Consider the following 121,896-nt stretch of genomic DNA (forward strand, 5'->3'; position numbering starts at 1 on the left):
AAAGATTTTTTTTTCCCCAGGCAAACATTTAGTCGTTTGTTCACAGTGGCTTTTTACAGGACAAGCATTCAGCCATCTTGAGCATAACCCTTGCAGGTTGTATAGTTAGAATAGAAAAATTCGAATTAAAAGGTCTACTTAGTATATTATTACACAAGTTTGATATAAAAGTTGCTCAAGATGCATTTTCCCTTTAATGTGTGTTAGTGTATTCCACATTAATTTACATTCATTTATTACTTTGCCATTTGTTTTGTTTTTTATTTATATAATATAAAGTTGTAGCAAAAAATCTTTGTTTTTTTTATGTTAAAGCCTTATAAATGTTATTTGCGACAATCATATTCATAATCAATATTTACTATACCCTGTATTACGAACCTCATTGACTGTTTCTGAATACAATTTCTAGTGAAAATGGGCATGAAATGCTTCATGGCTATAAATCTAAATTCCATTCTTTAGCCAAAGTAAAGATATAACTTTGAGATATAATCTCTTATCTCTTTTTAGTTTTAGGCAGCAAGAGTAAATAATGCCAGGCTCACACAGTACAGTGCTTATGCATTTCTTTTTTTTTTCTTTTTTTTTTTAATTCTGTGCCTATATAACATGTTATAGGCAGAGATGCTCAAACCTTTTTTTTTTTTTCCTTTATTCTATGAAGAAGGAAAAAAAAAGTTGACATGGTTCCCCTAATTTATCATTTCATAATAATTTTAAAACATTGCTCTAATCTGCTCAACTAATGCAGCTTTACATTTAACATTTTCTAGTTCAGTGAAATTATAAAACAATGAAAACAAAATAATCCCATTATAATAGTACAATGCCTAATATAGCTATTCGACCTATAATTTAGTTTCATTTGTACAGAGGATTTAACAGAAATTGTCCCAAGGTACCTTTAAACCTTTAATTAAATACATTACAAATATAACTTTCACATTTATACATCGCTCCATATAAGTTAATGACTTATAAGTTTATACCTAATGAGCAGGCCAGTGTCAACAGTGGCAAGATAAAACTTCCTGAAATGGTATGAGGAAGAATCCTTTGGGCAATACAATTATAAGGTTGTAAAAGGTTACTTCCAGTGCTCGAATTGAGGGGGGGCTGCGAGGATCCGGGACCCCCATAAGGTATTAGGGTCCCCCCCCCGACGAGTAAAAGAAATAGACTTAATGGGGTCCCAAAGATTGTTTTATAAAAAAAAAACAATAAAGTAGGAATTGCCTACATTGTGTTGTTTTTTTTCTTCCCCCTGTACTCGGTAAAAATGGCATGTCGGGCCAAACATTGGCCCCCATGATCTAGTTTTGGCATCTACACATGGATACAGCATGACTAGTGTGGTTCAGTAATTATTTCTTAAGCGAAGTCAATTTTTGCCGTGCTACACCCGCTGAATTAAAATGATAGGACATGGTTCATGGCCAAAATAAACACTGATATGGAAATGTAGTAATTTCACAATATGTACTGCATACATACAGTAAACTGAGTATGTGTGAACCTTTTTGTAAGAAACTCTTAGTTGTGAGTGCTGAGAGACACTGCATTTGAATTGCAGCTACAGATCACACCTCTTACAGTGCATCTGGAAATTATTTACAGCGCTTCACTTTTTCACTTCCTTATTCCAAAATAATAAAGAAAAAAAATTAAGAATTAAGCTCAGGTGCATCCTGTTTCCACTTATCATCCTTTAGATGTTTCTACAACTTGTACGGAGTCCACCTGTGGTAAATTCAGTTGATTGAATATGATTTGGAAAGGGACACACCTGTCTATATCAGGTCCCACAGTTAACAGTGCAGGTTAGAGGGAAGGGTACAGAAAAAATTGTGAGGCATTGAAGGTCCCAATGGGCACAGTGGCCTTGATCATCTGTAAATGAAAGAAGTTTGGAACCACAAGGGCTTTTCCTAAAGGGGGCCGCCTGGCAAAACTGAGCAATTAGGGGAGAAGAACCTTAATCAGGGAGGTGACCAAGAACCCGATCGTCACTGTGAAAGAGCTCCAGCATTTCTCTTTACAGAAGAGCAACCATCTCTGCAGCATTGCACCAATCAGGCCTGTATAGTGGAAGCCACTCCTCAGTAAAAGGCACATGACCGCTCGCCTGGATTTTGCCAAAAGGCACCTGAAGGACACTCCGACCATGATAAACAAAATTTAACTCTTTGGCCTGAATGCCAAGCATCATGTCTGGAGGAAACCAGGCACTGCGTATCACCTGGCCAATACCATCCCTACAGTGAAGCATAGAGGTGGCAGCATTATGCTGTGGGATTGTTTTTCAGCGGCAGGAACTGGGAGACTAGTCAGCTTCGAGGGAATGATAAATGCAGCAATGCACAGAGACATTCTAGATGAAAACCTGCTCCAGAGCACTCTGGACCTCAGACTGGGCTGAGGGTTCATCTTCCAACAGGACAATATCCCTAAGCACACAGCAAAGATAACAAAGGAGTGGCTACAGGAGAACTGAGTGTCCTTAAGTGGCCCAGCCAGAGCCCAGACTTGAACCCGATTGAACATCTCTGGAAAGATCTGAAAATGGCTGTGCACTGATGTTCTCCATCCAACCCGATGGAGCTTGAGAGGTTCTGCAAAGAATAATGGGGGAAAAACTGCCCAAAAATAGGTGTACCCAGCTTGTAGCATCATACTCAAAAAGACTGTAATTGGTGCCAACCATACTTCTTTCATTCTTTTACATTGTCCTTATGGGGTATCGTTTGTAGAATTTTGAGGAAAATTATTAATTTAATCCATTTTTTAATAAGGCTGCAACATAACATAAAATTTTGGAAAAAAGTGGAGAGCTGCGAATATTTTCCGGATGCACTGTATTTACAGTTTGTAATGTGGCCATCATAAGAATCCCAGCTCATGATTAGTGTGAAATGTGCTAGTCATCTGTGTATTGCTACTTGCTTACTATTTAGTGTCTTTTTCAGATGCTGAACTTCTCTCTCTACAAAAGAAACGTGGACCCAATCAAGGAGCTGCAGTGCAGTTTGTGGATAAGAAATTGGGTAAGTTTAAACATGGAATGCTCATCTCTGGCAGTTTAATGTCAAAAATTAGCAAAAGCTAAAGGCTCTTTCTCAAGAATATCTTGGACCTCATACTTAATAGTAACAGTTCAGGGCTACACAACATTCGGAGTCTGATCCATTGATGTCTTATCCTCGTGAATGACTGAAGGGTGTAACGTGTTGGATGGTGAAAGTTTTGTTTGACGAGAAAAGTGTGTAAAATATTTTAGCATAAAATTTTAATATGTATATTTGAAAATTTGCCAATTATTTGAGAGAAGAAAAAAAACATTACTATAAATTAGACCACGTTTTCATGATTATTACTTAAAAGATGACATTTTTAAGGATGGATCCATGAATACAAAAGTGAACCAGGATTATCAAGACAATGGAATTATATAATCGGGATTTAGCCCTTGTTATAACAATAGATAAGAGCATTGTGTGCTATGTATAGTGAGGCATATTAAAGAGATTTCTTTCCATTATTACAATTCAACTATCTGTTCTTCTTTGAAGACCAATAACCTTAAGAATCGTGCCAAAGCGATTCTTCGATCACTTTTTTTTTTTTGTTTAGGTGAGTGGCATAGAAATGCTCTCTCTCATGAGATTTAAACCCAAAGAGTCTTGACACTGCATTCAGCCCGAGGGAATTCTCAACTATACAAGCGAATGAACTAGCCACCAGTGAACACATCACATTTATTACAACTCATCTAAGGCTGTCAATCTGAATTCGCAGCCAAATAATTACTTCATGATGTGCAGATTTATTGGCTGCTACTGCAAAATTGGACCGTGAAAGCCAGAATTTTTAAAAATGATTTTTAAACAGTTCATTACATGAGGTTTCCTCAGATAGCATTTATCACTCAGAATTTCCAGAACCCAAGAGGAGTGATCAATAGTCATGATGCAAGTACGCCATGTAGACAAAAGTTTGTGGATGCCTGACCATTAAAGTTCTTATGTGCTTTTTAAGCATCCCAATCCATATTTTCACTCTTCTGGAAAGAAGTTCCACTAGATGTTGGAGTGCGCTTATGGAGATTTTTGCTCATTCAGCCACAAGGGTGTTCGTAAAGTCAGGTACTGATGTAGTTGAGGTGAGGAGGCCTGGGGTGCAGTTAGTGTTTTAATTTATCCCACAGGTGTTTAATAGGGTTGATGTCAGAGCTTATAAAGCAGGCTACTCACTTCCACTCCAACCAAACTTAACCATATCTTCATGGCGCTGGCTTTGTGCACAGGGCTTATTGTGAAGCTGGAACAGGTTTGGGTCGCCTAGTTTAGGTAAAGGAAATTCGTAATTCTACAACATCCTATTTGGATCAATTGTGTGCCTCCAACTTTGTGTTAACAGTTTAGAGAAGAATCACATATGGCTGGAAAAGTCAGGTGTCCAACAAATTTTTGTTCATATAGCAAAAATAATGTTTATGTATAAAAAAGAGGGAAGGAGAAAGTGTTTGTGTGAACAGAGACTGCAAAAGACTGAAAAAGTTTTGTTTTTTAAAAAATTATATATAGTTGTTATGCTGTTTTTAACCATTAAACATTTTTGTGCAGGAGCTGAACAGAAGGCCAAGGCAGTAAAGTGCAACGAGAGGTTTATTCACAGACAGAAGCTCCTCTAAAGCTGAGATGCTTTTGATTTTCTTTTTTTTTTTTTTCTTTTGGTGCAGCAACATGACAACGACTGCCTGCTCAGATTTCCGCTGTTTCAGTCAACGTTGTTACACGCTGCTGTGTAGACCACTGAGACACACTGCTGTGAAACACTGTCTCATTGATTTGTGTCTGGAAGCAGCTTGTCGCTAAACGAATCATTAAGCATTGGCATCACCAACCTTGAACAGACTTGTTTTCGTTATTGTTAGCATTCTATGGAGTATTCTTTAAAAAAAAAAAAAAAAAAGTTAGAACATATTTTCAATAACGTCTAATATTTACTTTGTTTCACCGGGGTCCCCTGGTGGTCTAGTGGTTAAGATGCTTTCGGGAGAAGCCGAAAGAAAGAAAGTTTATTTACTTTGTTTCACCGAATTTTGTAGTTTAAATGGCTTTTATTTACATGTTGGTAAATAGTATCCTACTTTATACACAATTGCCATTTGACTACCTGATGATTGTCGGAATGTGCCTTTGCTTCTTCTGCAATTGGAGAAAGCGATGCTGTAGTGTTTACATTGCCATCTGGCCAGCTCTCTCATCCATATGTTCTGCTGGAACAGATCAGTTCCCAAAGCTTTTTCAATCCCACTGTTTTTCTCATTGGATTTCTCATAGTGTGCTGTTACAGCATATTAGAGACCTATGTATATCTCCACCAGTTTTACTTTGAATTTTTCATGAATATAAAAAATGGGGAGTGTAGAAAACCTTTCCTCTTTTGCTTTTGGGATCTAACAGTGAATCTGGAATCGGTTATGTTAGATGATTTTTTTTTCTCCCATTAACCACCAGTTAAATGTCTCCCTGTACTGTATGTATTGTCACCATATTAGAAATATACAGTAACCTATTAGCACCAAAATTGTGTGTTTTCATAGTGGGTTTTTTTTTTTTCTTTTGCAAAGGCCATGGGAATATGTAAATCTACCATGTCAAATGCTTTGTTTTTTTCAGGCTGAATGTAAATACTTCATTTCATAAGTGAATAAAAGAGTTTGAACAACCCAATGCAGTGTTTCTACAGAAATTGTGGGACGATAAATATTTGAGATTGGATGGATTCGGTTAGGAGAGCTGTGTCAGTCACAATTTTAATATGCATAGACTGTAAGAGTAATTTACAACATGAGGTCATCACTTCCAGTGGATTATTGTTGATGAGGTTCATGCATCCACACAAAAAATATATAATCATCCACAACCGAAGACATGCATCTGCTTACTACAAGCATGACGAGTGTCTAGAAGAACGCAGTCCGTACACATGTCTTGTCCACCTGGGTATTTGTATTTTATTACTGAAAATGATAAGACAGTGCTGTTGACAATACTGTATCATTCTCCTTGCTTTTGTAACGTAGTGATGGTCAATAAGGGCTGGCTGGTGAAACAGGAGAAAACCAGGAACAGGCTTTCCTATTTTTTAGCCAGGGCTTGTATATATCAAGCAATGAGCAATAAACAGTTCAGACTTTTTTTTTTTTTCCTTTCAATCTTAAAATGTTTTTGTTACTATGCACAATGGAGGTTTATCCAAAACTAGGGGGCCGATCGATAAATACAAGCCTAGGCATATTTCAGAGAGCTGCACTGTACAGAAACGTGAGTGTGTTGAGCGTCAGCCTGGATGAAAACAGTTCGGAGAAAGACTTCGGGACACCCGTAGACATCCACACGGTTACAAGTCCAAGTGTCCAAACGTGAATCAAACCTGCTGTGCAGACTCTGCAGAGGGAGGGCACGCTTGCACAAAGAAGGGCTTAACTCAAAATACAGCTCACACTAACTCTCTATACTAAATACCACCACTAAGAAGGAGTCCAGATTTGTTGGACTGAATTTTCTTTTTTTTCTTTAGATAACTAAAATATTCCACTCTGCATGTTAATATAGCTTTCAAAAAAAAAAAAAAAAAAAAAAAAATAGGTGTAGGAGTGAAGTGGGGGTGTAACAAATACACAAGCAGACACCTTAAAAAAACAGCTAGGTGTTAACTGTAAAGAGGGTGGGGGGCCTTGGTGCTCACTTTAGCCAGCTTTCAATCGAGAACAAATAGAATCTTATATGCAAGTTTAATTATAACATTGATTAGAATCAGAATAAATTTGTCTCATGCCTCAAACTAGGAAACAAACAGAGCCTGCAACAAACATACACACACACACACACACACACACACCCCTCCCCTATCCCAAATTAAAAATCAAAATCAAAAAGGTGTGATGGTTCAGGAATTGGTTTGGTTCGGGGGATCCTTCGAAATGTTGTCCTACAGACTCGAGATGCCCTGCAGGAAATAGGATCCAGTCTCTTAGAGGAGAGCGAGAGTCAGGATTTGGAATGGGTCCGGCTTATGAGGCGCTCCGGGTCGCGATTAGAGACGGGCCCGATGTTTCTGGAGACCAGGTTGAGTCAAGGTGATGCAGATTGTGCTGCATGACCATTTGTAAAGGGTTACTTCTTCTCTATGGGCTAGTGCAGGTAATCGTCCACTGAAGCGAAAGCGCAGGAGCCGATGCCTGTGCGAGCCATAAGTGCCAGACATTGAGTCGCCTGACCCACGGCCTGAGCCAGAGGGGGCTGCTTGGGCAGGTTATGGGTCTCTGCAAAACACATTTAGGGGACAGACATCAGATCACTGTAATCACTCAGATCACTCTTCGGATATACTTTTGTGGACCATTTTTTTTTTTTTAATGAGCATTCCAAATTACACTACACCATCCCAACTCATGATTGACCAAAATTTTCTCTTGGGACAAGGAGGCCACTCCTTGCACAGTACTACATTCAGCCATAATGGTTGCATGAACTCTTTTTATTTTTTTACTGCTCCAGGATGATGACTCATAACTTATTCCCAGTTTTCCATGAAATATGAACTGCTTACAAAGTTGACCAAGAACACTATTTGAAATGAAATTGAGGATCTCAGGCACATAAAAAAAAAAAAAGAAAAAAAAAAAATTGACCTTGGTCTTTAGTTTAGTTTACATTTAATCTACTCATGGAGCTCAGGGTGTACCATTGCCAATGGTAATGCATCTTAAAGCATCGGTTTATTTCATCTGGGCAGCCATCCCATGCTTTTTGAAGTCAATAGGCTGGTAAAATCAAGGGCAGTTTTTATTATATCATTATCAGTTGTTTGTAAAAACCTTTTTAAACAGTAAAGCCATGTACAAAGTCTAAATGATTGGCATGTCAAGATCTACAGGTATTTGCTTACCTTTCAGTGTAATGCAGGTAGACATAATGCTTGGTAAATGATGTACAAGGATTTCCACTCACTGATCTTATGGATAACGTTCATAGTCTTTCCCACATTTATTGAAACCAACTCAACCATATCTCTGACATACAGTAGACGCCTGAACATAGAACTGTCCACTAACAATATGATCAACGGCGACATTCGAAATGGACTGTTCCTAAAAGAAACTTGTTGCTGTTACTTTTCTACGAGGATGTGCAATAATGATGAGCCTGAGGACAAAGTTCAAACCAAAAATGAAGGTTTTATTAGCGGTTTAAAATTGTTTTTATTTTTAAGTCTATGAATAAAGGCAAAACTTAAAAATCAGCAAACTGCTGTTTAGCTTTACATTACATTTTGTCTTGCATTTAGCCTTACAAGGGCTTGCAAACATGAATTTCAGATCTCCTCTGTTGTCGCTTTTCACAATAAACTCTTAGATAATGTTTTTATTCTTACAAAAGCTACAAAAGCTTTTTCTATAATAGCACAGTGGCTTTGAATAGCCTTTCCTGGTCTAAGCCAAGCTAACCTTCACTAGAATTGACACTTGTGTACATGGTTTATCCTGTAGCAAGTTCACTATACTTTTTTTGAGAGTGGCAAGTTTGCCTGCTTTTAACTTCTAAAAACCACTGTCTAAAAATGTTCTTGCTCTAAATATGTATTGCAGTCTTACCTAATATTGCACTGTTGAGTGTGGAGCAGACTGGCTCTCTCTGGATGGAGTCCAACTGGTAGCCCACAGGACTGTTCCAAGGATCTGAGTATGCCAACAAACTAAAAGCATCCTGCGCACGCACACACGCACACACGCACACACGCACACACGCACACACGCACACACGCACACACGCACACACACACACACACACACACACACACACACACACACACACACACACACACACACGGTTAAAGCTGCAAGGGTAATTTGAACAACCGAAACCTGCAGAAAGGTTACTACAGTGGAACCTCGGAGCTCGCGGCCTCAGCGCTCGCGACCTCGCATGCTCGTGACTTTCATTCCGACCGGCGACTCTCATTCAGACCGGCTTGTGAGCAACCGCGAGCTGCTCAAAACGCTAGTTTTAACATTTCTAATCAAGGTTTATCTCGTTAAAATTGTCTAAAAAATGCTTTAAAACTATTTTTATTATGTATTATTCTTTTAAACTATAAAATATAACAGTATTGTATGACAAATAAATTATTGTTAAAATAGTCTAATAATTAAGTGTTATGGAGTGAAATTGTGTTATTTACTAATTTAAATCGATTTCGTTTATAGTGTTCTTTGGGTTTTTACTGGGTTGGAAGGGGTCATATCAAAAGGTCGCGAAAATTCGGAACTCGCGACCGGTCTCGGTCCCTAACCCCTTGCGAGCTCCGAGGTTCCACTGTATTCTATTAATTCAAACTGAAGAACTTTGTGTTTCCTTTTATCATAGTTTCGCTTTAAATCCAAGCATAGCTGCACAACGGGTACGTTACATTTATAACACATAGTTGGCATGGCTACCTTAAGCATCTTTTTGTTGGCTGAGTTTTTGCCATGTTCACGGCGAAGGTGTTCGCTCATGCTCTGCAGCTCTCTGCCAAAATGGATCATCCTCTCAATGGCGGCCTGGCTCCCCCCGCAGAGCTGCCTCTTGGACTGAGCCGACTCTACTTCTGCGTGCAAGGCAACGATGTGATTATCTAATGATGGTTATGGAATTTATCCCCAAATTTTTTACACGCCATTTCTTTATGTTTGTAATGGATCTTAAGAAATTTGTTTTATTACAAATTATGTTTGTAATGGATCTTAGGAAATAAAAAACTATTAGCAGTCTCACCCATTTCCCCTTCGCAGTCCTCGATGTCTGCCGAGTGCGTTGTGCTCCCATTCAAGAAGCCGTTCGAGGAGGACTCGGACACTCCGTTAGAGATGTGGTCCACCTCCATATCTACATCATTACTGCATAAAACCAAGCGTTTAAAACTTTACAATATTAATAAAAGTTTTACAATATTAATAAATACTTTGGAACAAAAAAAAATGATAGAGGAAGTTTTTAAACATGCAGCATTACATAGCAATGACTAAATTTTTTTACCCCTGATGAGGCTAAATGTTTGCATATTTTTTCAAAAAACTGCTATAAACCATTTAATGTGGCATACCTATTAAATATAGTTAAATGATGCTATATTTACACTCGTCTTATGTTAACAGGATTGAACCTACACTATATGGACAAAGGTTTGTGGACACCTGACCATATGCTTTTTATGCACTTTTTCAACATACTATTTCACATTCATTCCCAGTTTACCTTCACTCTTCTGGGAAGGTATTCCAATAGATTTTGGAGTGTAGTTGTAAGGATATTTGCTCATTCTACCATAAGGATATTGGTAAAGTCAGGTACTGATGTAGGGTGAGAAGGCTTGGGGTGCAATCAATGTTCTAATACATCCCAAAGGGGTTCTATTGAGGTCTGACATCAACCCTACTGCAGAACACCCAAGATCTTCCTGTTCAACCAATGTAAAGAATATCATTATGGAGCTGGCTTTGTGCACAGAGCCTTGCCAAATTTTATTCTCCAAAGACATCCTATACAATTATGTGCCTCCATTTCTGTGGTAATAGCTTGGAAGAACTACATATTCCCAAAAGCTTTGTCAATATAGTGTACTACTACTACTTCTTTTGACTGCTCCCATTAGCGGTCACCACAGCAGATCAGTCTCCATACAACCCTGTCCTCAACATCTGCCTCTTTTAAACCAACTACCTGCATGTCTAGGGTAGCATCCATAAACCTCCTCCTTTGCCTTCCTGTTTTACCCCTGCCTGACGGATCCATCCTCAGCATTCTTCTACCGAAATACCCCATGTCGCTCCTCTACACATGACCAAACCTTCTCAATTGCACCTCAATCAACAGGTCTCCAAAACGTCCTACATGCGCTGTCCCCTCTAATAAACTAATTTCTAATCGTTTCCATCCTCGTCACTCGCAACAAACACCTCAACATCTTTAGCTTTGCCACCTCCAGCTCCACCTCCTGTCTTTTACTCAATGCCACTGTCTCTAAACCATACAACATCGCAGGTCTCACCACCGTCCTATAAACTTTCCCTTTCATTCTTCTACCACAAATTTTCCTTTTCATTCTTCTACCACAAATTTTCCTTTTCATTCTTCTACCACAAATCACTCCTGCCACTCTTCTCCACCCACTTCACCCTGCCTGCACTCTTTTCTTCACGTCTCTAACACAATTACTTTGCACTGTTGACCCCAGGTACTTAAACTCATCCACCTTCTTCACCTCTTCTATCTGCAACCGCACCACTCCACTTCCCTCTCTCTAATTCACACACATGTACTCTGTCTTACTCCTACTGACTTTCATTCCCCTTCTCTCCAACACATACCTCCACCTCTCCAGGCTTTTCTCAACCTGCTCCCTACTCTCAACACAAATCACAAAATCATCTGCAAACATCATAGTCCATGGAAACTCCTGTCTGACCTTGTTCATTAACCTGTCCATTGCAAACAGGAAAGGGCTCAGAGCCAATTCTTGATGCAACCCCACCTCAACCTATATTGTCAATATAGTGTCTATTAACAGATTTAGCTCAACATGAATAAACTTACTTCCCATTTTCTATACATTCTTAATTACTGAAAGGGACTACAGCACTAAAAATAAAAAAGTGAAGACTGGCATGTCTGGTAATATAAAAAATGTAAATCATTAGAAACATCACTGAATATCGTGATAATGTAACATCATGCTGAGATGATAATATTGTTATATAGCACAAGCCACGAATCTGGGGGTGGTTTAACAGTGGCATACACCAATGCGAGGTGTAAAAACAGTTTACAGATTGCATTGCTAATAATTGAGAAGCTTTTTAGGATAAAGATACATTTGAGTGCAAAATTAATATTATTATCATTTCTAGAATTATGCTTTAAAGGTAAACGACTATAAATTATAAGAGCATCAAGATGTTTTATGTGGCATTATTGATAAATACCTTATGCTGGACTGCTGTGTGCGGCTGCCGTTCAGAACTCCCAGCTCACTGCTGCTTGTGGTTACGGGACATGGTTTGTGGCTGTGTGCTGAGGAGTGAGCTTTACTGGATGACACTCCATTACAGCAGTTACTTTCAAAACCTGGAAATAAAAATCATCACAAAGACATTGATCCAGAACATATGATGATTATCATACAGTTATCAGAATACATTTCATGCAATAGACATGTTGGGAATACATACCTGACTGGTAGGCCTGAGAGCCAGTGGCTTTGTGGGTGGGGCTACTGAAAAGGCGGGGAGAACCAGGGTAGCTATCCTGGGACTTGGGACTCCGCCCACCGAGACAGCGTACCTCACTGTCAGTGCCATTCACCATTTCAATGAACTGTCTCACTCTATGTGTGCAAAAATGAGGAGTCATGCCTACTCGTTCGTAAAACATTTAACCAACAATGTCATTAAGCAGCACGTACTTTAGCATGAATAACAGGTCAGGGTTCCTTTCGAGCAGACTAGGGTAGAGCTGCTGAGTGGTCTCGATGGCCTCCCCCATTCGACCAGACAGAACCAGCTTCTGGATTTCTAAGATTACAGATGAATTGGGAAAGAAAGAAAATCCGTAATAAAGTTGGTTCTAAATTGTGTTAGAGTTAACTAATCATAAATTCATCATAAAATGAAAGTGAAAAAGTGAGTAAAAGCAACAAGTCTGGTGTTTTGTTTCATCTAAACAAATTGTCTAAGCTAAAAATGCAATTGGATAGTTAAGTGCATGAACAGTGCCTGTAAAAAGTTTGGAAACCCCAAGTCCTATGGTTTTTGAGACACGTGCATGTTTCATTTGTTTATATGCAACAAACTAGGGAAAAGGCAACAACACAATAATTGGACAGGGCACGACTAGAGGACAATTCTGGGTTTGACATTTGACATTTTTGGCTCGAACAGATGGAAAACATAAAAGATAAGTCAGCAAAATGCCTTACACCCATAGTTAAACACTGAAGTGGAAGCTTTATGGTTTGAGTAAGGTTGGAGACCTCTTCTTCTTTCGGCTGCTCCCATTAGAGGTTGGAGACCTATTTAGGTTAAAAGGAATATTGAACCAACATGGCTCCAATTTCATACTTCACAGCATTGCAATTGTGTCTGGACTGTGGATAAATGCAAGATTTGGCAAGTTTTTACGCTGAATGACCTTCCTAACACAACCCTCCCCATTTATCCGGGCTTGGGACCGGCACTAAGAGTGGCTGGGGTTGGTTTCCTGACCGGGGATCGAACCCGGGACCGAGGATCGAACCCGGTGAGAGCGCCGCATCCTAACCACTAGACCACCAGGGAACCTCAACCAACTTCTCCATACAAAAAAACAAAACAAAAACCAAAGCATATGTACAAGCTCTGTAAGAGTTCATTAGACAGCAAACAGTCAGCTGGAGTGTTATCCATTATAGAAAGGCCTAACCAGTCACCCCACCTAAATCCTATTGAATTGCTCTAATAACGAACTAGAACACCCTTTGCAAGTTTTACAAGAGGCATGGCTGAAGTATTTCAGCTAAATGTCTGGAGAAACTGCCAAGAGTGTGAAGAATTAATGGTAATGGAGGATTTTTCAAAGAAAAAAAAAAAAAGTTAAATATCTGTATATTTATATATTTGTTTGGTCAAAGTAAATCTTCATACCGTTAAATTACCTAGTTTCTTGCGCATAACAAAAGAAAATTTAACGTGTCTTTCTAAAATGATAAAAGACGATGTTTCCCATCCCACTTTTGGCAAGCACCATACACAACTTTTATGATTCTTCTAACAAAATTTTTAATGTAGCATACTGAGTTTGAGCATTCAACGACATCCTATACATGTGTGTCCCTCCAGCTTTGTGTTAACAGTTTGGGTAAGGGTTGGAAATACATTACGTTTGTCCATATATAGTGTATGTAGCATAGTATAGTTATTGTTTAATTGCGAGGTGGCTGTGTGTACTCAGCAACAGTTTTACATGACAGTTATGTTTTAACTCCTGTTTCACATTTTCCACATTCCCGTGTGCTCCTGATTCCAAAAAGATCTGGCATCCATGCATGCTAATTAACGCAGCTAATCAATGGTTGATTGTTCTAAAAATCGAGCACACTATGCATCTGCTAATGTGTCTAGTGCGGCAGTTGGTGGGAGACAAAAACAATAAGGTGTATTGCACCATAGTGAATAAAACCGAATGAATTTTTCTCTTTTTGCTAAATTTATAAAAGGATGGGCTGTTTGTTAAATCTACCTGCATGCCAAACAACTGCAAAAACAAACACAAAACGCAAACACAAAATTTGCTTTTCCTGATCTGTCCTGATTTACCCACCCCAGATGTGTGCTGTTTATTCTCCTTTCAATGAGCATTTCATGACTAAAAATGTACCCAGTCTCCTCCAAAAGTATTGGAACAAGGCAGAATCTTTCATTTTTGCATTACATGGAAGACATTGAGAGTTAAGCTCAACAGGCAAATATAAAACAATTGATCATAATTTCAATCTAAATCTTGATGTGTTAAAAAGTTAGAACATGGTAAATTTTTTTGAGCCCACTAAATTTTTTTTTAAGTGAACAAAAATACTGGAACCAAAAATTCTGGCAGGTGTTTGAAAAGTCTGAAACGATAGATTGACTGTGTAAGCAATTAAAAGGATATACATTTCTAATTTTAGTTTGAGCACTGGCTTTCAGAACCTGTGAAGAATGCATTTGCTGTCAGAGCCACTGCACTGGGCATAGCCAATAAAACAATGTCCCGGAGAAATAAAAGAAATACTGTGACCATACATCAAAACGTTGGCCCTGGAAAACAGCAGTAGAGGACAACTACACTGTGAGGTCTGTGAAGAAACAACACTCAGTGACTTCTCCAACATCCTTCTGGGGTAAAGATGTCACAATTTACTGCATGAAGTAGGTGTCAAGAAGACCAACTCCTACCCCCTAATAAAACTAATAACTAAAAGATACTGTGGTCCAAGCCTGGAAAAGCACCACAATAGGACAATGTAATAGTTGGCTCATATCAGTGGGTTGTCTAATGTATTAAATATTGCAAGCAACAGATATGAATACTTTTGCGAACCTAAAAATAAGGTAGTCTGCCACCAGAGGTACCAGTTTTTTTAACACAGTTGAATATTTCAAGCAAAGAAAATAAAGGCTAAAATTCTGATGTATAAACTCATATTTATCATACTAGTGTTCCAATACTTCTGCATAGGACTGATACTGAAGAAATCAGTACTTTGGATCATATGACTGATTTGAGCAGACTCACTCTGTCTGTTTTTGATTGAAGCAAGCTCCTCGTGCACGGCCTGGTCGGTGGACTTGGCGAAAGCTTCAGCCGTGGCACAGTAACTATGATGGACCAAGTAAGAGGCCACCATTCTGTGAACAAAGAGCAGAGCTCAATGCCTGTGTCCATGCAATACTGCAGCATTTAGTAACATTTGACAGACTGTGCTTTAATACAAAAAAAATACCCGGTAGAGGGTCATGTAATTCCCGACATCCATAAACAAATTGTACCATTTTTGTGCAGCAAATTGCGGGTGTTTTTCTGCTTACATCGCAACATTTTGCCATTGATTAAAATGTATTTATTAAGAACAACACATTAATTTCAACAGTCTATTTTTAGATTAAAAGGTGTGGAACAGACAATAATCAATTTAGCTCCTGTTTTCTAACTGTTTCTCTAACATACAAAGACCTAATCAATAAGTGACAATGAAATGTTCCTGAAATGCAAAACTTCATTACATTGACAATTATTTAGACAAAACAACCTGGTTTTAAATCAGCTTATCAAATGTCTTAATACATTTAAATGTATTAAATATTAACTGTTCGCTGTACAAGTCTACATGTATAAGCTGTTACCATAGTTTGAAATCATTGAAAACGCCTTCTGACCAATCAAATTCAAGCACTTGAATGCATTGTGGTATAATATACATTCAAATGCAGTATTTCAATTTATAGATGCTTTTTTTATTTTTGCCCAATTAGGTTTTCTAAGTGGTGTTTTGTTGCAATAGCAACACTACAAACATGGCTGCTATTAAAAATGTGAACTGTAATAAAAATCAACCTAATTTCAGTGGCTACACATTATAAAAAAGCAAAAACACTTACTTCTGAATCATTGCCTGCCACTCGCCCTCTCGCTCGCCAATAGGACAACGCTCAATCTGAGCCTGGATCTTGGTTCTCCACTCACGCATGTAGTCCTCTATGTCAAATACAAATGGATGCTGCCCAAAATTTGCGTCCACCACCTCTCCTGGGGTCTGAAGACCCACCGTCGGGTACAGGTTAGGCTGGAGATAGACAACATTTTATTGTTAAATAATTCCTCTGTTATCAGCAAGGTTATGGTGTTAAAAAAAAAAAAAGGGTTCAGTGTCTAAAATGCCTCTACATTAAATGGTTTCTGGGAAATAAAAATGCATATGGTTTAATCACTTGGTTGTAAAAAGGAGAACTAACAAGAAATAACTAAAATGAAGCAACGTTTTTTTCATGATCCAATAAAACGAAAGGTCACAGCAGAAAAGCCAACGCACTTCACAGCATAATCAGAGAAACATGAATGCTGAAGTTAGACTGACTTTGTTTTCTTCTCAATGGCTGATTGTTTTAGGCGCAAAAAGACATTTGTTTTGTAGTAAAAATTAAAAAGCCATGCAGTCCAACCATTTTATCAAAAGTCTCTTAAAAAATATGTCGAATGCGCAGGGTAACATACAAGTAATATTTACAACAGACTCTACTATTCATGCCAACATTATGGATGAGAAAAAATATATATATACAGCTAAACATTTTAAGAAAGAAAGATACTTACTGGTAAATCTGTAAAAGCTATACCTAGAAAAGAAAACAAAAACAAAAAACATTAATAAAATGAATGTAAAAGTTAATTTATGTCACTAACAATTCATACATAAAGTACAAACCATAGCATTAAATTCCAATAATGTCTTACAACCATTGCAAATGTATTTATTAAAGGACAAGATCTTATCCATTCACTATTACATTCAATGTTTTGGAAGGTCCATTAGACAAGTTCCTGTTTCACTTCCTGTGTGCAGCTACTAGCAGTCGTTCCTCCACCAGTCTCTTTTTCTACTTATGTTTGAAGTTAATAAAACAAAACAAAAAAGTTTGTTTTCTATAAAGAAAAACACAAGAAACCACAAAGCACAAAATCTGTTCTAAAAAAAAAAAAAAGAAAAAAGGCTTCCTGGAACCTCTGACAGTTACAAAGCACTGACAATGAAGCCCTATTGTCAAAACATCTCTACACTAAGCTTCACCATATCAATGATTATTGGTTCTTTTTTTATTAGTTTTACTATAGAAGCAAGATTCTATCTGGACCATCACATTAACATAAAGAGAAGCGAATGATTGTCAAAGGCATATTGTTAATGGAAATTAATAAACACTGTTACAGTTATCTTTATTAGAAATATACAGGCTAAAAACCTAGACACGTGCAATAACGTTTCTTGAGAGCCAGAAATACAATAGTACTTGTGGAGTGTCTTATTTTTATTTAAATTTCCTCATTAATATTAGCATGTTGGAAATTAATATACTTGTTATAAAGGACAGTATACTTGCCATTATTTTGAGTCTTATAATTATAATAATTTGGGCACTGTCTGTGATTTAAATACTTAACATCTGCAAAGATATGTGTAAAATATATTATGTAACAGTATTAAGAAAAAAATTGAAAATGCTCTGGCAAAAATATTAGAAAATGGAAAGATTCTATACTGAATATTATTGTTGTATGTTTGTGTTCATTTTTTGGGATTTCTAAACATATACACACTCAACTGGATAGCTGTTTTTGGGGTGCACACTGTGGTGAGGTGATACACATTTGTTTATATATAAAGAAATAAAAAAAAATTATAATAAAAAAAAAAAACCCACACCAATGGAGAAAATCAGCACGCCAAATAAATTGTGGAATTCTATAAAAAAAATGCTTATGTAAAACTAGACAGAAGTGTGGAAAGAAGTTGATATACAGAATGGTGAATGTTAATACTCAGTAAGACACCACACAACTGGTTCTGTACCTAGACTGTGGCCGTTCTTTGTGTAAAAGCAAGTGTTGTTGATAAGGTTGACGCAGCAGCCAACGACGTCGCCTGTGGTGAAAGTAGGGCCATACGGTTGCCCTGTGCCTGAAGAGCAGAAACTGTGCCCGTCATCTCCATGATAGCCATACGAGTGCTTGTCCCAGCCTGAGAGAACAAATGTAAAGTAATCAGCAAGAGCACATGCTGGGACAAAATTCACCTCTTTTGCGGCATATAATTTTGGCAAAAAAAAATAAAAAAAAGGCACCCAGACACTAATTCTTGTGTGCCATCAGTTCCAGTGAATGTTCCTTCTGACCACAATCGTTTTTAGCGTTGCACTATGGACAGTAAAAAACGTCATTCATCATGGCTGTCTACTCACCGAAACGTCTGGATAGAACTGATATATTTGGCACATTCACACCAAAAAAAAAAAAAAACAAGATTATCAGGAATTGAGATGCACCCAATCATGGAAACCAGGGAGTAGGAACGTGTGCGTTAAAGTCTTATCTCTCAAGCAAGCCACAAATGATCCTCCTGCCACATATACCCTGGGTGTCAGCGTAAAACACCGCCATCACATATGAACATTACATAATTGTCCCTTTAAAGCGAAGAATGAGTTTCTATACAACACACCCTGACGGTCACAAAGCATTCACACATTCTGAACAGCATCAAGACGCCCACTGTCAAACATCACGGAGACAAACACACAAATGTACTAATGGCACCACAGAGAAAAAGAGAACACGATGAGAACCACAGGTGTCCATTTTATAGATTAAAAAAAAAATAAAATAAAAAAAAAAAAAAATGTTTCCCAAGAAGAGAAATTTCCATAAATTTTGAATTCTTCAAATGTCATACTTAGGGACAGACATTAACGAAGAGTATTTCAAATTCTTTCACATACCTACATAATACATTTGTGAAATAATGAAAAAAATGCATTTCAAAGTTTTGAAGAGAGATTGACTCATCTACACTATATACACACAAAGGTTTTGGGACACCAGACTTTTTTTAGCCATATGTGGCTCTTCCACAAACAGTTACTACAAAGTTGGAGGCACACAATTCTGTTTGGATGTGAATTTTCCCTTCACCTGAACTAAGAGACCCTGTTCCAGCAGGACAATCCCTCAAAAACCAGCTCCATGAAGATATGGTTTACATAAGTCAGAGTGGAAGCTCGAGTGGCCTGATATAAAGCTCTGACCATATGAACAACTCGGGGATATATTGGAACGCTGACTGAACCCCCCTTGCCTTCTCACCCTACATCAGTACCTGACTTTACCAACCCGTTTGTGGCTGAATGAGCGCAGATCTCTACAAGCGCCCCCCAAAATATAGTGAAATATCTTCGCAGAAGAGTGGCGCCACAGCAAATGGAGACTAAATGGAGATTGGGATGTTCAAAAACCACATAGAAGTCTCATGGGCAGGTGTCCAAATTTTTGTCCATATAGTGCATGTCTCAGAAGCTATAAACGACAAAGGAGTTTAAGAATTCCAGGGGAGGTGGTAGCTTAGTAGTTAAGGCATTAAGACTTTGGATCTGAAGGTCATGAGTTCAAATCACATCCACACCAAGATGGCACTTTGGCCCCCGAGCAAGGCCCTGTGTGAATGAGATCATTTTAAGTTGCTCTGGATAGGGGGGAAATCTGCCAAATGCTGTAAATGTCAATTTTAAATGAAATCATAAATATACAGAAATCCTCATCCTGAAACAGTGCTCAAAATGTATAATGGCATGCTGACTGAATACATCCAGGAACTCTATATATTTCATGCTTGCTTACAGTATCTTTGTGACTGACTGCATCTGTCACACAATGACAACACTGGCATCTGTCTTTGTTGTACTAGAGGAAGTGCACTGAGTCACATGCAGGAAACATAGAAATAAAAGCACAAGTTTTCAAGTAATGCGTTCATTTCGAGCGTTTTGATTGATTGTGTTTTCAGGTTGTTGACTATCCTCTACTTTTTCACCTACTGATAGCTAAAAGAGAGCTAACTTTATTATTTTACTCTTAACAAAATGTCTGACCAATTTCCATCATTCAGTTGACCTATGTTTTATTGTATGTTATGGTATGGCATGCATTACCCCAGTTCATTTAGAATGCAGCTAGATGTCAGTAAACTTTATGAAATTTACAACAGAGAAAATGCTGTGGCCAACACTTCACTTTACACTTCAATATTTGCCTCAAGACATAAGGAGGTGGCATATCAAGTCAAGAATGTGAGAAATAATTAGACTTGCATCTTATTTATTTGGCTTTTGTAAAAGCAAAGTGAGTAAAATTTGACTGCTGGGAACCAGACATGTCAGGACTTCACACAGGAAACTCTCCCAGTGATTTAGAACATTCATCTACTGGTCATTGTTCAACGTAGTCGCAGAAATGTTTGTGGAAACAGTAGGACAGAATAATGTGACCTTGCACTCATATAGGGGAAGATGGTCAGCAAAAATATTCTCAACCCATGACAAAAGTGTTTCAGAAATGTTAGTAATGTTGTATTATTAAGTGACATTTTATTGAATTTGGCCCTGGTAAAGGAGATCCATAGCAGTTAGAAATCATTAAAAAGTATATTTTAACCTGTGACCTTCTAATCCAAAGCCCAATGCCTCAACCACTGAAGTACCACCTCCACTAATCAGAAAATTTAACAACATATCAATCAACAAATTGTAGTTATCACCCTTTTTTACATAGATCCTTTTTATAAGTACAGCACAAAGTCTTGACACATTATTAATAGTCACACCTGCACTACTTTGCTCAGTCAATTGACTGATATGATCAGTAAATAAATTACATTTTCCCTCAGGCCACAACTTGCTGGAGTTTTACAGTGGAACTATGATACAAATTTTGAATGAATGGAAACAATTTGGCATTCAAATTCTTATAGCTTGGGAATATTGGTAGTGGCAGGAAAAAAATCAAGACTGCAGTAGATTGTTTGGTGTTAATAATTTCAAAACTGAATCAGGATAGCTTGATGACAAATAGTAAAACACTAGTGAGAATCTAGACATCGATTAAAGTCATAATTCTATGCCTATAATGAAATTTTCTGTGAAAAGGGAGTGTAAAAGCAAGATTTTCTTTTTCCAAGCATCCCAGTTTATCCAAATGTGAAAGCATCTGTCTTTCCACTAAACTTAACATAAACACACACCTGGCTTTACTTGTGTGATGCAATCATTTACATTAATGGCATTTGGCAGAAAACTACCAACTTATTTTTCGGACTATAAGCCGCTACTTTTTTCCCCACGTTTTGAACCCCGCGGCTTAAACAACAAAGCGGCTAATTTATGGATTTTTCCTGGGTTTTTCCCGGTTTCACAAACTTCAAGCCAAAAAACTGAGCGACATAACAATAGACCAATGAAATTTCCGAACAGAAACAAAAAAAAAACAAAAACACGCACCTCACCTGTGTTCTGAGCTGCACGGCATCGGGAGAAAAGCTTCACCGATGGAGATTTTTAAACGCACGACGATGCCAAAAGATAAACTCTCGAGAGAAATTGTTGTGAAAGGAAGGAGGAAGACAGAAAACAATGACTTTCTTGGTAGGCTACTGTTTAGATACAAGCCATTGTAACGTGTTGTATCAGGGTCAAGGGAGAGCTCGCTAACTCCAGTTGCAACAGAAATCATATAAGCACAGACAGGTTTTCAAAACTCGTGCTTTTTAATTTTTCTTGGCAACAGCGTTACGCGTTAGTCAAAAAAACGTAAAAATGAGCATCAGAAAATAATAAGGACATATTTGTCTGTCTTGCACACATGCAGTAATACCGGAAAAATGCGGCGGCAGGCTATTCCCAAAATGCCGCTAAGCTCTTAAAGAAGCCACAACATATTTCACCGTGTAACAGGCACTGTCTTTCGTTAAAGCCTGTGTTAAGTTCATTAGTTTTAGTGTAGACACTTTATGCGGCTTATAGACAGGTGCGGCTTATTTATGTTCAAAATAAAAATATTTGTAAAATTCAGTGGGTGCAGCTTATATACAGGTGCGCTTAATAGTCCGGAAATTACGGTAAATTTATCTAATTTATACAACTGGACAGGTGAAGGTTAAGGGCCTGGCTCAAGCACCCGGCAGCATGGTAGTGCAGAGATTTAAACGAATGATATTCCGATCAGACTTCACATCTTAACCACTGAGCTAACACGTCAGCTCACAGACTGCTTTAGACAGACAATTTCCTCATCCAATCTAATTAAATAGTATATTTTTCTTTTTTTTACCTGGAAGTCTGTTCATATTGACACCCTGGGCAGACAGACCAATCCCCATGTACCTGATATGAAAGAAAAAGAAAGAAAATTACATACACAAGTTTTATTTCTTTAAATATTCTGGATTGTGCTAAATAAATGTTGATCAGCTTATTTACCCATCTCGTCCTTTACTGATGATTTTCACCTCAAAGTAATAGACGCCACAGGCAGCTGGAATAGGGTGAGTCGCACGAACAGATGCAGCGTCCTTAGGTGTCTTTCCATGCCCTGAAAATCAGACAAATATACAATCAAAGCCCCAGTAAATGGATTGGGTTTAAAATCAATGCAAGGTAATCCAATAAAATAGAAAACGTGTGATATTAAATGTTCCTATAATACATCCAAAATCAAGACGTAAAAAGACTACTTACATAAAAAAGAAAATGCAAATGATGAATCACTTTACAAATGATAAATAAACAGATATAATGTGGCTTTTTTTAGTTGGTGACCTTTTGTGCCATTCAGAGATCAGCCAAGTTCAAACACCTGAAGATCAACAGTTCGAACATAAGGTCAGTCATGTGGACATTAGACAACCAACAGGGAAAAGGATTCCATCAAAAATGTACTGCTATAAAATCACTTAAAAAATCCATCTTTCAACTGATTCTGTGTGATTGCCACTGCCAGCCAACAGTTACTGACTATAATATTCATGAACCAGACTTCCAATTCTCTGCAGAAACCTAAAATAATGAAAATGCTTGTTCGCCTGTCTTTGTAATTCATTGGTTCTAGATGGGTAAATAGAAATGTAAATTATATTATATGATAATTTACTATAATTTAATGACATCAACAGATTGTGGTTCCTTAACCAAAGATTATTTGTTTCCATAAGAAATGTTAACATATATATTTTTTTCTAATGATAAACTCTACATTTCCACACCACATGTCTTGAGACAATCTTCCTTCTTCATTTACTGTTTTGATGTGCAAATAAGAGCGACTCAATTCAAATAATAACAATATATGTTTATGATGTCATTGTGCAAATCATAGCAACTTCTCTAAACAAGCATTAGCTACTAGCCCCTTGAAAAAAGGCAACACCGTGCTTTAGTTTCACACCCATATCATATCTCTTCATCTCTACACTCTAAACCAGAGATGCCCAAACTTGGGCCCCATGCCATTTATGAGAAGAGAGTGGAAAATGGGGGTGCAACCGACACAGATCTTCATTTCTAACATTTTGTACTTCATATTTCAGCTGTACAATCATGGCAGTACCTTCCTCTATAAGCAGGCTTTCAGTTTGATAAGCCAAAACAAGTGTAAACTGAAAAGCAAACTAACTGACTCTAATCTACATAATATCCTGACTTTGTCAGCAAGTCAGCTACATCAAAATTTGGAAAAAAATTAAAAATAATGACCAGTTTCATATCTCTTATTTATAAAATGCTATCTATAGATGCCTATCATTGTATTGCCTCAATGATTCTTTCTCATACCATCTCAGGGAGTTTTTCCTTGACACTGTCTCCATTATCTTGTTCATTAGGTACAAATTATAAACTTATATGGACTGATTTAGAAATTTGAAAGTTATATTTGTAATCTATTTAATTCTGTAAAGCTACTTTGGGACAATGTCCATTGTTAAAACGATTATACAAATACAAGTGAATTGAATTATAGCTTGAATTGCTGTGTACAATAGAGTTCAGTGGCTAATATAATGGTATCTATTGTACTCTATTATAAAGGGATTGTTTCTGTTTTCATTGTATTATCGTTTCATTCAACTAGAAAACTGAATGCAAGTATCTGCTGAAACACAGCTGAATTTCCTTCTGAAGCTGTGAGTTCAGGTCTTGTCATAAAAAGTATTATAAATATAAAATATGATATGTAATGTGTATGCATGTTTTATTTTTATTTTTTTAGGTCCAGCAGTGAAATCCGACTATTAGGCATTAAATTAGGGATGACTATTGTTTTTTTAATATTTTTCTATTATATACACACCACTAAAAATTCCCTGGTAAAGTGTGGTTACTAGAGTTACTAGCGAGTTCCTGTCAGCTGTGCATGGTCTGATCTTACATCAACAAGGTCTTTCACCCTACAGTACCCCCCAATTACAGGACGTCTTTTGTTTTTTCACACCAACATGGGGAGGCTCTACAGACTGTTGGGTGTGAAAATCCCAGGAGATCAGCAGGTTCTGAAATACTTCAAGCAGCCCATTTGGTACCATCAACTGAACCTCTTGACCTCAAGTGTGATCCATTGCCTCATTCTTATGTTACACTCATAAGTAAACCAGAGACAAAGAGATTTGCCTTTCGAAAGCCAATAAATGTTACACACATACATATGTATAAGTTTTCTGTCCTATAAATCATGTGTATGCATGTATGTATATTTGTGTTTGTATGAATATTTGTGCGTGTGTATATTAGATAGATAGATAGATAGATAGATAGATAGATAGATAGATAGATAGATAGATAGATAGATAGATAGATAGATAGATAGATAGACACATACATACATACATACATACATACACATGCTCAACAGCTTCTGCACATTTTTCATAGCCCACAGCCTTTATACTAATTGTTGTACATATATTTACATATTTATTTGCACTTGTCAGTTTGCACAAATCTTCTATATGCAATTCTGGTAGATGCTCGACTGCATTTCGTTGCTGTGTTTCTGTACTTTTCAATGAAAACCGTATATATCTCTATACGTGTGTGTGTGTGTGTGTGTGTGTGTGTGTGTGTGTATATATATATATATATATATATATATATATATATATATATATATATATATATATATATATATATATATATATGTCTACAGCACATCTCAATTCTGCACTAATTTGGGGGAAATTGTTGAACTTGTGGAACAAACAGGTCTGGAACGAGATGTTCGACAGCATCATGTTCATTACTGCTGCTTTCTGACTACCAAGGAAATAAGCAGCATTATCGAGCAGGCCTTGGTGAGCTAATGCTATTAGCCTACAGGCTTCACTTAGCATATCCGACATGATTCTTATAGTCAAAAGATCGAACACGTTCATTTAACACGGCTAACTCTAATAAACGTATCTGACTATTTCAACAACCGCGCACAATTTCAGGATTTCGATGGTTTGGCTAGCTATCAAACTGCAAAACAGGTTAACTAAAAATACACCTTAATTTATCTAAACACTACTTCCGGGTTTCAGTAAGAAAGAGACCTCTGATGCAATTTTTCTCTACCCGTTTTACGTAAAATCCAGTGTTCTGATTGGCTAAGCGAAAAGCCTCGTCAACTATTAACCCGCGTAACATGGAGGGATTTAGCCAATGAGCTGCCAAATATTAGAAATAAGGCGGGGTTTTCCCTGAATACGGGTGTACAAAAACATCTTGCTAGTTCTAAAAATAAAAAAAACTTGGGTTGTCAAACTAGCCACTGTCGTAGCAATGAAATCGTTTACTGATTAAACAAATGGGGGATCGCGAAAATAAGACTTAAAACTAATGTACGCTTGAATATTTGTAGATATCCCGTCATTTAACAAAGCTGTCAAACGTGTAGAGATAGCATTATACCGTGACGCGCGTACAATAAGTGCTAAAAGTAATCGCGGCTGAATTTCTGCCCCTTTTGGTAGATAACAGATGGTAAAGCCATTTATTTAGCTATTCTAACTCATAACTGATTACTGTGAATAACATGTAGAGCTCCCAGCTGTCTCCGTATACAGTACATGCAGTGGGGGTTAGCTAGCTTTGTTTGCTAATCAGCCCAGTTACCTTTATAATGCACCCGTAGGTTGTTCTGTGACAGGCCGATATAGCTGAATTTGTCCTTCGGGCTCCAGGATCTGGGGAGCGGTGTTTCTTGTTCGTTGACGGCCGGGTAAAGGCGTCTGAGCCTCTGGTTGAGCTCTTTTTCTTGCTCGTTTAGAGCGGAGTCTCCGTGAACAACAACCGACATCAGAAAGCCGCAGCCCGATGACGGTCCGGACATTGCGATCGTATTCGTCCCTCTAATAATCACAGCTAACCAGCTACTTCTAGCTGGACAGCCCTCTGGAAGACTCCAGCGATGTCCTCTATATGATGTCACAAAACGCCAACTGATCCTGTTTTTTTTTATTTTTTTTTATTTTTCGCTTTTTATCGAAGGGGGCTTAGCTAGCTGGCTAGCTTTTTCGAGATCAAGGCGCAAACAGCTCTCCTACTAGAAGACTAGGTTAGTGAAGCGAAGACGATGCACAAAGGTGAACAAACGAAACCCCCCAAACCACGATCTCCCGCTATCTCTATCTACAATATAATTCCGAGACATCGACAGAAGAAGTCCGATCTTTTGTTTGTTGTTGGTGAGAAATGCGGCGATCTGATTGGCTGAGGCGGAGTCCAGTCACACTTCTCCAGGAGTTGATGCATGCCCAGACACACTCACACAACCTATCAATAACATGTCCTCTGTGCACCTTGTGCCACAGCATAAGCTTACATGGAAACACAATCACTTAATCACTTATTTTAGGAACGTCTCGGCTAAATAGATCTTTCATCTTAGTCATGAGCATATTAACAGATATGTACAGAGCTACAACAAGGCACATGGTGGACAGGATTATCCTAAATCTTGCTCATCTTATGAAACTGTCCAATATACCAATTTTTTTTTCTTTCTTGAAATTTTGTGCAGTGCCACTATGTAACCTGTTTATAAACTAACAGGGACATTTGGGTTGAACTGTTTGTAGCATGCCAGCAACAGTGATATGGCATTTTACAGGGTGTTGAGGCTGATAGGTTCAGTTGTGCTTAGCTTATAGAACAGGTCCAGTAAACTCCATTTCTCAGTTATAGAGGAACATATTAGCATGTTTAAACATGAAGGTGATAGTGACAAGAAACAATTTTTTGTTTGTTTGTTTTTTTGGCCACTTTGCAGAAATAAAGAGGCCGAACGAAGCCACTCACGAGCAGTGAGAATTAGAATTCACCATAAGGAGATGAGCCAAGCTGTGAAACTGTGATTAAACTCTAGCAAAGTGATAAGGTTTGTGCAGAAAGAAAGAACAGATCTGCTCATGACCTAAAACATGCAAGCTTATTCGATTAGGCGCATAGGAGCTATTGGTACGGTTTGGGCGGCAGAATGAATGATAGTAGCGTGGCATTTTACAGAGAATGCATCCAATCTAATTGTGAGAAACTTCATCATTGAGCAAGAACATGACATTGAACACTGCCAACAGAGCAAAGTGCTTCATCAGGTTAGAAAGTGGTTATAGAGTTTATAGAGAGGCCATGACAATCAACAGACATTAACCATAGTTAACATGAATTTCACCTCCTGAAAAGGAGACTAATAGGAGAACCCCCGAGAAGCAAACAACATATGAATAAAGCTACAAGTACAAGCCTGAAAAAGGAACACAAACTAAGAAAGCGGTTTGGTGTTGTCAAAGGTGGAGCAGGTATTGTAAGCAAGGGATATGTAATCAAATAGTAAGTGTTATTTACTGTGATACTATTTGTTCCAATACTTTTGCTTATCAAAGGTGCCAGATTACTTAGTTGTTTAACATAAGGAAATCTTCTTCTATAGGCTGCTCCTATTAGGGGTCACCACAGCAGATCATTTTTCTCCATACCCCCCTGTCCTCTACATCTGCCTCTTTCAAACCAACTACCTGCATGTCTTTTCTCACCACATCCATAAACCTCCTTCTTGGCCTTCCTCTTTTCCTCCTTCCTGGTGGCCCAATACCTAGCATTTTCCTACCAATATACCCCATGTCCTTCCTCTGCACATGTCCAAACCATTTCAATCTTGCCTCTCTCACCTTGTCTCCAACATTCACTGTTCTTTTAATAAACTCATTTCTAATATTGTCCATCGTTGTCACTCCTAATGAAAATCTCAACATCTTCAGCTCTGCTACCTCCAGCTCCACCTCCTGTCTTTTACTCAATGCCACTGTCTTTAAACCATACAACATCGCAGGTCTCACCACAGTCCTATAAACATTCCCTTTCACTCATGCAGATATCCTTCTACCACAAATCACTCCTTCCACTCTTCTTCACCCACTCCACCCTACCTGCACTCTTTTCTTTACTTTTCTAACACACTCTCCATTACTTTGCACTGTTGACCCCAGGTACTTAAACTCATCCACCTTTACCACCTCTTTTCTGCAACTGCACCACTCCACTGCCATCCCTCTCATTCACACACATGTACTCTGTCTTATTCCTACTGACTTTCATTCCCCTTCTCTCCAGCACACACCTCCACCTCTCCAGGCTTTTCTCCACCTGCTCCATACTCTCGCTACAAATCACAATCTCATCCGCAAACATCATAGTTTATGGATACTCGTGTCTGACCTCGTCAGTCAACCTGTCCATCACCACTGCAAACAGGAAAGGACTCTGAGCCGACCCTTGATGCAGTCTCACCTCCACCTTGAACCAGTCTGTCGTTCCTACTGCACACTTCACTGCTGTCACACTGTCCTCATACATGTCCTGCACTACCCTCACAAACTTCTCTGACACACCTGACTTCCTCATACAATAGCACAACTCCTCTCATACACCCTGTCATACACTTTCTCTAAATCCTTAAACAAACAATGCAACTCCTTCTGACCTTCTCTATACTTCTCCATCAACATTCTCAAAGCAAATATTGCATCCGTAATTTAACATAAGGAAATCAAAGCTGAAATTCTGACATACTGTGTACTATTAAACTGTAATCTAAAAATAAATGTCAAGTGTAAAGCAAAAAAAACCCCAAATGAATTGGCTTTTGCTGTTCCAATACTTTTGGAGGAGACTATGTGTCTCTCTAGATTGATACTTATGATACTTAAGTTGAACTTATGTATGTTATGTGAGAAGTTAAAAGTGTCAGCTCTCTCTTTTTTTACATTTTATAATTAAATAATGAGACATTGAAGTGTGTGGCTTGTAGGCCTAAATGCAATCAAACCCATCTCATTCATGTATTTGCATATTTTATACTCCCACAAACAAGCCAAAAACATCTATATTGAAGGCTAGAGAAAAGAGTGACCACCAGTGGTTACAATGCCATATTTTGAGGACCTCAAATTAAATTAATAATTAAATTAGTGCTATATATTCCATAATCAACATAAGAAGGAAAGGCATCCCACAGACAAACTACTGTTGTACCAAAATTTATGAACATTTATTATGAAGTCTATAATAGAAGATCTCTGAGCTCTGGGAAATGTTCTGCTGGAAAATCTTGGGTCCTTTCAGTCATATGGATGTTACTTTGACACATAGCAGCTATCGAAACATTGCAGGTTAACAGTATTACAAAATTACAGTGGGGATATTGATTGGCCCCTAAATTTCCCCGATGTCAGTTTAAATGAGCATATGTGGGATATGTTGGAAAAAACAAGTCAGTTTCATGGACTCCCCACATTTCATCTAAAAAAAGAACTTAAACAATCTAATGATAATATCTTGATGCCAGACACCACAGTAAACCTTCAGATGTCTTCTTGAGTCCAGCCTTGATGGGTTTTTATTGTTTTTGAGCTTGTTTCCATTTAATATCAAGTCAAGAGAGAGTCAAGAGGCTTTTTTATTGTCATTTCTACTATACACAGTGGTACACAGTACACAGTAAAAACGAGACAACGTTTCTCCAGAACCCTGGTGCTACACTAAACAACAACAAACAAAACAACATAGAGCTACAACACAAGTTACATAAAGTGCAACCTGGTGCAAACAGTGCAGACAGACAGTGTAGACAGACGACACAAGACAAGACACAAAACCCTATATAGCACCGACCAGTAAACCTACTGTATACTTGATTATACAGTACTGTACAAGAAAACTGTAAAAACTATACAAACTAAAAACTATATCCCAGAAGTGAGTATAAACAGAACAATGTAGTGCAAAAAATGGTGGTGTACATAAAAAAAAAAAAATCATGGTGTACATACAGTATATTGGTAGATCAGTAAAGTATAGCATATACCAGGGCAGGATGTGCTGGTAGAGAAAATGATCCATTATGCTTATGAAAAGGATAGCATACTATACACATTTTTGAATTAGTTTATTATTATTTCCAATTATCTGCAGTATTAAGTGCATTTGCTATACAAGTTGTGTATGAGCGATAACTATAGTGATGATAAATAAAAGTAAATGTAGAGCTGTAAACTGCTCTGTCAACAACTGTTAAAAATGTTTCACCTTCATGTTTGAGAATTCAACAATACAGTGGTATAAAAATACATATATTCTAGAGGTTAACTTCATAGTTAGAAAATATATTCTGAAATAAAACTTTATTCTCTATCATTAACACATTTTTATGTTCAGTCATTTTGTTAACTAATAACTGATTTTTAAAGACCTGTCAATGTGCTGTCATATGAAAAGTGTGCTGCAATTGCTGAGAAGGTATCCAGGTTCTGATCCTTAAGGTGGCATACAGTCCCAAAACTCATGGCACACACACCGGCAAATCCCATATACCATGATCATGAGAAGACTGGCAGGCACTAGACTGATCAGCAAAACTCCCAGAATGGTCTTCTTCATTATAAGTAAGTAAACACCAGTTGGCAAAGAGCTGAAGTACAAAATCCCCAGGACCCACACCAGAACTCTGGCTAAGGCTTGGCAGTGCAACATCATACAGTTCCACACTGTGCAGCGGTGCATCATTGAGGCCATAGAGTCCAGGCTGGAGGAGTGATGATCTGCTGAAATGGCATGCTCTTGTGCTGGTTCCATAATGGTGATGACCACGTAGTTGGAGCATAATGATGAAGGCGTTGCCGATGCTGAGTGACCTACGAGAGTATTTAAGCGCCCTGGATTGAGCAAAATCTCCCCCTGGCTCCCCTTTACATTTCGATATTCTTTTTGGAGGGACAGCACAGTCAACAAGTTGTAGTCGTCTGGTAAACTGCCAAAAGCTTCGCTTGGTAGTCCAGTAACGCAGCGGCAGAAAGGGCAGACCACTGAGTTTGGGGGTGACTCACCCAGATTGAGGATTTTTGCCAGGCATTTAGAACACAAACGATGCTGGCAGTCAAGTATTTTGGGTCGCCTACTGCACAGATTATAAACACAATAGCAGATTTCACACTCCAGTTCCTCAGTGCTGAAACCATCCACCACTTGCTCTGATAGTTGACTCATCATTCTTCACTGGTCAAATCGCTCTTGCATAAAAGAAGAAAAGGCTTGTAAACATTGTCTCAAGGTAGCTAGTATGCTACATCTATGACAGGCAGACAGGCTGTCCCGAAACTTTCACCAGCTCAGGATCACATGCAAAATTGAGAGTTTTTTCATACTGTAGGTTAAAGTAGGGAAGGTTTCAAGCTCTGTGTGAGCTGGGGAGGGAGGCTGTCACAATTACTGTTAACACAGCACTAGAGAACAAACACAGAAGCAACAAAGCAGGTTCTGTAAAACCAGGCCTGGCATTTTCTCGCTAGGTCTTTTGTTGTCTGCAAATTTCAGTCCAATTAGGGTCATTCTGGTACACTATTAATACTGCTGTGATCTGCTTCCTTAATGCCATCGTTCTTTGTTGTAACACTCACACAAAAAAAAAAATAAATAAAATATTTTTCAAATATTTCATTATTTCCCATGTTTCATAATTATGACCCAAAGTATAAGTCAGAAATATATATTTTTTTCATTTAGAGTAGAGCAGGAGTATACAATGAAAACTGCCCTAGATGTTTAGAAAAATTGCAACTTTCTATTAAGTAAAAGGGTCATGTCTCTCTTGTTTTGTTTTCTCTGCTCAAATGGAAGACATTTTTTAGCATGCATGATGGTTTTTTAAATACTAGCTGTAAGCATTAAAAATGCAAAAAAATAAATCACAAAAGTTTATACAAACAAAGCCAAATTTCCATAAAATATTATATATTTAGAGATCATTCTAAATATAATGAAATGTAAATAGAAAAATTACGACAATTCAGACAAAAAGACAATTCAGTCTAAATAAGCAATGGATAATAATTAAATATGGTTCACCCGAAAGTGTAAGTCAGTGTTTTTTAAACCTTACAAATTTTACTTATGACTGTAAATATTAGCAATTGTGTACTGGTTGTAGGCATTTTGAGTGTATTATTTCCTAGTGTCACAGTATTCTTTTTATATACAATGAACAGGCATAACTTTATGACCACCTGGCTTATATTGTGTTGGTCCCCTTATTGCTGCCCAAACAGTCCTGAATGGTCAAGCATTAACAGTATTAACTTAATCAATTTGAGCTACAAAACCTTGTCTGTTGGATCGGAACACACAGGCCAGCCTTCGCTCCCCACGTGCATCAATGAGCCTCGGCCGCCCATGACCATGTCACCAGTTCACCACTGTTCCTTCCTTAGACCACGTTTGATAGATACTGACCACTGCAGACCAGGAACATCCCACAAAAGCTGCAGTTTTGGAGATGCTCTGACCAGGTCATCTAGCCATCACAATTTGGTCCTTGTCAAACTCGCTCAAATCCTTATACTTGCTAATTTTTTCTGTTTCTAACGCATTACCTTTGAAGACAAACTGTTCACTTGCATTAAAACTACTGACAGGTGAAGTAAATAATTTTGATAATCTGGCTTAAGTAGTAGTACATGGTTATGGGGTTGATTTATTAGGAAGCTTTGTGTTGAAAGGCAAAAAATTCTTTTTAATTTGTATAGAGATTTTAACAATAAACATTGTCTCAAAAGCAGCTTTACACAGATAATGCAGTGAAAAATAAATAAGAAAGTTCTTTATAAGTGTAAGTTTGTCCCTGATGAGTAGGCTGGTGGCGACTGTTTTAAGGAAAAACGTAAGGAATGGCATAAGGATGGCATAAGGAAGAAACCTTGAGAGAAACCAGATTCAAAAGGGAACCCATCCTCATCGGGGTGGCACCAAATGTCAATTTATTACAGCTAAACAATGTTGAGGTGTACAGTGATGGTGATCAGATGCCAACTGTAGTCCTGTGTCAGTGTAGCAGACTGTTGACATAACCTACAGTCCAAATCGAAATCCATATCCTCAAAGCTCCTGTTCTTACTCCGTAATTTCATGAATCCCTATGCTTTCTCTCCCCATCCCGAGGCATCCTGAGGTTTGGCCAGCTCCAGTCACGTCCCACCTCGTGAAGATTATGGACCTATGGATGATCATGGAGAAGTAGATGCCGAGTGTTTAAAGGCCCTGGCATGGAGAAGCTGATGCTGGATCTATGATGATCACAAATTGTTCTGTATTGTTGAAAGATTTATGACCAAACTCTTGATGTCACCCATATGAGGATGGGTTTCCCTTTGAGTCTGGTTCCTCTCAAGGTTTCTTCCTCATATCATCTAAGGGAGTTTTTCCTTGCCACTGTCGCCACGGCTTGCTCATCAGGGACAAACGCACACCATTCACCTTCACTGTTGTTTTCTGTAAAGCTGCTTTGAGACAATGTCTGTTGTGAAAAGCGCTATACAAATAAACTTGACTTGACTTGACTTGTTGATGAGAAACCATCCCCATAGGATAGGAGAGGGGCAGGAATAGTGGTCACTGGAACCTCTGGAGCATGTTTAACTTAACAGAGAGAGAGAGAGAGAGAGAGAAAGAGAGAGAGAGAGAGAGAGAGAGAGAGAGAGAGAGAGAGAGAGAGAGAGAGAGAGAGAGAGAAGATGGGGACAGGGAGAGAAGGATATGGATTATTAAGTATCCTTATTGCTGTATGAAATTTAAGGACACTGCACTTGGGAACAACAGCAAGACTCGCCATGGGATCTCTAGGAAAAGAGACGCCACCACACCACCGTCAATAAACCTGAGTGAACATGTGAGAGTGAGAGGATGACAGCATACAAATATCCCAGTTCACCAAAAACTCTATATCTATGATCCCTCCAGATCTGCACCTTTATCTAAGAAAAAATCTACTGATAAAAGGCTTGACTTCATAAATATGTTTATAGCTTCGACTTTAACACTGAGACTGTGTCTGAGTTGCGAACACTAATTGGAAGGCTGCTCCATAACTGTGGGACAGGCTTTATAAGAGAAAGATCTGCTCCCTGCTGTAGTCTTCATTATTTGAGGTACCAACAAATAGCCTGCACCCTTTGATCTAAGTAGGCATGGGTAATCATAATGGTACAGAAGTTAATTTAGATATTTTGGCACAAGACTGTTAAGTGCTTTATATGGCAGTAGTAGTATTTAATAATCAATTGTATAATATGTGCTATGCGATTTATTTGGGAGCCAGTGTATACTGATTAAAGCAGGGGTGATACGGTCATATTTTCTAGATCTAGTAAGGACCCTTGCTGCTGAATTTATGCACTTACTCGAACACCCAGACAGTAAAGCATTACAGGAGTCTAATCTCAATGTAAAAAAAAGCATGAACTGGTTCTTCTGCATCCTGTAACGACAATGTTATTCACGTGAGCCTTAGAGGAAAGACTAGGGTCAATAATCACACCAAGGTCTTTGACTGCTGTACACACTGACACAAAGACACCATCCAGAGATGGTACATAATCAAAAAGTTTACTTCTAGCTGCATGTTGTCCAAGTAAAAGTACTTCCGTCTTATCCGAGTTAAGGAGAAGAAAGTTATCAAACATCCACTGTCTAATGTATTTTATACACTACTCAACATTTATGTCAACAAACTGATAGCAATCAGTCAGATAAGACTAAGCCAGGAGAGAGCTCTCCCTTTATTCCAACAACATTCTCTAGTCTAGCAAGAAGAATAGTATGATCAATGTTGTCAAAAACTGCACTAAGATCGATCAAAACGAGGAAATAGACACAACCAGAGGCCAATAACAGGTCAGTCTACAGGGGGACTGTAGATTGGATACAGGTGAAGGTGATTAGTATGAAGGCGAGGCGCTGTGGTTCCCTGACATTTAGCATAACTGCTGTGCTACAATCTTTTTTTAAATCTTGGAGAAAAAGGGGTTTAATATTGGCCTATAGTTGATCAGCTGACAAGGGTCAAGGTCCGGTTTTAGGGGGGTTGATAACCTCCAGTTTGAAGGATTTAGACACATAACCTGTGTTGATGGAAAAGTTTATTATTTTTAGAACAGGTTTAATTAATTTCTGGAATTATCTGTTTGAAGAAACTTTTAGGCAAGGGATCGAGAATACAAGTTGATGATTGTGATGAAGAAATAAATGAAATTAAGTCATTCTCTTGGATAGCTGTAAAACTTTGTAAATGATTGTCTGTTATAATTACAGGGCTATCTACAGGGTTATTTATAAAATAGTTTGGATTTATATTATCATCTAGATTTCTTGCCTGATGTTTTCAACTTTATTATTAAAAAAGTTCATAAAATCATTACTACCTATTAATAGTTTGCATAAAAGATTGTATGAATTATGTGTTTCTTTAACATCATGTGGATGGCACAAGAATGCACTATGGAAAGAAGCAGGCCAGTAGAGAGAGAGAGAGTGATGCTCTGAACCATGTTCTTTTGGGAAAACTTGGGTCCTAGCATTAATCTGCTTTTACCAATACCACCCACCAGTGGTGGGCCGTCAGGGCCAGCAAGGCCTTCTCTGCTGGCCTAAAATCTATCAGAATCACGGACGTACGTTTTAATATATTTTTGTCCATGAATATGTATTAAATTATTCTCAATAGTCTATTCTCCTCATTCAAAACGTTTCTCTTGAGTGTGAAATGCCACTGAGTGTCTGTATACATTAAAGTTTTCATGTTGTGATGATATCAAACATCACAACATGTATTGCTATAAGGCTAGCAGGCTTTTTAAAAATTATTATCATAAATTCCATTTCGCTTGAAGCTGTTGCTTTAATCAATTGGACTGGACACTCTGAGGCATCCATATAAACACATCAGCATTTTCATGCCCATTGATTTGATGATCAGAGAACTCGCTTGTCAGAGCTCACAACCCGCATCTGCTGCAAACTGCACAAGCTCAAATATATGCGTTTTTTCATTCCACAATGGCTGACAGAGGAGAAAAAATTTATTTGGTCACAGATATATTAACAAGGACATTTGCAAGAACATTGTGAGGAATAGTCGGCCAAAAAGATTGCACAAAATTTTGCACAAAATTTGCACAAAAACACACAATTTGCCTTAATTTCAAATCCCCAGGAAAACCGTAATGCACAGAAAAATGCATGGAAAATGCATGATATGAGGTTAGTATTGATGCTTCTGCTAGAGATGATGTATGCAGGTGGCTGCAATGAAAGGAGACTGCTGAATTGTGTTCATTGGGTTATTGCATTAGTAATGCCATTCATTCTTACTGCATGAGACACCTGTCTATGATGCAGCCTTCTTTTATATTGTGTTTCTGTATAATGTGGATGCGTTCTATAGCTGTGGCATTATAACAATGGTATAAAGAGTTGGAGTGATTTAGGTAGGACACCACTGAATGCTTAGGTAAAATGCCTGGGCTATACCAGCTTTGGATAATGTGGCCTGCTACAAGGCACCTATTTTCCAGGAATGGTTTGACGGATATGACATAAAATTAAATGATAACGGTGCTTTTTTCTAATTTCCCAGATCCCTACCCAATCAAGCATTTGTGGAAAATGCAGGACAAACAACTGTAAATAAACAACGCTATAGAAGTCACAGCTCACAGATTACACAAGGTGAAATATCTGCTCGATATCAGATACCACAGGACACCTTCAGAGGTCTTGTGGCGTCCGAACCTCGATGGATCAGAGACGTTATTTTTGGCAAAATATTATGCATGTGATTTTAATGGTTTGGCTAATATGCACCTGCATATATGTTTATTAACGTGGAAGACATGGAGACTGAATAAACAGCCTTAATGTTATATGTTCATCACTATATTTCCTTGAGAATCTTGTTCCTTGAGAATCATGTAGAACCTGGAGCACGAACCCAAATACAAGTGCAAGTGGGAGAGTCTCTGAATGACGTCAGCGGCGGAACAACAACAACAAAGCCGCGGACAGCTGCCGCTGGGAGCACGCGCTCGCGCTCGCGGGGAGGAGCGCGAACTTCAGTCACAGACGCGATGGCGGAGAGAGCGGAGCAGGAGGCGACACAAGCGCAGCGACCCTCATCGATAACCCCGCCGCCCCATCCGCCGCAGCCGCCGCCGCCTCCGACAACCGCTCTGGCGAGCTGGAAAGGGCCGATGAAGACATGCGCCACCTTCGCAGCGACGAACGTCGCGTTTTGGTGAGAGCCGTGACGCAGCTGTTTTTCCTCCCACGTGAGATTTACATTCGCATATGTTGTTAGCAGAATCCGCACTGCTCAGACGTGTGTCAAATGCTGATTTCAAGTGCGTGCTTTTCAATGAAATACATGTATATGTGTCTCATAGATCTATGCATAGATCCAACCTTCAGGCCTGTCTGTAGCTGCATTAGTGTGTTTCTCCATGTCATGCTACTGAGCTTAAACATATGTATTTAGACAGTCATTTCCTTTAAAATGCAAGACTTTACTTGAGCATGCAGTGCTGGTCAGAACGGCAAGTCAGAGATCTTGTATTTCTTCTGCCTTCCTTTGTATAATGAGTGTAAATCAGATTAACCTTGGCGTTTCCTTGTGCATTATGAATAGTTCATATTCAAAAAGGAGCTTCATTCAAATCTGCTCAACCTATTGGGTGACCTATTGAATTTATACCAAATATCTTGCACATGGCATTTCTGCATATAAGTAAGATATGGCCTGAATTGAAAGAACATTATAGATTGTTTATTTTGGCCCGAGCCAAAACAGGACAAACAGGCACGAAGTAGTGTATGCAACATTTCATACCTTAAAGTGATTTAGATATTTCATGCTTGAAATGCATTTAACTTTGCTCTTCCTGCCTAACAAGTTAACTGGAAATTGTTTATTTTTTTCCCCTTATTCAGGTTTGTGTCCTTTAGTCCATTCCGGGTGGTTTGTCTTCTCTGCTTGTGTCTGCTTCTATTGCTGCTGGTACAGTTGATGAGGGATGTGGTACATTCCAGGTCAAAAGGTGTGCATTACCGTATTATACAGTTACTAATTAAGAATACTTTTCTAATGTGTAACAATGTAACATATATATATATATATATATATATATATATATGAATGTCATATAAAACAAGTGCTGCATTATTACCTGACCAATACTGGGTCAATACAGAGTAATTAATAAAAGTTGCATAATTACAATACTCAGTATGGTTAGGTCAATACTTAGTATGGTTACAATACTAAGTAAGGTCATTTATGAGGGCAGCTGAAAGTGCAAATCTCATCCTTGAATGCAAAGGTTCGCCTGAATAGGTCATTGGTTTATTATGGGTTAAATGCAATATATATATTAAAAATTATATTTGTATATTATTCAAAGCACTTTTGTACATCATTCTGGATACGGGTGTCTGCTAAATGTAAATGTATTCATTCAATATGTATTCATCTTTTTTTTTTTTCCAATGTACATACTGCTAACTTAGTATATTTACAGACTGAACCTAACATCTTGTTCATCTTTTTCCTAATAGGGTCCAGTTTATGGCGAAGCATGACAGGCAGGTATGTTTAAACTAAAAGTGATTTGCATTACTGTAAAATTAGCAATGTTTTCTTTTCCAGTGCATTACCTTTCCGGTTTTTCTTCTGTTTATGGAATATGCAACCAGCTGATTGACCAGTAGATGGCACTTCATCACCTAAATTGCATTATTGGTAATAGGCAGCAAGCCATAATGTCAGCCATGTAAACTTATGACATATGCGTATAAAACCCATGATGCTGTTGTGGGGTGCTTGAGTTGTTTCCGGGAAGATTCTTACACCACACTTAATAACCACACAACCCATTAACATCCATGCTTTTTTTTAGACATGTTACACTGGTGCTCTAATGCTAGTTTTATTATGCCTATATTGCACGAGTCCCAAGCCAACAGGTGTGAAGGTACTTTGACACATGTAAATGGCAATTAAAAATCAAGATGATTTGAAAATAAACAGACCGACAAAAGATTAAACTGAACCAAAGAGAAGCAGACATTAAAGTAAATATTAGGCGTGACTTATTTGTATTTGTGGGATTGTAATTTTCTAGTGTTACAGTTTGTAGGTTGCTCCTAGTAGCTTGTCATGGATCTGGGTTAAGACTTATTAGTGTAGAAGGTGCTGGCATATACAAGTAATTCGGATTAGCGGTTTATTACTTTTTGTTCATTTCCGTAAAGACTTACAATAAGCAAGACATCCATACCTGTATCTTAATGTAAATCCAAAGTGAACCTGGCCACATTCTTTCTGTTAATTTTGTCTCATTTCCAACATCACTTGAATACATAAGAATAGGGAGGAGTTCAGTACCTTTTTTAAAATGTCGAAATATTTGTTTTTTGGTTTTGTTCGCAACGATACATTCTAAGAAATTTAACTTTACAAATGTAGCACTTTATGATACACAGTATATACACGATATGGTACACAATATCACTAGCTAACCCCTTATATTGATGCGTGTAAGCACGACTTAGCAAGCAACCATGCTATCCAAACGTCTCTATAATCCACCTACACACACACACACACACACACACACATAAATGCATGGGCTAAAAAGGACCCATAAGTTGATTAAGATATTTGATTAAGAGAAGGCTTGATGAGTTGATCGAATTCTGTTAATGGTAAGCCTTGAGTTCCCTATTATGTATGATCCTACTCCATACTGTAGACCTTCACACTGACCACTCTTGCCCTGTGATTTGTTTATGGACTTGCAGTAAAAACAAGTCTGGTTACACCATTGTATTGCACTGGTGGGATGCCAGTGTAGTAATCCTCAGCGCAGTGTTTATGTGTCTGTTAAAGCTAAGCTTTAGCACAGCTGTTCTATTGCTTCAGGCTTCCTGCTGTTTATCCAGACAACTGTTGAGCTCAGTCAGGGCTCAATCTGGTGTCCTCATTCCTAATAGTTCCCCCAAAAGATCCTATTCCTAATCAAGTCCAACACGTGTGCGTTGTATCCAAAGTTCAACACAAGAATATCTACATAATATGTCTGTCATTTGTAGGTAAAGGACATAATATAAAAAACACTCATTAAACATACATATGACTATTATGTTGTATGACCAAGTGGAAAAATTACAAACTGAAATTTCATTCTGTATATATTTTCTCCTTAAAAGTAAACCCTAAAAAGTAAACCAAAATTCATACACCAATAAAAATGTCTAATTCTTTAAAAAAATCATTTGTGTCTATGTGTTCCAATTGAAATGTACAGTATTCGTAAAGAAATGTAATACCTTTAGAAAAAAAAGTGCTTTTGGCATTTTGGTGTTCTTGTCTGTTTCATGGCAAGTAGGAAGAACATTAGGCATGATCTTGGAGAAGCTAATTTTACCGCCCACCACTCTGGGAGGGTTATAAGGCCATCCAAACAATTACAAATTCAAATTTCTACAGAGTGTTTACAAGACAGTTCAAATCTTTACAGGAATGCATGTTTTTGCAAGTACAGTTTTAAGGTCAGACTATTAACTGCTCAAAGATATACAAATATAAATATATACAAATAAATTAAACACAAGAGCTACATTATGTGACCTTTAATGGAAAAGTGGTTAGAAAAAGAACCTTCTCTCAAAAACGAAGATAGCAACATTATTTCGGTCTGCCAAATTTCATCTGAACAAACCACGAAACCTCTGGACTGCTGAGACTAGGGTGGTCATCATGCACAGCATCATGCTTGACAAACACTGAACACAGAATATCATTACAAACACCTCTAACCAACTGTTAAGCATGGTGGTAGAAGTGTGATCGTTTTTGCTTGTCATTGAAACAGTGATTAACTTCAATGTTTTCCAGAATATTTTTGAGACAAATATGAGGCCTGTCTGTCTAGCAGCTTAAGCTGAAATTGGGCCATGCACATGGATAACAAGCATAACAGCAAATCAACATTTAAATGACAATTCAGATTCTAGTAATTTAATATGCAAATCATTATTTTTAGTAGTAAATCCAATTGAAATAAAACGTGAAATACATGTCATGTAAAGTGCAAAACCATTTTAAAACATGACCCTGATACAGGTGTGTAGGTTCAAGAATTCTGGGTATTCTCAAAGACCTAGAAGACAAGCTAGAATAAAAAAAAAAAAGCTAATGAGACAGTAGCTATATTAATTTCATTACATGTGTGATACATTTATTTACATTTCATTCACATTTATTTACATTTTCTGTCCAATTTTGGTGCAAGTGCTTATTAGCCTCATATACACTGTAATAATCGTATATCAAGATGATTATGAGACTAGTTATCTACAAAAACTTTATTCAGCACATGTATAACAGCGCAAGGTAATTGGGTAGTTGTAATAGTAGTATATCAATAATCTTGCCTTTGATGGTGGCTGGCTTTGTCTTTCTTTCTTTCTTTCTTTCTTTCTTTCTTTCTTTCTTTCTTTCTTTCTTTCTTTCTTTCTTTCTTTCTTTCTTTCTTTCTTTCTTTCTTTCTTTCTTTCTTTCTTTCTTTCTTTCTTTCTTTCTTTCTTTCTTTCTTTCTTTCTTTCTTTCTTTCTTTCTTTCTTTCTTTCTTTCTTTCTTAAAGAATCAAGCAAGCAAGTACTAGAGGAAAATCAGTGAAAACTATTGAAAAACTGCAATACCTTGCAGCCCCCTCTGTTGGCCAAAGCAGTAATGACACAATTGCCATAAACCTTTTCTGCAATTAACTCTTACTTATAAGAATATGTTTAAATTGTGTTTTTTTTTTTTTTAATTCACAGCAAAAATCAAGGACATTTCTGGGGACAGCTCTAGTTGGCTACAAGGTTTTGTAAGATTTAACTGCAACTAAAATAAATATTACTCGTCATAATATTAAATGTATCTACCTAATAAATCTATTCATCTTTATATTCACACGTGTTGTTTATATTTTAACAAGGTTACAACTGTACTGGTATAAAATTAGAACAACATTGTCTGGTTCGATGGATCATCTAATACCAGCAATGAAATTTACAAAGAACTGTACACAGTTTTACACTGATTATTTGTGGTTCTCAAAGAGGGTGCAAGAGGCATAATCCGGGAGTCGATTTTTTTTATTATTTCTGGTATTGTAGAAATCACTATAAAACAAGTTATATAATACAGGTAATATATGTAAAGTTATGTGTAATATTATATTAATTGCTTGTATAGACAGCTGATTTGACAGTCATGGGAACTGAAAAAGTTTAATCCAATCAACAGTAAATCATTAACAGCAAATAAATAATGTCAGTTTAGACCCTAATGTGCAACGGTATGCATTCGTATCGAAATCTTTCGGTACAGGGGTTTTTCATCCTTTTTATGTATGAATCCTAGGTAAAATCCTTAGTTTCCTCAGGAACGTATTTAATGGCGGTTCGCAAGTTAGTTTAGACTCCGCTTTGCACTTTGAGTGCATTTTAAAAAATTTATAAATACCAGGGGTATAAAAAAGAAACCTGAGTTAGCGCAGTGTCACTGTGGCTACTTACCCCGAACCGGAAATAAGATTTGTTTTGCGCAAGCTAAAGAATCCGTAGCACTAGTGCTAGCAGCTAACCAGGAAGTGGCTAGTGATTAACGCTAGCGCTATTGATTCTTTAGCGTTTTATGTCCAGCTTCAGTAATTTCTCTTAGAAGTAGAAAATCCTGACAATTCCACATATTGGGGGAGTGTATAAATGAAAGATGGAAGGAATGAAGACATTTGTAAAATTATGCTGAAATTAGTAATAGAGTTAAGCAGATCAAATCTTTTTGAATATTAAATATAACACACACACACACACACACACACACACACACACACACACACACACACACACACACACACATCTAAATTAGACAAATTGGGTCTAACAAATGTAAACTATATAATATATAACCAAGCTGGCATTTTATTTAGAATTGTTTTAAAATTGTAAACTGTTCAAATGTTGATCACAAATGTTAAGAATAAACTGTGTTAATAAAAAAAAGGACAAGCAATTTAATATTTTGCATTTCTTCCCCCTAACTGTACTGAAATTGAACCGCACCGTGACTTAAAAACCGAGGTACGTACCAAACCGTGAGTTTTGTGTAGCCCTTGTTACACCCCTATATTATACAAATTTACATTTTGAAGCTCATGAAGTATGCACTGAGGGGATCTGTGGAATGTGGAATTTAATAGTTTTATGGTTTTAATAGTTTTAAGGTAAAACATTAGAATATAAGCCGTCTGCCAGTATTTCACATGATCAAAACCACTCATTGGTTACAAATGTTGTTGTGTGTTCAAGAATCAGTAGTGTTGTGAAATGTGCGACATGTATTTGCCTGGCAGTCTGTCAGCCTGTATCATGTGTGATGGTTACGATGACACTGCCATTTCTTTGCCCTGAGAACTGCTTGCACTTATTACTAACCATAATTTAGCTGCCTACCAATTCTGCCAATCAAAGCAAGAATACTATTCAGTAAAGTGGTGTGCCAGTATAACGCAGGCCTTGATTTGTGGAAGGATGAGCAAGCAGTGTGTATTAGCCACCAACTTCTTCATCGTAATTACAGCAGTTGTCAAATGAGCAGATTCTGTCACCTCGATTAAAATACTGAAGCTAGTTTTTTTTCTTCTTCACTTTGTTTTGAGATTATGGTGTGTGCTATTGTGTGACTCATTTGATGAGATATAGTAGTAATTATGGATCCCTTTAAAATGCAAACTAAAATAACCCTTATGTAATTTATAAGAATGGTGTAATATACTAAATATAACAGTTGAGGTGTATGAGCAACACCACACAGAGTCATAAACATATACAAGACCGGAGTTGTGTGGATACAGAAAAGTGGAATCTTGGATGCAATTTTTCCGCAAATCTTATACATTGGTGTATGTTTGGGGGGGGGGGGGGGTGGGTGTGTTTGTGTGTTACATGATAACCAGCACGTCTTCCTCTGTGTGATGGTTATGGAACGCTGTGTAGCTGTGGTATTTTTAGACCAGCCTAGTAGAAAAAGTGAAGCTGGGGGTCTACATAAACAGAGGCTTGGATTGGCATGTAAAGTATCAGAGCGGGTCACAGTGCCCTGAACATTAATCTTAGCTTCGGTTTGAACTCAAAGGCTGGAGCATAGAACCATTTCTTCTCAACTTGATGGTCATATTCTGGAAGATGATGGAGAAAAATCTTGGATCAGGCTTAAGGTAAACCTACTGTATTCAGTCTATTAGTAATAAAAAAGGTAAAAAGGGTTAAGGAGGAAAGAATAATTGAGGTGCTAAGTTGGTGAAGTTAAATGTGTGTGGATATATTTTATAATAGCAAATGTTTTTGAAGGTAGTCTACACAACGTTTTTGAAGCCACTTGTTCTAAAACGTTATAATTTCTATAGTAAATCATTCACAGATATAAGAACTACTCACACAAGGTTTCTGTAAGATGTGTACAGTTGTTCTAAACTGTTACCGTCTTAATAGTAACTTACTAATATGTAAGTTACTATATGTATAATGTTTCTTTTTGATAATATGTGTTACTATACAAACTTCATTACATCCAGCCCATGTTATAGCAAGCTACACAACATCAACAAGAGACAGTACTCTTTCCATCACATGCCTTTGATGAAATGACTTGCATCAAAGTATAAGTGAGTGTAGTTTAGGTTTTATATACTTTTTCATGACTCATGTAGCCAGGAAGCCATAAGTAAGTAAAATCTTTCAGAATCAGCTTTAGATTGTGTGCTGTTTGCGTTGGACTAAGGAAACTTTCTATTGTGATTATAGATAACAATGTCCTCTGTGAGAGAGGTAGGCAAGGGTTCTAGTGTTTTCACATTGGTCAGCTGTTGCTTTCAGGCTATTTTTGCCTTCTGTCACTAGGCTTGTTAGATTCTCAGATGTGTTGCTTTCAATGTTGATGTAAAGATTAGTACATGAGACAAAACAAGCAGCTGCTTGTATTTTCGTCTCTTGGATCAACGGTTGTCAGATTTAAACAAGCTAAATTGAAAGTTATAATGGAAATGGTTTAATGTGGAATGTTACAGTTGTTTGTGTGATATATATTTTGTGGTGTGTTGATTTATTCATCAGCACATGGCAGCAGAGGACAGCCAGGTTTCTCCAACTGCCATTTCCTCGTACCGAAACTTGACCCCTCCTAACGCTTTTACAAGCCGCTTTGGATCATGTGGGAATCACACCTCATTGAAGCTTGGCCACCCATCATGCCCTCTGTTGGGCAAGCCATTTTCTCTGGCACCAGACCAAATGTATTGCTGCTTGAGCTTTCCAAAGGACGGTGAAATGCTAATGTGAGCCACATTGCTTCATAGTCACACATGCCATTTCACCCCATGTGATCAGTTTCTTAGTAAATTGTGTCTGTTTGGTGGTATGGCCTGGAAAGTGATAGGTGACACTTGGAGTGTTATGGGGAAAGCCATAGCTACTAGGAGTCTGCAACTACACTGAAATAAATAGAGAAGAGCATGTATTTAGAAAAGCAAGGAATACTCCATCTCATCTTACAGATGGGTTCTGGGAATCTAGAAGGTGCAATTTTTTACCTAGAAATCTAGCATTAAGTTGCTATTTTCTTTATTAATCTTTTAGGTGAGCTTGGGTCATTAAATAATTATTATTATTTTTATTTATTCAGTGTGCTAAGCCTGGTAAGTTCTTATTCTGTATATCAATCCAAGTTCACTGATATGATATAATAGCTAGATAGGTAAAGATTAAATGGGCTATTCAAAGAGTATCTGACTTGATACTGATTTTGTTTTGTGTCTATGAGTTGTGGTTGATGTCAGTAATGTGTATCACTCAGGGATCTGTTCATCTCAAACTTTATATTTGTCATGGGCGCTCTAGTGGTTAGGGCCTCTGAGCATGTTCCCAGTAGGCATTCCACCATTTTTGTTGGAGCTAAGCTGTAGCAGTGTAGCACAGAATTTGCTTATATGGACCAAAAAAAGAGCTTGTTTTGCCTGGAAACCTGTTACAGGATCTGATTTAGGATCCAGGACATCTGTAGGAAAGTTACACATCTACTTTAACCATAATCATAGTTTATTGTTCTTTTTATTATATGAGCAAAATGATGTGGATACCTGACTATCATACATTCCCATGTGTACATGGTGAATTTCCAATTTCAATGTTTATTCTCACTTTGCTGCTGTACCAGCTCTTGTGAAAAGGCTTTGTATTAGCATATTATTCAATCTATACAATTGGATGCTTTCAATGTTGTGGCAACAGTTTGGGAAGGCTCCACACAAGGGAATTGATGGTTAGATTTCCATGAACCTTTGGGCATATGAATGTTATACTGTAAACTGTTTTTAAACAGGAATTGTGACAATCTTGTTTCCAGAAAAGCTGGCCATTTCCAATAGAAGTATATTTTATTAACTGACATTAACTGTTTTCAGCTCCCACAACCCCAGAGGCAGTTTCTTTGCAGAGCTAATGTAGGACACTTGTCTGAAATGTCCAGTTTTGCTATTTATTGTTATAACAAACATGCGGTTCATGCTGTCAATCTCCTCCTACAACCTGCTTTATTGGATTTGGTGACTGGGAAGGCCACTGAAGTTCACAGAATTCATTTTAATGTTCCTTTATAAAAATGAGATGGCTTTTGCTTGGTGACATGGTGGATTATCATTATGGAAGTATCCATTAGAATATAGGTAAAAATGTGGCCATAAGGGGATGCACACGATCAGCAACAAGAAAACACAAGTAAGCACAAACTATTAAAAAATAAAGAGATGAAGGTTAGAAGAGAAAGCCTGTTTGTGATTGTTGCCTATCTTCATAAAATCTTGATGTGGTTTCTGAGATTTGTTTTTTGCTCATCACAGTTGTGTACAGTGGTTATTTAAGGTTAAGCCACTGAATTGGAACCAGTCATTTTTGTTTTCTTGCACCATTCAGTATAATCTCTAGGGATTGTTATGCATAGGAATTCCTTGGAGATCAGCAATTTCTGAAGTATACAAACCGAACAGAAACTGAAACACATTCTAATGAAGCCAATGGATAGCACCTATTAGATAGTTATAAATGCAAATGTAGCAGAAGTGCTTAATCAATTACACACAAACTATCAGTTACTCACCATGAAATTTTATACCTTAATTTGTTGCTCCCAGTAGTGTTTGAAAGGTAAAAGGAAAGGAAGTACATCTTACAGTGTATCCTGAAATTATTCACAGCGCTTTACTTTTTCCATATTTTATGTTACAGCCTTATTCCAAAATGGATTAAATTCATTATCTTCCTCAAAAATCTACAAACAATACCCCATAATGACAACGTGAAAGAAGTTTGTTTAAAATCTTTGCAAATGTATTAAAAAAAATAAAATAAAAAATAACATGTACATAAGTATTCACAGCCTTTGCCATGACACTCAAAATTAAACTCAGGTGCATCCTGTTTTCACTGATCATCCTTGAGATGTTTCTATAACTTGATTGGAGTCGACCTGTGGTAGATTCAGGTGATTGGATATGATTTTGGAAAGGCATAAACCTGTTTTATAAGGTCCCAAAGTTAACAGTGCATGTCAGAGCACAAATCAAGCCATTAAGTCCAAGGAATTGTCTGTAGACCTCTGAGACAGGATTGTATCGAGGCACTGATGTGGGAAAGGGTACAGAAATTTTTTTTACAGCATTGAATGTCCCAATGAGCACAGTGTCCTTCATCTTCCGTAAATGGATTGGAAAAGTTTGGAAACACCAGGACTCTTTCTAGAGCGGGCCGTCCGGCCAAACTGAGTGATCAGGGGAAAAAGTCCTTAGTCACAAATATAAAAACCTTATAGACACTCGAAAAGAGCTCCAGCGTTTTTCTGTGGAGAGAGGCGACCCTTCCAGAAGAACAACCTTCTCTGCAGCACTTCACCAATCAGGCCTGCATGACAGCTCGCCTGAAGTTTGGCAAAAGGCACCAGAAGGACTCTCAGACCATGAGAAACATGAATGACCTAAATGGCAAGCATCATGTCTAGAGGAAACCAGGCACTGCTCATCACCTCGCCAATACCATCCTTACAGTGGAGCATGGTGGTGGCAGTATCATGCTGTGGGGATGTTTTTCAGTGGTAGGAGCTGAAAGACAAGTCAGGATCGAGAGAAGGAGGAAAGCTGCAATGTGCAGAGACATCCTTGTTTAAAACCTGCTCCAGAGTGCTCTGGACCTCAGACTGGGCTGAGGGTTCATCTTCCAACAGGACAACGACCCTAAGCACACAGCCAAGATAACAAAGGAGTGGCTAGAAGAGGACTCTGTGAATGTCCTCAAGTGGCCACGCCAGAGCCCAGACTTGAACCCGATTGGAGAGATCTGAAAATGGCTGTGCAGTGACACTCCCCATCCAACCTGATGGAGCTTTAGAGATTCTGCAAAGAAGAATGTGAGAAACTGCCCAAAAATAGGTGTGCACAGCTTGTAGCATTATACTCAAGACTTGAGGCTCGAATTGGTGCCAAAGTTGCTTCAGCAGAGTATTGAGCAAAGACTGTGAATACTTATGTACATTATGTTTTTTTTGTTTTTTTCATTAATTTGCACAGATTTCAAACAAATTACTTTCGTGTTGTCATTATGGGGTATTGTTTGAAGAATTCTGAGGAGAATAATGAATTTATTCCATTTTGGAATAAGAATATAACATAATAAAATGTGGAGAAAGTGAAGCGCTATGAATACTATCCAGATGCTCTGTAGTTCCTGTTTCTGTGATGAGACTGTTAATTAACGCCCAGTTTTTCTGACTGCAGCTGGGAGCTGGTGGACTCGGGTCAGGAGAGCAGGTCTGGAGCAGAAGCTCAGCTTACAGACTGCTGGATGAGCATCAAACTTTTCCTTGAGGAGACATCTTCTTTCAAAAAGCAGAATCCAGGAAAGGTGACGGCATGCCTAATACTGAACTATGTGTATATTTATGTTAAGCAGTAGTAATGTAGTATTTGAAACTTGCATTTTTTTTCTGGTTGCAGTTTTGTCTTCTGGTATGCAGCTTGTGTTTTTTCTTGGCTATACTGGGCAATTACATTCCAGGAGTTGTTATTTCATATATTATAGGTAAAGTGATGGATTCTTGCAAAAAACATTTCTATTGCTGAATTCCCTGACAGCATTGTCACGTTATCTGTAGTTTCCACAGTTTGCTTAAAGACTGTGATGTGCGTTAATGTGCTGTTCATCTATTTGCCTCAGTGCTAGGAATTTTCCTGTGGCCTCTAGTGTCATCACATGAGTTTGGGATGTGGCTGGAACCGGTTGTGCAGAAACTGAACTTTGGCATTGGGAACTTCCTACAAAAGATTAAAGAGAATCATGGTAATCATGTTTGTTCTATCTGATTAGCCAGAACAACCCAACATGCACAACAGATTTATAATTAATTAGTTGCTGATTATTACAAATGAGCATTGCAATTCCCTGTCTTTCTTTCACCTAGCAAAAAGATTGCTCCAAGCAGAAGTTGAGAAAGAAAACATCGAAGCTGATCTGTCTTCAATGTTCCCTAAGGTGGGCAAACTTTTTTTTTTAACCTTACTTTTCCCAGCCTTTTGAATGTAAATGAAGATGGGAACTAATGCAGATGCTTCGTTTTAGCTGGACTCCACGGTGTGTAGGGAGCTGTCTGTATCAGACACAGAAGTCTCTGAAGTAACATGGACTGATAATGGAACCTTTAACTTATCAGAAGGACACACACCTCAGACAGAAGACTCAGAGGGTAAGCTAGCCTGTCCTTCTAGTTTCATATATCGATTTGCTCTTTGATTGTGGGTTTACACCAGTGGAGGACAAAGTACACAAAGCATGAACTTGAGTAAAAGTAGAGATACACTAGGTAAAATATAAGTCCTGTCAAAGTAAAAGTGCTCCTTTTAAACTTTCCCTTGAGTAAAAGTATTTGCCTTCAAAGTTACATTAATATTCAAAGTACTCTTGCTTCAACTCAGTTTATGTGAACAGACTCTAATGTTACTCTTAGCACACCAAAGTTAGGAGTTTCTTCCATCATTTATTACTCTCAAATATTCTGCTTGATGTTGAACTGCTGCTGAACTGTATGCTTGTGCTAAGTAGAGACCACCAAGCAGCAATCAAAACCAGTTACCAGTTATCTGATATAAATGAAAAGAAACAACTGATTTCGCACAATGTAGTTGATTAAAAAGTTGTAGTAAAGTTAAAGTCTCCCAAGATAGAAATACTACAGTATAGTACAAATACTCAAAAAAGCTACTTAAGTGCGTTATTTTCCGGACTATAAGCCGCTACTTTTTTCCCCACACTTTGAACCCTGCGGCTTAAACAACGAAGCGGGTAATTTATGGATTTTTCTTGGGTTTTTCCCGGTTTCACAAACTTCAAGCCAAAAAACTGAGCCCCATAACATTAGACCAATTAAATTGCCGAACAGGTTCAGGTGAACCAATGAAACTCTTTATATTAAATCAGATGTGCTCACACTGAATCGGGCCGCACCACATCATAAATATGGATGAGGTTCCTCTGACGTTTGACCTGCCGCTCACTCGGACTGTCAACAGGAAATGCAAATCATTCCTCACGCTGAAAACAACCGGGCATGAAAAAACGCACTTCACCTGTGTTCTGAGCTGCACGGCATCGGGAGAAAAGCTTCACCGATGGTGATTTTTAAACGCACAACGATGCCGAAATAAAAACTCCCGAAAGAAATTGTTGTGAAAGGAAGGAGGCAAGAAGACAGTGAACAAGGACTTTCTTGGTAGGCTACTGTTTAGATACAAGCCGTGTAACATTCATTGTCTTTCGTTAAAGCCTGTGTAAAGTTAATTAGTTTAAGTGTAGACACCTGCGGATTCATGATTTTACTATAACAAAAGAATGTACACTATAAATAATCCTAGATTGATGTGTACATGTGGTGTGAGACTTGATTAACTCAATATTGCACTTGGAAAGGAAAAATTCTCCTCTGATTTAGATTTAGATCATCGCAGTGAGGAGGAGGTGTTCTCTGGTGGCCTCACTGACTTCCCCTCCCTGGATAATGGTGTAGGGACGAATGGGGATGATGAGGATCTAAGCATTGGCCTGCCGATCACATACATCACCCAACAAAGAGATGCTCAAGGGACAGGTGTAAGGGATGAGGCTGCAGTGTCTCAAGCTTTGGGACTTCTACAGAGGACGGCCGAGAACGCCATCACAGCAGCAGTTACTGCTGCTATACAAGAGCGACTGGAGTCAGCGATTGCTGAAAATACAGACAGTGAGGCTGAGGACTTTGAGTTGCTCGACCAGTCTGAGCTTGAACATCTGGAGGGCGAGCTAAAGCTGGAAAAAGGAAGCGGTGAGCCTCGTTCCAAAGATGCCAAAAACGCAGGTTTTTTCTTCAAACTCCTGGGGCACCAGTAATCTTTACAACTGGGCAAAAGCATGGGCAGAAAACAGTCCTAGAGACTGGGGAAGGTCCAGATTAATGACGGTATTCCATTGTTTTTTTTTTTTAAATCAATGTTTTAATTAAATCATCTTGCAGTAAATTCCAAAATTATAGAGAAAAGATGCTTCTTGTACAGTCATGTGAGATGATGGGAAGCAGGGTTTAATATTTTCATTTTTTTTAAATATATATTCTACATAGTGAAGTGATTTCAAAACTGGTCCCCATTTTAAAAGAATTGTCTTCTATGAGACCTCTTTCATGTGTATGTGTGAATTTGTAATGTAAAACATTTGTTTTTTTTTCATTTTTAAGGAAATGATAATGATTATATTTCAAACTACAACTACAGCCAAAAGTAACTTTGCAAAACACCATTTACCTCAAACCAAACCCCTATGTAAACAAAATGGTGTCAAATGATTGTATTATACAAGCCGTTTTTTGCATTCAATTCACATTTAGTTAACAGTGATATCGCTCTTTGACTTGTATTCGTAGATAGTACTGTAATATCTCCAAAACCAATACAACATACACAATACAACATAAATATTTTTCTCAACACAAACTTGTTCAACATGTGACATTTTTATTTCTTTTTCTTGCGGATGCCAACTTAATAGAATTCTTTGAATGAAGATTTATATTATATGCCACCAACTTATTTTTTTTATTAAAGTATGTGAACCATGTGCAGATCATCTCCTCTCAGCACCTTCCTACCTAATAATATACATGGCACCAAAGCTAAAGAGACAAATCCTCTAAAAAGATGACAATCAAGATGACAAAAGTAGGGTTTCAACATGAATTTTAACTATATCGTAACTATAAAACTGTATACATCTGTAACTCAAGCAGATAATCATGAGATATCTACTTCTTATGTTACCTAATTTGTGTTTTGGGCTTTGTGTTCTTTTTTGAATTAACCATTGTTTTAGAGTTGGATGTCCCATTACAAGACTGTGCATGAATAATCCATTAATTTGTATTTGCACCTTATTTATACAGCAATGCAACTAGGCATGAGAGCACGCTGACACTGAGCTGAAATTTTAGTTTTGAATAGTTTCATTTGGAAAAATTATATAATCTTTGCCCCATCTATCTATCTATCTATCTATCTATCTATCTATCTATCTATCTATCTATCTATCTATCTATCTATCTATCTATCTATCTATCTATCTATCTATCTATCTATCTATCCATCCATCCATCCATCCATCCATCCATCCATCCATCCATCCATCCATCCATCCATCCATCCATCCATCCATCCATCCATCCATCCATCCATCCATCCATCCATCCATCCATCCATCCATCCATCCATCCATCCACAGATATATTTAGGAGATTGTACAAACATGGTGGTTGGTGGCAAGAAACCCCTTATTCATAAGAGAGGTCAGAGGAAAATGGTCAGGTTGGTTCAACCTACCAGTCAAGATATAGAAACTCTTTTAATCACACTTTACATCCATGTAGAACATCATATTGGGTTTCTTTTCTCTCAGCCAATAACAAGAATCTATTGTGAAGGATATCATGGGCAAAGGTCCACCAAACTAGACGAATTAAGATCTTTTTCTGGTCTTGCCACTATTGACCTGTATCTGCAAGGTCCATTTATATCTTCTGGTCCAGTTTTAGACAGTTATGGACAATTGTAAAGAGATTTGGTTGCATTTTGTTACAAAAAGAAATTTAAACGGATCAAAGTAAAAAGGATGGTTGACAAATAGCCCCATTTGACTCCTCTTTATATCCACAATACTGATAATTCTATACGTTTAAAACCTCTCGTAATTCTGTAAGGTACTTTATCTCTTTCTTTCTTTAAATTCAATTTCTAAATGTACTATGACTTGTACTATGAAGTAATGTAAGCTACCTAAACTCTTCTAGTAACACAATGACTTAACATGGACTTTTCTAATGTTCTTATTATTATGAACACTATACAAAAGAGAGAGATTTGTTTCAGTGTCGGTGTGATTCCAAATGCATCTGAATGTACTATTTATTCCTTTCTTCACTCCTGATAGATTACTTCACATACATATGATTGCCTGATTGCCTTATATGCCTGTGTGAATTGTGTGTCAGAATGAAAGAATATTAAAAATATTGTAATGTGTATGTAAATATTCTTAAAATGTGATTAAAATATGAATATTTAAAGTCATTGTTTGTGAGATTCGATCAAACTGGAAGTTCATGAAAGACCTGGATTTTGAATCTACCCCAATAAGCAGATTTTTTCCTATTTTGCATTTCTGATGTTTGGCAGGTAGGGGGCGATACAAGCTTCTGGGTGCACCTGACTTTGTACCTGTATTTAACCTATGCTACTAAAATTCATGAATATTTCTTTAAAAAAAGATTTTTGTGTTTTAGTGATATGTCAGTCTGTTAAGATATAATGAATGGGCAGTGAAAGACTGATGTTTGTTCGTTAAACTGGTGTTAAACTCCTGACAATCTAAAAAAAAAAAGTGCCTATGATTCAAGCTTACATTAGCCTTATTCAATCTTAGGTTTTTCTAGTTTTTTATCAGAGAATATGCACAGAATTTCATGGCATCCTCTGGTGTCCTGGTGTACCCTAAATGCATGTTGTATTCCCACATTGCACTCCGCATTTTTGCACTCTGCATTATCCTGAGTGGATACAGTGGTTACTAGTAAATAATTTTAGACTACACCAAAGGGCAGAGTCTATCTATTCTCGTATTAGGACATTCCACAGACGTGTTCATGAGCTGTGAAGCTTTGACCTTTGTTAAATAAACTGAAGTTTCTATCTATCTATTAAATCTATCTATCTATTTGACCTACCACCCCACCCCACCCCACCTGTACGGAGAAAAGTATTCAAGGCGCCTCAATTTTCCACACATCTTTGTTTCTTCCCCAAACTGTTTCCACAAAGTTGGAGGCACACAATTGTATAGTACGTCATTTGGTGCGGTAGCCTGAAATTTTCCAGGCCCAAATCATGTTTGACATGACAATGCCCCTGCTGAAAGCAGATGGTTTACTTAGTTTGGAATAAAATCTCTTACCTCAACCCTATTGAACTTCTTTGGGATGAACTGGGAAAATGACTGCACCCCAGGCCTCCTCAGTCTACATCTATACCTGACGTCGCTACAGCTGAATTAGCATAAATCTCCACACTCCAAATTCTAGTGGAATTTCTTCCCGAAAGAGTGGAGATTATAACAGCAAATGGGGACTAAATGTGGAATTCGGTGCTTAAAAAGTAAATACGAATCTTGATGACAGGTGTCCAGAAACGTTTGTCAATATGACGTATATATTTATCTCTTTACTTAGTTACTAAAACAAGCCCTTTAATGGTACAGCCCCAGCAATAGTATAGTTTGGGCCCTTATGTAATGTATGAAAGTGATAGATGTTGTTTACTTAAAATATTAAACTGTTGTCAGCATTGAAGTCATGTTTATTGGTGTGTTCCTGATGATCCTTGATTTGAATGTAATGTTTTTTACATTGTAGTATACAACTTCTGAAAACTAATATTCAAATAAGTGATAGTATTTGTATTTTATATTAGTTGTTTGGCATGTCCATGAATGCCAGTAGCCACACAACACACTGAATTAATTATGGAGCGTATGGATGCTCTTAAAGAAAACCTGTTGCCATTGTTAGCCCTTTAAAATCCAAAATGTTGCTTCAGACACAGCGGGAATTGTTTTTATTGGGCTCGAAACCATTGCATCCTTTTGCTAAATGAGATTTGCAATATAGTGCGGTAACTGGCCTGAGGCCAAAACCGCAGCAGAAACACACCATGTGCAACACAGATTCAGCACAGGCCTTTCCAGCATGAGGTTCTGGATTTCTGGGTTTAGTGTAGAAGACAGATAGGCAATATGTTTAAAATGTCAATTAGGCAGTTGTTGCATATTTATTTTAAAATAATAATAGATGGTAATTTTCCTAACTGTCCAACTCCAAATAATGCATTTTTAGCATGTGAAAATACAACTATACTTATCAATCAGTTATTCAAAAACATTTCTGATAAAAAAGAGAACTAAAAGCTTAAGTCTACAAAATATATAGTGACAGGTTTACCAGTTTTCACTACTAGAAAATGTAAAAGTTTCTATTTATAAATCACTCAGAATCACACTTTATACAGTTATATTGTATGACAATTCAACATATCCCAAACACAAAGAGTATATCTGAATATTTACACACTGACGTGAATCAATATGATGTGTTGCATATACTCACCAGAAACTTTAAAACAAACTCCTGCCCTCCCGCACCTTTATATAGTGATCCAATCAGCCAATAATGCAGCAGCAGCACAATTCATAAACCCATACAAATTGCAGTCCTAGACAGGTTGGTTTAAGTATTTCTGAAACTAGTGGTTTTCTGAGAATTTTTGCTGTCTGCAGAGTTTCATAAAAGCACCAGTAAGTGGAAATTCTTTGGGCAGAAAATGCCATGTACATGAAAGAGGTCAAAGGAAAATGTCAGACTGGCTTGAAAACTTTTGTGCAGGAAAATCCCTGGACATCAGCAGTTTCTGAAATACTCCTTCCAGCCTGTCTGGCACCAACAATCATGCCTGCAAATTATGAGAGACAGGGAGGGGGAAGTATAAAGTATGAATGAGCTTCTCTTGTTATAATTTCAAGAGATACACATTGTGATCAAAGTGTAAACAGGGCCTCAGAACTACAGAGTAGGATGGTCAGAAATCAACACAGGCATTGGGGCATGCTGGGATAAGTTGGCGAAAGCATCTGATAATCTAGTCTTTATCAAAAAAGAAAAGCTTTTTTACAATACTGTGTCTGAGCCCTTAGCACTAATTGGGTGTCTGTTCCATAGCTGGGAGGGCTTTTTAGGTTAAAGCTCTGCCTCCTGCTGTAGTCTTAATTATGCAAGATTCTATTAAACACCCTTCACCTTTTGATCAATGCAGGTATGGCGGATCATAATTGAACAAAATTTCACCTACAAAATCTGATGTTAGACCATTTAGTGCTTTATAGGTCATTAGTGGTATTTTATTATCAAAGTAAACTTTTACTGGGAGCAATGCTATGAGGTTAAGATATGCATGATATGATAATTTTAAATATTTGACTCTTTGATTTGCTAAAATATGTGGTGCATTTTTCTATTTTTTATTGATACATTTTATTGAAATGCAAACCGTGACGTCACCGCGAACATGGAAGCTACAAAATGCGCGAGCAATGGAGCAACGCTAGTTTTAGTTTGTTCAGGAAAGTGATTTGTGTGTGAATTTGTGCAAGCAATGGCTAAAGCAAAACAAAAGCCGTAGCCGTCTGGCTATGCGCATGCGGCACCGCAGGTCGTGGGGCTCGCAGGCCGACCTGGCAGAAGGTATGGAGAAGGATAAGTCCCCTCCACCCCTCCAACCTCCCCTTCCGGGCGAGCACCCGTGCCCTTCGGCGGTTTCTTCTCCCGGTGCTTGCAACGCATAGCTCCGTATTTCTTCCTCCGAGGAGGGAGAATTTTTGGAAGCTAGCGAGCCCATGGATTCCTCACAGACTGTGCTGTACGCTCACCTGTATGCTGAAGCCCCGATCAAAGGAGCAGGCTGACCTGAGGGTGGTCCTCTTCTCGAACAAACGGGCAGTGGTGCAGCGGCCCGGACAATCAGAGAGCCCTACATCGAGGAGGGCGATGTACACCTTATTACACCACCAGGAGGCCAGTCTGTTAGCTCTGCCACAGGATGTGCTTTAGGGTGGAGCCTTCTTCCAGCGGGTGCCTCCCTCCACCTCCGCTCAAAAGATCGCTGCGGATGGAGGAGACCCACCACCTCTCAGGAAGCCTCAACGGCTGCAGGGCATTGCTCCAGCCGCTCTGAAAGGGTCAGAGAGATTTCCTGGCAGCTTGGGAAGGCCTGCCGGATGTATCTCGGTGGGTCTTACATACAATAGAAAGGGGTTACTCAATTAAATTCAGGTCCTTTCCTTCCCAGTTCAGCGGGATGTGTCCCACCCTGGTAGGACCCAAGCAGGCTCTGGTCCTGGAACAGGAAATGCGCACCACTCTAAGGAAAGGGGCCATCAAAGTGGTTCCTCCCTTAGTCAGAGAGTCAGGCTTTACCGCCAGTACTTCGTTATTCCAAAGAAGGATGGCGGATTGCGGCCGATCCTAGATCTGTGCTCCTTGAACCGCTCACTCATGAGGCTCAGGTTCAGTATGATCACCCTCAAGGAGGTTGTTTCTCAGATCAAGTCCTCGCACTGGTTTGTCACGATAGATCTAAGGGACGCCTATTTCCACATAGCCATCCTTCCCGCTCACATTGGGTTCCTGAGGTTTGCTTTCCAATATCAGGTCCTCCCATTCGGCTTAGCACTCTCACCCCGCACCTTCACAAAGATCAGAGCACCAGGTGATCCGGCAATCGAGATGTCGTTCTTGCCTGCATAAAGGAGCTGGGGTTAAGACTAAATGCAGGAAAGAGTGTGCTTTCTCCAGTACAGAGAACCATCTTCTTGGGCTTAGTACGGGACTCGACCGTGATGCGGGCACAACTGTCTCCCGCTCGGATCGAAGCTATCCTCACAGAAGTCAGGAGAGTAAGAGAATGCCAGTCACTCACTGTGCAAAAGTTCCAGAGGCTGCTGGGTCTCATGGCGGCAGCGTCCAACGTGATCCCACTTGGCCTCCCCCATATGAGACCCCTCCAGTGGTGGCTCAAAGACAGAGGGTTCTCCCAAAAGGGCAGTCCACTCTGTACTGTCAAGGTCTCACGGCGAGCCCTTCGAGCCTTAGATATGTGGAAAGAACCTACGTTCCTTTCTCAATGCCCCATTCTGGGAACTCCTTGTCATCGTGTAATGCTAACGACGTGGCCATCCCTCACGGGGTGGGGATGGCCACTTCGCCCAAGGTCGGTGGAACGAGCTACATCTTTCATGGCACATAAACTGCCTGGAGATAATGATGGCTGTGTTTTTGGCTCCAAAGCACTTCCACCGAGACCTAAGAGATCGCCATGTGCCGGTCCGTATGGACAACATGTCGGTGGTCTCGTACATCAACCACCGGGGGGGTCTCCAATCTTGCTCCCTGTACAGGCTGGCATGGCAGATCCTCTTGTGGTCCCAGGGAAACGGCTCCCGGGAGTTCTGGGAGTTCGTTGGCCGGCCAGACCATGGTTCACGAACAGGAGGGATCTTTTCTCTCAGGCAGGGGGAACCCTGGTTCACCCCCGCCCAGAGTTATAGCAGCTGGTATCTCTACTGAGGTAGTGGAGACCATCCTCTATTTCAGAGCTCTCTCAATGAGGAGGTCGTATGCCACTAGATGGCACCTGTTCACCACGTGGTGTGAGCACCACCAGTTGGACCCAGTCAATTGCCTGGTTGGTTCAGTTCTGGAGTTGTTGCAGGAACAGTTGGCCACTGGGTTGGCCCCGTCAACCCTGAAGATTTCAATGTCCTCTATCCCGGCTTATTGTACCCCGCCCACGGGGCAGTCGCTGGGCAAACACCCTCTCATGACATGTTTCCTACATTGCATTCAGAGGCTGAGGGCCGGGATGTGACCCAGAGTGCATGTGTGGGACTTGGCCGTTGTGTTGGCGGCTCTATCTGCGCCCCCCCATCGAGCCTTTGGCCGAAGTTGGCCCTAGGTACCTATCTGAAAAGACTGCTTTTCTTCTGGCAATATCCTGTCTGAAGGCTCTTTTCGTGGCCCCGTCTCTCCTGGAGTTTGCCCCTTGGCATGGCCAGTGCATTTCTCTATCCTAAACCTGGGTATGTGCCTAACGTGCATACAGCTCCCCTACGACTCTTCGTGCTGCAGGCATTCTGTCCTCCTCCCTTCCAAACCCCCAACCAGGAGAAGCAAAATGTGGCTGTGAGCACTGTACACGTATCTCCATAGGACAAGTCCGTGAAGAAAGTCGGAGCAGCTGTTTGTCTCCTATGGCCCTTATAGGAAAGGTTTCCTGCCAATAAGCAGACTCTCAGCAGGTGGATAGTGGATGCCATTTCCTCAACTTATGAGTCCTCTGGTCTTTCCACTCCTTTCAGAGCCAATTCTTATTCTATCTGGAGTATGGCGGCCTCTACGGCCTGGTCTGCTGGAGTTTCTTGTCAGGACATCTGCAACGCTGCAGGCTGGTCCACCCCACTGACCTTTGTCAAGTTCTATGACCTAGACATCAGAGCCACTCCCAGCTCCTCTGTCTTGTGTTCTGGTTGTGCACAGACACACTAGGCAGGGACTGGTCAGTATGGCATGATTGAACACTCGTTCCCATAACATTGTGATGCAGCTCGAGTTCCCGAAGGGAAATGTCTCTAAGTTACGTATGTAACCCTAGTTCCCTAAAGGGGAACGAGATGTTGCGTCAACATGCCATACTCCCTGTATCCCTGCGGCGCTAACCTTTTTTTTTAGAAGCTAGCGTCGATCCATTGCTTGTGCATTTTGTAGCTTCCTAGTTCGCAATGTCGCCTTGCTGGTGACCTCACGACTTGCCGTTGGCCAGATTTCACACGTGATTCAGAGCGTGAGCAACGCGGAGGCGTTCCCAAAGCGGTGTGATGCAGCGTCTCGTTCCCTCAGGGAACTAGGGTTACATACATACATAGAGACGTTGGGTTTAAAATCAGTATCAAATGCACCCATTTCAAAACATTCACAGAGTCCTTTAGGTTATAGTCCTTATTAATTTCGAACCAATTATTTAAGGTTACCCTAATTCTTTGATTTGATTTTTTTTTTATAAAATTTTTGTCTGCAATAATCGCTTGAATAGGAATCTCATGAAACCAACCAATCTCTATATGCTTCCATCTTGCTTTTTATTCCAGATTGGCAACTATTAATCTCAACTGTAATGCCCAGAAATACTTTTGCAAACATGGAAGGGCCACCCCTCCTTTTTCTTTACTCAACTGCAGTGTTTTATATTTTTTATATATATTAAATATTATATATTTTATATTTACCATTGTTTTCTTGCCTTGATTTTAAATCTGGAAGCCAGTTTATCCCACTCTAAAAACTGCTTTTTGAACAAGGTAACATGTAAATACTGGAATAGATAGAGTAATCTTGGAAGTATGTTTTGCTTGACTGAATCTACCCTTTCCCATGTTGAAAAATGGTAAAAGGTTCCATCTTGCGGTGTCTAATTAAAAAGATTTTATTGATAGGGCCATAATTGAGGAGTATTAAATATATTTAAGATTCCCATTTTAAGCAATAATCCTTTTTCATTTCTTTTTTGGGGGAATTAAAGGTCAATACTTAATATTCTATTGAAATCCTAAAAAAAATCCAAAAGTTGGTCATTTTTCCCAAAGCTCAACCAACGATTCCATTGGCTCCTTCAGATAAAATAATATGTCAGCAAATAGTGGTATTTTGTTCTCATTGTCTTTAATGTTAATACCTTTTATTTTTGAGTTTTGCCTTATCCACTGCCCCAGGGGTTCAATGAACAATGTGAAGAGGAGAGGTGATAAGGGGCACCCCTGTCTAGTGCTCCTCTCCAGTGCAAAGGTCTTTAATAGATTACTGTTCATTTAAATTCTCGCGGTGGAACATGAATAGAAATCTCTCATGGAAATGTAATTTTGTGAGAGTACTCCTAAGAAAAAAACAATTGACTGAGTCAAAAGCCTCACAATCAAGGCTTAAGAGGACAGCTTGAAAAATTAGAATCTTGGATATTATTGATAATATGGAGAGTCCATCTATTGTTGTCTCGCGTTTGCTTACCCTGAATGAAACCAGCCTGATCAGAGTTAATTAGATCCGGCCTATTAGCCTATTAGCTACGATTGAGACAAATAGCTTATAGTCCATATTCAGGACAAAGCTGTGCAGTCTTGTTTATTTCTCCCCTCTTTTGTAATCACAGAAATAACGGCATCTCGCTACGAGGGTAGCAAGTCCACTCCACGTTAAATGCTGAAAATAAAATGGGGATAAGTTGTTGTCTGAACACCTTATACCAGTCGGATGAAAATCCATATGGTCCTGGTGATTTCTTTGTTTTAAGCCTGGATTTTGCTTTATTTATTTTCTTTTTATTTGTTCCTCAGTTATATCTGCAGTTAAATTAGCATTCCAGGTATTACTAACCAAAGATAATTTTTAAGGAGTGAACAAAAGAATACATTTTAACAGGATCTACAGTCTGTGTTTGAGTATACAGATCTTATAATAATTTTCAAACACTTTCTGAATATCTTCTGACTTATTAAAAATCTGTTTCGATATAGGGTCTTTTATCTTCTGTATCGTCGCATCGGCCTAATGCTTGCATAACTTTCTGGTCAATAACGTCATTGCTTTGCCTCCAGACTCGTAATATTTCTCAATTTCCTGTATATTGAGGTAATACAACTTTGTTTTCATTTTCTTAATTTCCTGGGACAAATCTTTATTAGGATCTTTCTTATTTTCCAATTCTTATTTATTTAAACTATTTGTAAAGTTTTTCAAGCCTAAATTTTTTTACATTTATACTTGTTATTTTACCCGTCATAACCACTTTACATGCATCCCATACTATAGAGGGTAGGACTAATCCACTATCATTTTGCTTTACATATTGAACTATTTCTACTATAAATTGCTCCCTAATCGCTCTATTATTCAGGATGCTTAAGTTTAGTGCCCAGAGAGTGTTTTTTCTGTTTATTTTGTAAATTTAGAAAAAGAGATATTAAAGCATGATCAGAAATATCGATTAATCTTATGTTGAAATTTTTTATTCTGAATTAGTCTTTTCCAAACACAAAAAAATGATAAATCTTTGAACAGGATGTTTGTGGGTTTGATTAATATGTATAATCTTATTGTCCTGGATGGAAGTCTCTCCATACATCAATCAAACCTATTTCTTTTAACATTGTATTTATCTGTTTCCTCAATGGGCTCGCTAGTTGAGCAGAAGGATTTAATAAAATCAATTTAGGTCTAATAAAACATTAAAATCCCCCCACTAATAAAAATGCCTTGTGATTCAAATGCTATTAGGTCTACCAAAGTCTTAAAAAAGGACATTTACTGCTTGGAGATGCATAGACATTAAGAATAGTAATTAAGGACCCCCAACTCTTCCACTTATCATTAGGTATCTGCCCTCTTTGTCTTTTATTTCAGCAAGGGGCTCATATGCAATTTTGTTAGAGATTAGAACCGCAAATCCTCCCCTATGTCCAGATCCAAACGAAGCAGAGAAAATGTATTTAAACCCCATCCGATTTAATTTATTATGCTGTTACATTGAGATCACTCTTTTTTAAGTTTAGTCAGAATCTTGCTTCTTTTGACAGGATTAAGTAAACCATTTACGTTATATGATGCTATCTTTATAGACCTACTCATTTACTTTTATTTCACATATTTCCGTGTCTTTTTGATTCTTTATTCTTAAACTCATGTAGCAGTCGTCGATTAGCGTCCTTTTCTGAATTAGCAATGAACATAAACTCAACAAGTCACCACCGCTCGCTCATCAGGGACAAAATTACACAGAAAGAACCATCTTGTTTGTTCTTTATCACCGCATTATCTGTGTAAAGCTGCTTTGAGACAATATTCATAGTTAAAAGCGCTATACAAATAAAAATCAATTGAATTTAATTGAAGTGACAAAGAACAACCAGAACTTTCAATTGAACGGAAATCAAACTGAAGTACAGTAAAATCAGGACTTCCAGGTATGAGGTCACAGCATAACGACACTTAAACGAGCAATGATGACAAATATGACAATCCCCTCACATTCACGCGTTCACTCAGGTTTGTTGATGGTGGTGTGGTGCCATAGCGAGTCTTTCCGGAGTCCAAACTGCACAGTGACTTTAACTCTCATGCAACAATAGGTACACTTAATAATCCATATCCTTCTCTTCCTGTCACCCTCTTCTCTCTCTCTCTCTCTCTCTCTCTCTCTCTCTCTCTCTCTCTCTCTCTCTCTCTCTCTCTCTCTCGGTCGAGTTAAACATGCTCCTGAGGCTCCAGTGATCACTGTTCCTGCCCCTCTCCCCTCCGTGGATCTTCCCACTTCATCCAGGCCTGCCTCTGGATAGTGTTCTCTTTGACTGGAGGCCACTCTGTGCAGCTGGGGAAGGTTTGTCATCAACGCTTCGGGTGGTTCCATGAAATTCCGGAGTAAGAACGGGAGCTTTGAGGATGGATTGGACTGTAGTTGATGTCAACAGTCTCCTACACTGACTCAGGAATACATTTCGCTTTTGATCATCATCACTGCACCCCGCAACATTGTATACCTGCCACAAATGAACATTCGGTGTAACCCAGATGAGCATGGGTTCCCTCTTGAGTCTGGTTCCTCTCAAGGTTTCTTCCTTAAGCAATCTCGGGGAGTTTTTCCTTGCCACAGTCGCCAGTCGCCACCGGCTTGCTCATCAGGGACAAACTTACTCATAAAGAACATATTCATTTTTAATCACCGCATTATCTGTGTAAAGCTGCTTTGAGACAATGTTCATTGTTAAAAGCGCTATACAAATAAAAATAAATTGAATTGAATTGAATTGAAAAGAATTGAAAATATGCTCCATGGGATAAACCTCCTGTACTTGCAGTGCACTGAGGGCCCAAATACTTAAAGAGATATTTCATTTCATTTCATCTTCTCCCGCTTATCCGTAATTCGGGTCGCGGGGGCAGCAGTCTAAGCAGATTCCCCAGGGATTGGGCTGTCAAGGCCCCAGCCTTCGACTGCTGCCCAATCCTCTCAGCACCGGTCCCTTACGGTCCCTCCTGCAGGTGGTGAGCCCACGGGAAGCTTAAAGAGATATCATCCTAGAAATTGTCCTTCTGCACAATTTGCATATAAAATTATATATATGTTATCTTGAATAGGGAAGTGGACCTTAAAACAAGAAAATTAAAAGATGACAATAAAAGATGACAATAAAAGAGAAGAGCATCAGAGTACCTTCATCAACATCAATTTAAACCTCATAAAAAGGGCATCTCTTCATACTCACTTATCGTCTGTTTGTAAACTAAATGCACAAATTTTCTCTTTATAAAATGGGTGTGCACGAGCAGGTGCACCAGACTTCTTGCCGATCTTTCGCCAGGTCAGCCGCTGAACATGCTCAATCAGTGAGGAGGGTGGGTAGAGTATGCTCTCTGGAAGACCCCTTTTTTCCATACCAGTTGTTGCCTCTTCCACGGAGAACCATGCCTTCATCATAGAACACCCGGGAATCGCGTTTGAAATTTTATGCTGTGTTCTCTCAGTGCCTTTTTAGCTTCTTAGTATTTCCTAAGTTTCCACAGCACGTAAGGGAAATAGTCATGATCAAATAAATTCCTGTTGCCTTTCCATTCAATCACCTTCCTCTCCCAGACCGTTTTGATAATCAACTCTTTTGTTGTGTAGTTGAGAAACTTGACGATTATCAAGCGTGGTTTGGCTGTGGTTGATGGCATGAGAGCTCTGTGGGTCCCTTCAATCTGTTAAGGAAATCTTCCAGGAAAAAGAAATAATGTCCGAAGAATTTTCCTCTGCTCTTTCAGGTATGCCATAAATCCTGATGTTTTACCGTCTGGCTCATGGCAAATTAGCTTGGCTATAATTTGTTCCATTAGCTGTAGAATCTCTTCCAGCATTTCTTCTGTGTTTTGAATTTGGTTCTCCGCTTCATCTATTCTATTTTCAGCCTCTTTAATTATTTTATTAGATTTGTTCAGTTTTTCTTTTATATTCTGAAATTGTTTGTGGCTGTCTTGTCAAAAGTCCTTAATAAGAATTAAGCTAATTTGTTCTTCCCTGTGTTCTCTGTTGCTGCTTGTTCAATACGGTTAAGTTGTTCTCATTGTCTTTTGAAGTATTTTTTCTTGTTCTCCTCTTTTCTTTATAGTTGCCCCTTCCATAACTCTCTCAACACTTAAAAGTTGTTAATATCTAGATCTGGGGCCATGATAGATTATGCAGCCATTCTCAAAAAGACCGGAAGTTACATATATATATTTTTAAGGATATTTACAAAAAACTAAGAAAAGCTGGTCAATGTAAGAACAGGTCAGCCAAAACAGCTCAAAATAGTCGTTAAGATTTTCATTAAACATTTATACTTACAGTACAGACCAAAAGTTTGGACACACATTTAAAGAGTTTTCTTTATTTTCATGACTATGAAAATTGTAGAGTCACACTGAAGGCATCAAGGGCTATTTGACCAAGAAGGAGAGTGATGGGCTGCTGTGCCAGATGACCTGGCCTCCACAATCACCGGACCTGAATCCAATCGAGATGGTTTAGCGGTGAGCTGGACCGCAGAGTGAAGGCAAAAGGGCCAACAAGTGCCAAGCATCTCTCGGGGAACTCCTTCAAGACTGTTGGAAGACCATTTCAGGTGACTACCTCTTGAAGCTCATCAAGAGAATGCCAAGAGTGTGCAAAGCAGTAATCAAAGCAAAAGGTGGCTACTTTGAAGAACCTAGAATATGACATTTTTCAGTTGTTTCACACTTTTTTGTTATGTATATAATTCCATATATAATTCCACATGTGTTAATTCATAGTTCTGATGCCTTCAGTGTGAATCTACAATTTTCATAGCCATGAAAATAAAGAAAACTCTTTGAATGAGAAGGTGTGTCCAAACTTTTGGTCTGTACTGTATGTGTTTTCTTTCCTGTAGAATTTGCACACAAAAAACACAATTTGCCTTAATTTTTAATCCCCAGAAATACTGTAATGCAAGGAATAAACGCACAAAAATACACAGACACCCAAGGATAATTTCATAAGATTAATATTGATGCTTCTGCAAGAAATTATGTATGGAAATGGCACAGTTGTGGCTGCAGAAAGAGACTTGTTGAACTGTGTTTATTGGGTTACTTGCTTTAGTAATGGCATTTATTCAAACCTTATGATAGCTAAAGAAATACCAGAAAGATTGTATGAAGAAATGGATTGATTTATCACTGAAGGCCTTGGTGTGAAATGCATGGCCTGCCACTGAGGTAAGGTCAAACTATACATATAGTTTTAAAGCAATTGCTAGTGGTGAGCATGCTAGCAGAGACATTCCAATCACTTTCTCTGCATGTAAGTCTACATTTCACACAGTATACTGCTCACTGGATGATGCTTTAGGTGCTCTGTTGTCTATGTTGCTTTTATATTATAACCATAATACATTGATTGTTATAGCTGAATAACACACAAAGAATAACACCAGCATTATCAGTGATCTTGTTTGTACTGATGAAATTCCCTGGGTTTTATTGGTCATAATTTTGCATGTCTACCCAGACTAAAACATGTGCTTGTTTCATTAAATAGAGCTTGTTGAGCTACAGGGGAACTGGGTGTGTCACCCCACACCACCTGGAATCGTCGGTGGTATATCAAGCCCTGAAGCTTGTCAGTTCTAATAAACCTTCACATGCTGGTCTTCTCAGGGGATCCTGATATAATCATGTTATATCTTAAAGATAACTCATACTTGAGCTTAAGTTTTAAGTTTTTCAACTTTTTATTTCCTCTTTAACACACCACTGAACAGAGAAAAGAATAGATGTATTCCAAAATACTTAAAGGAACTGGCTATCATTTATCAATATCATGAACACAATACCTTAACTAGAACAACTAGAATTATTATTGTTTTTAGTAGTTTCTAAGTATGCAACCCATCAGCTTCTGTATATCTACCATCAAGTAAAAATTAGGTTATGGCCAACCTTTGTAAGAGCACTTCATCTGCCTGAAATCCCTCATTGATATAGAATGCCCTTGCAAATGAACTGGCTTTATCAGTTGTTTTCTTCTTCTTCACACTCTGTGCAGGATTCTGCAATTATTTCACTCAGTAATAGCTGAGGCCCAAGACCTTGGGGCCGTAACTTTCATCAGTTATTAAAACACCTTGGTAACCTCTTCCCTAAGCAAATCTGCTACCTTAGTAAGTTAACCAAATTTGTTCGCCCCATTTAATATATGATTCATAACAAACCTCTTTTTAATACATGTAAACTGAAACAATTATTCCGTATTTTATTTTTCTCTGCTGTTTGCTAAATTAATTGGCTGACTGCTTTACTCTATGGGTCCTTTTTTTTTTACTATTTATTCCTTAGTATTTTTCATTTCATTCCATGGATTTTTTTCATTCCTTTTATTTTTTTTAATCATTCAGGTGGAGTGCCTAAGACCAAACAAGTGGAGTTATGCTGACTCTAAATTCTGTCTGGTGAAAGATTATACTATCTTGTTGTCAATGGTATGCAACATTTTAAGTGCTGTGGTGTTGTAGGCCAGTTTGCATGGAAGTATTACCTCCAGCCTCACAAATAAAAAGCAGACAAGCCATAAACATATTGTGAGGCAGCTCACAGAAGCCAAGTTTTATTACTGGGACCTTTCTGACCTGCTTCTCCTGCCTCTGATTTTACACAAGAATCCATCTGTTGAAGAATTGTAAAGATTCTTTTCTTAACAAATCTTTAAGGACGCTTTCAGGATTCTGCATGTCTTTGTAATGAGACATAATAACTCTTTTTCATATTGAATAAAATCATACACAATTTTATTTTTAGGATGTTCTACCACCAGGGCATTTGTGTTTTGTCATGGTATTGGTTATTTGGAACTGGTTCAACTGGCTCAAACAATTCATATTCGCTTACATCTCATCTCAAATATTACTTGATCACCTGATTACCTATATAGTTGGCTATGAATGCACACTTACACCACCCAGCAGTGGTGCTCCCACATCATGCTTACTCTGTAAGCTTCTAACCACCAATCAGAACACAATACTACAAATTTAATTGCTTTAAGTGTCTTTGGCATAGTTGACACTATGGAAAATGACACATTATTATGGTAGCTCAATTGACAAATACTGGACATATATTAACAGAAAACATCAACTGATCTACATTTTTCAGTTGTAAATGAAGAAATATCATTTTGCAATTACATTGGATGTGCAGTTTCTGCGATACTACTAGCATGCTACTGTATCAGTGATAGCATAATTTTAGTATGTCACACAAACCTAGATTCACTTAATAGTAATAAGGTGGTTGTGAAATTCTACATAGTAGTTATGAAATGTATGTATGTGTGTAAATTCTTAAATTGGATGAATTTTGTCTCTTTGAGAATTAGTAGGTGTTTGGGTGTATATTTTCCCCCATGGTGGCAGTTAGTTAACAACAGCTGTACAGACTTGTTGGCTTTTAACATAGTGGTTATGGACCAATCTTCCAACTTTCATTATACATTTTGTTGCACTTTATTTAAACTACATCTTGGATTTTCTTTAGCACAGGCTCTCAATACTGGCTTATTATTGTCTTTGAATAAATACAATTTCATGGTCATATACAGAAGCCAAGAGATTAAAGATGCAGAAATATTGTCTTTTTTGGTTCCAGGTGTTTCCCAGCTCTAAAAATCTTTGGTATTTCATTTCATGAGCTATGTTAAAATTATGAGTCTATATTATCTATTTTACATTTGACTGCTTCCAGACTGAATTGCAGGTTTGCATTCTGGACAAAACACCTGTTTTCTGCACATTTGAAACATAATTATATATAAGGAATGGCAGAGCGCTGATCCAACTGGCAGGAAATACACAGATGATGAATGGATCTTCAGTAAAATACTATGTAAAGTGTCCTCCCATAAGATAAATGAATGAGTTACTACTGCTCTGCACAAGAGGCTCCATGTGTCCCAGATTTAGCATCATAGTTTAACCTCTTGTCCCATGAAGTATTCCTGTGATAAATAGTATGTTGACTCAAAAAGTCATTTGTATGATGGCTAAAATTATACACTGTATGACAGGCTGTATATGAGTTACTATGTACTGCCTATATAACAGCAATGAAAGCATTTTTTTGTTAACCATTTGCTTGAACTTAAAATATGGAGGAGCGTATGCATTCGAAAATATGTATTACAACTGACTAAAAAAGAGAGTAAAGAAAAAACAGCCGGCAGGTTGTTTGACAGTGAACAGAAATATTGCTTATCTCAAACTTTTAGATTTTATTTTAATGTAAGTAATTGTAATGAAATTTTCAATATAAAAAAAAAACAAAAACATTTGGAGTCTCCACTGGGTGTTTCCTTATACATATAAAATGTATACAGATAAAAGAAGCACCATTTTATATGCTTTAAGCTGTTATACCATAAAATGTAATTGCCTTAAAAATACTTCAGTGGCATAAACATATATACACAAGAAGGACAACAAGGAGCTTCCTCCTTAGGATATAAGTGCATGTATCTTCATACAGGAATTTCATGGCATGATTCCAGAGATATCAACCCTATTGTTGACTCAGTGTAACATGATTTCATGCCAATTATGATGTAACCATAACTAGCAAAATGATTTTATCACAATAATAGTTACATATATGTTTTAAATGATTGAATCTGTATATTAATGTATAATTGCAAAATAAAGAAGACGTCCAGCTTAATAAGGCAATGAAGTCTTGGTAGAAGGACTGTGCATATAATAATGTACGTATAAGATAAATGTATTGATCATGTATTATATTTTTATTAAAGCCCCCCATCATGGGTTCACAGACATGAACACATGCCATGTCTAAGCAAGAACAACTATTCCATCAAACTGACCTTTTTTTAATTATTATTTTATGTACTATCAACATGTTCAGGTAGTGTTACAGCACCTGGATTGGTTACTGAGTCTGTTTTGTGTGAACCAATCCCACTGATGATAGTAGCAAGCCCCTACCATATGCCATGCCTTTTGGATTTTTAATGATCACAGACCTCCTTAAAAATGTTGCTCTTCACTGCTGGTTTCAGGGGAGAAGAAAGCTTGAATGTAGAGTTAGTTACGGTTCCCCTGCCTGCCAGGACCTTCGACCACTTGGGCTGAATCAGGTAAGAATGCAGCCCATGCTGCACAGCATTTAATGAGGTACAAATGCCATTATTAATCTATCTGAAACTTAATTTACATTTCTATCATGAATGCAAATTAAGTTTCAGATAGATAATAAAGGTATTTGTATAAGTTTTGTGAAACAATTTTGATGTGAAACACTCCTTTGAAGAATATTTAGAAATATTCATTGTCATATTGTTAAATAAACTAGTTCTAATAAAATAAATGTATTTGCAGATGTACTCACAACTACTGGCATTTCTTGACACCTGGATGATCAATCGTTTTACTTTATAATATGAAGATGAAGATATTTTATTGTGTTCATAGTACTACTGGGATTTATCGTTGTTTATCACCATATTTATCAAATTCCATGCTTGAATAATCTTATTTTTAAAACTTGACTGGCCTCTTAAACTGTCTTAAAGTGATACATATTTTACTTGAAGGCATAATACTGTTTATCGTGTATCACATGGCTCTGTATTGGATTGATCGCCGGATTATTGCTAAACGTGTGTTGACCTTCAATAGTCATATATCTGTAGTGACATGATATCAGTGCTTAAAATCGGCCAACAATTTGTCTTGCTGGTAGTTCACGTTCAATAAATGATTATATGTGATATAATTAGAGCATGGTTAGAAAATTGAGTAGATACCTTAAATTGTACACTGATGCTGTTGCTGAATTTTTATTAAATATGTATTTTTGACACTTTCTTTTCTTTCTTTTTTTTTACACTTTTCAAATCATCATGATAATTGTGCAGTTTAATAACATATGAGTGTGAGTAGTAAAAATCTTTTCTTTTTTTCTGTATACCTAACTTCATGGACATTCTTGGTTCATTCCTAGGAGCTGTAAAAATGGCCAGAATCAAGCTGCATTTGTTGTTTGCTGGCATTGTGCTTGCAATCATCTTAATGCCAGGTAATTAAAACCTCATGAATAACTCCAAACATCATTCTCCAAATCTAATGCAACAATCCTGCCTAAAACATGATCATAGAAGATATTTTTTAAAGTAAGTACTAAAGATAAATTTCCTAACTGTACTTATACAACAGGCCCCAGTAGTCAGCTGAATGTGTTTTTCCTCCAAGCCATAAAGATCTAAAGGGACCAACTGGGGGTGCAGACGCATGGCACACATAATGTCATAATGTTAACTGTACAGACCATTTTGACCCCCTTCATTTTCTTTTACAAGCACATGGCAATTAAAATTGCAGCCTTCAGGCGCACAGCCCGTGCTCTTTGTAGTTTAACGGGTGCCCTAGTACGAAGCCACGATTGCAGTAAGCTTTCACTGACAGTGTTAAAGGACACCTTTGTAGGGCAATAGAACATTAATTTGTAGGAAACGGCTAAGGTTCCAAAAAAACAGGGAACACTCTTGCTCTTAAGTGCTTATTAGTGGCTAAGCAGTTCCACTCATATAAGACATGATACATCTGTTTTCTAATAGACACCTTTTTTTTTTTTTTGGTTGTCAGATTTTCTTGGGGCTGGTCCAGTGGGGTACCCAGAAAAGGAAGAAGGTGAGTAGTTTTTTAACCCAAAAATGTGGACTAATTTGTGACTGATCTCTAGTTATGCATTTTGATAGATTCATATCTCCTTTGTGGAAGATATGGACATATTTGCATTTGATGCTAGTTTGATGAATCCTTTAATGCACAATATCTTTGTGAGTTCAGTAGCTGAGGTTGCCGAAGACAAACCGGCTAGCTCATTAGCCCTGAGGAAACTGACACGCAACAAGAGGAATCCTGTTGCTTACTACAAACGCTTGCCTGAATTCTGGGCCTGGTACAGATATTATATGGACACCCACAACCAGGAGGGAGTAAGCAATCTCATACAATAAATAAATCACCTGATAGTAGAACTGATAGTTGTGTTGTTCCTAGAGAGTTGTCAGACACAAATCAATCTGCCTTTTTAAAGCCATATACCTTTGTATTTACATCTACAGATTGAGAGTTTGGACCAGCTCTACTTGATCTACTTGCAGAATAAGCACCGGGCTGATGGGGACAATTCCTACAAACATTATCTCACTCACCTGAGCGAGGTCTACAAAGCCTGTTCTAAATCAGATGACCCTGACTGCATTCCAGAGTACACTAGCAAGCCCACAGCTAAGGTTGTTCTGCCTGCTGCTCTGAGGCAAGCACCAGTAAATGTGTGTAATCCATATCTTGATCCATACTGTATCTTTTCTCTGGGCCCTCAAGCAGCACCTGAAAATCCTCCTCCTGCTCCTGTTTCAGTTAAATCTCCCAGTCCCTTTCGGCTTCCCTCGCCCATAAAATCCCCATCCGGATACCATTACTATGCCCCAGCAATGGCACCTTTTCTTTCAAGCGAACAGTCAGCTGAGCTGCTTCGGATCTGCAACCCATCTGATGTAGAGTGCTTGCAATATCACTTGCGTGCTTCTTATGGTTACAGACCTGCTCTTACACCAGTGCCTTCCTATGCCTACATCGGGTGCGATCCTACTAAAGACCCTTACTGCAGGCCTACAATGATAGCCAAAAGTCCATCAGGTCTGTATAATGTATACCCTCACTGTAACCCTGCTGTTGACCCTCTCTGTGTCAGTAATGTAGCTCCAGATTCCCAAACTGCTGAAGAGACTCCTAAAGGGCAGTACTGCAACCCACTGCTTGACAAAGGGTGCAACCCACTCACAGCTAACAGGATGGTCACACTTAAATCTCCTGTGCAGCAGTATGTGCCACAAGGTGAGCTGACCCCCCTTCACCTATCTTCCCTAATGCAACCATTTCTGATTAACCAACAAGGAAAGTCCAGTGCCACACCAGAGTGCCATCCATATGACCCCAACTGTAGCAATTTTTCTCCTCCGGCTTCCATTAAGGCAGGTAAGAATGTGCAAAAGGGCATCATCTTACCTCATCCTGACTGCGATCCTGAGATTGACTACAATTGCCGTCTGCGTCGTGCCGACCCCAAAGACAACATAAAGAATGAGCCGGAGAGTAGTGATGATGTGAGCAATGCCAATGTAGCACCACAATACCATGCCCCACGATTCGAAGATTTCCTTAGGGGGTACCTAGGTCACTATAAGAAATAAAAGAACAAGCCATTATCTGGAAACCTTTTAACACTGAACTTAGTTGCAGTGTTTCAAAATAACTCACAAACATGCTAAAGTGTGCAGGTCATCAGAAACCTTCTTGTAATGAAGCCAGAGCTCATACTTCCAAACAGTCTAGGACAGATGAAGAGGCCTGTGCTTTATTGGTAAAATTTCAACTCAACATGTTCTGAATTTATGTGTATTGCAAATAGGAAGATAAAAAATATAATATGAGCAACTTGCTTTTCTGGTCAAACTAGTCTTTTTCTGTTTTGTAATTTTAAGCCCATGCTCTCCTGAACAACATTAAGTATTGCCTTGTCTGAACTTTATTTTGTTCCTTAAAATTTACAATATACACTATGTTTTAAGTGTGAATGCTATTTTATTACAACTTTTTGAAAATGATTGATTTTTAAATATCACTTGCTGCATGAATAAAATTATTAAAACAAACTAGTGTGGCTTCTGCTGAAAAATTATTGCAGTTTCTTATTAATGATTTATTGAAAAATATATTCAGTGTCAGTATTTCCATTTTGTGACCTGATTTTCTAGACATAAAGGTATAAATAAATAGCAATTTTACTAAGTCAAGAAGAGATTTCTCAGAAAATAATAGAGTCAACCATTACTTTTAGTTGCATGCATGACACAATGTTAGGAATACTTGAATGTCATGCAAATGTATGTTAATATTTGAAATCCAAGTTCCATTAAACTTTATTGTAATTCCAGCATATGTGGAGACATACATAGGAACGAAATGTCATAACTCACAGGACCATGGTGTTACATACAGTATGTCAACATATATGAACAGACATAGACACAGCAACATATAACCTACAGAAATCTAAATATATACATATATAACATATAATCAATATAAATATATAAGCCTACATATACATATACTACTTATATAGACCTACATTAAGCAAGCCTGTGAAAGGAAGTAATCTTTTTATGCATATCTCACAGAAATACTTTACATAAAACAAGAGATATTCAGGTGAAGAACAGTACCCCTTGGACAGTGTAAGATGAAAGAAAAATTAAAGTGTCCACTGTACATGAGCAGAAACAAGAGTATTACTGAGATGGATGTTCATAAAGCCCACTCTTTCAGTTTTGCATTGCCTACTTGCTCACATCATATTACACATAAATGTTGTAAACATCTGAACAGTCCTTAGAAAACAATAGCAGCAAGAGGTATTGAAACTTGAAATGTCTTGAAACGTCTTGAACTTGAAAAGGTTTGGATGGGGGTTTGAGATGGGTATGGGGTAATTAGAGTTGTGAGCTTTCGCAACCTTTGGAAGAAGCTGTTTGGCAAAGTGGGCTTGAATGTTTTGGTACAGTCTTCCTAATGGCAGGAGCTGGAAAAGGCTGTGGGAGCGGTGGGTATGGTCCCTCATGATCCTGGTGAACTTGGTGAGGCATTGTGCAAGAAAACTATCCAGGATAGAGGAGAGCAGCACACACTCAATGGTGCGCCTGTAAAATGTGGTGAGGATGGGTGGAGGGAGGCTTGACTTTTTTCAGACCATGCAGAAAGTGGAGGTGCTGCTGAGCCTTCTTGGAGAGTGAATGGGTTTTATTGATGTAAAATGTCTCCTCTCTCCCAACAGCAGGTTTATGTGAAAGAAATTAAATAAAAATAATGTCTGAACATTTCAATCTTTCATGTCTGTTGTAAGCACCATAACTAAATAGCATTCCTCTAGGATTAGAACCAGTAAATTGAAAACAGACATTTAAGAGAAAAAGTAAATGAGTGTGGACACCAATTTCTAATTGGTTAATTGTTTAGAATCAACCAAATATCATGGGAAAAACTTCAACTGCAGTGACCCTGATTTACTTTATCATCTTTTTGGTTGCATCCTGCTGCTAGTTAGGGAATGGGCCAAGAGAAAAAAAAGCTTAGACAGCATCAGTGGGCTTTCATTGTGAAAAGGTTTGTGAAAGGTATTGCTTAGTAAAGACTACAAAGGCATTAGGTATACCAGAACAGAGTGAAGACAGTCATCAATAAGTGGAGAAAATATGTACGGTAGTTTTGCACCCAGCAGCATAAATTTAGTGCTACTTACAAATCCTAAACAGATGTAATAGCAACATTTTGGCACAGTTTAACAGGCTATTAAAATTCTCTTGTTAATATAAATACTCTCAGACATGATAGTCATGTGATTTAGTGATATGTTGAAGGGTTATGCAAAGTTAAGGATTATTAACATAAAATAGTAATGCTTTACATTGACTTATAGATTCTGCAGGCTTGTGTTATAAAACCATTTTATTGACAAACTATTATCTAAAATATTCCCCACTTGGTAAGACTATTTAGGATTTGTTTGGACTGTACAGTTGCTATGACTTATTACACAATTAAGAAACAAGAAATAGGCTAGATTAGAATAGAAAGAATAGCCTTTTTCCTAGCTTCCCTTGGGAATTTTACGAATGAATAGATTTTCTAATGAATTTTCTGGTACACTCATTCCTGGAAAGACTGGAAACTGTCTTTAGGGCAGATATATATGAGTTTTATTCAGTTAATTTTAGTTTATTTTAAACTGTTCCCCCTCAGTCAGAACAACAAAGTATTAATTCTGCTGTGTTTTAGGGCCCCCATATGTTCCGAAATGGCTCTGCATGTTATGTTGTGGCTTTTTTTTTTTTTTTTACATATGGACATTTTGCTGTATTTGATTTCTGTATTTTGCATTTCTTTTCTCACCATTAATTTATTTCAGCACCTCTTTTTTTACATGTTTAAATTATTTTTAGATGTGTTTTTTTTATTAATTTAATCTTTTTTATTACTGATTTCTTTTATTTTTATTTACTTCATTATTTTTTAACAATTTATTACATATTCACATTATGTCACACGAGTTCATATGCATAACCTACATAACATTTGCATGCATAATGCCTACTGTTTGGTAAAATTTGCATTGGGGGGAATCATTGAGGAGAGTATGGACATGTACTGCATTTAATTTAAGAATTTACTGCTTATAATTTATGTTTTATTTTCGCACTGATTTCTGTATCCTCTCTGTCTTGTTCATTAAATGTTGACAGTGTTTGGCCTTCTACTTAGTCCCACCCTTTAATTTTGCCCCTTTTTATGATTGAGTTTGACATCAGTGCCATGTAGTGTATGTGTAGAAAACTGAGGTTATGTATTTCAGTTCAAATGACCTTAACAAACCCATAATACCATGATTAACCTCAGTGGCTGGCCATTCTTTTTACACCTAGGCCTTAAGTGGTGTCCTACCTGAATCGATTCACCTCTTTATACCACAATTATGACACCCAGATATAGAAACAATCTATATTATACAGATATGCAATATGGCAGTGTATCAGAGACAGGTATCTCATGCAGTGTGAATGAATGCCATTACTAAAGCAAGAAACCAAATGAACACAAATCAACAAGTTTTCTTTCTCTGCAACAATTCCCCGCTGCCCAAATACATAATCTCTAGCAGATGCATCATTATTAACCTCATAAAATTTTTTCTGCTTTTTTCTGCTTTTTGATTATTAAGAAAATACAAAAGTATAAATGATTTGTTTAAAGGCTTATCAAACAGTTTTATACTGTTTTTGACATCACAATGTCCAGCTTTTCTTGAAAGGTCCATCTTTTCAATTTCCTTGTAAATGCATCTGTGACCAAATTAATATATTCTCCTCTGTCAGCCATAGTCAGAGATGGCAAAAGTACACACATCCTTCACTAAAGTAGAATTGCAGATACTCATGTTTTAAAAGAATCTGGTAAAAGTTCAAGTACTGACTACACTTTTTCACTCAAGTTAAAGTAAAGAAGTTTGGGCTCTGACATGTTCTTAAGTAAAAAGTAGTTATGACTACTATCAGTTTTAGCGTCACACTGGTAACTGGACCTCACATCATATTAATATACATACAAAAGAATTTCTAATTTAATATCATTTAACTGGATCTCACATCATATTTATATATTAATACAAAAGAATAAAAACATTTGTTATCCAATTAATGTATCCAGGCTGAACAACCACCATATAGAACACAAGTAGAGAAAAGATGAAGATGATCAGGTGATCAAAAAAGTCTCTGTTCTAAGTCATGTTTACATTACTGACTCCCTTTGTCTCATCCACGTTAACCCCATACTTCTTGTTGCCTTCTGCCTTGCTTGTAGTTACCTTCGTAGGCTAGCCTACATCTTTGGTACGTGATAGCCAGGTAATGATACACCAGTGGTAGGTTGGAAATAGATTTAAGGGCTGAAAACGGCGCACAGAGAGAAAAAAAAAATATTGATTATGTCACCAAATAGATAAATAAAACTAAAGCAACAAGCCTGGTTTGAAAATGTAAGAAGTAGAAAGTATAGATATTTGTGTAAAAAATGTAATGAGTGAAAGTAAAAAGTTGTCAGAAAAAACAAATAGTGAAGTAAAGTACTAATACCAGAAAAATCTACTGAAGTACAGTAACAAAGTATTTGTACTTTGTTACTTCCCACCTTTGGGAATAGTGGAATGGAAAAAAACAATTATTGCATCTACACGAATACTGAATATCTGGGTTTGTGTTTGCTACAGATGCTGTTTGTGAGCGCTGACTAGTGCACTCATTGACGATCCAATCAAGGGACATGAAAATGATTATGTAATTGGACGCCTTCAAGGTGGCCTCAGTGTTAATTTGTATGCTGCAGGACACCGCAGTGCTGACTGTGAAGGCTCAATACAGATACCTTTGTCTGAAATCTGATTAGATCGAAACTCCAACATAAACAGACACTTGGGTGAAAAGCTATACAACAAAGAGAATAGACTTTTTTAAATAATTGAATACATATTCATGGACAAAAATATATTTAACATGAGGTCTGTGATTTTGATAGAGTTTAGGCCAGCAGCGAAAGCCTTTCTGGCCTGGCAGCAAGACAGTGATTATACTGGACTTTGTTGAACGACCCTCTCTGTAGCAGGTGTACTTATTTTGAATACAACAAATGTTATTTGTTATACCTCGTGATATACAGTTACAGTTATGTGCTTTTAAATGATTTTAATTATAGAATAAAGTGAAACAAAACAAATTTTATATAAAAAAAAGAGCACGTGACAGGCAGAGACAAAAACATACTAACGACGAGATTATTATTATTATTATTATTATTATTATTATTATTATTATTATTATTATTATTATTATTAATAATAATAATAAATATTGTTTTTGTTTTTTGTACTTCGTGAAAACCGGAAGTGACGCATGCTTTCGGCTGGGCGGGCGGTTCAATTTGCAAAGTAATATGGCGGTGTGTGTGTGCAGCACTGATTCTGTTAAATGAGGTTAAATACAGCAGGGTAGGTTTAATTAAACATATTCACATAAAAAACTTAAATAATCATTGTTAATATTATTACATTTATATGCAATATAATAATATATTATTACCGCAGCCTGTACGTATATTCAAGAAGCTACAAGAGCTGTAGCTTAGCTAAGCTAGCACCTACAGCAGCAGCAGCAGAGATAGCAGACTAGATACAGAGTACAGCTTCTGTACATTGACACTATTACGAGAATGAAGACTGAGAATAATTCTCATAATGAATATGAATCTATTTTAAGGTGTATGAAAAAATTAATGGCTATTTGTAGCAAACAGTAAACCTTGCCCACCAGTGCCATGGCAACATCTTAGGCTGCTGCAAATAAACATATATTATTTCCCCATTGTTGCTTTTCACATTTTTTTTTTGCAACTTAAATGTTTTTTACTTGATAATTTAGTCTCCTGAATAGCTGATTGATATTGTCCTTGCTTCTAAAGAAGCTTGCAGAAGTTTACATTATGATTAACTGGTATTTTGATCATCGAATCTAAAACTGCACAGCCATTTATAGCGTTGTAACTTTATGGACTATCAACAAAACTAAAGCAATAAATTATTGTCAGTAATTTAAGTTGATGGTTGATGGTGTAAAACTTGTCAGTTCACAGTTGTCACTCAACACACACTCATTTCTCATCTGACTTTATTCCAACACCCATATTATATTTATAATGTAAACATATATTGTTACTTGCTGTTTTTGCACTACATTGTCTTTATGTTTACAAATACACTCTTGTTTATAGTCCTTTTTTGCACATTACTTTATAATCATAGTACACAATAGGTTCACTGGTCGGCACTATTTTGTATTTTGTGTTTTCTTTTATTCTGTATCTGTCCCACACTGTCTTGTGTTGTCTGTCTGCACTGTTTTTTGTCCGCACTGTTTGCACCAGGTTGCACACGATGCACTTTATGTGTCGAGGACACTTACTTTATTCCTTTGCTCTGTGTTCTGTTATTTAGCTGTATGTTGTGTGATGTAGCTCTATGTTATTTAATGTAGCACCTGGAAGAACATTGTCTCACTTCACTGTGTACTTCATCAGCTATATATATGTTAGAAATGACAATAAAAGCTACTTGACTTGAGTTGCTGTTTTTAGCAGGTGATAAGCCAGTCATGGCAGATGGAGAGCTTAGTTTGATTGATAAGGACATTACAAGGTAATTTCCTGTTTAACGCCATTCATTTTACTATTATTGCCTGTAATTTCTTTACTTTTTGGATTGTTGCTTTGCAATGATCATTTTCAACAGCCTTCACTTTGAAATGCATTTAAAAAAATGCCAAGTGTATGTTATGATATGAGTTAAATATGGCACCGTTTTTATAGTTTATTAGACGTCCCACTGCAGCCCATTGTCACATCTTTAAACCTCCACTGTAATCGATTGTCAAAGATTGAAGGGTTGACAACAGCATGGCGTCTACGACATCTGGACCTTTCCTCAAATCGCATCGCCCGGATCGAGGGCCTTGGTACCCTCTCTTCGTTGCGTACCTTAAACCTTTCTTGCAACAGCATCACCAAGGTGGAAGGTAAAGCCTGTAGAGTCAATAAGTTATTCGATGTATATATCTTTATATGGCATAGAAACTGGATAACGGCACGATTTATTTTGTTTAGGTCTTAATGGACTTGTTAACCTTACAAGACTTAACTTGGCTTATAATCAAATAAACGACTTGACTGGTAAGTTAACAGGAATTTAGTTGTAAATTATGATGTTGGAGAGTATTGTTATATGAATCTGTGTGAACCGTCGTTTGTATTAAACACAATACTATGTTTTTTTAGGACTTTTATATCTGCATGGGACTGAATCCAAATTGAAACACCTCCAGCTGCATAGCAATCGACTGGACAACATGAACCATTTGCTGCAATGCATGGTGGGACTGCACAACCTGAGAGATGTCACTCTCAATATGGATGGTGCCGACAATCCTATCTGTCGTCTACCAGGTTTGCAAATTAACTTTCCGACTATTATTAGTAGAACGGGGTTTCCAGCCACACCCCCTTACACTGCTGGTCTTTCGTGTATTAAGATTGGCAAACGAATCACTAATCTTTCCATGCGTTTGGGAAGTTTGAGATAAACCATGGTACATGTAAGTGGTGAGAGACTTAACAGGCTCATCCCTCTATCTTTAATTGCACTGATCTTTACATATTAAGTCACATACTGTATGTACTTTTTTTTTTTAAGGGGTACATACTTTGTTACTTTGTCACTTTTTCCAGCAAGACATATTTATTCTGTGTTACTGCATGCTTTTGTATACATAGGCTACCGGGATATGGTACTGCAGCCCTTGCAACAAATCTCTACTCTGGATGGAGAAGATAGGTTGGGAAAACCCAGCCTTTCTCTGGATGGGAGCCCAATGGACATCCCAGGTTTAGAGGACTTTCTGGAGTTTCTGATTTCAACAGACTCTAGTGTTAATGTTGAACCGGTAAATAGTTTCTTCCATTTAAATAAATCTCCAAGTATTTTAGGGTGCGATTAAGATTAGAATGATGTCGTATTGGGTTAATTTAAAGTGATTGTGTGAGCACCATCAGAAAGATGCATTACTGTAATAGGAAATTGTGTTTCTCTATTATTTTAACAATCTATCCAACAGCCAAGAATGATATAGCTGAAGTATTCTATTAGATTAGTTCCCCAAATAACTAAATTCTAAAGAATTAAACTCTTAAATATGATTACACATGATGAGAATCTTGAGGTTTTTTTTCCTCAAGGTCCAGACAGATGCTTCTCTCCCTACTCCCCGGATTGACGAGGTTTTGACACAGTTTCGGCAACGCAGTAGAGTTTTAAAAGCGCCTTCTAAAGTGCAGGAGTGCTCAGTCAGAGCAGCTTCAGCCACAGGGAACCAAATAAATGAGCTCCGTATTAAAAAGTTGGAGCAGCAGGTGTCCCGACTCTTTCAGAAGGTACAACTAGATCCTATATAACTGTTCATTTAAATTTCTTAAGCTTTTTATTTTTGTAATAAGCAGTTCTGCTTGTCCCAGGCTCCTGTGGCTAATAGCCCTAGCACGAGTGCCGCATTGCAGTCTGTGGTGCAGAAGGCAAAAAGGGACACAGATCTCACATCAGAGAGTGAATATGACAGTGCAAAAGAGAATCTGCAGCACTCAAGAGTCCGCCGACCCAAAATCTTAACAGTAAAGAAGCTGGTAAAAGGCAAACATTCCGACAGGTAATCTTCATTTACAGTGTAGATTGTAGAGTGGATTTCTAAGTAAATGTTATTTCAGAATTTTGGTAAAGCAAATCACTATGTACTTTCATCAATTGTTTACTGGATGTTATGAAAAGCACATGACAAGTTTTTGAACACCTTTGCACAAGAATGGAATATTTTATATCAGTAAAGGGGCTAAATCAGGAGTGGGATATAAAAAAAAAAAAAATCACATATGACTGTGCTGGTTAGGTGTCCACAAAGTTAGCCATATAGTGTATAGTTTGCTTGAATTAATGCAAACTGTATATTTGTGTATGTATATACACCGGCCAGGCATAACATTGGTGAAGTGAATAATACTGATTATATCTTCATCATGGCACCTGTTAATTCGTGGAATACAGGCAGCAAGTGAAAACGACCAAAACGACCTACATGAGCGGTCCCTCTAATAAACTTGTTTCTAATCCTGTCCATTGTCGTCACTCCCAATAAAAAAACCTCAGCATCTTCAGCTCTGCTGCCTCCAGCTCCACCTCCTGTCTTTTAGTCAATGCCACTGTCTCTAATCCATACAACATCACAGGTCTCACCACAGTCCTATAAACTTTCCCTTTCACTCTTGCAGATACCCTTCTTTCACTAATCACTCCTGCCACTCTTCTCTACCCTGCCTGCACTCTTTTCTTCACTTCTCTAACACACTCTCCTATACTTTTGCACTGTTGACCCTAGGTTCCTGAACTCTGCCACCTTTCCCACCTCTTCTACCAGCACCCGCACCACTCCACTGCCCTTCCTCTTATTCACACACATGTACTCTGTCTTACTCCTACCGACTTTCCTTCCCCTTCTCTCCAGCATGTACCTCCACCACTCCAGGCTCTTCTTAACCTTACTCTCACCACAAATCACAATATTATCCGCAAACATCATAGTCCATCGGCCTTTGATGCAGTCCAACCTCCACCTTGAGTCGTTCCTACTGCACACTTTACTCTGTCCTTATACATATCCTGCACCACCCTCACATACTTCTCTGCTACACCAGACTTACTCATAAAATAATCAACAAAAAAACTCCTCTCTCGGCACCCTGTCGTACGCTTTTTCTAAATCGTCAACACACAATGCAACTCCTTCTGACCTTTTCTATACTTCTCCATCAACATTCTCAAAGCAAATATTGCATCTGTGGTGCTCTTCCTCAGCATACTGTTGCTCACAGATGGTCACCTCTTCTCTCAGCCTGGCTTCCACTACTCTTTCTCATAACTTCATGGTGTGACTGATCAACTTAATTCCCCTGTAGTTACTGCAAGTCTGCACATCTCCCTTATTCTTAAAGATTGGTACCAGCACACTCCTCTATTCCTCAGGCATCCTCTCCCCTTCCAGAATCCATCTCTCCCAAACATCTCTATACTTCTACTAGTATGTCATCTGGTCCAACCGACTTTCCACGCTTCATCCTCTTAATAGCTGCTCTGTGTTCCTCCTTACTAATCCTATCCACTTCCTGCTTCACCATCCACATCATCCAACCTTCTCTTTCTCTCATTTTCCTTGTTCATCATTTGCTCAGAATACTCCCTCCACCTTTGATCGAGTTTGACAAGGGCCAAATTGTGATGGCTGGACTACTGGGTCAGAGCATCTCCAAAACTGCAGCTCTTGTGGGATGTTCCCGGTCTGCAGTGGTGTATTAAAAGTGAAAAAGCGTAGTTCTTCTTACCACAGCATCATGGTTAATCTAATTCCTCAAATAAAATACATCTGGAATTAGAATGAAAGTGATCGTTGTAATATTTACAGAGTTTTATAAATAAGCAACATTGAAATTATAATTGTATTTGTCACATACACATTCATACAGAGTATGACATATGTTGAATGCTTTTTTGACTTTCCGAGTTGTAAACATGAAAAGAAATAAAATATAAAGATAAAAATAAAAAGACTAAGTAACGTAAAACTAAATAAAAGCTTTTGTGCTGAATATCAGCATGGCTGTGACTTGGCTGTTCTTAATCATTAAAGCAAATATACTAAAAGTGTTATACTAAAATGAACTAAATTGTGTAAAACAGTTCTCTATGTGTTATGCTGTATTGGCAAATAAGTTTCGGAGCTTTTAATTTGTTTCCGATAGCATCCTTACTAGGCCATTACTGCAGGCTTAGTTTTGTGCTTTGTGTCTCCATTCACAGTAGTGAAACAAGCACACAAAAACACAGGAGTGTAAAAGTTGCTGCTGGCTCTGGGCAGAGGGCAGCAGTCCATACATTAGCGGTGATAGAAACAGCAAAGAAAGGCCTCAAAGCTCGCCAGGCCACTCCAGACAAAAACTCCAATCAAACACAGCAGGAGACCTACAGGGTAAGCACACTGTTACAGCTCATTCACACCATTGTTTACAGATCCCAAAAAAAGATCTTAAAGGACTTTTAAAGTGAACAGCTGTGATTTTTTGTGTGTGTAGGTAATAGTGGATGAACGGGATCAGGAGCGGGAGCGGCGTTGGAAGGCAGAGCAGGCTGTGAAAAAGCTTACAGATCAGGTCAAGGGGCTGCAAGCAAAGGCCACAGAGGAGAAAGAACTCCAGAGTCTAGCTTTTCACACAACTGATAGGTGAGGCTCATAAGCAATTTTCCAAGAAACGAGAGACAATGTTACATGTGAGTCCACATATTGTAAAAAAATATTGTTAAAGATTTTATCATATTTTTGTTAAAAAAAAAAAGGTCTTCTTAACTAAAGGTTGACCTATAGTGGATTTTAGCTAGATCACACTTGCCAGTAACTGTTTAATCAAAGGATATTAAAATCCATACTGAACAAAAAAACAAACATAACACTCTATGTAAAATAGTACTGACATTTATACAAAATTTTTTTTTTATTAAATACTGACGCCTCAGCATCGGAATCAAGCCGGGAAAAAAAAACATTGTTATAGATTTTTGCCAATAGTTCCTACGATCAATTATCGGTGCTTATTAATCGCAAAAACTGATGAATCAGTCAAACTCTATTAGTAACTATGTTAACAAAAAGTACCAGAAAAATTAGCACAACCCAAAAGTTATAGAAAGTTGTCTGATTAAAATGTCATAAAATGAAAGGCGCAATTTTAATGGAAAAAATTGCCCAATATAACCTTGGCTTTCAATTTGTTTTCTGCTGTTTCTTGTTTCCAGGTTACCATCAGCTATAGTCAGCTATATTGCTACATTTTGTAGTTTTTCAGTAAGTGAAATTAAATAGGTAACATTAAATGAATGTCTTGCGTGAACAAGTTATTTCTTGTAATGACAAATCGAAATTAAGGCAGAGATTAAAGTTGCATTAACAGGCATGTGTCTACAAAATGAAACATGAAAACATAATGAAGAAAAAACTTCGAGCCTTTTGGCATTGCCCAAAAGGAGAACAATAACATGATGTTATATATAAGACACTTGCATGTATAAAATATAAACATATTCCATATAGGAGCTTTATTTATGTGAGCATCATGTACCTACCAAAACATAGTCTTCTGCTTTGTGACTCCTGAAAATGTCTTTAGAGTTGGGTCTAAATAAGTATTCATGGAATTTCTCCAAAAAGTGTTATTTACAATCATTATCATTACCTTGCTTACATCCAGGCTGAAGGAGTTGTTGCTGAAGGAGCGCTCAGAGCGGACGGCACTGCAGATTCGAGTGGAAGAGCTGGTGGAGAGATGTACAAATGCAGCACAACAGCTGAAGCAGCAACGCAGCCATGAGGCACAATACAAGGATGCACTACACAGTTTGCAGGAGAGTGTCTCCCAAAAAGAAGCCCTCAGAGCCACTCAACAGGTGGACGAGGTAATAATGCTTCTAAAGTTATTCAAAACATTTACTGAGTAATTGTGGCTCATAGGCAAAATGTTGATTCTACTATGTGGTTTATAATTTCTATTTATTGATACTATATTTTCTCTTCATCAATATGCTTACCGTATTTTCCGGACTATAAGCCGCTACTTTTTTCCCACGCTTTCAACCCCGAGGCTTAAACAATTAAGCGGCTAATTTATGGATTTTTCCAGGGGTTTTCCCGGTTTCACAAACTTCAAACCAAAAAACTGAGCCCCATAACATTAGACCAATGAAATTGCCGAACGGGTTCAGGTGAACCAATGAAACGCTTTATATTAAATCAGATGTGCTCACACTGAATCGGGCCGCACCACATCATAAATATGGATGATGCTCCTCTGACGTTTGATCTGCCGCTCACTCGGACTGTCAACAGAAAATGTGAATCATTCGTCACGCTGAAAACAACCGGGCATAAAAAAACGCACTTCACCTGTGTTCTGAGCTGCACGGCATCGGGAGAAAAGCTTCACCGATGGTGATTTTTAAACGCACGACGATGCCAAAAGAAAAACTCTCGAGAGAAATAGTTGTGAAAGGAAGGAGGAAGACAGTGAACTATGACTTTCTTGGTAGGCTACAGTTTAGATACAAGCCGTGTTACAGACACTGTCTTTCTTTAAAGCCTGTGTAAAGTTCATTAGTTTTAATGTAGACACCTGCGGATTATTTATGTTCAAAATGAAAATCTTTGTAAAATTCAGTGGGTGAGCCTTATATTTGGGTGCGCTTAATAGTCCGGAAATTACGGTAACTTTTTCCCCACATCACCCTAAGATGCCTAAGATGCACCAGGCTTTTTCCAGAACATCTTTTGTTTAATAATACTCAGTGAATCAGTAATGTGAGTACGTTAAATTGTATGACTCCATTTTTCTGTTCAGATGAAGAGAAAGCAGGAGCTGGAGAACAAATGCGCAGTTCTTAAGAGAGAGGTTGAAATACTTCGAGCGTCCGTCCGGCAGCATAAAGATAAGGTACAGCAACTTCAAGAGCTGATGACCACCAGAGAAGAGGCACACAGGTGTGTATTCCATTAACTCTTTTTATGCCATATTGCTGGTCATCTACTAAACCAGTGTAGTTTCACACATTGTTTTATTACCACAGTCTGTGAACGTGTGTGTGGACTTTTTCGTATTGTATGTTTTATCAATATATTTCTTAATCTGGCTTGATTTAACCATGTGGTTCAGGAAGGAGCTCTCTTCACGACTCATTCCTGGTAGTGGTGAGTTTCGTGAAGCTGTGGCGAAGGAAGTGGTGGCTGTGGAGCAGAGACACACTCAGAGACACAGTGAGATGGAGCAGAGACTGATTGATGCTCGGCAACAGTATGCCTCACTAGAGGATGAGTTCCGCATGGCTCTTACCATTGAAGCAAATCGATTCTCTGAGGTAGGGTCTACTGCAACGTCTGAGATTAAATCAGTATTAATAGAATTTTTTATTATTTCAAGTTTGAATGATATTCATTGTAGTTCTGGCCATGCTGAAGGATGTTTTGATATATTTCGGTTAGCTGATTGAAGATTGGTCACACCTGATTAAATAATGCACTGTTCTCCTGAACAGCTGCAATTTATGTAATGAGTGCACATTGAGAGATTTGAATCTTTATAAATATATATATATATATATATATATATATATATATATATATATATATATATATATATATATACCGTATAATATATATATATATATATATATATACCGTATAATATATATAATAATATAATAATAATAATATATATATATATATATATATATATATATATATATACCGTATTTTTCGGACTATAAGCCGCTACTTTTTTCCCACGATTTGAACCCCGTGGCTTAAGCAACGAAGCGGCTTATTTATGAATTTTTCCTGGGTTTTTCCCGGTTTCACAAACTTCGAGGCAAAAAACTGAACCCCATAACATTAGACCAATGAAATTTCCGAACGTAAAAAAAAAAAAAAAAAAAAAAAAAAAAATGGCACCTCACCTTTGTTCTGAGCTGCACGGCATCGGGAGAAAAAAAGTTTTTTTTTAAACGCACGACGATGCGAAAAGATAAACTCCCAAGAGAAATAGTTGTGAAAGGAAGGAGGAAGACAGTGAACAATTACTTTCTTGGTCGGCTACTGTTTAGATACAAGCCGTTGTAACGCGTTGAGTCTGGGTGAAGGGAGAGCTCGCTAACTCCATTTGCAACAGAAATCATATAAGAACAGACAGGTTTCCAAAACTCGTGCTTTTTAATTTTTCTTGGCAACAGCGTTACGGGTTAGTCAAAGAAACTTAGAAATGAGCATCAGAAAATAATAAGGACATATTCCTCGGCCTTGCACACATGCAGTAATAGCGGAAAAATGCAGTGCCAGGCTATTCCCAAAATACCACTATGCTCCTAAAGGAAGCGCAACATATTTCACCCGTTACACCGTGTGTAACGTGTCTTTCTTTAAAGCCTGTGTAAAGTTCATTAGTTTCAGTGTAGACACCTGCGGCTTATTTATGTTCAAAATAAAATAATTTGTAAAATTAATTATTTTGCCTTTACATCGTTTTATCTGAGGTGATCATTAACACTGAGTCCAGTGGAAACACAGAGCATTTGACAACATCCCTATTTAAGAGCACATCAGTATTTCTCTCGCTTTACTGGGATTTAACCTATCCCATCTCTGCCTTTTGATAGCTGGTGTTTATTGTTAACTTCAATACCTGTCAAATAAAACCAAAGCATGCCACTTAGTCTGTAGTTTGTAATGAGCATTAATGATCGTGTGTATGTGTGATCTTCTGCATGGGATCAGGTGAAGGAAGGCTTTGAGCAGGTGTCTGCTGAGCTTGCCGAGGTGAAGAAAGCTTTGAGCGCATCTCAGCAGAAAGAGAGGCAGTCAGGTTCTCTCGTGCAGGAGCTCACAGCCATGGTGAAGGAGCAGAAAACTCGAATAGCTGACCTCATCAAAGCCAAACGTGATGCTGTAACAGAATTAAAGGTATCGAGCAAGTGTTTAATTTTAATAGATAACTTGTCATCTCGTTAATACTGGAAGGGTTGATTTGCGGACAGTTTGCGGAGAGTTCAGATTGTTGTTAGTAATTATAATATTAAAAAGGACATTAAAAATGTGAACTAGACTATGCATGATAGTTTGCAAAAAGTTGAAGTCTATATCTGCTAGCCCTGACTAAGTTTGATACATATATGAGGAGTTAGAGAAAGCAATATAATAGAACATAGAATGGGATTGTAGATAAATGTGGTTGTGTGCATTAGGCAAGAGTGCGGACTTTGGAGGCAGGAGCAGAGGAGGACAGGCGTCTGTGTGTGCAACTGGAACTTCTGAAGAGGGACAAATCCAAACTGCTTTCACAGCTCACTGCACAGGAGACTGTGATTGAAGGTCTCCGAGCAGAGAGAAGGCTTTGGGGGCAGGAACTCGCACAACAAGGTACCAGCACACTCACTTACCAAGCATAACATTTCTTTTAACAGTTTACCCATACTATTTTTATATTTCTTGTAAACTTAGGATTAGTGCAGTTATTTGGCAGATGTTGCTAGCAAAAGCAATTTATAGGCAATGCAAGTAATAAAGGGAATACAAACTTATTATAGTATAAGAGTTTGGCTCTTGGACCCAATAGCTTTATTATCCAACTCGGAACCTTCCAAACAATGAACTACTGAGTTACCACAAATCCAACATCTATCAACCTTTTTATTTGCATTTATAATAGCCCGTTTACATCACAAGATTTTTTGTGTCCTCTAAATTTTTTTTGGACATACTAGTTTATTTACTGCATTTAGGAATGAAGTTCTTCAGTACATTAAAGGTTAAAGTGATGGCTCTTTGCTTCAGGAGCATCTCTTGCCCAGGATCGAGGTCGCTTGGAAGCCAAAATCGAGGTCCTGACTACTGAACTGGAGACCCAGAAGAAACAGAATCAGAGGGACATCGACTCACTAAAGATTAAAACAAAGATAGTGGATGATCAAACAGAGACAATCCGGAAGTTAAAAGAGGTAAATAGTCTTCTAGCTGTTAAGAAATTCAATGCGTCTCTCCTTCACAAACATCAGCTTGTTGTTGCCATATCAGGCAGTGCAGGAGAGAGATGAGCAGCTTCGTGCTCTGCGCGAGGAGAACCTGCAGGTTCAGAAAAACCTCCAGAAGGAGTTGAAGGGTGAGATAGCTTCAGCAGCAGAGCTCCGAGATGCAGTGGACAAACTTAGTTTTAGAAAAGAAGAGCTCAAGCAACAGCTTCTTGACAAGGAGGCTGAGATGGATGAGCTCAAAGATGCTTACAGGTACTTATTTGGTGTAGTGTTGAACTTTGTATTATCTTGGTTTATAAGATTTAATTACTAGAATAATACTTACTGGTTTGTTGTGTGAGAACATTACAACATTAATAACTAAATGCATTTTTTTCACTTTGGTTAGCTTTATTTAACACTTTGAATGGCCATACTATAACAATTGCAAACAGCTAACTGCTTTCTTTAAATCATATCAGTGCCTCGCGTTGTAAATGGCAGGATAAAGCGGACCTGTTGACCAAACTGGAGAGTCAGGTGAAGCGTATGAAAGAGGGATTCGATGCTAAAGAGAAAGTGCTACTGGAAGAAAGGGATAAAACCTCAAGGGCACACAAGTAAGAGCAAAAAGATTACAGTGACAGTTACACACATTTTTATTGTATTTGTACTGCACTGAAATGTTTCTATTCTTTCTATCAAGGGCAGCGGTCGAGAAACTCCACTGTGTGGACGACGCCTTCCGCAGACAGCTGGAGTCCCTGCAGGCATCCCATCAGGCTGAGCTGCTCCGATTGGCTAATGAAAAACAGAAACAAATAGAACAGGCCAATCAGAGGGTATTACATGCAACTTGTATATGTTTGTTAAGTAGAAAACCATAATGTTATGTCAGTGTGTTGCAGTGGATGGCAACTTAAGGGAGAGAAGATTTGTTTGGAGCAAATTTTGCCTATGCAGTGTTTAGTCTGTTTGAATCAAACCCTGTTGTATTTTTTTTCTTCTCACGGAAGTTTGTGTAGGCAGGTGAGAACACCGCACCAAAAATTACTGGATTACTGGTCTGTAAAAGGTTTCTGTCTGTAGATGTAAATTGCACAACTGGGCTGTGGGAACAGAGCTGTATTGCTGTAAAAATGCAATTTTTCTGGATCAACAACAACAAAAAGATTACAGCTGGTCATAACACAAATGTTTTAAACTAGTAATTTATAACATTTGTAATTTATTATTTTAGTGACAATAATTTACTGTGTCCTCATTATGCTCTGTGAAAGGCTTTTATCTGGTCCAGGGTATATTCCATTTATGTTACATTAATAGCATTAGGCAGATTTCATTATCCAAATCAACTTGTACAACTCAGCAGTCGAGGGTTGATGGCCTTGCTGAGATGCTAAAAATGGCAACTTGGTGGTGTTTGGAAGTCCAACATCTTAAACATTGAGTTACCACATTCTACGTTCATGCGTTTGCACCATGTCCAGCTGTCTTCTTGCTTAGGCTCAGTGTTTCTGGGATACTTTGGATGCACAGTGACCCTGATGAGCATAAATCTTTCACTTAAGACAAATTGAATACATTAATTTATTTAATGCATTAATTTAGCTTTCTCTCCAGTGAATGAAATAATTCTAGGAATATGTCTCCTAGTGCACTAGGCCACAAGTGGATAATCCTGATACTGCACCCTGAGATAATAAAGTAATGCAGTAAGGACACAGAGAAGATTGGAGTTGTTTTAATCTTGAGCTTTTTGACAAATGATCATTTGTTATGGTTTGTACACTTTGGTCTGATCAACTAATATATGACAACCTAACTTTTTTTTTTATTATTATTTATTTTTTAACAGGTGCTTCAGGTGGAGAATGAGATGAGGCAGCTTCTGGAGGAAACAGAGAGCAACAAAATAGCAATGGAGGAGAAAATGAGACGCCTCACCAATGTGCTTAAAGACTTCTAACTGCATAATTTTATTGTGTGTCTATGAAAATATACATCAGGACCGAACTTCTCAGTTGGATATCAGAAGTACACTTTTTCTGAAAAGGGAACTTTTCCATGGCACTTGAGTGCTACATACAAGGGAACATTTTGGGGATTTTTGTATAGATTTTACTGCATGTTAATAGCTTTAAAGTAATTAGGGTCTATTTTATTTATGTTTTTTTTTCATGATATATCAGTTTTTTTCAGGGAAAATAATTATATTACATTTACAAAAGACATACCCATGAATGATTATCTCCTACAAGGAAAAGTAGTTTTGCACAAATATTTTTTTTTGCACATTTTTGCTAGTTTGCAACTCTGTTTTTTAAATATTAAATATTTATTTATGTATTTCTTTATATATATATATATATATATATATACTTTTTTATCGTGTGATATCTTAAAAGCCTAAATAGCAAGGTGGTTTTTTAAAGAGCTAATAAAACATTTTTAAAGTTGCATTTTGTATTTTTTATGGAAATAAACTCGAACATAAAATAGATATATCAATATATTTAAATACTATTATTAATATGTAATATTCTCAATATATATAAGACGACATCTTTTGTGTTTAATTTGTGAACGAGCAACCGATGAAGGCTGCTGGTTGCTAAGGCAACCTAACGTCATTTCCGTTCATTTAAAAATCCAGCTCTCTGGTGTTACTTCGAGGTGAAAAAAAGGGGGAGCAAAAAATAAAATAAAAAATGAACGTCAGATTTCTCTCAGAGGTTCGATAGGTGTGTAACCTGACGAGATAATTGAAGCGTCACTGCTTCGTGTGTCTCTGTGTGTTGTGTAGTTTGAGAACGGACCGTGTTGTATAGTATGGTACTATGGCTGAGTCGAGCCTTTCACACGCGGTTCCGAACGGGTCCAGTCGCTACGAGAAGAGTTTGGGACTCCTCGCCATTAAATTCGTCACCCTGCTTCAAGAAACCAAAGATGGCATTCTCGACTTAAAAGTGGTAATTATTTTTAAACCTTCTTGTATTGCTTGGGAGTGAGGCAAAAGGTGAGCCAGGTGACACTTGGAGACACCAGGAGACTCCTGTGAATGAACAGCCTGAGGTGAGGTGAACGAGTCTGTGAAACTCGTACACAAACAGCCTTTAAATCCTTTTATTTTTATTTATTTCTAACGTTTTAAAGTTTCACTTTCTTAAAAATATCAAATACATGAGGCAATTTGTTGTGTAAAGTTTTCAGTGTTGGAAGTTTTATGCAGGTGATGTGGTTGTGAGTTGTTATTTTCCACACATTGCTTTTATTTTACTAATAATCTTATACAATATTTCAATATTTATTATATGCTATAGAGTAAATTTCCTGGGAAATATTTATCCGAAAACAATACAATATTATGCCATGTAACAGCAATAAATGTCATCATTCTTCCACTTGATGAGTCTTGCTAGTTTATACTGCAGCTTCTTTATGTATTCAATTGTATGTTCATATATGATAAAGAATTAGTCAAACTGAACAACTAGACATAAGGAAATATTTCCTGCTGTGCCCCCCTTCCCCCTCGCGCTTTTGTCTTCTGACTACCTCTAAACCTAATCACTAATCCCTCAGTAATGTTCACACCAGGGGCTCTTGTTCCGCCAGCTGTGTCTGTTAGTGAAATGTGAACTGGTTTCTGTGCTTCTGCTCTCCAGGCTGCCGAGTGCCTGGCCGTCAGACAGAAGAGAAGGATCTACGACATCACGAACGTCCTCGAAGGGATCGGACTCATCGAGAAAAAGACGAAAAACACCATCCAATGGAAGTGAGTGGAAATAAAAAACTTGACTGCTCAAAATTGTTGTACTATGCTGCAGTCAGAGTATGCTGTTCAAACAGACTGTGGAGAATTGTGATAACTGGCTCATTTTGGATTAGGGGAGAGAGTTCGGGCTGCCAGCCTCAGGAGATCCTAGAGCAGGTGGAACTTCTGAAAGCTCAGATAGCTGAGCTGGAGAGGCAAGAACGAGAGCTGGATGTGCAGAGGGCATGTCTGCAGCAAAGCGTCAAACATCTACAGGAAGAACCCAACATCAGCAGATATCCTTTGAGTCATTTTACAGTTAAGTGAATACAATAGGGTCGTTCTGCATGCTCGGAAAATGGATGGAAGTCCCGAAAATGTTTAGGATGAATATTCTCCAATCAAAGGAGTATCGGTTCTTTATACTAACTTGTTTAAAGTTTATTTCACTAAGGCTGCGTCCTTTAAATACACGCTATGTTTGATGTGTGGAATTAAATAAGACAAAGGGGGGCATGATGAAAGAGCAAGTGCCCTGAACATAGATCCACTTCAAGAAGGGCAAATTAAATTCTCTGAATATGTCTCAGCAAGATACATTAGTTCTCCAGTACAATAAATTCACAGAATTCACTAGTACACAGTTCAGGAACATAATGTTAAAGCAAAAAGAAGTTAAAATATTGTGTACTTTTAAACCGAAGGTAATGTCCTACTACAATCAAGATTGATGCAATTGAATCTCGAAGGTGACCAATTGCCCCCTAAGGATCATGTAGAGAAATTATATTCAAAGTGTTGCTCTTTCTCTGCGTCCATTTTGCTTCCTTTCTTTCTCAGCCACTCAAGCATAAATGAGCACTCGAATCTTTATTGGGTTTTACTGCACTTAAATGCTTAGTGAATTTTATATTGCTGTTTTAAGGATCATTGAGTAAACAGCTGAGCAGCTTGCCTCTAAATCATTAGCACATTAGCAGAGCCAGTTGTTTGTCTTGGTTCACTATGTGAATGTGCCTGCAGTTACAATAAATGAAGATTTATTCCAAGCTTCCACCGGCAGAAAGCCAAGTACTTTGTTGTTTTAGCATTCAATTATCAGTGCTCCCTTTTTATGTCAACCCTTAAACTCTTTAGGTATCTTTTAGATACCTTGTTTTTCTCTTTCTTAAACCAAGAACATTGCAGATTAACTTTTTTTTTAAACCTTTTTAAAATGGTCTCTATTAATTACTTACTTGCAATAAATATATAGTATTTAATTCGATACTAACAATTTTGAAGGAAGAAATCGTTATTTTTCTGCAAATGGCTGGGAGGTGATAAAGGACATTAATCAGACTGTAGTCTCATTTAATACTGGAATTCATGAATTTTGACATTGTTTACAGTTGGAAGAGTTTGTGGCCTTATACTGTGTATTAGCACTTTAAAGTAAACGATTGTGGTGTGGCATGACTGTAAAATCGCTATGCACCCACCTCGCCATCATAGTTTTATTTATTCATTTAGAAATTTCACTCGGCTCTCGATCTTTTAAACATTTTATTAGGTCAATTTCCATGATTTTAAGTCTTTTATCTAACAGCCGTTGGATTGTGTATTCCAAGCGTTTGAAGTGGAAGTGTGGAATTTCTCTGCAAGAGGCCTGAAAACCATAGAAGTCTATTATAATCTCAGCGCAGCCGTTTGCATGAGTGCATATAATTATAGGCGCTTAACTGTGGCTGTTGTGAAGAAAGTTCAGTTTTTCCGGTCGTGTGCCAAGTTTTTTTTTTTTTTTTTTTTTTTTTTGGCCACTTGCCCCAGCAGAAGTTCACTTTCGTTGGGTTTCTTGTATTCAGGGTTTTACCACAATCAGGGATTGATTTTTAAAGAATAAACATCCCTGCTTTGCATTCACTGTTCAACCGAACCTTGCATGTTGCCCAAGTGTTCCCTCCATATTATTCCTTTACTTTGAATACGTATAGTTATGTGACTCATGAGGACATATGTGATGTGTTCAGCGGAGACACTCTCCTGGCAGTAATGGCACCTGCAGGAACACAACTTGAAGTCCCCGTGCCAGAAGTGGTATGGAATGTTACATTTATAATAATGTGAGCCTAGTTGGGGTCCAAAATCAAACAGAGACTGGCAGTGAAACTTGAGATGTAGCATTTCAAGAATAAGTTACTTAAAGGTGAGTTCCTGCCACAATATGAGACACAGCCGTGAATCAAAGAAAGGGAAATTTCAATAAGCTAATTCCTTTTTCCTCAGAAGAAATTAGGAAAAAAACAAACAAATTTGCATCCACTTGTAGTTTTCCTGTTTATCGACAGTAATAAAGTAGTTTATAATAAATTGTGTAATATGCAGTCTGAGCTCTGATGAAGTGAAACTGTGGACCTGGCAACCACATACTTAAAAAACACATTTGATCTGATCTATTTTGATTGTCTCAGTTTCAGAATGGCCAGAAGAGATACCAGGTGAATCTGCGGAGCCAATCGACTCCAATCCAAGTTCTGCTGATCAACAGAGAGGCACGTGGCTCCAGACCTGTTGTCTTCTCCGTGCCACCCCCAGATGATATTTGTGCCATGCCCACTCCACCCAGCACACCTGCCTGCCTACTACAAAAGTACCCCATTACGTCGGAGTCGTGCGGTTTGGAGCACAGCCAACTCAAGAGCTCTGTGCCTGAGCACCAGCTCACCCCCTTGTCTACTCCACCTGATGTTCATATGGGTATAGTCAACTTGTTGATACATGGTTTGTTGATGTATTGGCAACATGCAGTTGAGTTCTCGATTCCGATTGGTCAGAATGTGTTCATAATTTTTTTTGTATGATTGCACACTAGTACTTCCAGTTGTTTTTAATTTTCCATTTCGTTTTATTTTATATATGGCACAGAAAAATCATTGTTTATTATCATTTTTTTGCATTTTATAGTAGTCTAGAAGTTTGAAGATATTCACCAATAATCAGTTGAATGAGTAGACAAATCCTGTCATGTTGTTCTTGATTTACAGCTATTAGACATTTTTATTTATTAATCCATTTTCAGAGTGCAACTCTGAATCCTCTGGGAGTCGGTGCTTGTTAATGCAGGAGCCCCTTGTTGAATCGGAGGCTTCAGCACAGGCTCATGGAGATCTGGGTGCACAGGATATGCAGTCCATGCTGGATGTAGGAAATCTGCTCCGACTTAATTCTGTAGACCAAATGAAGGAGGAGAGAGAGGGTAAGCTGGAGCAAAATGTGTGTGTGTGTGTATGTGTGTGTGTGTGTGTGTGTGTGTGTGTGTATATATATATATATTACAACCTCAATTTATAAAATTTTTCATTATATTTGTCTTACAAATTGCATTTATATCTTTTAAGGTGTTGCTGATCTCATAGATGAGCTCATGTCATCTGATGGTGAGTTTCATTCCATGCATTTAAATCAGAGTTTTGGTCTGATCTGTTATGTTTTCCTCAAAGCTCCATGGTAACTAAACGAGTAATTCCCAGCCATTCTTATCGCATGTGTCCACTTTATGAGTTGAAATAGCAACAAAAGAAAGATTGTTTACTTTGGGAGGGAAGAAGTGGCATAAAACCTTCCAAACAGCCTCATAAGAATCCCTGCCAACAGTCGTGGAAGAGCCTCTTTTGTTTGCAGAGTTGCACCTGCGCTAATTTTGTTTTTGTTTCTCCAGTCTTCCCCCTGTTGCGCCTCTCGCCCAACCACGGTGTGGATTACAATTTCAACCTGGATGACAACGAGGGAGTGTGTGACCTGTTTGATGTTCAGATTCTGAATTATTAAGCAAAGTCCGATTCTGCTGTGGACTTTGGCACTATTGTCCTCCCCCACCATGGTAACCCTCCAGAACATTGGCACCAATCAACGCCATTCAAAAACACTCTACACACACTGCCCATTGGCCTCGTTTCATACTAATTTCAAGGTCTCTTCTTACCAGAATGTTTTTCAGCTGTTCAGTTTTCCCTGTAGAAACTAAAAACCACTATAAATCTGAGATTTTGATGCCATCAAAATGATTTTGCATTATACTACTAATTAGCGGTATAATAATCTTTCTACATTGTCATCTGTTTAATATTAAGAGCATCATTTAAAATTAGTCTTCCTCTTATCTTGCTGTATAGTAACTGGAGCATGTGCCTTAAGATCCCCTTTCTGTTTGTTTTATTTGCCTTTAGCACAGAGATCTGAAACGATAGGGGTCTTATGCACTTGTCTGCTTTTACTGTTTTTGGTTAAAGTGTTGAAAGAATAATTGCAGCGCTGCCTTAGTTCAATTTCAAAAGTTTACATTTTTATTTCTACAGCTATTTAAAAGGTTTTCTCTGTAAAAAAAAAAATGAATAGCCTTAGATAGTTCTTGTATCTAATTTATCATTACGAGTGCTCTTGAATAAGAGAATGTTATGATGTTAAGCTGCCTTTCAAAAATCTTAAGGTCTAATGGACTGAACACGTGCCTTCAGTAGCCCTAATCAAAGTGGTGATTTTTATTTTATTTTTGTATTTTTTTTATGGGTTGGTTTGCACATTTTTTGTTATAATTTTTTTTTTTTTTACAAATAAAATGATTGCATTTCAAAAAGCTCCCTCGTAAATTTTCTGTTTTTTTATTACGTTTTTTTTGGGCTGAGTACAAAAATATTCCACTGTCACATAAATCCCTGACTCTGAAAACATGTGACCAAAATAATCACATTCACAAATGTGATCTCTGATCTTTGCAAAATGGATGTTTGGGCCGGATAAGCTCATTTGAATTTCAAGTTTGACATATAATAGTCTTTAGAGTTCAGAGTTTTAGAGTGGTAGAATGGTTCAATTAAGAATGGTGCAAAAAAATTGGTTTGAACTGCAAGGAAGCTTGTAGAAACATCTATACAAAGATGCCCAAACTAGGTCCTGGGGCCCAATGATGACTTTTGCCTACCATGCCAAGTATTAAAGGGAAAAAAAAAATCACTATTAAAATGTTTTTAATTGTTATGCTGCAAATTTTTTTATTCAAATGACTAAATTATTTAGAGAATGTAAGTGAATTTACATCGTAATTCAGAAAAAAATATTTAAATAAGGAACTGCTTTGTGTCTCATTAGAGATCACTGATATTACAAGCATAATGCTTTGAACTGTATTGTGCTATAAATGGGATTGTTTCTCTGTTCATATTCTATAATTTCCACTGACCTATAAAAGAAATTAAGCACATTACAGAGTAATTCTGTAACGGTGTTTAAAATGGCCACAGGAGGGCAGTAGAAACAAATATATAAAATACAAACCCGCCATTCTTCCAGTCTGTTGCATTATTCATAAAACATCAATATTAAATGAACAAATGTAAACCTCAAATTTAATCTACTATAAGAATCTGGAATCTTTAATCTGGTTCCTTGCAAGGTTTTTCTCATACTATCTCAGGGAGTTTTACCTGGCAATTGTCACCTCTGGTTCACTTATATATAGATTTATCACACACAGACTGATATATTTCAAGTGTTTATTTCTTTTAATTCTGATGATTTTGGTTCTAAAAAAATTTGAATACTTCATAAGACCAAACTAAAAATCATTGTAGTGAATTGTTGGTCTTCTGAAAAGTATCTTCATTTACTGTATATGCACTCAAAACTTGTTAGTGGCTCCTTTTGCTTTAATTACTATCTCAATTTGGCATGGCATGGAGGTGATCAGTCTGTGGCACTGCTGAGGTGGTGTTGAAGCCCAGGTTTCTTTGACAGTGGCCTTCAGCTCTTTTGCATTTTTTGGTTTCTTGTTTCCCATTTTCCTCTTGAAAATGGGAAACAAGATTCTCTCTGGGGTTCAGGGCTGGTGAGTTTGCTGGCCAGTCAAGCACACCAACACCATGCTCATTTAACCAACTTTTGGTGCTTTTGGCAGTGTGTGCAGGTGCCAAATCCTGCTAAAAAAATTAAATCAGCATCTCCATAAAGCTGGTCAGCAGAGGGAGGCATGAAGTGCTCTAAAACTTCCTGGTAGATGGCTGTGTTGAAATTGGACTTGGTAAAACACAGTGGACCAACACCAGCAGATGAAATGACTCCCCAAACCACCACTGACTGTGCAAACGTTACACTGGACCTCAAGCAACTTGGCTTCTGTGCCTCTCTTCTCTTCTTCCAAACTCTGGGAACTTGATTTTTAAATGAAGTGCAAACTTTTCTTTTTTTATTTATCTAAAAAAAAAAAAAAAGACGACTTTAGCCCACTGTGCAACAGTCCTTTGCCCAGGTAAGACAACCTCTGACGTTGTCTCTGGTTCAGGAGTGGCTTGGCACAAGGAATGCGTCAGTTGTAGTCCATGGATACGTCTGTGTGTGGTGGCTCTTGAAGCATTAACTCCAGCTGCAGTCCACTCTTTGTAAATCTTCCCTAAATTCTTGAATGGGCTTTGTTTTAACTTTTTCTACCACATTTTTCCTTTCATGCAACTTTCCATTAATGTGCTTGGATATAGCACTCTGTTAACAGCAGCTTCTTTAGCGATGACCTTTTGTGTCTTATCCTCCATGTGCAGGGTGTCAATGATCGTCTTCTGGACAACTGTCAAGTCAGCAGTCTTCCCCCATGATTGTGCTGCCTGAACCAGACTGAGACACCATTTAAAGGCTCAGGAAACCTTTTACAGGTGTTGGATTTAATTATCTGATTAGATGTGACACCACGAGTCTCTAATTTGAAACTTTTTCACAATATTCAAATTTTTTCAAATACTGAATTTTGGGTTTTTATTAGCTGTAAGCCATAATCATCAAAATTAATGAAATTAATACACACTTGAAATAGATCCGGCTGTGTGTGATGAATCTATATAATATCCAAGTTTCACTTTTTGTATTTAATTACAAAAATAAATCAACTTTTTTTATAATATTATTATTTATTGAGATGTACTTATGATGTATTTATGATGTTAAAAATTCATATTTGTAATATTTTTGCAAAGCTGCTTTGTGACAAAGCACTTTTGTTCACAGGATGCCCCGGGATGGGGAGGGAAAGAGAAGCAGTGAAGAAAAATTAGCGTAGCTGCTGTTCATGATATTAACAGCACAAGTTGATAATGTGCATTTAATCAGATGTTCTGGAGCACAAGGTTATGATATGTGTGTAGGCTTTGCTAAAAAGATAAACTGGAAGAGTGTGTCGGAGCCACGAACACTGTCAGGAAAACTATTCCAAAGTTTAGGAGATAAATTTGAGAATGCTCTACCACCTTTAGTGGACTTTGCTATTCTAGGAAAACAGGCTGGAGTACACCAAGATGCGGCAGCAGGTGAAGAGGAATGTGGCAAAAGCCAAGGACAAGGCATATGAGAAGCTGGATGTGAAGTTGGACATTAAGGAGAGAGAAAAGGATTTGTAGCCATTGGCCAGACAAAGAGGCCGAGCTAGGAAAGATGTGCTGCAAGTTAGAGCAATAAAGGATGGAGATGGTGTGGAAGTGTGTTGAGAAGATGGAGGGAGTAGAAGCTGATGAATGAGGAAAAAAAGAGAGAAAGAGAGAAGGTTGGATGATGTGGAGATGGTGAAGCAGGAAGTGGACAGGATTAGTAAGAAGGAAGTGAGAGCAGCAATTAAAAGGATGAAAACCTGGACCAGATGACATACCGGTAGAATCATGGAGATGTTTAGGAGAGGTGGAAGTGTAGTTTTTAACTAGATTGTTTTACAAGATTCTGGAGAGTAAGAGGATGCCTGAGGAATACATAAGGAGTGTGCTGATACCGATATTTAAGAATAAGGGAGATGTGCAGACCTGCAGTAACTACAGGGGAATTAAGTTGATCATTCACACCATGAAGTTATGGGAAAGAGTAGTGGAAGCCAGGTTGAGAGAAGAGGTGACCATCTGTGAGCAACAGTATGGTTTTATGCCGAAGAAAAGCACCACAAATACAATATTTGCTTTGAGAATGTTGATGGAGAAGTTTAGAGAAGGTCAGAAGGACTTGCATTGTGTGCTTGCTGATCTAGACAAAGCTTACGACAGGGAGCCGAGAGAGGAGTTGTGGTACCATATGAGGTCAGGTCAAGTCAGGTGTAGCAGAGAGGTATGTGAAAGTGATGGAGGACACGTATGAGGACAGTGTGACAACAGTGAAGCGTGCAGTCGGAATGACAGATTGGGTCAAGCATCGGCTCTGAGCCCTTTCCTGTTTGCAATGGTGATGGACAGGTTGAGGTCGGCCGAGGTCAGACAGGAGTCTCCGTCTGATGTTTGTGGATGATATTGTGATTTGTGGTGAGAGTAGGGAGCAGATTGAGAGGCACCTGGGGTCAACAGTGCAAAGTAATGATGATTGTGTTATCTAAAGAGAAGAGTGCAGCCAGGGTGAAGTGGGTTGCAGAAGAGTGGCAGGAGTGATTTGTGATAGAAGAGTATCTGCAAGAGTGAAAGGGAAAGTTTATAGGACTGTGGCGAGACCTGCGAGGTTGTATGGTTTAGAAACAGTGGCATTGACTAAAAGATTCTTTGTCTGTAATTCTTGGAGAAAAATGTTTACCACCCCTTAAAACATATTGTTTATATTGAAACATGCTGTTTGTTTAAACCTTTTTGCACCATTTTTACATCAAAATGACAGGAATTTAAGTTTAAAAATTCACAACTGCATTCTGTAATATGTATATCTGACATCCTGTTGTTTCCCACAGTGTTTGGTGAACTGCTGGAATGAGCTTGTTTGTCTGACAAATGCATAAGAAGAAAATGTACTTTACTGTTCAATAATACAATGGTTGAGCTCTCATTTGTCTTATAGACATTATAAATAAGCAACAGAAGACACACACTGGTAATGCATGTTGATTTAATTACACATTTATTACTATGTGCTGAAATAGGCGTTACTATAAATACATTAATATAATAAGCGTGTTTTATATGTATTTATATAATTTTTCTTTTTAAAAAAATCATACTGCACTAAATAAAAAACAAAAACAAAAATGTTATTCTATCTTGACCACAAAACACAATGCTGACATTGACCAATGACATTTTTGAGGAAATAAATTGTTCCCAAATCTAATTGCATCTGGAAGCAAGCTGCTCTAGAGTCTGGAGGGTTTTATACATACTGATCTTTTGGCAGGAACAAGTCCAAATATGTGCTGGTCATATGGTGGAGTAAGGTTTTCTTTCTATGGGCGGTTCATCTGACTTGACTAACGTATTGCAGCTTGTTCAGCTCATTTTGGGTTGTGGTGCCAAACCAGACTGTTAACGAGGTGGCGTGGACAGACTCGGCTCCTGTGGTTGGTTGAACTTCCTCAGCTGTCCCAGAAAGCACTTCCTTTGCTTTTAGGCTATACGGTTTATGTTGGCTTCCTGTTCCATGTTTCCGGACATGACAATTCCCAGTGATTTATCGTCATAGTTTCATTTACAATTGTAACAAACATTTCGCAGAAGTTCTTGAAGCTGGAGTGTAAAATGCTCAAAAAACAACGACTGTAGGTCTAAATTCTTTGTTGATTAGAGCGGTCAGAGGATTCAGATTGGATTGAGCTACCAGGAAGCATGTACAATCTCCTATAATCATTCTTTACACTTGTGGTGCATGAAATACAGACCAGAAATGCATTTGTGCATGCATGAAATACTGACCTTGAGGTTGACAAGGTAGAACAGCAAAAGATCACACTGCATTTCACGCCTTTTAGTCAAGAACAGGAAGTGTAATGCAATCATATGCACACACTCACTCAAACTGGACAATTACATTTGTTTTAAATTAACAGATTTTTTTTTTTTTTTTTTTTTTACAGTCTTCCACTGTCCAATTTTGGTGCACCCCAGAGAAAACATTTAGGCTCCTATTCTAGTGTTTGAAATGTATCAGGAATTAAACTGTTGTTAGTTAATGGACAGACTCAGCTCTTGTGGTTGGTTGTACTTCCCCAGCTGTCCAGGAAGTGCATCCTTTATTGAACCTTTTAGGCAATACAGTCTTTGTTGGCTTCCTGTTTGAGATTCTCAGAGATGGTTGTTCCCAGAGAATTATTAATAAAAGTTTCACAGATGTGTCTTTGGAGGTGAAGTGTACAAGGAGAAGAACAGTGGCGTGAAGACAATACTTGGGTATTGATAATGCTAAAAAGAGTTTTTTAAACTATTAATGATAAATAAGCATTTTCTAAAATATGCTTAAAAATGCTGCTTTACTTTTAAGAAAATACATGGATACAATCAAACGTTCTCCAGACATGAAGCAACTTCATTAATTCACTCCAAGAATTTTTTACACAGGCAATGTGTAAGAAACCCAGCATTAAATACAAAATTCCACACAGCTGTGCAGAGACAACCCCTAGGTAACATCCTGTTAGTTTGGCTACGTCACTCTGAAGGAAGTGCATAGGGTTATACAACTACTAACTACTACTAACCTTTTTCCGTATCAGTAGTAATAAAAAATAGATCAGTTGATTTTTAGTTGTCTTCTGTAAAAAAAAGTGCATTTAGCCCACATTCTTTACGGTCTGCATGTTTCTTTTTCCCGTCTGAGTCATTGTTTTTTTCCACTGCCTTAGCTGCCCATGGCAACTAGTAAATCTATTTGGAGACTAGTGTTCACAATTTCTTTTGTATGGTGCCCTGTGATGGCTTTGTGTCTCATTCAGCATGTTCCTGGGATTGGAAGTTACTGAAAATCCAAGCAGCAGAGCATGTTCTGTCATGCATAACCCATGACTCACAGTGCACAAGAAATGTAAACTAGCATTAATTTGAATTTTGCATTGTAACACATCAGATTAGAATTATTGAAGGATGATTGAGTACATGTAGTACTTTTTCATTCATCTGTTGCTGGGTTTCTGTTTCCCATTATTTATGTACACAATGGACTGACAATTATGAACCTCTATTGGAAGATATATACATATCTTCCTGGGCATCCAGACATTGACGTGCACATTACTATGTATAACATTGACAAATAGCACCTATGTGTTGAACATAACTCACGACAGAAGGCATGTATGAAAAACAAGTATTCAAATGTTTTTGAGAAAAAGGAAATCCAACAAAGCAACATCGTATGAATTATCTCTAAGAGGAGATTTACTTCCTTTTCACTTAACAGAGGTTTCAAACCTGTCTAGGCGTCACCAAGTAGAATTGTGCTAATAAGTCCCTGCTTGTCCAAAACATAACAATAACAAACTTCAGATGTCTTCCAGAGAAAAATTGCAGTTTCACAATACTTAAATCAAGATCTATTGCTCTGTATTTGTGCATTGTGCCTAAATGTACAGACCGTTCTTTAGTAACAGAAGAAGGAAAGACAGTGGTCATGTATTAAACCAATAACAAAAAACTATTATTAATAAAAATAAAAATAACACATAAAAAAGCTATAAACTTTTTAGCATTTTCTTGTGTTTTATAGTTTATAGTTTATTTACATTACATTGACAAGAAAGCACAGTAATCCGATGAAACAGTGGTCATTTAGTAAACAATGCTAAGCGGTGGTCACTGAGAAGCATTGTGGCATTTTGTGCAACATCCAAAAAAACATGACCCAGACCTGTGTGTGCATGTCTTATTTAGAAGTTGTATCTGTAAACAAGTTAGAAATACTGAATAAGTGAAATACCTACCTGATAGATTGAGCAATGGTTGGAAGTCCAGCTGTGTTATTTTAATTAATAATATCAGCATTTTTCCACTATGAACCTTTGCTCTGTAATAGTTTCATATTGATTTAGCAAAGATACTTAGCTACATTTAGTCAGAAAAAAAAGTTATACATTTTGTGGAAGAAGAAAAAGAACTGAAAATCTCCTAAATGTAGAGCATATGTATGTAATTGTTATTGTAGTGCAGGATTTTGTCCCTTCACAACACTGTCTGGATGGTGTGTCACGTGTGAAGATTCCTGTTCCGTTCTTTCTTTGTTCAGTTCATTTCGTTACTCAAAGCATTTTGTCACAGCTCATATCTGTCTTTTGTGGCTTGAGTTTCATTTACTTTTGCTTGAGTACAAAGTACATTACTGTTAAAGTGAAAAACAACCTTGTTCAGCCAGGCTGTTTGTCTGGTTGTTTTAACTCCACAGGAATAAAACTCTGACTGGAGGTACAGACTGATAACATGCAAATATATATATTTTTTATATGAATATTCTCTTAAATACAAAATACAGATAGGTATTAGGGGTGTAACTCTACACAAAATTCACTGTTCACTGTACCTCGGTTTTTAAGTCACGATTCAGTTCAATTTCGAAAGAAATCGCTGAGAAATGTAAAACATAAAATTGCTTGTAATTTTTTTATGAACACAGTTTATTATTATTAACACTTGAGATCATTAACATTTGAACACTTTACATTTTAAAACGATTTAAAATAAAAAGCCTGTTCGGGTAAATAATATTTAATATTTTATAAAAAATAGAATAAATCACATGAATGCAATACACTTTGTAATGATATTGATTAAATTGAGTAATCAGTTAAATTGGCACAAATTTAATTGATTAAATAAAATTAAATAAATGGAAAAAATTTAAATGTTTAAATTTTTTTTATGTAAGTGTGTGTTTTACATTTAAATATAAAATTTTCTAAAGATATGATCTACTTAATGGTTCTACCTATTTCAGCATTCTTTAAGAAATGTCTTTATTCCTTCCATTCTTTATTCGTTCACTCCCTCGATATGTGGAATTGTCAGGATTTTCTCCTTTTAAGAGAAATTCTTGAGGCTGAACAAAAGATGCTAGGAAATGCCAGGAAGCGGCTAGCAGCTAATGCTAGTGCTACGGATTCAAGATAGAAGATTACATTGAAATATTTAAGTGTATAAACAAATAACTTTGTTTGTGACAAATAACAAATCTTGAATCTTGAATTCATAGCGCTAGCGCCACTTCCAGCTTCCAGCTTTTTTTTTTTTTTTATACCCCTGGCATTGTTGTGTGCTTTAAAGTTTAATAATAATAATAAAAAAATGCTAAAAGTGCAAGGCGGTGACTAAACAAACTTGCGGTGCTCCACAGATTACGATCTTGATTTTAACTATGTTCTGCATGTAAAAAATTTGGGTACGAATTTGTGTACTGTTACTCCCCTAATAGACACAAAAATGATCTTCATATCTTTTCCTATATATTGCTTTTAAATTTACTCATATGGAGAAGGTGCTTGTCTGTGGGGATTGTGAGTGTGAATTAAAGGAAAAGTCCAAATCACACTCCTCTCTCCTCTGTACAGATCTTCTTTTCTGGCCCATGGCTTTGGCAAATCTTAGCACGCGCATCCTGAAAGACGAGCCGATAAAGACGTAAAGCACAGGGTTCAGGCAGCAGTGGATTAAAGCCAGACTCTCAGTAATCTGAGTGGCATGGTCCAGGGCTTTACTTGTCTCACAGTTGCTTATTAGCAGGTAAATCACATCCAGGACTCGGCAGAACTTTACAACGTTGTAGGGGAACTGTGTTAGCACAAAAACACCCACAACTGCCAACAACACACGAATTGTTGTCCATCTCTTCCCCCTGTTCTCCTGTGAAAGCTCCAGTAATTTCCGTACCACATAGAAATAGCAATACAGCATTATCAGCAAAGGTACCAAAAAACTCAGCAAGACCTCTATCACCTCCATAATCACTTTTGACTGAATGGCCATGCTTGAAGAGTACACAGCCAGGCAGATCTTCCGACCAGAAAGCTCTTTAACAGTTGAGAGCATCAAGTCAGGGATTCCTAGAAAGAAACTAACCGTCCACACTACCAGGCAGAGCTTGGTGGAGCAGTTCTTTTTAAAAATCCGGCCCAGGAAACGATCTTTGAGTTGTGGGTATAGTGCAAGGTAGCGATCAAGACTGATGCAGGCCAGAAGCAACATGCTGCATGTGAAGTTGATGGTATATAAGGCTGTGACAATCTTGCAAAGTACTTCTCCTAGCTCCCAGCCCTGTACAACAGCAGCAGACCAGAAAGGTAGGGTCAGGAGAAGTAGGAGGTCGGCAATGGCCAGGTGCACCACAAACGTGTCCATCAGTGTCCTTAAGCGTTTGGAATATGCATACACAGCCACTACTAGAGCATTTCCTGTCAGTCCCACTATTAGAGATAACCCATACACAACTGGTAGGAAGACTCGAGCAAAGGAGCGAACATCCTCTTTTTCACAGAGGTCATGGAATACACTGTAGTTGTAGTCGCTGGCGTTGTCATGCTCATAGTCATAAGACTCGTTGTAATCCATATTATTCTTAAAGATAAGATTTCTGCAAAACAATAATATTGTTACGTACGCCATATGTACGGTGTGATGCAATAGCCTGTTTTTGAAATAAACATGTTTCCAAATATCACCCAAACAACAACAACAACAACAAAAAGAAACAAAAAAAGTATGCAGGGTAAATAGTTGTCAAAAAACACATTGTTCTAAATAATATTGAGTTTAAATACAGTAACAATGGTAATATTACTTCATGTTAAATTAATGTGTTATTATTTGAATTAAACATTTGGATGTCACATAAAGAATACATCTATCTATCTATCTATCTATCTATCTATCTATCTATCTATCTATCTATCTATCTATCTATCTATCTATCTATCTATCTATCTATCTATCTATCTATCTAAGATTATTAATAAATAAAAGACAGTTTGTTTTAATAAATCAATTTATTGGATTATATAATTATATACGTTTTTTTTGCTTGGATACCATTTGATGCAATTCATAAATATAATTTACATAAAATTCTTACATTTCATAGAATCCTCATTTTTATTTGTAATGAGACAGAGAAATTTAAAAAAGATTGAAAACAATGATAATATAGTATATGCATATAGCAATTTACAGAAGTTACAGTATAGCTCAAAATCCTGGAACTATAATTTTATGAGCATAAAAAAACAGCCCAAAAAAAACCTATTGTGCATATGGCATCCAGACCATATGTGGGTCCTGCCTTGAGGAGGAAAATTGTAAAATTCCTCACATTGCCTCTGGTTTTGTTTTTTATTTTTTTTGCCCAGTCAAACTCTGTTGGCAAATTCTTTCCAAAAGAGAAATGTTGATTCCGCAAAAAAAAAAAAAAAAAAGTCAGGGACACTGAGTTACTTTGTCCTTTCACTTTCTGTAGAATTTTCTTTGTCAAAATATTGCATTAAAAATACATAGTTAACATTTTACTTTTAGGAATACTGTAGCAAAGACCATATATGGCGCACAATCAGGTCTAAGTTTAATGATTAATGCATGGCCTTTGGGTTAGTTTTTAAAAAATACAACAGCCTTTCGAATTGTAAAAAATTTAAATTTTTGAACATATAATATGATAATGCCTAGACCTCTAACCTTTCTTTTTCCATATCTAGAGGTGCAGTTAATGTGTCTTACCTTACGTGAGTGGAGCTTCCAGTTTCTACTTCTGCTTGCCCTGCTGCCAAGCCTGTGGACTCCAAACCCTTGCACCTCACATTTATGTGCGTGTGTGTGTGTGTGTGTGTGTGAAAGAAATAAAAAAATGAGAGGGAGGGAATCTCACTATAAAACATGTGTCAAGTGACTCACAAGTCTAATTGCAAAGAGGATGTATTTCAGCTGGTGTCTAAGGAATTTATAGTTTTTTTTTTTGTTGGAAGTAGACTTGTTTGGGATTTTCCTTGCATGCTTTCTCTATATGAGCACATAAAGTGGTTCAGTGTTTATATAACGGTAATCGTGGTTCTGTTTTTTCATGGGATGGTGGGTAATTAAGTATGTGTGTTCTTTTGCGAGAAAAATAAACAAATAAAATCTGATCCAACATAAACATACAGCACAGGCTGGGGCACTGGCATGAGAGATGTTTACCAGGATGAATGTACCAGCTTGTTATTTTTTATTGTCTTTATTTGCACTTGCCAGTGAATTTCTTATTTTTAAATAAACTTTAAATTGCAAAGATATGTGGGTATTTTACCATATTTTTGTTTCATTTATTTGACTCTACAATCATTAAATTCTTGTGATATTTTGTTATATAATGTTCAAATTTATTGAATAATTGTTTTGCAGATTTGCATTTAAAAATTTTATAAAATTTAATGATAATAATAAATATTTTGTCACTTTTATACTTGACATCATTTTTCAATTTAAGTTAGGATGTTTATTTTAAATGATGATATTTTTCCTATCAGACTTTTTTTTGTCTGATACTACTTAGTATCACTTCTGTATTTGTATGTCTTTTGCGTTCATTCTTTCTGTTTCAAATTGATTTGGTCATCATGGGACTCATGTGAGAGCTTAATTGTGTAAAGCTTTTAGAGCTAATGTAGGCTTTTCCTGGTATAAGTTTCAGCACCACCCACACATAGATACCGCATATGAGACATGACTTACTGCAAACATAGTTTCCAATAAATATTATACTGTATATACATTAAATAAACCTGTATAAATTGTGTAGTCTTCCAGGTTCTGGGTGAAAGCTATGACTATAGATTATTTGCTATTTATAAGATGAGCAATGTAATAATTTAAAGTAGATTTCAGATGATGTGCAATTCCTTGCATCTGTGTTAGTGTGTGTGTGTGTGTGTGTGTGTGTGTGTGTGTGTGTGTGTGTGTGTGTGTGTGTGTGTGTGGTGTCCTGCAAATGAACTGATATCCTGGGTGTATCCCACCGTAAGCCATTCTGTGTTTCTGGAATAGAAACTGACTTTGCACCCACTGCGACTCTGACCGAAATAAAGTTTCACATTTCCTTTTTTTTAACACTAACCACTTCTTTGTAATATGTTTAATAAGTCAATGAGAAGGATTTTGGATGTTTTTAGATTAATGACAGATTTTGAGAAATAGAGACTCTGGGTCTTAAATGTATTTCTGTACTGTACACATGCTTCACAATTCGAACTGCATAATAAGTGCCACTTGGTGATCACTTTTGGTAATGCACACAAAAACACAAATAGGTTAAGGAACCATTGAGTAAATACTCTAGGAAACAGAGAAATAGGTCAGTCTAGACCTAATCTGGACTATAAATTTTTTTATATATATTTATAGAATTCATGTCATATGAGGTTTGCATAAGAACTCGTAAAAAATCTAAATGCAATACAACAAAATCGGACTATACTTATTGTACATTGCAAAGCCTTAGTCATCCAAATCTTCTTTTTGTCCACCAGATCTATAGAAAATACCAAACAAACAATGAGTGACAAAAAATCAGTGAGTTTAATATTGAATGCTAGATGGTATTTATATGCAAAAGTATGTCGACAACTGACCATCACATATATAAACTGTTGTCGCAAATTGCATTTTATTGTGTATGTAAGCTGTAAAATTTGCAGTACTGGAACAGTAAGACCCAAGGCACAGTTTAACATCAATGTCTGACTTTAAGTCTCTTGTAACGAAATACGCACGATTCCCTACATTCAAAATCTAGTGGAAAGCTTTCCCAGAAGAATGGAAGTTAATATTACACCAAAGAGACTACATTTGAACTGGGATGTTCCAGGATCATCTACAGCCTATATAATATGAGTGTGATAGTCAGGTGGCTACAACATTTTTAGCTATATGTAACTATTTTTCTAATCCTTCATTCATTCATTTTCTCCCACTTATCCGTAATTCGGGTCGCGGGGGCAGCAGTCTAAGCGGGCCCCCGCCTCCGACTGCTGGCCAATCCTCACAGCACCGTCCCTAACGGTCCCTCCTGCAGGTGGTGAGCCCACGGGAAGGCGGCCCCACGTCACTCCGACGTCATGGACCTTGATATTTCCCTCGTAAGGGACCCCCAGAGCATAAAGGGTTAAGGGCCTTGCTCAAGGGCCCAAGAGTGGCAGCTTGGCGATACTGGGGCTTGAACCCCAGACCTTCCGATCGGCAACCCAGCGCCTTAACCGCTGGAGCCACCACTCCCCCACATTTTTCTAATCCATTATGGACATATTTTACGCCATTATAATTTATTATAAGTCAATTCCATTTAAAAAAAAAACAACTGACACTGTATGTAACCTTGAATGAGCCTAATGAGAGAAAAAGAACATTCTGAGAGTCTTTTACATAAATCTGAATCAAACAAACCGTTCTTTATCCTGTGCAGCATAACTGAGGACAGAATATGTTCCTGGCTGATAAGGTTTCTTCTCTTGCTTTCTCTGGTGTCCATCAGACGAGAAACAAAGAAAAAAAAAAGAGGAAAGAGTTTGTTTAAAGTATGTCACCTGTGTCCTGTAACTAAATTCATGTTGATTTTTAAAAACTGACACATCAGGAGGATTGTGTGCTGATAAATAAAGATGATTATGAGAGGGTAGTGAATACCTTTGGCACCTTATTTTTCTTTGTAGGAGATGTTTGTTCATGGTGTGACTTGTGTTGCTTTAGGAGTTGCTTTACAAGCTTTGTCTTTGCCAATCCTTGCCTCTTGGTGCGAGAGTTCTGAGAATAGGGGATATTTGTTTGTGGAGATGGAGGAAAACATTTCTACTAATGTGGTGTTTTCTTTGTTAAATTTGCTTGCAGCAGCATTTGATATGGAGTTACATTTATAGCAAGGAATCGGTTGGGAGTGTTGAATCCTACAGTCTTGTCTTTTGACTCAGGCGCCAACTATAGATCCCTTGAACAAGTAGGGGGCACACATACCTCATCACTCAGTGCTTGCAAAACTGAATTGCTTCCAGAGTCTTTCTACACAATCGATTCTCACAGCTCCTCACTCACAAATACCTTGGTGTGCATGAAATTTGCAGCAGCTTGTGCTCATTTAAATGACTACACTCACAGTGCTCTGCATACTCGGGTCAGGGGCCCTTCAACTCGATACTGTATATACATCCATTTATACATGCTAATTAGACAAAAGTGTCCAAGACACGCCCATTTTCAAGACACACCTTATTTTTTGTGGTCAACAAGCATTTGTTACACTTAGCAGCATTTGGTGTCTTATTGGTATTTTATTAACAATTATTAAGAAAGGAATGTAACTTAATGATGTATCAGTAATAATTATGAAATCGGAAAAATTATGAAAAAATCTGACAAAATTATGTACAATCCAAAAGATGAATCAGTTAGATATATTGGACATCATGCACAACCAGATTGTGGTTATTTGTGCTTTTAATCTGATGAACCCTAAAACAAAGCTGGTCTGAATGTATAATAATTTTTAACAAGGCTCAATTTTAAAAACTTTCTTTCGGCTTCTCCCATTAGGGGTCGCCACAGCGGATCATCCGCATGTTTGATTTGGCACATGTTTTAATGCTGGATGCCCTTCCTAACGCAACCCTCCCCATTTATCCGGGCTTGGGACCGGCACTAAGAGTGCCGATCGAACCCGGGCCGCAGCAGTGAGAGCGGCGCATCCTAAACACTAGACCACCAGGGACCCTTTTTAACAAGGCTCAATTTACCTTGTAAAAATAAAACAGAAAAAAGTTTAAATAGAATAATTAAATAAATTAATAAAGCATATATTTCATAACATATTCCAACTTTGATATAAAGTATTTTGTTACACAATGTATTGCAAATATATTACATGACAAAAAGGAATTCTGCCAATTTGGGCATTTTGTATTCATTTTAGACTATAGTTCAACTACATTTGAAACCAAAAGGATTTAGTATCTCATGAGCTTACATGTGTTTTCTTTCCGTCCTCTGCCATCTGTGGTAAAGGCATGTAAAGAAAAAAAAAGATGGAATAGAGTTATCAAACTTTTTTTTAAATTTTTATATTTAGTATGGTTGAACTGTGAAGCAACTGATTTTTCATGGACCACCCATACACTTAGTGGGGAAAAAGCTCCAGCATTGTGTTTCTTTTTCTTCTTTTCTGCATATCGACGCACCCGTGGTCTGTAGTTCTTGAAAGAAAGTCAGATGGTGATATGAACAATAAAGGACAAGCGAATAAAATACCAAATCTTAAAAAAATATTAAAAATACAGTGCTGTGATAAAATATTTGCCCTGATTTCCCTAATGTTTTTAAGATGTCACACCAAATAGTTTTGTTGTTTTGCTGCTCAGCCCCATTACACTTGAGCTTCAGATCACAGACTGATTACCTGCCAGCAAAGCAAGTTTACTGTTGGTGTGATGCTATTATTGTGTAATGCTGTGCTAGCTTTCTATGCTAGATATAACAGGACCAAGATGTTCCGATTTTCCTGTAACCAGTACCCAGAAGCAGTGGGTAGCAGTGATCTATTGCCGATGGTGAAATTATGAATACTGACCTTATCTGAGATGAATAAGACAAACAGTTCCTAAGATGTTCGCTTGGGTTCATTTGTGACCTCTACTTAAGTGATAGGAATTCTTTGAAGAATTTTGGTTGGGTGGCCTCTTCTGCGAAATCTTACCACTCTTGCACCTTTAGTCAATTTGAAGATAATAGCTCTACTTGTGGTTTGCTATGGTCCCATTGACATAGAAAAAGCTTTGTTACTATTAGCTTACTTCAAATTGCTGGAGAGATTATATTTATTGGATGTTTACATTTAACAGTGCTGCAATCAAGCCTTGGTGGTTTTTTTAATTGTAGTTACGTTTTCACACAGGCCTAGGTGATGTTTGTTAACTAATATACTTCAATAAATTTAATAAAAACAAATGATCAATTTAAAGTGTAATTTGTGTTTACTCAGTATGCGCTTTCTTACAATCCTAATTCTAAAAATGCTATATAAAATGTAAATGTTGTCATCACCAACATTTAGTCAATTTGGGACAGAGCCATGCTTTTCACTGTGTACCCTCGTCTGTTAACAACATTCTGTATATGTCAGGGAATTTAGAAAATTATTCGCTGGAATTTTGGGAAAGGAATCTTGTCCCCCAATGTTTTGAATGCAGGATTCTACCTGCTCAACTGTCTTGGGTCTTTTATTGTTATATATTTTGTTTCATGATGTGCCAAATGTTTTTAATTAGTAAAAATGTCTGGACTGCACTCAGGCCAGTTCAGTACTCAGATTCTTCTACTACAAAGCCATGCTAAAAGTAATTTAGCATGATCTTGCTAAAATATGCTAGGCCTTCTTAAGAAAAATGACATCTGAACACTGAACAAATATAAATGCTACACTTTTGTTTTTGCCCCCATTTTTAATAAGCTGAAGTCAAAGATCTAAGACTTTTTCTATGTACACAAAAGTCATATTTCTCTCAAATATTGTTTTTACAAATCTGTCTAAATCCTTGTTAGTGAGTACTTCTCCTTCGCCGAGATAATCCATCCACCTCACAGGTGTGGCATATCAAGATGCTGATGAGACAGTGTGATTATTGCACAGGTCTGCCTTTGGATGGCCACAATAAAAGGCAGTTTTACTGTATTGGGGGTGTCTGGTGGGGTTCGAAAACCAGTGCAGTGGGGCAAAAAAGAATTTAGTCAGCCACCAGTTGTGCAAGTTCTCCCACTTAAAAAGATGAGAGAGGCCTGTAATTTTCATCATAGGTACAGTTCAACTATGAGAGACAAAATGAGAAAAAAAAAATCCTGAAAATTACATTGATTTTTAAAGAATTTATTTGCAAATTATGGTGAAAAATAAGTATTTGGTCACCTACAAAAAAAGCAAGATTTTTGGCTTTCATAGACGTGTAACTTCTTCTTTAAGAGGATCTTCTGTCCACCACTTGTTACCTGTATTAATGGCACCTGTTTGAACTCGTTATCAGTATAAAAGACACCTGTCCACAACCTCAAAAAGTCAGACTCCAAACTCCACTATGGCCAAGACCAAAGAGCTGTCAAAGGACACCAGAAACAAAATTGTAGACCTGCACCAGGCTGGGAAGACTGAATCTGCAATAGGTAAGCAGCTTGGTGCTTATTAGAAAATGGAAGACATACAAAACCACTGATAATCTCCCTCGATCTGGGGCTCCACGCAAGATCTCAACATTCAATTCACGGGCAACAGCTCTGGTGGACATTCCTGCAGTCAGCATGTCAATTGCACACGCCCTCAAAACTTGTGGCATTGTGCTATGTGATAAAACTGCACATTTTAGAGTCGCCTTTTATTGTGGCCAGCCTAAGGCATACCTGTGCAATAATCATGCTGTCTATCATGCTGTCTCGCAGATAGCACAATAGACCAAAAAACTTACAAAGAATAGTTTTTTGGAATTTTATGTTGAAATAATGAAATGTATTAATTAATAAAAATATAATTATTTATTATAAAATAAGGTAAAATGTTTATACAGTTCAGTACTGTATACATAAAATAGCAGTTTTTTGGTGGCGTCCGTTTTTAAACGTAACCACTGCGATAAACGGGGGATTACTGTATTTTCTATTTGTGAATAGAATATGGGTTCACCGGATTTTAATGCAGAAATTACTGCATTCTGGTTTCAGTTACATTTTACACAGCATCACACTTTGATGTAATTGTACTTGAATATATAGGAAGAGTGCAAATATATACAAATATGTACATCTCACAAAAGTGAGTACACCCCCCACATTTCAGCAACCATTTTAATATCTTCTCAAGAGACAATACTATAGAAATTTATCTTATTAATATATACAGTACAGATTTACTGTCCTTTGAAAATAATGAAAGAATTGTGCGTGGATACTAAAGTGAGATTATTTCTCTAATAACATCCCCTGTGCTCCTCTGCACACCCCCAAGAGCATCTGCTTGCTTGCATCCTTACCTCAAAATCCAAGTTTATCCAGAAATACACTATTTTCAGTGTCAAAAGACAAGGTACAGTATTTCCTAAATTTAAAGCAATCTTTAAATTCAATCCACATACATATTCACTCTTAAAACAACTCAACATACAACCATTATTGTCAAAATCGCTGGCAACAAAAGTAAGTACACCCTAAGTAATATCAACTGTATGTCGCTTAACCATGCAAATCCACACGTCCTATTCATCATGTTCATGCTTTTGTTTGTTTGACACGACCATACAAATTTATGTATCTTCTATTAGACCAGTTAAAATTTAGGCACAAATACAAGTACAATTCTCTCATACTGACCACTGGATGTTCACCATGGCACCTCATGGCAAAGAACTCTCTGAGGATTTGAGAATTAGAATTGTTGCTCTCCACAGTGGCCAGGGTAATACAGAGATTTTTCAAGACGGGTTCCACTCAGAACAGGCCTCGCAAGGGTCCATCAAAGGAATTGAGTCCTCGTGCTCTGCGTCAGGTGCAGAAGCTGCTTCAAAAAAACACATGCAAGAGTACTGCCAGCATTGCTTTAGAGGTTGAAGAAACGGAGGGTCCACGTGTCAATGCTCGGACTATACACTGCACACTGCAACAAGTGGATTTGCTTGGCCGTTGTCCCAAAAGGAAGCCTCTTCTGAAGCTGGATCACAAGAAAGCAAACAGTGTGCTAAAGAAAACTTGTCCAAGAGCATTAATTACTTGGAACCACGTCCAGTATTCTAATGAGACTAAGATCTATTTGGCTCAGATGGTGTCCAGCATGTGTGGTGATTCCCTGGTGAGAAGTACCAAGACTATAAGAAGATCGCTAACACCCTGAAACTGAGTTACAGTGCAGTGGCCAGGGTCAAAAATAGGTTTTCCAAGATGGGTTCTACTCAAAACAGACCCTGCATGGGTCCATCCAAGAAGTTGAGTCCTCGTGCTCTGCGTCAGGTGCAGAAGCTACTTCAAAAAACAGACGTGTGACTGCAGCCAGCATTGCATTAGAGGTTGCAGAAGCGGAAGGTCCGCTTGGCAATGTTTAGACTATACACTGCACACTGCACCAAGTCGGTGTGCATGCTGTCGTACCAGAAGGAAGCCTCTTCTGAAGCTGGCTCACAAGTATGCTAAAGACAACCTGTCCAAGAGCATGAACTACTGGAACCACATCCGGTGATCTGATGAGACTAAGATCTATTTGGTTTAGACAGTGTCCAGCATGTGTTGTGATGCCCTAGTAAAGAGTACCAAGTACCACGGACTACCAAGTACCTGTTTGCTGCCTACAGTCAAGCATGCTGCGGTTCACTGAGGGAAACATTGATTCCAACATACTAAACATGATGCCCTCCCTTCAGAAACTGGGCCGAACAGCAGTTTTCCAACATGAAAACTCCTGTTTTGCCTTGCTGAACCTGAAGGTGATGGAGTGGCCGCATCCTCAAGCAGAAGGTGGAGAAACGCAATGTGTCGAACATTCAACTGCTCGCAATGTCTTTTTGGAGGAGTGGTAGAGGATCCCAGCTACAACCTGTGCAGCTCTGGTGAGTTCCATGCCCATGAGGATTAAGGCAGTGCTGGATAACAATGGTGCTCACACAAAATATTGACACTTTGGACACAGTTTTGACATGTTCACTTGGGGTGTACTCACTTTTGTTGCCAGCTATTTTGACAATAATGGTTATATGTTGAGTTATTTTCAGGACACTAAATCTGTACTGCTTTACAAGCTGCACATTGACTCCTTTAAAATATACCCACGCTTCGTTTCTATAGTATTATCACTTTAGAAGATATACTAAAACGGTTGCTGAAATGTGAGGGGTGTACTCAATTTGTGAGATACTGTATATATTTTTTGCAATGTATTTTCACAAGTTAAGCAGGAGAATAATTGCCTGAGTTGTCATACCATCAACATGATTTCAGGTTTCTGATATTTTAGTTCCAGTCCAAGCACTGCAGCCTGCCAAAATACACACAAGGCAAGTATTTAGAAAAACAGTAACTCCTTTTTCTTCTTTTTTTTTTTTGTTACGAACTAATCCAAATGACAAAATTATATTACACATAAATCAAAATAAATCTTCTTTTTTTTTTGGCTGTATTAGGTACACATGCATATAAACATGTGCCTTGCCACACACACACACACACACACACACACACACACAGACACACACACACACACACACACACACACACACACACACACACACACACACACACACACACATTCTCTTTTTTAACATCAAAGCAGTAGTTTTCTCCACTGGGAGCAGTCAAATGTTCAAAAGCTATCAGATATAGTGAACGTTTGGTACCCACCAACATATAAATACACCCCTGGCCACCCACTCACATACATACACCCAATAAACAAACTAAAACCTTTTATCTGGACACTCCTCCCACGTTAAGAGCCTGCTGAGTCTATTGTACAAAGTGACCGAAAACAGATAAGGATCCAGAAGAAAAAATTCCGCTCTTACCTCATGCATTGCCCCAGGTCCAGACGTTAAGACTGGAGCTAGTTTGGTCCTCTGAAGCTCTGTATGGCTCCCATTTTCTTCCCCATAACAAATGAAAAGGAGACAGAACCCCAGCACTACAGAAAGCAGTCTCCAAACCATATTGAAGGCCTGTGCTAGGAAAACATAACAGGGTCCTGCTTTATACTCATCCATCTAATCACTTCCAGATGCAGAAAACTGGAGACAGGATATAAACAACCACACTATTTCAGTGAAACTCTTACGAAAACACACCATTGCTAGATAGGGTTGGTTGTGGGCACTCTGTTTCTGTGTTTCACAAGAAACTTTCTCTGAATTTCTTTAAATAAAAATCTTGTTAAAATAGATGTAATGGTGAGTGCTTTTTTGTCCAGTAACATAAACAACAATTCCAAAAGTTTGGAGTTATTTAATGATTTAATGAAGTTATAATTTGTGTCAAAATGCTCAAAATTCCTGTTGGCTTGCGTAGTTTATACAGTAATCCCCCTTTATCGCGGTGGTTACGTTCCAAATCCGCCCACAATAAACGAAAAACCGTGATAAATGGACACCACCCCAAAAAATGTTTTTTTTTGTGGGTTTTTTTTATTGTTTGTCGTAAATCATCCTCCCACAAACTTTAAACACACACTAAAACATTTGCAAGAATATAGCGAGATGAATTTTGTGTAAATTGGTAGAAATACAGTACACTGCATCACATTTATAGTGAGTACATGTACTGTACAGTATGCAGTTCTGTTGAAGCATAGCCTATGCATAGTTTCTCTGCTTGTTGATTGGTTGAAGTGTCCTGTGATGTCAAAAAAACGAGGCTGAGACAAATTTGTTATTTTGCAAATGCAATTCCGCGATAAACTGGGGGCGCGAGATTCAAACTGCGGTAAAGAGGGGGATTACTGTATTACACTTTTTTTTTGCAAGTAAGAAACAAATACTGTATATATGTGAGCTGCTTGTTGGTTTAAAATTTCCTCCATATTCCCAGCCTGATCATTGACTTTTTCAACTATTTTTTTTTTACCCACAAAATGTGACAGCAACTTTGATGATAACCATGAAGATGCCAATGGTAAAGTATTTGTCTCTTCTTAAGGCAGTTTCTTTCATCAGTGTAACCTGGCAGCTTTCACAGGAGTTGAATACTTATGCAAGCAAGATATTTCAGTTTAATATTATTGTTTTTATTTCCCGGCAACAGTGTCCCCTTACAGTCATTCATTCTGCGTTTTCCAGTGTTTAAAGTAAAATAAAATATTAAACAGGCTTTTTAATGCACCATTTGCAATTCAGTATATGAGATAATAAGGTCAGAATATGGTGTGTTTGTTTTTACATAGAGCTCCAGTGTTCCTGGAATAGACTCCAGATTCACAATAACCCTGACCAGAATTAAGTGGTTGCCCAAGAATTTCCTTAAAATAAGAGCATGTACCTTTCAGACTTTTTGCAGACCTGTTTACTGTGCACTATGCCTTCAGGGACTGGGATGATAAAAGGATTATTGAAATGCAGAGTGCAGTGCAGGATTTTATATTATATGAATCATTCCCAGAGATGTTAACGTGCTTCTGCTGTTAAACTGTTTTTCCACTGAATCTTTGACTCAGCAGATTTGCAGTACTTAGATTTATTTCAAGAGCTTAGGGTGAAGTTCACAGTGAGGGAGTGTATCAAATAGAGAACTCTGGCAGTCTGTTGACTAAATCAGCCGACTGAATATACATGTGAATAGGCTTAGAATGTCTGGACAGTCAATACCAGTTTGTTTTGAATGTATTGTTTAAGATTACTTGCCCCCCTGTCACGATTTCTGTACCCCAAAAATATTTAATTGTGTGAAAAGCAGCAATACAGAGATAAAGAGGTTTTAAAGTTTAAATGTTTAAGTTTACTGCCTATTGCCAATATAGAGATAGCATGAGGAAGAAACCTTGAGAGGAACGGGACTCAAAGGGGAACCCATCCTCATCTTAATAGCACTGAATATAAAGTCATTACAGTTCCATCATTGTTTAGGAGTACTGTTCAGTGATGGGCACTTAAATGTAGAACTGTTC

The 121,896-nt window shown here is 37.8% G+C and overlaps 9 protein-coding genes across 14 annotated transcripts in view; 5 read left to right on the forward strand and 4 right to left on the reverse strand.

The window, feature by feature from the left end:
• Positions 1-4,952, forward strand: part of nol7 (nucleolar protein 7) — a 9,074-nt gene extending 4,122 nt beyond the window's left edge. The window contains exons 7-8 of the mRNA XM_083541883.1: positions 2,970-3,047; positions 4,626-4,952. Coding sequence (XP_083398009.1) covers positions 2,970-3,047; positions 4,626-4,693 — 146 coding nt within the window. The 3' untranslated portion in view covers positions 4,694-4,952. The remainder of the gene's footprint in view (positions 1-2,969; positions 3,048-4,625) is intronic.
• Positions 4,953-5,999: 1,047 nt separating this feature from the next.
• On the reverse strand, positions 6,000-27,169 carry ranbp9 (RAN binding protein 9). Of its 3 annotated transcripts, none has more exons than XM_083541766.1 (14): positions 26,312-27,169; positions 22,643-22,754; positions 22,494-22,546; positions 18,190-18,357; positions 16,935-16,957; positions 16,223-16,407; positions 15,360-15,472; positions 12,514-12,622; positions 12,281-12,435; positions 12,035-12,176; positions 9,828-9,949; positions 9,509-9,660; positions 8,666-8,777; positions 6,000-7,333 (listed from the first exon to the last, which is right to left on the reverse strand). In XM_083541766.1, exons 1-14 carry the CDS (start codon positions 26,526-26,528, stop codon positions 7,203-7,205), a joined length of 1,794 nt encoding a protein of 597 aa, XP_083397892.1. In that variant the 5' UTR covers positions 26,529-27,169; the 3' UTR covers positions 6,000-7,202. The 3 variants fall into 3 exon arrangements, with proteins under 3 accessions (XP_083397892.1, XP_083397891.1, XP_083397893.1); XM_083541765.1 differs by having other exon boundaries at positions 9,509-9,687; positions 26,312-27,037; XM_083541767.1 differs by having other exon boundaries at positions 9,509-9,657; positions 26,312-26,987.
• Positions 27,170-30,699: 3,530 nt separating this feature from the next.
• Positions 30,700-31,968, reverse strand: rnf182 (ring finger protein 182). The gene has a single exon (XM_083543055.1). The coding sequence runs from the start codon at positions 31,739-31,741 to the stop codon at positions 31,010-31,012; it is 732 nt and encodes a 243-aa protein (XP_083399181.1). The 5' UTR covers positions 31,742-31,968; the 3' UTR covers positions 30,700-31,009.
• Positions 31,969-37,539: 5,571 nt separating this feature from the next.
• retreg1 (reticulophagy regulator 1) lies at positions 37,540-54,309 on the forward strand. Its single transcript, XM_083543129.1, has 9 exons — positions 37,540-37,814; positions 38,507-38,613; positions 39,131-39,161; positions 49,444-49,570; positions 49,663-49,747; positions 49,883-50,005; positions 50,127-50,197; positions 50,285-50,408; positions 51,651-54,309. Exons 1-9 carry the CDS (start codon positions 37,648-37,650, stop codon positions 52,082-52,084), a joined length of 1,269 nt encoding a protein of 422 aa, XP_083399255.1. The 5' UTR covers positions 37,540-37,647; the 3' UTR covers positions 52,085-54,309.
• A 13,201-nt stretch (positions 54,310-67,510) lies between these two features.
• and2 (actinodin2) lies at positions 67,511-74,652 on the forward strand. The gene is made up of 6 exons (XM_083543130.1): positions 67,511-69,336; positions 69,459-71,070; positions 71,937-72,011; positions 72,578-72,622; positions 72,782-72,930; positions 73,060-74,652. The coding sequence occupies exons 3-6, from the start codon at positions 71,948-71,950 to the stop codon at positions 74,188-74,190; spliced, it is 1,389 nt and encodes a 462-aa protein (XP_083399256.1). The 5' UTR covers positions 67,511-69,336; positions 69,459-71,070; positions 71,937-71,947; the 3' UTR covers positions 74,191-74,652.
• A 4,845-nt stretch (positions 74,653-79,497) lies between these two features.
• On the forward strand, positions 79,498-93,254 carry lrrcc1 (leucine rich repeat and coiled-coil centrosomal protein 1). Of its 2 annotated transcripts, none has more exons than XM_083541687.1 (20): positions 79,498-79,595; positions 80,741-80,798; positions 80,969-81,174; positions 81,263-81,328; positions 81,434-81,601; positions 81,929-82,098; positions 82,391-82,585; positions 82,667-82,854; positions 85,053-85,221; positions 85,325-85,473; positions 86,495-86,699; positions 87,638-87,777; positions 87,950-88,151; positions 89,563-89,748; positions 90,030-90,204; positions 90,619-90,782; positions 90,859-91,067; positions 91,277-91,414; positions 91,501-91,636; positions 92,653-93,254. In XM_083541687.1, the coding sequence occupies exons 2-20, from the start codon at positions 80,755-80,757 to the stop codon at positions 92,761-92,763; spliced, it is 3,021 nt and encodes a 1,006-aa protein (XP_083397813.1). In that variant the 5' UTR covers positions 79,498-79,595; positions 80,741-80,754; the 3' UTR covers positions 92,764-93,254. The 2 variants fall into 2 exon arrangements, with proteins under 2 accessions (XP_083397813.1, XP_083397814.1); XM_083541688.1 differs by having other exon boundaries at positions 79,511-79,595; positions 80,738-80,798.
• A 172-nt stretch (positions 93,255-93,426) lies between these two features.
• On the forward strand, positions 93,427-99,163 carry e2f5 (E2F transcription factor 5). 2 transcript variants are annotated; one of them, XM_083541189.1, is made up of 8 exons: positions 93,427-93,766; positions 94,463-94,572; positions 94,686-94,847; positions 96,519-96,627; positions 97,002-97,287; positions 97,610-97,786; positions 97,929-97,967; positions 98,249-99,163. In XM_083541189.1, the coding sequence occupies exons 1-8, from the start codon at positions 93,635-93,637 to the stop codon at positions 98,356-98,358; spliced, it is 1,125 nt and encodes a 374-aa protein (XP_083397315.1). In that variant the 5' UTR covers positions 93,427-93,634; the 3' UTR covers positions 98,359-99,163. The 2 variants fall into 2 exon arrangements, with proteins under 2 accessions (XP_083397315.1, XP_083397316.1); XM_083541190.1 differs by lacking the exon at positions 96,519-96,627 and having other exon boundaries at positions 93,431-93,766; positions 94,686-94,869.
• Positions 99,164-105,970: 6,807 nt separating this feature from the next.
• Positions 105,971-110,117, reverse strand: ackr4a (atypical chemokine receptor 4a). The gene is made up of 2 exons (XM_083541127.1): positions 109,986-110,117; positions 105,971-108,849 (listed from the first exon to the last, which is right to left on the reverse strand). The coding sequence occupies exon 2, from the start codon at positions 108,825-108,827 to the stop codon at positions 107,745-107,747; it is 1,083 nt and encodes a 360-aa protein (XP_083397253.1). The 5' UTR covers positions 108,828-108,849; positions 109,986-110,117; the 3' UTR covers positions 105,971-107,744.
• Positions 110,118-111,396: 1,279 nt separating this feature from the next.
• LOC310726372 (uncharacterized protein) lies at positions 111,397-120,013 on the reverse strand. Of its 2 annotated transcripts, XM_083541892.1 has the most exons (7): positions 119,810-119,998; positions 119,230-119,283; positions 114,401-114,478; positions 114,253-114,279; positions 112,923-113,039; positions 112,683-112,756; positions 111,397-111,771 (listed from the first exon to the last, which is right to left on the reverse strand). In XM_083541892.1, exons 1-7 carry the CDS (start codon positions 119,948-119,950, stop codon positions 111,738-111,740), a joined length of 525 nt encoding a protein of 174 aa, XP_083398018.1. In that variant the 5' UTR covers positions 119,951-119,998; the 3' UTR covers positions 111,397-111,737. The 2 variants fall into 2 exon arrangements, with proteins under 2 accessions (XP_083398018.1, XP_083398019.1); XM_083541893.1 differs by lacking the exon at positions 112,923-113,039 and having other exon boundaries at positions 119,810-120,013.
• Between the last annotated feature and the right edge of the window lie 1,883 nt (positions 120,014-121,896).

Source organism: Silurus aristotelis (genome assembly GCF_946808225.1).
Source record: "Silurus aristotelis genome assembly, chromosome: 5".
NCBI lineage: Eukaryota > Metazoa > Chordata > Actinopteri > Siluriformes > Siluridae > Silurus > Silurus aristotelis.

Excerpts from the sequence above, each read along its gene's own strand:
- ackr4a (XM_083541127.1), bottom strand. The coding sequence starts at position 108,827 with ATGGATTACAACGAGTCTTATGACTATGAGCATGACAACGCCAGCGAC.
- ranbp9 (XM_083541765.1), bottom strand. The coding sequence starts at position 26,528 with ATGTCCGGACCGTCATCGGGCTGCGGCTTTCTGATGTCGGTTGTTGTT. Across the intron at positions 16,408-16,934 it reads TAGCTTTTACAGATTTACCA|CCTAACCTGTACCCGACGGT; the intron begins GTAAGTATCTTT and ends GTCTATCTCCAG. Across the intron at positions 8,778-9,508 it reads CCAACAAAAAGATGCTTAAG|GATGCTTTTAGTTTGTTGGC; the intron begins GTAGCCATGCCA and ends GTGCGTGCGCAG.
- lrrcc1 (XM_083541687.1), top strand. The coding sequence starts at position 80,755 with ATGGCAGATGGAGAGCTTAGTTTGATTGATAAGGACATTACAAG. Across the intron at positions 82,099-82,390 it reads CTAGTGTTAATGTTGAACCG|GTCCAGACAGATGCTTCTCT; the intron begins GTAAATAGTTTC and ends TTTTTCCTCAAG. Across the intron at positions 85,474-86,494 it reads GCTTTTCACACAACTGATAG|GCTGAAGGAGTTGTTGCTGA; the intron begins GTGAGGCTCATA and ends GCTTACATCCAG.
- LOC310726372 (XM_083541892.1), bottom strand. The coding sequence starts at position 119,950 with ATGGTTTGGAGACTGCTTTCTGTAGTGCTGGGGTTCTGTCTCCTTTTC. Across the intron at positions 114,280-114,400 it reads GAGCTTTTTCCCCACTAAGT|ATGGCAGAGGACGGAAAGAA; the intron begins GTATGGGTGGTC and ends CCTTTACCACAG. Across the intron at positions 113,040-114,252 it reads AGGACGGAAAGAAAACACAT|AACTCTCGCACCAAGAGGCA; the intron begins GTAAGCTCATGA and ends CCCTATTCTCAG.
- and2 (XM_083543130.1), top strand. The coding sequence starts at position 71,948 with ATGGCCAGAATCAAGCTGCATTTGTTGTTTGCTGGCATTGTGCTTGCA. Across the intron at positions 72,012-72,577 it reads TGCAATCATCTTAATGCCAG|ATTTTCTTGGGGCTGGTCCA; the intron begins GTAATTAAAACC and ends TTTGGTTGTCAG. Across the intron at positions 72,931-73,059 it reads ACACCCACAACCAGGAGGGA|ATTGAGAGTTTGGACCAGCT; the intron begins GTAAGCAATCTC and ends TTACATCTACAG.
- retreg1 (XM_083543129.1), top strand. The coding sequence starts at position 37,648 with ATGGCGGAGAGAGCGGAGCAGGAGGCGACACAAGCGCAGCGACCCTCA. Across the intron at positions 37,815-38,506 it reads GCGACGAACGTCGCGTTTTG|GTTTGTGTCCTTTAGTCCAT; the intron begins GTGAGAGCCGTG and ends CCCCTTATTCAG. Across the intron at positions 39,162-49,443 it reads TGGCGAAGCATGACAGGCAG|CTGGGAGCTGGTGGACTCGG; the intron begins GTATGTTTAAAC and ends TTCTGACTGCAG.
- e2f5 (XM_083541189.1), top strand. The coding sequence starts at position 93,635 with ATGGCTGAGTCGAGCCTTTCACACGCGGTTCCGAACGGGTCCAGTCGC. Across the intron at positions 94,573-94,685 it reads AAAAACACCATCCAATGGAA|GGGAGAGAGTTCGGGCTGCC; the intron begins GTGAGTGGAAAT and ends ATTTTGGATTAG. Across the intron at positions 96,628-97,001 it reads AAGTCCCCGTGCCAGAAGTG|TTTCAGAATGGCCAGAAGAG; the intron begins GTATGGAATGTT and ends TGATTGTCTCAG.
- rnf182 (XM_083543055.1), bottom strand. The coding sequence starts at position 31,741 with ATGATGAGTCAACTATCAGAGCAAGTGGTGGATGGTTTCAGCACTGAG.